At 37.6% G+C, this 124,453-nt stretch overlaps 7 protein-coding genes and 1 long non-coding RNA gene across 15 annotated transcripts; 3 read left to right on the plus strand and 5 right to left on the minus strand.

The window, feature by feature from the left end:
- Positions 1-2,292: 2,292 nt before the first annotated feature.
- Positions 2,293-31,764, minus strand: LOC129407660 (uncharacterized). Its single transcript, XR_008631650.1, has 4 exons — positions 31,497-31,764; positions 30,573-30,702; positions 22,659-22,742; positions 2,293-2,963 (listed from the first exon to the last, which is right to left on the minus strand). It is a non-coding gene; the product is annotated as an uncharacterized LOC129407660 (long non-coding RNA).
- A 49-nt stretch (positions 31,765-31,813) lies between these two features.
- Positions 31,814-34,970, minus strand: pigh (phosphatidylinositol glycan anchor biosynthesis, class H). The gene is made up of 4 exons (XM_020919122.2): positions 34,046-34,970; positions 33,192-33,401; positions 32,688-32,771; positions 31,814-32,361 (listed from the first exon to the last, which is right to left on the minus strand). Exons 1-4 carry the CDS (start codon positions 34,220-34,222, stop codon positions 32,287-32,289), a joined length of 546 nt encoding a protein of 181 aa, XP_020774781.1. The 5' UTR covers positions 34,223-34,970; the 3' UTR covers positions 31,814-32,286.
- Positions 34,971-34,986: 16 nt separating this feature from the next.
- zfyve1 (zinc finger, FYVE domain containing 1) lies at positions 34,987-46,393 on the plus strand. Its single transcript, XM_055149330.1, has 14 exons — positions 34,987-35,191; positions 35,560-36,441; positions 37,253-37,453; positions 37,933-38,176; positions 38,777-39,037; positions 39,515-39,729; positions 39,946-40,052; positions 40,211-40,319; positions 40,513-40,610; positions 40,733-40,850; positions 41,101-41,271; positions 41,800-41,980; positions 42,405-42,518; positions 43,262-46,393. Exons 2-14 carry the CDS (start codon positions 36,160-36,162, stop codon positions 43,492-43,494), a joined length of 2,334 nt encoding a protein of 777 aa, XP_055005305.1. The 5' UTR covers positions 34,987-35,191; positions 35,560-36,159; the 3' UTR covers positions 43,495-46,393.
- A 6,093-nt stretch (positions 46,394-52,486) lies between these two features.
- On the minus strand, positions 52,487-53,923 carry LOC110155065 (zinc finger protein 723-like). Its single transcript, XM_055149654.1, has one exon. The coding sequence runs from the start codon at positions 53,196-53,198 to the stop codon at positions 52,548-52,550; it is 651 nt and encodes a 216-aa protein (XP_055005629.1). The 5' UTR covers positions 53,199-53,923; the 3' UTR covers positions 52,487-52,547.
- A 97-nt stretch (positions 53,924-54,020) lies between these two features.
- wdr21 (WD repeat domain 21) lies at positions 54,021-61,125 on the minus strand. Its single transcript, XM_020919126.2, has 13 exons — positions 60,728-61,125; positions 60,064-60,173; positions 59,805-59,962; positions 59,218-59,300; positions 58,951-59,053; positions 58,487-58,633; positions 57,642-57,691; positions 57,446-57,525; positions 57,020-57,112; positions 56,047-56,144; positions 55,723-55,899; positions 55,367-55,481; positions 54,021-54,964 (listed from the first exon to the last, which is right to left on the minus strand). Exons 1-13 carry the CDS (start codon positions 60,823-60,825, stop codon positions 54,741-54,743), a joined length of 1,536 nt encoding a protein of 511 aa, XP_020774785.2. The 5' UTR covers positions 60,826-61,125; the 3' UTR covers positions 54,021-54,740.
- A 401-nt stretch (positions 61,126-61,526) lies between these two features.
- dpf3 (double PHD fingers 3) lies at positions 61,527-93,650 on the plus strand. 3 transcript variants are annotated; one of them, XM_020919119.2, is made up of 12 exons: positions 61,527-61,657; positions 73,145-73,305; positions 75,083-75,190; positions 81,660-81,790; positions 83,553-83,648; positions 84,174-84,246; positions 85,055-85,096; positions 87,156-87,293; positions 88,171-88,299; positions 88,578-88,690; positions 89,498-89,579; positions 90,051-93,650. In XM_020919119.2, the coding sequence occupies exons 1-12, from the start codon at positions 61,626-61,628 to the stop codon at positions 90,116-90,118; spliced, it is 1,173 nt and encodes a 390-aa protein (XP_020774778.1). In that variant the 5' UTR covers positions 61,527-61,625; the 3' UTR covers positions 90,119-93,650. The 3 variants fall into 3 exon arrangements, with proteins under 3 accessions (XP_020774778.1, XP_020774779.1, XP_055005289.1); XM_055149314.1 differs by lacking the exon at positions 61,527-61,657 and adding an exon at positions 71,794-71,864; XM_020919120.2 differs by lacking the exon at positions 85,055-85,096.
- Positions 93,651-93,763: 113 nt separating this feature from the next.
- On the minus strand, positions 93,764-99,432 carry LOC110155056 (protein LEG1 homolog). 2 transcript variants are annotated; one of them, XM_020919113.2, is made up of 9 exons: positions 99,290-99,432; positions 98,306-98,547; positions 97,821-97,913; positions 97,249-97,319; positions 96,909-97,016; positions 96,008-96,126; positions 95,782-95,923; positions 95,045-95,141; positions 93,764-94,405 (listed from the first exon to the last, which is right to left on the minus strand). In XM_020919113.2, exons 1-9 carry the CDS (start codon positions 99,292-99,294, stop codon positions 94,251-94,253), a joined length of 1,032 nt encoding a protein of 343 aa, XP_020774772.2. In that variant the 5' UTR covers positions 99,295-99,432; the 3' UTR covers positions 93,764-94,250. The 2 variants fall into 2 exon arrangements, with proteins under 2 accessions (XP_020774772.2, XP_020774771.2); XM_020919112.2 differs by having other exon boundaries at positions 98,306-99,432.
- On the plus strand, positions 99,343-109,135 carry LOC110155058 (syntaxin-7-like). 5 transcript variants are annotated; one of them, XM_020919114.2, is made up of 10 exons: positions 99,343-99,414; positions 101,295-101,384; positions 101,604-101,673; positions 102,421-102,511; positions 102,780-102,932; positions 104,574-104,620; positions 104,828-104,918; positions 104,993-105,065; positions 106,403-106,485; positions 107,594-109,135. In XM_020919114.2, exons 2-10 carry the CDS (start codon positions 101,303-101,305, stop codon positions 107,693-107,695), a joined length of 792 nt encoding a protein of 263 aa, XP_020774773.1. In that variant the 5' UTR covers positions 99,343-99,414; positions 101,295-101,302; the 3' UTR covers positions 107,696-109,135. The 5 variants fall into 5 exon arrangements, with proteins under 5 accessions (XP_020774773.1, XP_055005290.1, XP_055005291.1 ...); XM_055149315.1 differs by having other exon boundaries at positions 107,599-109,135; XM_055149316.1 differs by having other exon boundaries at positions 99,398-99,414; positions 101,278-101,384; positions 107,599-109,135.
- The last annotated feature ends 15,318 nt before the right edge of the window (positions 109,136-124,453 follow it).

Raw genomic sequence — 124,453 nt, forward strand, 5'->3', positions numbered from 1 at the left:
CACAGTTTGTCAGATACACTGTGTAAAAATTGCTTAAATTATTATTTTATATTATATAAATTATGTTAATCTAGTTTTGACCATAAAATGATTTTCTTTTACTTACATAAGGAAAACTACTATAAATATAATATAAGGCAGTGTCCCTCCAGTAACCTGACCAGAACTGAGGATGCTTCGATGAACGGTGAAATCTCTTCACGTTTATCCAGCTCAGAAAATTAAATTTTCTTTCGCTATGGATCCTACCTGGACAACTGAAGATTTACACAGACATGACAGACATAGGCTCTACAGGTTTTCACATAATTTGGCATTGAATAAAACATTAGAAAAATGTGGGATAAAAACCAAAACAAGTCAAACTATGTAAAACTGACAAACTAAATAAATCTAGTCAAAAATACTCTGATTAAGGTAATATTCTGTAATTAAGTCATATTAAACTTTTTGCAGTGCAGGAAGAGGTTCTGAAAGTTGTGCTCCAGGAAGTAGGAACAGTTTACACGAATACTCTAGGTACTTTTCTTCCATAGACATGATAAGTAACTCCTGACTTCCAGCAGAGGCTCAACCAATTCTAATGCAATCCACATGAGCAGAGGGGTGTGGGGGAGGGGATAAGGGACAAGGGGATTTAGGATGGGAAAAAAGTAAAGGATATTTGCAGAGGGAGGTTGAAATGCTTTGAAAGTAAAAGAGATGCACTGCTAAAGCAAATATCTAGATATAGTTTTTGAGTTAAAATGTGTTGATTTTACCATTTTGATTTTCACAGTCTGGGCAGATTGGATTTCAATGCAAATCTCGAGTCTGCCCCATTGTGTGTGTGTGTGTGTGTGTGTGTGTTATGAATTCAGAATCAAATATTGACTCAGACAACTAACGTTATTTTTAGTCATTTTCCCTTTAAAAAAATTAGTCCATATTGAATTACATTGGTGATTGAAGACATCTTTATTTGAGTGTTTTTATCCAGTTTTTGAGTTTAGTTTAATTGAGTTATTTCAAGAAGTAGTCATGGTTTAGATGTAGCCCAGAAGAAGGTTGACAGTTAGATTATGTCACTGGCAGGTGTCGTTGAGCGAGACACTTTACCTAACCTGCTCAAGTAAGAATGGGTGTTCCAGTTTGTCTGCTATGGTACAAAAATACCACCACCAGCAGAATGTGACAGTATTTATAAATTATGGAAATATATATATTAGCCTAATAATACATGTTTTTATTTTATTTGCTCAAGTCCTTTTCAGATGTATTTTTCCAGATTTATTTGTATAATTGTGTTTTATTTTTTTTTATTTTATATGATCTGTTATTGCAGTCTATAGACATTTTTTAGGTAAACAAAGATGAGTGAGATCAAATCTGTGAGACACATGTTCCATTCACAGGTCCTGTTTGTTGTCGTCTTCTAAAGTGCTGAGTGCAGGTAAAGGTTAGCAATGCTATGCCTGTTAGCATCTTTAAAGGACTCTGCAGACTCACTGGTCTCTCAAATGTCTCCATCTTCTGTGATTTATGACATCTCTCCCCTGAATCCAGAGACAAAACACAGATGGTAGAGTTATGACCTTTGAACCAAAACTGTGTGCCTATCCAGATTAGTAAATAGCCTTTATCAGAATATTAATCTTCAGTACGCCTAGTGTAGGGACAAGTAGGCCTACAAGTAGTGACAAGTAGGTCATATATTAATCTAGTTTAATTTTTCTACCAGTTATCACAAAGCATTAAAATTATATTTCAATAGACATCTCTGTTTTTAATTCTTTGGGGGTTTTCCCATCGATCTAAAACATGCACAATGTCTCTGTGGGGGGACAACCATGTAGAAATAAAAAATGTAGTTCAACGTCACAGCAGGGTTCATTCTGAAATCATGCATGGTTTATAATTGGGAACAACTCCTTTAGTCTGCAGATATTGTGGTGCAGTTCGATAAATGTTTTGTCTTAAAGGACCATGTGACCAATATCATTTAGGTTACATGTTTGTGGCAGCAGTGCAAAACTGTCTTAGATATATATAAGCCAATACATGTTAAAAATAATATGTTAAAAACTGCTGGCAAATACATCTATCACTCTATAGTGTCATAAAACATTTGAATGAATGCTTTGAATGAAGTTTAGAATTCAGCATATTAAAATCTAGCCAGGCTGGTGCCACCTTGTGCCTCCACTCAATTTCATTTCTCTCCAATGACTAGGTCAGGAATCAGAATACACTAGATGGTTTGCAAGAACCCCAGAAGTTATAGACCGCATATTGGCCAATCAGCTTTGTTTTCTGTGTGCCGGCAATTACATGGACACCACTGAGCGTTCCGGTGCATTACACACACCACGACCAAATAGCAGCGATTGGTTAAATAAAAAAACTACCTCAACTACCACTGAGTGAATGAATCCCAATGCTGCAAGGTCAAACTGTTTCCATGAAGTGAAACCGGCTGGTGGATCAGGCTAGGTAAAATCTCCATTGGTTTAAACATTAGGCTAACTGAAAATTAATGTTGTGTAACTTCACAATCCAGGGCTCTGTATCAGTTCATTTAAGTTCAATCCATTTTATTTAATTTTATCGTGTAAGAATATAAACAAAACAAGACATGCTCTTGCTCCATCTGAGGAAGGGACGACAGCTCATTGTACTGTCTGAGAACGAACATTAGTAATTAAGTTTATTCACTCATTCATTGAGCAATAATCGGTTCAGCCATGTTGGACTGGTTTAGTTCCCATGTGATTTTTTTTAGTCATGCCCCTTTCTCCCAGGATGTGTTGTTGTGATTTTGCTTGTGTCAGTTACATTCACCGCTCTCTTCCTTTGGCCACGATCCAGTTTCGTTCAGGTTTTTGGGTTTCACAGACAGACTTGTGAACAGCGTTTTGGCTCGTGGTCCTGGGAATCGGCAGGTACCCCAACAGGTGCTCTGACAGGTGTTCTGACAGGTCCATCTGGATAAGGTCAAAGAAGAGGAGGGTTCATATGGTTTTGAAAGTCTTTTGAAACTAGGTCAAAACGTGAATGTAGACATAGTTAAAGGTGCTGTACCTGATGTTCAAAAACAGAACTAGTTGATTTTAAACATTTTGCAGTGGTCCAGAGTTACCACTCATTTACCATATGCATTCCGAGCAATCTAATTATTCACAGCGATTTAGTTTATAAGGGCTTTTCACAACTCTCAGAGACCAGACGTTTACTTCACAGTTAAGTTAACAAAATGCTATTGTGCACTTCCTGATTATCGAGCAATAAAGTGTATTCAGATACATACAGGACTTATTTTGACCTGCTTATACAAGATGTCTTTATGAGGGCAACATAAATACATGCAAATGATGTGTGTACAGGCCCTTTAATCACAATCAAATCATAATCACAATTTGAACCATAGCAAATTGTAAAGGCAGCGATTATTTAGGCATCATTGCAAACAACAATAACAACAAAATATCTGAAATGCATGGGATTCTTGTTTTAGTTTAGCAGTTCAGATTTCAATCTTCTGTTTTAAATGTGCACTGTAGCCTGCATGCGCTTCTAAAAATATCACAGACAAAAACAAAAACTTCACAACAGGTTTCAAGGCATTGTGGATAGATGGTTATACTAATGTAAGCAGCCATCCAGCCATCCAGAGCCATTCTATTCACTCATTCACAATATTGACAAAACACACCAATGCAGTTTAAAATGAAGATGGAGGACAGCTCAGAATTTGGCCGTTAACTGTCAAATGTGTATGCTTTTACTTGTTTTTGGATACTATTTCTGTAATTGGACCTATCCACTTGAAACAAAAGCTGGCACAAATGTCTTCTCTGTTAGCATAAGTAAACAGTGAAATTATTGTTGTCATTATTCAACCCCAAAGATATGACTGTTGTCAGTTAAGAGTACTTAAATCCACAAGATTAATATGGCAAGTTTGTGAAGCCAATCCCAATGAACAGTAAGATTCTGTTTGTGAATCATCAAATCTAAAATTATATCATCATCATATTATAGATCAAGCTTAACTCCTGACTAAATGTTTCGATTGTCTATTGTATTTGTTAAAGGTGCACTGTGTAACTTTTAGGTTGGGGGTGTGTCACCTTCTTGTTTCTATGAATATGCCATTGCTCTGCTTACAATGTTCTACAATATGACATTAAACATATTGACCTTACATTTATCCAGTTACAGGTGGTTTTATAACTCAAAAATACTTAGAAAAACAAGCATTCTGACTGTGAGTGGGGTCGCCTCTCCACAGATCTGACCTGTAACTTGATCTAATTCGGTCTCTGTGATGATAGAAAGGTTTAATGTCATACTGTGAAACATTCTAAACAAAACAATAACATCTCCATGAAGAAAAGCATTTGACAGACTCTCAACCAAAAAAGTTACACAATGCACCTCTAATCTAAAGTTTAAAAAATATAGTACGTCTTCATCTCTTCTGGCAAGGCATCTGGTGTAATAGATCCCACTCTTATTGTCTCAGAGAGCTCTTTGTTTACACACTTAATGCTGCTGTTTGCCAGTGTCCTCAGGTCTTATTAAAGTGGAACCTGTCAGATGGCTTCATTCTGTGAGCCTTGTCTTACTGTCAAAACATAAACTGTCAGTTTCGGTGCAGAGTGGGAACTGTCCTCTGCTCTGAGCCTCCAGGCAAACACAGCTTTACAACTTTTAATGGTTTATTTTAGCTAGAAACTATTGCATTTGAGTCAGCAGTTTGAACCACACTACAAAAATGTATGTATTTTGATGTAAGGAAATTAGAGATAACATATTTAAAGATGTAAACTTTTCTGGTAGAGTTTATGCAGCCTGCTTGAAACAGTTTGCAGTGGTCCAAAGCTATTCCTCACTTATGTATTCAGATCATCCTAATTTATTTATGAGTGCTTTTGACAACTCTCAGAGACAAGTACGTTTGGGTGTAACTGTAATGCTAACAACTAGCATGCTAACATACATTTCCTGATTATTGGACAATAAATTACCTTGAAAATACTGCAAAACCTTCATTCTTACTATGAGTAGCTTCATACACCTTCGCTACGGTCATTTGGTAAATTTCAACCTTGAAACTGCCAATCTCCACTAAACAAAAGGTAAAAGGTAGCTGTTAATGTGAAAATGACCACTAGATGACATCACAAGGTGGAACAGAGCATTTAAAGCTTTGGAGATGTAGACAGACTAATAATGCAGGGTAACTTAAACATGTGTGAATGAAACTAAACACAGCTCTGACATTTTTTTTTTTAATGATGTAACAACATTACAACATCGCATAAAGTTCACAAGAGTCAATTTTGTATTATATTGGACCTTCAGTTAACAAATTAAGTTTAATAAATAATACTAACTAATGAAATGTAAAAAAAAACTAAACATTTGTGTTTATTTTTACAGTTAATTTTTTTTTTTTTCTTTAGATAGTCTTTTTTTTTTTTTTAAAGCACCCACTACAAAACATTGTGAATGACTGTGAAAGGGACTGTCTGCAGACATCAAGACAAACATAATAATGGACCAAACACAAGGTCTGATGGCTCATTCACTTCAAAAGCTGCAGCAGACAAAGTGTTTAGCACCTTTAAGCATTAGCACAGCAAGATACTCTACATAGACTTATAATGCCACTAACGACCCACAGACGAGTTTGTGCAATGGAGGTGTGAAAAACCAATCCATTTTTAAATGAAAATTAAAAAAAAGATTGATGTTAAAGATAGACTCTGTAACATTTTTGGTGTTCATGGAGATGTGGTTCTTTTACCTGAAATATTCCACAGTATTGCATTAAAACTATCTATCTCCATGGGAACAAACAGAGAATGCCACCAGACCAGGTTACAGGTCAGATCTGTGGGGAGGCGGTTCCACTCACAGGAAAAATGTATGTATTTTTGACAGCTATATTAATGATTGCAAGGTGGAGAAGGTTAATGCCATGCTGTGCAACAACAAGAATTTTAGGTCAAATAAGTTTATTATTTTGAACAAATATTATGATTGTGAATAATACAAATAAATTATGTTTATTGACATGTAAACAATGGGAGTCATAACAGATTCAAAATGGAGACACATGTCTTCTCCTGCATTTCCTACTGTAAACATAGAACCATTGGCGCCTGCACCTTTAACAAAACCAATACACAACTTTAGAAATGTTACAGGAAAGTTGAGTGGACTGAACGATTTGTTTTGAGTAGAGCTTGTTTGGAAATGAGTGATGTCATTACCAAGCAGACACACAGGTTTGTGGATTCAAATACAATATGGAATCTACACAGCAAAGAAATTGTTGGGTTTCAGAAGACACCTGTAGATGTCCTGTAGGCCAATAGTATTTATATGAGGGGGAATTAAAATCCCATCTCTGAGTACATGTAAAACCACCAATACATTACTATTTATGATTACTAGTTTAATTCAGAAAAGTTCTCTTAATTTGAGCAGTTTCTACCTATAGATTATACATTTACTGACCTGTTAGACATTTGTATAGTGAGTAAAGCTGCTTTTGTAGAGTGGTTCTTTTAGTATTGTATTTTCTGAGGTCACCATGTTAAAGTGTCAAATAAACATAGTAGTGAGAAACAGTACAGAGGCTGTGTTGACAGTTGAAACATGCGATTTTTGAATACAGGTGAATACTGTCAATAAAAACTCATGCAGGTGCCCAAGTACACTGTAAAACTGTAAAACATATTGTTGGGTTTCAAATGTCAACACAACATTCTATGCTCCAGTAATATTTGAGCTAAAATTTATACTGTTAATAAATCAGGAAGTGTGCATTAGCATGCTAGTTGTCATTAGCTTTACAGTCACTGCAAAACTGGTCTTTGAGAGTAATGAAAAGCACTTATAAACTGGGCCTTTGCAAACTGTTCAAAGTGAACTTGGTACAGTGGCTTTTTTTCTGCTTTTGCTGCATAGAGCCATATTGACATTTTAAATTTGTCAATATGGCTATTTAAAAAAAAAAAAAACAAGACAGGTAGACCTCCGTAAATAATTAATGTGGACAGGTTTAATTCAAAGTTGCATCTAATTCTGGGAACTTCAAAACCGTTACGTTCAAAAATCATGACAGTACAGCTGGTTTCGAGAAGGGGTGGAGGCTGAATTTGCATGGGGGGTAAACAGTGATTTGATTGGATGGTTCCTCTGCCTTGGCCTCTGGGTGTGTCTGGGAATCGAAGGATTAGGATCTTCTCACAGTTAAGGGACAGGACGGTGACTGCATCTGAACATGTACAGTAAGAAAATGAGTCATACGAAACACCTATGTTTATATGGCTCTATAAGGCCTACAACTGGCAGGGCATACACACCTGTTATGCAAGGATGCACTGCTAAACATGATACAGCAATTTTGCAAAGTTTTTGCAATAAGAGCCTTAACAGTTGAAAATGCTTTTGTATTTCAATTTCTCTCAATCATTCTCCACTTGCATGTTTTGCTTAAAGTAAAAAAATAAAAATAAATAAAATGAAGACGTAAAATGCAACAGTAGAGAGTTAAGTGACTCATTTATCTATGGTCAAGACTGCCCCCACACAAACTCACATTCTAAATACAAATGTGCAAAACCACCATATGTATTTAATAGTGGATAAATGGAAAACCTAACCCACTATAAGTGTTATTATTATTATTACATAAGTAACAAAGATATTATACCCTGTCTTAACCCTCCCTGTTTAGCCATAGTTTAGCACTGGTTTAGCCACTGCAGTTAAATCCTGATTTAGTCTAGGTTTAAGCCTGGCTGATTCCAGGTTTAGGCCTGGTTTAGCCCTAGTTTAACTACAGTAGCGTAGTCCTGGTACCTCTTAACCTCACATTAAACACTTCATACAGGTTGGGGATTGCAGTAGCATAAAGACACTTCAGTTTTGTTAGCCATAGTTTAGTCCTAATTAGCCCTGGTTCAGTCCTGGTTTAGTCATAGTTTAGCCCTGGTACTTTCCTGGCTTAGCCCTGGCTTAGCTATGGCCTAGCCCTAGTCTTGTTATACTTGTAACCATCACCTTAAACACATTACTGTATACATGTTGGGTACTGCAGTGGTATCTGACATTTTAGTTTTGTTAGCATTTTAGTCTAGTCCTAGTTTAGTCCTGGTTAGTTCTGGTTTAGTCCTGGTTCTGTTCTGGTTTAGTCCTGGTTCTGTTCTGGTTTAGCCATAGTCTAGTCCTGGTTCAGTCTTGGTTTAGTCATGGTTTAATTTAGTTCTTTCCTGGTTCAGTCCTGGTTTAGCAGTTCTTTAGTCTTGGTTTAGTCCTATATGCTCCCAAACATAACGCTGTAGTTTCTGTCTTGAGCGTTTAAACAGATCTGATTTGTCTGGACTTGTTGAGCCGAGAGTGAGTGCGCCGTTGCTCACAGTGAATCCGATTACTCATGTTTGTCCCACAGACTGTTTAGTTTGTCCCTCGGATTTTACAGAAAATGAGGGCGTTATGTGGGAGTATGAAAGAGGCTCCCACACTTGGTTTTATCTGAAGGAAATAGTAACTGACATAACCCTTGTTCTATAAAATACTCAAAAGAGTAAAAAGAGTAAATTAAATAATGTACAAAATATGGTATTTCCCATTATATCTAAAGCAGCAATGTTCAAATCATTTCATATTGTCAAGAAAATGCTTTGGTCACGTGTGACAGTGGAAAAAGTCATGAAAACTCAAGTAAAACTGTTTGAAGGTAACAATAACTGACATAACCCTGTTTCTATGAAACCACCAAAGAGCGTTGACTGAAAATGTTGACTGTAAATAAAAATATCACATCATCTTGTTCCATTTATTTTGACCATCAGAACATGCTTTTTGTTAGAGTCAGTGAACAACTAGAAATGCATTAATCCAAGGCAGCATAAAAGCTAAAAATACAAGATCATTTAACATAAAATATGAAAAGAGATAAAGGTGATACATTGATTTAGGGTCTACATCACAATTTGAGCTAGACATTATGGAAATGATGTGTCAATAGGAAATGTGCTAGCAGCTTGAATTATGCTTTAAAGTGGACCTGTGCAAAAATCATCATTTTAGAGTTTTTTTTTTTTTTTTACCAGGTTCTACTTCACTACCTCACTATTTACCCAAAGTCATAATTGACTTGAGAGTGATTCATGCACAGATGTGTAATCCTATATTCAAGACATCATTGCTTCAATCAGCTCCCTTTTTCACCACCACTGGTATTCGCCCACTAATCTGTTCTCACTTGGTTGTCCAATCTTATTGTCTTAATCAGTGATTAATGTAGAATTCAGCGACGTTGTTTTGGTACAAATAAAAAAAAAGAAAATCCGCTGCTCTCTAGCCTGAGCAGGTATCCATATGGGCCAACAGTTCCAGGGTTCTTTGTTGTGATGTTCCTTGCAAAGTTAGTGGACTTCTTTTATTAAGTCCTTTTAGATAAATATTGCAATTAAAATGTCCAGATTAGAACATAATGATCAATGGATGTCATGTGTGATTGAAACTATGTAGACAAAAGAGAGGTGAAAATTATAAGCTCAACTATAGCTTCACAGTGGAACAATGAATTTGTAATTTTATTTTGTTTTCATCAAGTCTTCCATTTGACTCGACTCACAATTTTCAGACACGCTTCTTAAATTGAAGAGGTGAGTCTAACTGACCGTAACGAATCAATGAGAGTGAAGGATTGTCTGTCAGCCCCCAAGAGTTAAACCTGTAATTAACTGTAGCAATTATAAGAACACACCCTGGGCCATGATAACAGGATCACATTAACACCAGCTGAATGGCACTGTAACTGCATCTGTGTAAATGAATTCAAGAGGGGGGTGTTGTGCAAAATCAACTTTTCACCTTAACATTGTTCCCTCATCAAAAACATACCTGAAGTGATTTAAGATGTCATCCTTGCATGAGTAATCTGGCATTATTACAGCTTTGTCTTAATTGTTCAACAGTACGGCATTAAACTTAGAACCATGGAAACAAGCAAATCTGTGAAGATGTCATAAAAACACATCCACATTTCCTTGGAGACAATGGAACCTCCCTTATAAATTACACAGTGCACCTTTAATGCAAATTTGATACAACGTAGACAATTTTTGTAATAGACGGGAGCACTGTAACTGGTTTTAACTTACTTTTCTTAAGAAGACCACTAAACTCTAACAAAACCTTGAGCGGCCTGCCCTCTGTATTACATAGGCTCTGGCAACAGGTCACATGTCACAACCCCTCGTGTGGTCACCATGGTAACGCTTCAGCAGCTGGGCGGCGAAAGGTGAACATCCGGTGCCTTCAAATATCTGGAATGGTTGGCTAAGGAAAGGAAAACTCTGACAGAAAACCATTGTAGTCTCTAGGGGTTGAGCATAAGACTCTATCTTCGAAAAACAATCTGTTACAGAAACTGCAATGAAGATAATCTCCTTGGAGATATTTCATTGCTTCGAGGCGTAACGGGCAGTAAGTAAGTAAGTATGGAAACAAGCAGGTCACGTCACCAGGTCAAGTTACAGATCTTTAGTGAGGCAATAAAAACACAATAACAAAAAATGCTCAATATTTACCATATGCTAAATTAAAGGTTGTATGGAGGATTTTTTTTTTGTTTCAAATTGTCAGTGATAGCATTATAGAGATGCAGTAGCCTTGTAATTATGATGACCAAAAAAAAGAGAATAAAAATTCATCAACTCTGGACGTGGTGGGGCTAAACATTTGCCAATAGATAACGACACTGCCTCGTTATCTGTGAGCTGACAGGCTGTCAATCAAACTCCCTACGTTTCTAGCGTAACTGACTTGCCTGCGCGCTGCCATTACGTAGTTTACGTACGCCTGTCACGCAGTCCACAGACGCACATACGCTGTTTACTCCAACAACGCAACAGTTCTTAGCGGCTTTTTTGACCTATATCTTCCTCGCAGTTCGCACAAAGTTTGTTGCAATAGCAGACAAGAATCCAGAAGCAGTTAGCCACAAAAGAAAGTTCATTTTTGAGGTCGCTGAAAGAAGAAGACAAGGGGAAAAGCAGCGAAGCCAAACTAAGGTGATTCTTGAAGATTCATTCCAGCAATGGCGCGACTGAAGCAGACGAAGGGTCTAAAGACTGACGCACTGGTCCACAAATTACTCCTGGACAGGTCACTTCTGCTTATTATGAAAACGTACTTTATTTCCAAGAGCTAGACAAACGTTTTTCAAGACACGAATGCGATATCCTATGTCTGAAAACGTAATTTTGAATGCAAAGAAAGAGTCCGCTTGCTGCTGCGTGTTGTAGCTAGTTCATTCGCACTGAATCTCCACGCACCCTTCTCTGCACCCCTTTCCTGCTCCTCTCCCCGCTCCCCATTTCACTCTTCTCCCTGCTCCTCACTTCTTCTCTGCGCACGGAATCTCCGTGCACCGCTCCCCTCTCCTCTCTCCGCTCCCCGTTTCGCTCTTCCCTCTGCTCCTCACTTCTTTTCCATGCACGAAATGTCCGTGCACCCCCTCCCCCCGCTCCTCACCTTTTCACCTTGCCTAAACAACACTGTAGTTAGTTGTTTACAAGTCATGTGCAGCGATGAGTATTTGTTTTCTAGAAACAAACCTGTTTCTGGCGTAAGGAGGAGGTGGTTTCACGCATGCGCAACATTTGAAAAAGGACAAACAGTCGCTGGATTTCTCGTTCCTTGGAAAATCCTCTATACAACCTTTAATGCCATACTGTGGAATATGCCGGGCAAGTCAATAACATATCCAGGAAACGAGCAACGGGCGTACCCTACAAAAGTTCTCAACCAACTTAAGCTGTTCTATAATAAATTGGAGCAATACAAAGTCACAAACAAAATAATAATAATAATAACTGCACTGTCCTGCCTTATTGCATTGGCAGTTAACTTTGAGTAAACTTTGAATTATTTAAACAAGTCAGAAATGGGATCATACAGAATAACTAAATGTTTTTTGCACAACTTAAAGGTGCACTATGTAACTTTTTGGTTGGGGGTCTGTCACTTGCTTTTTTCTATGGATATGTCATTGCTCTGCATGGAATATTTCCCAGTATGACATTAAACAGCTCTATCTTACATTTATTCAATTACAGGTGGGTTTGCCTCTCCATACATCTGGTCTGTAACTTGGTCTATTTGGTCTCCATGAAGATAGAAACCATACTGTGAAATATTCCAAACAAAGCAATAACATCTCTGTGGACAAAAGCATTTGATGAACCCTCTACCAGAAAAGATACACAATGCTACTTTAAGCTGTTTTCATTATAATTGAGTTCAAAGACTTGGATGGAGACCGCTGCAGGACATTCTGTGCAAGCGACAAGTTTGAGCACAAACTGTTAAAATATTCTCTGTCAACAGTGCAGTTACATAAGGAGGCTTTTTCATCTTTGTTTGTCTCTGTATTTGAAGTCAGCTGTTTAAAGTAGAGATTAACAAACAGAAGAGAACATAAGATTAAAAAGCCCGTATTGTGCTAAAACATACCTGGAATTGTTTTTTGTTTCATTCACGCATGTTTAACACACAAATCCTGGGTATATAGACTATAGAGTTGTTCTCTCAAACAGAAAACACTGTTCAACCTTGTGATGTCATGTGGTAATACACCAAGTGTTCCACTGTATTTTTAAACTCCATACACCTTCACTAGAATCATTTGGATGATTTTAGCCCTGGAATTTTCAATCTCTACTCAACCAAAGGTAAAAGGTAGCTGTTAACTTGACAATTACCACTACATGACTTCACAGGGTGGAACAGAGCATTTTGAGCTTTGGAGATGTAGCCAGACAATAATAAAGGATTACAGCTACAACTCAGAGCTGTGTCACATGCAGAAGTATGACACAGCCATTGTGGGGTGTATCAGGAACATGGACCAAGGGGAGTACAGGCAGCTCATAGTGGACTTGGTGGTTTGGTGTGGAGCTAACCACCTTCAACTGATTTATTGACTCAAACATGTATGAATGAAAAAAAAAAAACAAAAAAAAACAAAAAAAAACACAACTCCACGTATGTTTTAGATGAAGCAAAAATATTAGAACATGGCTGTGGGAAGAAGCTAAAGCCATTTATAGATTCTTAATGTTGATTAGGAGTGAATAGCTGGAGGATTACCATACATGCAAACTCCACATTGAGGGACCTTTTTGCCACTAGTGCCACCAGCAGAATCATGTACAGAGGAGAACACCAGAGAGTTTTATCCGTGGCCTTGGGGTCAAAGGTTACAAAACTGGACTCTCCATAGGTTTGGTTATATTTAGGGCTTTTGCTCTGTGCCCTTCTCGTCTGCAGCTGCTGGAGGAGGGGCAGAGTTAAGTTTAGAGCTCACTGAACCAAGTGCTCACATTTTAAAAGTGTGAAAGTTTAAATACAGTGAATACAAGGCTCTCACTCATACAATGTTGCTGGATCAAAGTGTATAGGTCATTTTATGCATTGAAGAAACAGAAACTACTGGCATAATGCTGTTGGTCACACTGTTTAAACATTATAAGGCAGTTACTGTTTTCACAATCCACAGTCTACATAATACTTCACAGAAAACCACTTGTGTATTATTATGATATTACATTTAAATGTATTCATGGATTGGCTGTTTCATTTTGAGCACTTCATTCAAAATATATAATTTTGAATTATTAATTGGTGTTGTAACAGTCCATGTTTCTCATAAATCTGAAACCCATGAAAATGCATCACAAATGTAACTTTTATTTATTACTTTTCCTGGAATGGTCCACAGTATGACACTAGCTTATTTATCTTGCATTTGCAAGTTCCCCTCTCCACAGATCTGACCTGTAAACTGGCCTGGTGGCATTACCTTGATGACGATAGCACATGGCAAATCTTGAGAGTATAGTGTATACAGTATATTTAAGAGCCCATATATGCTATTTTCTGTTCTATGTTATAATGTTTATTTCTCATTACCAACATACCTGGAGTTGTGTTTTGTTTCATTCACACATGTTTAACACACAAACCCAGAGAGCAGAAAGCAGAGTTTTTCTCTTAAATGGAAAGCACTGTGTTCCACCTTGTGATGTCATGTGGTAATACAGGAAGTGCTCCAGTAGAATAATTTGAATAATTTCAGCTGTGGAATTCCCTATCTCTACCTAACAAAAAGTAAAAGGCTACTGTTACCTTTAAAACTGCAGCTTCGTGACATCACAAGATGAAACGGAGCATTTTGAGCTTTGAAGATGTAGACAGACAAATAATGCAGGATAATGCATATGTGTGAAAGAAACAAAATACAACTCCAGGTACAGTATGGTATTGATGAGGTAACAACATTATAACATGGTTGAAAACTCACAAATATTGTACTTTTAAAATAAACTAAGATACAAAAACAAACAAAAAAATGTGTGTGTTTTGTTTTGTTTTTTTGTATCTTGGGAGCCAATGGACAGCTGAAGGTTATTCTCATGCACATAGGCTGTCCCAATGACAGACACAGTGTACATTAACATTCACTGAGGGCTTTTAAATTTAGCTTCAATATGCATGATGTGTGAGGAATGTCTGTGCAAACACGAGACAGTGAGGCTCCAGGAACAGTGCACCAATACACACTAACCACTTTGGGGGATTACAATATGCAACAGAGCGGATGGGCAAAGATAAAGTCTAAACTAGGACTATACCAGGACTAAATGTGGACTCAACCAGGACTAAGTTAATAGTATGGGATTAAACCAGGACTAAAATGGACTCAACCAGGGTCAGGGTATTGACTAATGAAATTCTTGGTTGACTAAAGACATTTATCTTTATTGTATTTTAATTTATTTATCTATTGGTTAAGATTTCACATAAAAACTAGAAAAGCACTCAGAGAGCGCAGACCTCCGCCAAGGACTACCCCCATTTTTATATAAATTGCGATAAAATCAGTCTTCTGGATCAGATCCGGATCAGCCTTTGGAATATGAAAGAGGATCCCATTGTCCATCCCTGAGTCAAATTTAATGGGGTTTGGTCAATAATTAACCGAGATATTGAGAAACAAAATTTTTGGCCCCATTTACCACAATGTTAACTAAAATTTCAAAGTGATCCAGAATCCAGGATTTCTTCCGGATCACCCCCAAAATGAAATCAGTTCTTCCTTTTCACATTTCCAACAAATCCTGAAAATTTCATCAAAATAGGTCCATAACGTTTTGAGTTATGTTGCTAACAGACAAACAAACAAACAAACAGACAAACAAACAAACAAACAGACAAACAAACAAACAGACAAACAGACAAACAAACAAACAAACAGACAAACGCCGGCAAAAACATAACCTCCTTGGCGGAGGTAACAACTACACAGAAAAGTACTAGAATAGTATCTTCTTAAGTGAAAAGGGAGATTAAACTGTGCTGTCACTCCCACAACTCCAGCTCAAGCAAAACATGCACCATAGGTACAATCCTCCAGCTAAAGTAGTCCTGGCCAAGCCAAGCAAGAAGAGATGGGTCCCCAGGTGCTGCCCACTGTTCCTGGGAAGGTACCCCCAGTGGCACTGAAGGATTTCCTTATAAGGACATATGCATATATATTGAATAAAATATACATACATATTGAATAAAATAAAATAAAACCAAACACAATAAAACATTTATTTAAAAAAACATATATATGTAAACAGTCAACTTGGACACTATTGATCATTTAATTGACCAAATGACTAAAGACTGCAGCTCTAAATCAGCTATAGATAAACCAAGACTTAGGAGGAGAAATGCACCAGGAAAAAATAAATAAACCATAAAATAGGACAATCCAATTCATTAACGAGTGGACAAAAGCAAGAGGATAAACTAATCTAGGAATACAATCAGATATAAACCATTTAGGGTTGTCAGAAAATGTATCTGAATAACATTCATAGATTTGATGATTTAGATTTATTGTCATTGTACAAAATACAACGAAACTTTGACAGAGCAAATCTGTAACAGTAAAAATGAATAAACATAGACACATTCTCACATCCATACCAAAAAAAACATTAAACTTCATAGGACCAAATTTGACCAGTCCTTTAATAAATCAGGATAGATCATTATGACAGAAAAGAGGAATCATTATTCTTTTCTTTTGTCATATTGCACAGCCCTAATACTGTATGATTAGTTAATTTAATCTTAACTCAACCAACCAAACAAATTAAATAGAAACAAAATACTCAAATACAGTACATGGGGTAAAATTTTGTGCAGGACCTAACCAAGGCTAAAAACTAACTTTATTTGAAAACACAGCTAAATTTAGATCTAGAATTAACTAAGTTTTTAAAAAAGGACTAAATCAGAGTTAACCATCATTATTTGTCAAGTATTTTTTACACTGAATATAAGGCAACAATCTGGTCTAAACAAGAACTAAACCAGGTTAAAACTGGAAACTAAAAGGCTGTACTGTTCTAAACTTGACATTCTTTTTGAACTCCAATTATCTTGTTTGAGGTTTGAGAATGGTAACAGCTCTGAAGAATTTTAATTTTGATTTCTGTCCTCAAATATGTAAATGTCCTTGTTATTCAGTGTTGCGGCCGTGGCTAGCCTCAGGCATGTAGTCGGTGGTGCAGCCATCCCAGGCAGATTCAACGATAAATATGTGATTACTTCCTACAAGCTGTCAACATGAGGAATTACCAAATTGAGGAAGTGTTTTGCTTAATTAAAAACAGAGGATTTGATTGACATGACAATTTAGGGTCAGAAATCCCGCCCACTTTGTCGTCAGTGTGAAGACATTTGGCGTGAGAATCCAGAGAACATGTGTTTTCAGTATATTTGTGTGACACGTGTGGTTCAAGGTTAGGGTTAAATATGGGCTAAACCAGGTCAAAACGTGAGCTGTATGAAATGGGACTAAACTTGTCTAAACCAGGATCAAATAAGGACAAAACCAGGTCTAAACATGACTTGTATGAACTAAGACTAAACCAGGACTAAACATGAGATGACAAGTGAACATGATATAAATGAGGAAACTAAACTAGTACTATACCAGGACTAAAAGAGGACTAAACAAGGTCTAAACATGAGCCTCACAAGGACATGAATCAGGACTAAACTAGGACTAAACCAAGATCATAGAGGGAATCAGATCTAAACATGAGCCATATGAACAAGGACCAAGAACTTGGACTAAATCATGAACTATATTAGAATATGAACCTGGATTCAACAAAGACTATACCAGGGCCAAAGATGGCCTAAACCAGGTCTAAACATGAGCTATACAATAATATTAACCAGGACTAAACTAGGTCCAAACATGGATCAACGAGAGACTAAAACAGGTCTAAACATAAATCATAAGCCTAAAACTAAACTAGAAAAATTGAGCACTAAAAGAGGACTAAACCAGGGATAAACGTGAGCTATATGAACTAGGACTATAAACCTGGACTAAAGAGAAATTACTATGTGAACTATAGTAGTGTATGAACCAGAACTAAACAAGGACTAAACCAGGATCAAAGAAAGACTAACCCATGTCTAAACATGACCTGTACAATTATATTAACCAAGACTAAAGTAGGACTAAACCAGGATCAAAGAGGAATTATACCAGGTCTAAACTGGGACCAAGCCAGGGTAAGTATGCACTGAAATCCAAAGAGGAACTTGGTCTAAACCAAAATTAAACTTATGTAACCTCTTAAATTATGTCTAAAATTAGGCAAACCAGGTCTAAGCTAGGACTAAACCAGGTGTAAATATGGACTAAACAAGGTCTAAACCAAGATTAAACTGTATTTTGTTCAGATTTGATTGACAGTACAGTACCACTCATGCTTTTCTCAGTCTCTTTGAATGTCTCCTGAGTGTGATGCCATTGACGTGTGAGCGCGTGTCATCACTGTGTGTCAATGGGACTTAACAACGTAGCTTTAAAACTCACATCAAAATGATAAAAGTTAAAGAAGGACCAAGCCAGGACTTATCCAGAAATAAACCAGTTCTATAGCAGGAATTAACCGTGGCTGTACTGGGACCACACAGTGTGCATAATTATTAGGCAAGTTGTATTTATGAGAAATAGTTTTTTAATTGAACAACTACAGTGCTCTGGGTCAATACAAAATCTTAATAAAACTCAAACCTGAATTTTATTTACTGGGCAACTATTAATGTGCAGAATTATTAACTAAATGCAACATTTTGCATTCTCAGTTGTTTGTTTTCATCTGTCAGAAGAGTAAACAAGACAAATTTGCAAATACACATTTATGTGACCAATATAGCACTGTAAACTCTATATATAAATGGACATAGCTAACCCACTAGTGTTCACGGAGGCATCGTGAGCTTCATTTGACTGGAGCCGAATGCTATTGGTGAAGTAACACTCCTTTAATCCACTTCTTTATACAGTCTATGACTGGGACTAACCCTACACATATTTCTGTCAAATCAAAGACTTTTGGCAAGAGAAGGTTCTGGGTTCTGTCTGTGCAAAGTTTACATGTTATCCCTGTATCTTCTGGGCACTCCAGTTTACCCATTCAACCCAAATCGTGCAACATAAGTAAAATCCTCTAGCTCAGGTAGTCCTGACCAAGACTAGAAAGAAGATCATGGACATAGGTCCTCAGGTGCACTGACCACTGCACCTAAAATGCTCCAGTGACATTAAAGGATGGGTCAAATGCAAAGGAGACATTTCACTCTGGGGATAATAAAGTATAATAATAAGACAAGGCAAAATGGATTCTATCTGGACAACTGAGGGATTGTACACACATCTTAATAAGGGAAATAATAATACTTTTTTTTTTTTTTAAAGGATTGAACCAGGACAAGTACTAAACAGGATAAACCAGGTCTATATCAGGTCTAAACCAGGTCTAAACCAAAACTAAATCAGGACTAAACCCAGACTAAACCAGGATGTCATTTGGCGTGAGTGTGGGGTTGACAACATGACTTTAAAATGAGGTCTGACACAGCTGATTACAGAGGACAGACTCTTGTGTGAGACTCTATTTTATTACTATTATTTATCCTGATGTCATTCACTTCTGACATTCTCCTTGAAAATAACACAACATTTGTACATCTAGAATAAATATATAGGACTGTGTAAGATTGTATATATAAATGGACATAGCTAACCTGCTAACCATTGCCTTCCAAATAGGAAGTTAATGTAAAACATAACTTTGAAAAAACCCAAAACATAATTAAATTGACCATATATTGAAAATAATTATTGAAATGCGTTATTGGAATAAAGTAAAAATAATGATTAAATGTTGTGTTACCAATTTAAACCATTGGGCCTTTTTTTTTTTCAGTGTGAAATCCTAACCTCTTATGTTGCCTACTCATTATCTACTACACAACTTTGACGTCATGTTTTGGACCGCCCACTGAAAACATCATACAGTTTGTCACTGTATAATTAATAGGCTGTTTAAATGGTTGTTTTAATGTCTATAAGGAAACCACTTTACCCATGAGTCATATTGAAGTGAGAGACACAGAGGCACCATGAGGCCGAGTGGAGGGGCTGTCATCACATAGACTGGAAATATGACAGAGCGGAGAGTCAGACCAGTGGTGGAAAAGGTACTCAATTTTGTTACTTAAGTAAATGTACAGATACCGGAACAAAAAAAGTATCAACTAAATCTAAGCTCATCTAAAAGTATCAACATTAAAAAAAATAAAAAAAATCTACTTAAAGGTACACTGTGTGAGGATCTGTCACAAGCTTCTCTGACAATATCATGAATTGCATTATTGCAAAAGTGTGTTGTGTTGCAGACAGAGCTATAACCACCCAGCTGCTACAACCCCACTATGGCCTGGTGGTTTGGTAAAGTAAAATATAAGATCATTCAGTCAACTGGACTAAATTTTAGAGTTCCAGAAAGAAGGTGCTTCATCAGTTCTGGCACAGTTCTTTTAGGGACTGATTTACCTTTTTAAAAGGGAGGGAACTAGACTTAAGACCTTCGGAGAAAAGAGGGAAAACTTACTCACTCTAATAAGTTGGTCCAGTTGAATAAATCCTGAAGCCTTATTTTCTATAAGCTTCTGGACACTGAGGGAAGACACAGTGTGATATCTTGACCATACCAGTTTGTCAAAAGCCAGATCTCATCTGATCTCAGAAGCTAAACAAGGCTGGGACTGGTTAATACTTGGATGAGAGACTGCTGGGTATACCAGGTACCACAATGGGTTGCCAGTTGCAAAAACTGTTGTGTCCTAAGACAAGGTACTTCAATCACATTGCCTAGTACAAAAGTGGTGTGTGCATACGTGCTCGTGGTGTTGGGGGGGCTGATGGCACAGATGCAAGCCTTGTTTATATCAGTCTGCCCCAGGACACCTGTGGCTTCAACAGTAGTTTACCACCACTGAATGTGGAGTGAATATTGTGCTTTAAAACCCCACTATGGCCTGGTGGTTTGGTAAAGCAAAATAAGATCATTCAGTCAATTGGACTAAATTTATACAGTTTCAGAAGGAAGGTGCTTCATCAGCTCTGACACAGTTCTTTTAGAAACTGGTTTACCTTTTTAAAAGGGAGGGAACTAGACTGAAGACCTTCGGATTATAGAGGTAAAATGTACTCACTCTAATAAGTTGGTCCAGTTGAATAAATCCTGAAGCCTTATTTTCTATAACCTCCTGGGCACTGAGGGCTTACACAGAATCATGTATTAATTATTAATGAATGAATCATTGCATTTATATAGTGCCTTTCATGACACCCAAAGCGCTTTACAGTGCATTATTCATTCACTCCACACTTGGTGGTAGTAAGCTATGACTGTTGCCACAGCTGCCCTGAGGCAGACTTAGAAAAGGAAGGCTGCCAGTCTCCACCATTAGCCCCTCCAACCATCATACAAACACAGTCGGCAATGTGGGCAGCCTTACTTAGTTTCTGAGATCTGACGAGATCAGGCTTTGACAAGGAGGTTTGGCCACATAATATTGTCACTATAATAGGATAGCGTGCCTTTTCTACATGAAGATGTTATTGTGTTACTTGGAGTGCTCCATAGTATGGCATTACCCTTATTTATCTCAAATAAGTTGAAGCAAGTTACCCCACAAGGCCAAGTTACAGGGTCAGATCTGTGGAGAAGCGAGCCCACTCACAGTAAGGTGCATGGAGTTGTATTGTCCAGAAAAAAAAAGAAAAACGAAACAGAGGACTTCATAGCAGGTAATATATATATTTTTTTTAATCTATACCCAGTCTAAACTACAAACAGGTCTAATTATCACTGCTACTATTTATTTTTTATTTTTTATTTTATTCGGGAGTGGAATTCTCCTTTTTTACACTAATCATCCAATAATACGGTTGAAATTTGATTAAATCTGAATGTATTATTCATAATTACTAGTGGTTATAGTTAATTACTAGACAGAAAAAAACAAAACACCAGGAAGTAGCTCATAATAGCACAGTTAATCTAAGGCGTGCAGGAAATATCTAAAACAACTGCCACAACTACTACTTCTACAGTGCTAAATAAACTGTGGCATGCTTGAATGGCATAAAATCTACTTGTACAAATAGGACTGTGCAACTACATATGCGTATTATTCTTCTAGAAGCTAATTCAAACCTACTACCCTCTACTTTAACCAGAATGACATGATGAAGGCCCATTTACTACTACTACTAATTGACACATTAAGTGTAGTTCCATAGACCTATTCAAATAGAAGCTGTAAACAAATAAGTGTGTTAGTTTCAGTGTCGTTTTAGTGTAGTCCGCTTCTCCCTTCAGGTAGTGTCCACGTCACTCTGACCAAAACTAAAGAAGCGGCTTTTGTCCGGATAGAATTTAATATTTCTTTTGATATGAATCGGCCCTGCACGACTGAGGGATTACACAGACGACTAATACTACTACTACTAGAGCTACTAATTAATAATATTTTTTTGCATATTATTCTTCAAGAAGCCTACACTAAACTAACCCTAAACCAGTACCTTGGCCACACTGACACATAAATAGCCCCATTTGAACTCTATGAAAGCGATAATAGACTTGAATAGTGTCAAATACTATGACTTCTATGAGTCTTACTACTACTACGAGTCCTACTACTACTACTAGCCCTATTACTACTACTACTACTACTAGTCCTACTATGAGTCCTACTACTACTAATACTACTACTGCTACTACTACGAGTCCTACTACTACTACTACTAGTCCTACTACTACTAGCTACTACTACTACTACTAGTCCTACTACTACTGCTACTACTCACATTACATTACCACAATTAATTCTTTACACTAAACATTAGCACTCCATAAAGCTATAATAGTAATCGCATTAGTAATCACACTAAATAATCTTAATTAATTCTGTAGAGTTATACAACAAAATATTACACAATTAGCTTTTTTTTTCTAAAACCTTGCCACGCTAACCCTGTCTCACCAATTGTACTTTCCACTTTACCCATAATGACATGATAAAGGCCCATTTGAGCTCCATAAAGCCCCTATAATAGCCACTATAATAGGTTTGAATGGCAGACTGAGCACATGAATAGCCTGTGTCTTTGTGTGAAGATAAATAAACTGAACGGATGTGAGTTTGAACCTCACCAAACCTGTCCTTCTGCTGCTTATGAGTATGAGCCAGAGAATACAGGTCTGACCAGAAGTGCCTCACGTCTCCTGACACAAACACTGCAAAAAAGGAAAAAATATAAGGGTTAAAGGTATACTCTGCAACATTTCTTGTGGAGACATTTCTGCTTATCTCCATGGAAATGTTATTGCTTTGTCTAGAGATCTGTGGAGAGTCGCCCCTATTCACGGAAGGAATTATTGTATTTTGGACCAATAGAAAAAAGGTAGTGAATAAATACTAGATAAATATGTTTAATGTCATAACATGCAATATTCCACAGAAAGCAATGACATCTCCATGGAGATAAGTAGGTAGCAGAAAAGTTGCACATTGCACCTTTAAAGTGACTACAACTCTATTAATATGAACTGAGCAGTTAGTTAGTAACGAGCACAGGGGATATTTAATTCCATGCTAAATAAGCTATAATTGGAATTTTGAAATTTTAATTAAATGAAATAGAAGAAATAAACTGTCTATGAAGTATTTTGAAACTTAGAGGTGCACTATGTAACTTTTTTGTTGAGAGTTCATCATGGCTATGTCATTGCCTTACCTGGAATGTTTCACAGTATGACATTAAACAGCTCCACTTTACATTTATTAAATTATAGGTGGTTTAATAGCTCAAAAATACCTAGAAAAACAGGCATTAAAAAGTTACACAATGCACCTTTAAGTAAAAGTACATTTACATTGCACAATTACAAGTACAAGTACTGTTGCCAAAAAAATAAAAATAAATAAAAATGAATTCATGAATTCATGAAAAATACCACTCACTTTTTTAAATAAACAAAACCTTTAAAGTTTTTAGCCAAAAAATCGACTAAAATGAAAGCATGTGTGTTTGTGTGTTGTTTTCTTTTTGTTGTGTTTATTGTATTGAAAATGATGTATAATATAATACTCCGCAGTATATCTTTTTTTATGTCTCTTTTTATTTCTAATGGTGCACTCAGCTTTTTGCATATATTTTCCCAATATGGTTTTTAACTACAAATGGCAAATAAACTAACATAACTTAACCTAATCTAATCTAACCTAACGTATTTATCTCCATGGAGAATGTTGAAAGGAGGCTATGGTTTTAACCTATGAATGAGTAGCCGTGAGACCAACATGACTTGTAATTTCTATGTATATAATCTCATATATAACAAATGTAATACACAAATTTTTGCAGTGCACTTTTGTGATGAAGCTGCAGGGGGCGTGGTCTGAGTCATTTCTCATTTGTTTCCCAGTTTAAAGATATTTACATTTAAACTGACTCAGACAGATCAGAGTTAGGGCTAATTTAAAGTGGCTATCAGAAGTCAATGAAATACACCCCTCAAAACCATATCAGTAGATCTCTTATTTTTGTCTGGTCAAGATTAAATTAAAGTTACATTACACAATAGAGTAAAGGAGTCCTCTGCATTTGACTTGTGCCTCAGTGTCACTGGGGCTAAACATCTCAAGAGCAGAAGGATGATAGTCTACTTACTGTGCATGAATTAGATTGATGGGGAAAGCCCAGGACTAAAGCATGGAAGTTCAAATGCAGCAGACATATTTCTCTAGTGCTCCTTAAAGATGAGGGTCTGCTACCATGGAGATGCCATTCCTTTGCATGTAATGTTCCACAACATGATATTGCACTTAAGATGCACTTATTTGATTATGGGTGTTTTTATTGCTCAAAAATACCTTTAAAACATGAATTCTTGCTGTGAGTGGGGGCACCTCTTCACAGTTCTCACCTATAAATTGTGCTGGTTAGAGTCTTTTGCTTGTTTCTATGGAGATTGAAAAGTTTAACACCATACTTTTGCATATTGGAAGTAAAGCAAAAACATCTGCATGAATACAAGTAACTGGCAGGCCCTCTACCAAACAAGTTATACAGTGCACCTTTAAGCTTGACAATTAAAGAGCCTATGTTATGCTATATGTTTTGTTTTGTTTCATTCACACATTTAAAACACAAACCCTGCATATTTAGGCTGAGTTCTTCTTTTAAACAGAAAACATATGTGATGTAATATGGTAAAACTAGAATTTTTAATCTCCATACACCTTCACTAGAATTATTAGGAGGATTTTAGCTGTAGAAGGTAGCTGTTAACTTGAATTCCACCACTACATGACATCACAAGGTGGACAGAACCTTTTGAGTTTGGAAATGTAAACAGATTAATAATGAAGGATTATGTGTGAATGGAACAAAACACAACTCCATGCATATTTTTGTTCATTATCACATGGCTTAAAGCTCACAGAAGTCAGTATTGTGTAATATGGGCCCCTTAAGTATCTTGGCAAAAACTGGGTCACCAACTTGTATAAGGTGTTCGTTTCATCACAGAACATGATAAAAGGTAGATTTGTCCTTGTAAAGATGAAGTCATAGTTATTGTGCTGAGCAGGTTGTGTTGCTAGTATTAAAATCACAATTGTAGGAGTGTGTGGGGGTGTAACAGCAGTATCTTTTACAAAGCCAGAACAACCGTTTGGGAATGACGTGTGGCTTCGTCCACTGAAATCTCCCTCTCTGATTGTACCTGCAGATAGAAGGTAGATTACGTTACTACTAGAACGCTTTGTAGCAGCTAAGCTAGTTTTGCATTATGCTTTGATAAGACAAGTGCGTCACTGGGTCATGTTATAAGATTTAACTTAATCTGAATATCTGTTAAGGTTTTACAGTTGCAAGAAAAGGGTCCATGATTTGTTAAAGATGCACTTTGTATCTTTTCTGGTGGAGGGTATGTCGGCTTGTCACCATGGAGATGTTACTGCTTGATTTATGTGTTATAATTGCTAAAAAAAAAAAAAAAAAAATCCTTTAAAAAAACATGCATGCTTACTGCAAGTGGGCTCGCCTCTCCACAGATCTGCTGTAACTCCACCAGAAAGGTACCAGTGACCACACTATACTTCAACACTAATTAGGTTAAGTTACATGCAGTTTGGACTATTATGGACAATACCTGCTAGACATGGCAGGATTAGTGGACAGAACAGAGGTACCTTTGGAAGTTCAAATAATAATTAACATTATGGTAGAATTTATTTCTATTATTCTGTGACATTGTTTAGTCCTCACTTAAACCTGGTTCAGTCCTTGTTTAAAAAACATTGTGAATAGTGTGCTTGAGCCTGCTCTTTAGTTATAATCTTCATCACAACAAATACCAGAGAAGTTGTTTGCCCATCCTATAGATAGCTGCTAGTGAGGTTTTTAAAACATTTTTTTTTTTTTTATCAAAAATGACTATGTGAATCACCAATTAAGAAAATAAAACTGGAGAAGGAAGCAATGGGGAAAATGGAGGTTGATCTGCAAAATGGCGTCTTGAAAATAAGATCAAACACGCACGAATCACATCAAATACAATGTCAAAAAGGTAAATGAGAAGTGGAAACAACTATAACATGGTTACAAGCTCTGAAAAGTCAATTTTGCTTAATACGTCTGCTTTAAGCCTGGCTCAGTTTATTTTTAGATCTGGTTTGGTCCCATAATTGTATGTTAAGCCTCTGGATTTACTTAATTTTCAAATTCATTTAATGCAAATTTTGAATTCGCCTTTCAGTCCTGGTTTAGTCCAAGACCTAGACCAAGTTTTACCTAGGCTATAGTTCTAAATCATGAGTCAAGTCTTGATTCAGACCTGGTTTAGTCCTGAGTTACCTCAGGCCATTTATAATACATTTACCATAATGAAACCTCATGCTTTAATATTCATGTTACATTCAAATTGCATCTTCTCTTGTGTGTAGTCACTAAACATAAGGACAGCCTTATCGTAGAGGCTGGGAGGGACTTTTTGCAGATTCAAATCCAAACTGCCTTCGTGTTCCACCTGTTCCTTGGTTTTGGGATGTGAGAGCCAGATAAACCGTCACACTTTCAGACAATGCACCTGTATCTCCTCTGTCAGCAGCTGTTAGCTTAGCCCCATTCACCGCAACAAAGACAACACAACTCGATCTGGAGTTTTTCAGTAACTGGTGCTGAAAACGTGCCAAGATGGTGTCTGTCAGGAATTACTGTACAAACATGACGGTGTAACTCATAGCTTTTGAATGAGGCATAGTGTTAAGGAGATTACAATGATGTTGCACTGGTACCAAGCAAAAAAGATTTGATGACTACTATGACTTACTACTATGACTAGTAAATGTATTTATATTTGTTGGTCCTATGTTACTAATGTATTTTAATTATTATTTAATAATTTAATTACTATTAAGGGCGGTTCATAAACATCTGTAAAAGTTACAGTGGTAAACTGATAATATTGTACAATTTTCTGATTTCTGGATAACAGCGGAAAAATATCAATTATTATTATGATTATTGTTTTAAGAAAGGGACACTACATAACATCTCGGGTAAGATTTACCAAGTGCCTAAATGCGTGCCTCTTATATTGCCTAGAATGTTTCACAGTGTAGCTTTAATCCTCCATCTATCTCTGTCTACATAGAGACAAACCAGTGACGCCATCACGACTACTCATAGGTCAGATTTGTGGAGAAGAGACCCCACTCAGGATTTATGCTTTTTAAGGAAATAAAAGCATCTGTAAATGCATAAATACAAGATAGAGTGTATTTCATGCTCTGCAGTGGAACATTCTAGAAATGCAGACAACTCCATGGAGAGAACTAGCTGACAGACACACCACCATAAAAATATTACAGTGAAACTTTAAATCAGGTTCTTTTTGTAGTGCAGTTTGAGTATCTCATTGCCTATTATTACCAACGTGCTGTCATAGTCATGATAATAATGGAGTTACTGGCCTGTTATTAAAATGATGACTCAATTAGTTGCAATTTGCGAACTAATAATGTTAATAACAGCTGTAACAGTAACTTCTGCTGGTTTAAAAATGGAATTAAAATTACAACTTAACCTGCCAAAACTGCTGTAATGAGAACACATTATATCCTAATAGAAACCACTGGATCTGGCCCCTGAAAATGAGAAGCTTGTGCTGTTTTCTGATTGGATAATTGGCTAGAAAATGGATTATTGAAATTTTAACCTTCACATTATGTACCTTTCTGTTTTTGTAATTGTAAATAAATTCAAGTAATTAAAGGTGCATATGGTAGTTCACTACTGGAAATTAGGACATCACACTAGAAAAGTATGAAACTACCTAGCAACCATATATGAAACTGTGCCTTGATAGGTATTAGGGTTGTTAAAAGTACTGATCAGATACAAATCAATACTAAAATTAGAATCAAAGAAGAAAAAATCAACTCATTTGAGCAACTAATAAAGTCATATTCTCCCAACAGAAATGAACATTTCCTGAATAGTTTTAGAACGATCTTGAGCTGTATCAGAACAAGTATAAGAGCACATAGATTAGTTTATGCCCATGGACCACTACAGAACCTACGTGGACCACTGAGGGATGACACAGATATAAGAGCACATGATAATATAAAAGAAAGTACTACCATTTAATGCTGAAAATCACATTCTATTGCCTTAAAAAAGAGTGTTATTTTTTTCATTGCGGTATCTGAATTGGTAGTATTGAGTCTATTCCTTTGTATTGAAACTTGAGTTTGAAATTTTAGTATTGCGACAACACTAGTAGGTATAAAACTTTATTTTTTTATTTACACCAAGTTTTATCCCACCAAATTAAGTCAAAATCCTGAAACATGAAAAGTTGTCACATGCACTTAAGATATGAGAAGTTTTTGGTGGGTGTAATAAACTCTACAGGAGGCAAAGAGGCCCCTCCCTTATTTCTCAGTGGGGTCCCTAAGTGCAGCTCTCTCTCCATAATTCAGGTATTCTCCAACACAGCAAGAGGATTGCTAACTATGCTAATGTCAAGCTAATGATCAGGTTTTAAAGGAGGGTCTGATATGCTGTCAAAAACAGACTGTATTTTTAAGAGAATACGTAGAGGCCATAATCTATTTAGTCCAACGTGTAGATTATAGTCATTTTGGTGGGAGACAGAATAACTGGCATTGGGTCACACATGCCTCAAGTTAAGCATGATTAAAGAGGGACTATTACACTTCTATGGGGTATTAACTGCTAAAACATAACAAATTTAGATCACCATGTCACCTTGTAATGTTTTGAAAATGCTATATTTGCTGAAAACTAACATATTAATATGTTTAAAAACTTTCTCTTTCATTTTTGAGTCCCCCCTCCCCTTGCTTACCATGCTAAGTCAATCCCCCTTCAGAGCGCTATCACAGTGCTCCACAGTATGACATTAATATTATCTTTTTCCATCAAGACAAGCAGGTGTCACCACCAGGCATAGATACAAATGAGACCTGTGGAGAAGTGACCTCATTCACAATACAGCTATGCATTTATAGGTTTTTCAACACAAACAAATGTAATTTAATAAGGTGAAATTAGATATGTTTATGATATACTTTGGAACATTCTAGTCAGAACAATAATATTTCCATGGAGACAAGAGGGTGGTGGACTCATTCCTCACTTGAAAAGTTACATAGTGCACCTTTAAACATTCTCTTTTTTGCAGCAAGAAAAGCACATCATCTCATACTGGGTCTTATAAACTTGCCTGGATGTACACTTTACACTTTACCCCCCCTGGTGGTGAGAGCCCCTTACTGCAGGTCCAGTCTCATTATGAGGGCCTCTGTGGGGGTCCAGGTTTATTGGCCCTGAGGTGTCGCCCCCCTCTGGTCCCGAGAGCCAAGGATACACTCAAATCACTTCACACCTCTCTGTTTTTATAATGGGTTTATTGTTTTTGTAAGAACTCAAACAGGACTAAAGTAGGACTAAACTAGGACTGTTAAGATCTTGAGACTGGTGAAATGCTATAAGTCTAATTAGTGTGTGCATGTCAACATTACACAAAAAAGTAGAATTTAAAGGACCTGTTACTGATTTTTGAAACAACTGTCTGGGTCTGGGGCAGTCACAGGCAGTTGTTTCTGTAAGGTTCTGTCCCCATTCATTTCTGGTTGATGTGCCACATGTTTAGGAAATATTAGTCTAATTTATAAAAAAACAAACAAAACTAAACTTTTGTTTATGTATGCTGACAGAGAATATGTAAAATGTTGAGCCAGTTTTGTTTCAAGTAAATAGACCCAGAAATTGCAGAAACAAATTCCATCATTCTGACATGTCCTCCAGCTCAGTTTAAAGGGCCCATGTTACACTGTTGATCTATGTTATAGTGTTTCATCATCAAAAACATACCTGGAGTTGTGTTTTGTTTCATTCACACACGTTTAACACACAAACCTTGCATGTTTAGGCTTAGTTCCTTTCTCAAACGGACAACCACCTTGTTCCACCTTCTGATGTCATGTGGCAATACAGGAAGTGCTTCAATGTGTTAAACTCCATATATCTTCACTAAACTCATTTGGATCATTTCAACTCTGGAATTGCCAATCTCTACTGAATTCAAGGTAAAAGGTAGCTATGAACCAAACTACCGCTACATGACATCACAAGGTGGAACAGAGCATTTTGAGCTTTGGAAATGTAGATAATAATAATAAAACGATGCTCAAACATATATTTGAGTAAAACAAAACACAGCTCCAGGTATGTTTTTGTGGAGGTAACAACATTATAACATGGCTTAAAGTTCACCAGTCAATTGTGCGTAATATAGGACCTTTAAACTATAGGGATTCTAAAATGTTGTGATGCCTCGTGACCACAACCCACCCCAAATTATTTCAGCTTAAGTTTATGTTGATTTAGTGGCTATTACTATTAGTGGCTATCACTATTTTAGTGTTTTGTTGTTTTTTTTTTGTTTCAACATATATTTTCCTTACTTTCAATCAAAAAGACCTCAAATGCCTGTATTCCCGTCTCTATAGCTCACACTCACACATACAGGGGGACAGGGGCCAATCTTCACAGCTGCTCGACGCCTCTAGAGCTAAAAGTCACACCACAGTGCTTTTTCTGTTGCCATGGGAGCAAAGGTTCACGCAGCAATGAGCGGGAACTGACACCAACTGAAACTAAAACAGAGGAGAAACAAATGTCAGTTAAAATTATATATATCAGAGCCTTTTACATTGTCCATTGGAGCCACAGTTATGAGGAACACATCATCATACCATATTATCCCTCCACAATTCCCATTTTAAAGTTGTAAAAGAAATCTCTAAAAACGAAGAAGGAAGTGGATGAAGGAAAGATGTCTGTGTTTTAATCTGGCCTTTTACAGTTCTGTATTATATCCCTTTGTAGTCTCACCTGCCTAGGGACAACAGATGGGAATTATAATTTTTGCTATAATCTGGCATATTTAAACTGTAATTACAGATGTTAATTAATATGCATTTTCCTTATCAATAATATCATTATATATATACAATTTTATCAGAAACTAGGTCAACAACACAGATCATTGCAATCAAACTGTGAAACTGACAATCCAAAGACACCATCTCCTGTTGATCAAGAAAAGTGTTTTGTTTGTTGTTGGCAGTTATACTTTGCCTGGGGACAGTTGGAAACTAGCTCTACAGCTACATCTTATTAATGTGCATCATCCTCATTCAAATAAAACTAATAAATAAAATCCACTCCCATAACAAACCAAGGTCTAAATCTGGGTTATAACAACTAACTAACCCAACATCTTAGACTTACCCCAGACTTACAGGGAGTTATGAATGTACATTAGAAAAAGGAGGAGCTCAGATTAGAGACTGTATATGTAAATAGCCTTTATGGCCCAGATTAGTTTATAATGTATTTATTTCAATGGAGCAGGTCATCACTGGGGCATCTAGAGCAGTAGATTTACCTCCAGTTAGGAAATGTCACTTGCAGTTCCATACAATAGAAAAAGACAAAGCATAATATTGAATTCAGAATAAGAGTTGAGCAAAAAATAAAAAAATACCCTCCATTCCCTGGGGTGATGTTGTTGGCATTGCTCTGTCTGAAGCTCTGTAACTGTTAGACTTTAATGTAAACTTTGTTTAAAAACAATCTAACCATAAAAAACTGACATAGCTGGAACTACAACTGGAACTTGATGTCACTGCGAAGTATAAACGAGTTAGGCAAAATAAAAGCTGGCACTGCCCTCTGTTGGAGAAAACACAAAGCAGCAGCAGATTTCGGATAAAATGTTTATTAAAATATGTAATAAAATTGAGAAAATACTTCTAAGAATCATATTAACACAAGTACTAATACAAAAAAATATAAGATTAAATGGGTAGGTCACAGCAGGTTAGCACTCTCACTCACAGCAAGAAGGTTCATAGATTCAGTTCTAAGAAGAGGTGAGACAGTTTTATCAAGTTTAGACATTCAAACAAAAGCATGCACCATAATAATAATCAATGCTCATATTCAACATCCTGGCTCAGATTGGGAGAATAATGCCCCGTGGTTCCCCCAGCAGAATTGAAGGAGTGGTCAAATGAAGGGGACACATTTTTCTATAGGGACAATATTATTTATCTTAATTTCAATACAATATAAGAAGTATTTGCACTTGGTTAAAATAAATAAAATAATTACAGGTAAATGGCACTAGTAGACAATTCATTAATTAATTAAAACACACATTATTTAATTTATAATCATGAGCACTTGCACAGAATCTCCTGACAGCTTTTATAGACTTTCACCAAGCAGTTCAGTCTCGGCTTGGAACTCTGAAAGACAAATAAAACATTAACTCAACATACTAAATAAGAGAAATGTTTAAAATGATAATATGCTGAGGATATATATGTATCTGTATTTGCAAAACTATTTGATGATTTAGATAATTTTGATATGCTGACCTATTTGGCCTAGGTACCAAAGTGTTTGCTAATGTAATCCAAACTTACCGGTATTTTAACTGCCATAAATAAAGGAGAAAAAATACCCTACCAACAGATACAGAAGCAGCAATATATTCTAAGTCCTATAGTAGCTTGTCAAAACAAAGTCAATATTGACAAGCAGTGTTAAATCAAAAGTTGTTTTTTTCTACCTGAAACAAAGGTACAACGCCTGAGACAGCGTTTGGGTCGGAGGGGTCCTTCAGCAGCACACACAGGTAATAAATGATCTGATGCTGGGAAAACAAATACACATTTATATTACTTCAGAGATTGGAGGAGGTGATTGAAAATAATTATTTCCTTAAATGTGAATGGTGATATAATAATATAAAATCTCTTATGTCGTATCCTTATATTTCCTTACCACATCTCTTTTTTATATTGACCATGTGATAATTTCTTTTTTTTCTTTTTTAAGTATACAATAATAATATTGAACCTTTCCTAACTGTGGCCATGTTACTATCATTGTTCTAAACACTAGCCCTGATTTGTTGCCCTTTCAGACCGAATGTAGACTTGGTTTGGTTCTGTTCTAGTCCTGGTTTAGTTTGGTTCCAGGTTTAGTCCCAGTTTATTCACAAACGTGATGTTGTTTATGTGCATGTGTGTTTAAACAGTAGAGGCCATGGCTCATTTACACTGAGACGCACCATGTAGATGGCTTCGTTGATGACAATGTCCTTGATCTTGCTCATCTCAATGAAGGAGCAGGTTTCGCGTCCTGAAGCATAGCTGTACGAAACCTGGACCCCCAAAGACCCAACAACCAAGAGTGTTTCATGATCCACCTTCACAAAGTGGATAAAAACCATCATCCCCAAAAGAGTGATCAGGATGGCAGTGCTCAGGATGGCTGTGTTCTGAAAACCACAGGGACAAATGATGAATTAATTATATTTTAATACGTTTCTACAGTCATAAAATATGAAATATTCTGAATAGGGAAAAATAATCACAAAAGCCTTCGTATCAAACTCGTGTACAAGTAGGTGATGCCACCTTGTATTGTTTGCAATAAAGTATTTTAACACAAATGTAATGCCTTATTGTGAAACACTCCAGGCAAAGCAATATAACATAACCATCGAGACAAGCAGGTAGCGCCACAGCTGACCCTCCACCAGAAATCTTGCATTTTGCACCTTAAGTATTTGTCATAAGGTATACAGTCAGAGTAATTCATGTTTCTGATGAATAGACAGAAGTATAGAAGTTATAGAAAGTTTATATAATAGAAGTTTATTTTTACTTGTTAATATATGCATGGCCTATTCTATGGTAATAACAGTAACATATTGGCAACCATAATTCATATCTGTCCTTGCCATTCCATGAAGCAGACAATTCAATAAATTGAGAACAATTCCAGTTAGTGTTTTGAAGACTTTTTGACCCCCAGACCCACAAAACCCAATTAATTTTTGACATTTTGGCTGGCAGATTTGTAAATCCCTTGCACTATACATAAACTACATTTAAATAGAATATTTATATGTAAACTTACGTGTATGAAGAAAAACACCGCGTATGCAACCAGCCACACTGTGCTGGTATAGCCCATAACTTTCCAAAATGAGACTTTTGGAGAGCTCACCACGTATTCTCTGCAAAAACTACTGTGATCCTGGCAGTCCAAAGTTATCACTTTTCCATTTATGTCGGTAAACACCTCTTCTTCCATTGCAATTACAAAGAGGAACGAATATTTGACTGATGTTTACAGTGGAGCTAGCTGTAGAGACAGGCTAGCATCGAACTAGCTATCAAGCCAGAAAGACCAGATTACTCAAGTTTTTTTGACATGTATTTTGTAAAATTATGCAATATATGTATATTTACGTAACAATAAACACTTCCTCACGCTTAAAGTATGTCAGATTCGTTATGTTATGAGCATAGTTGAGCAAAGTTTCATTAGCAAATGTCATTTATTTGAACTCAAAAGGCTAAACCAAAGGTGTGTTCGTTTCCTACACGGTGGCGTCCTGGTTTTACCGAAACTTGTATTTTGACGGTGAGTTTGGCTAATAAATTAGTTAAAATATACAACTAACCCTGCTAAATATTATCAGGAGTATAACACATGCGTAAATCAATGTATATTTTAGGTTTTACTCATTCGTTTTGGCCATAAATGTCTGGGCAAGATAGTTCATAATTCAAGCGTACTGTTTTGCGGCTAGTTGAAGCAAGTCTTTATGGGAAATCTTTGTTTGTATTTAAGATTTTACTAACTAAAAGTTGCCACTATTACTGTTACAACATACAAATAGCGTAAACTTAATTAAAAACTATCAAAGTATATTATTAAACTGAAAAATATTAAAAACTAGGTATGGTAATCGTTATCACCACGCTAATCCAAATTCAGAAAGACTTCACTTCCCAAGATGCACTGCGCACTCACGTCCTCTGACCTCTGCTTAAAAACAATCTGATCAGCTGATGTAAAAGCGACAACAAACAACAAATCCGGGGCTTGAATACAAAAAGAAACGCCAGCCAACTTTGTCCTCCCCTCTGACACTTTATCCGGGGCTGTAGATCGATGTCCGGAGCATAATTTCGCATTTTTATCCGCTGTCGTGGCAGATTTTTACTCATTTTGTAATAGCCGCTTGCCTGTCGGTCTGTTGTTTGCCTCTGCTAGGTCAGTCGACTAATTTAAGCTTGTATTTCGCAACTGAACTAAAATAGATTGTGTAATTAACAATTTATGAACTAGTTACTGTTATAAAAAGTACAGTATTGTTTACACGACTTGTCATTCGATTTCAAGGAATAATTTTGTTTATAAGTGACAAAGGGCTGAGTGGCTAATTTTAGCTAGCAGTTGTTGTGCCAACTATTTTGCAATTATTATTTTGAAGTAGCTGTTAATAACTCACTATCTCAACAATCTAAAAGGCGTATGACGTTTTACTTAGTTTAATATTGTAATAACTTAGCAATAGTTTTACAAAGTACAATAAGAAATGCTTTATTTTAATTCTTTTGTTTATCTTTTTTTTCCAACAGTGACTGGCAGGTTTGTTTACATCGGATGCCCTTCCTTTTCCCCTGTTACATGACTTTGACATGATGGAGCTCACTGAAAACAAGTGCCAAACTGTAATTATGTATAATTTCAAATGTGGCCTTTAAAATTCAAAAAGTGATCAATAATAGCTGTGTAATAATAATAATGTCTTCCAATGGACATTATTTAGTCCAAAATTGATTAATAGTTAAATGAATTGTGTCTTTTTTTTTTTTTTTAATAATTTATTAGTTATTCATTTAACCTTTATTTCACCAAGATAGTTCCACTGACATTCGGAACTATTCTAAATGTTTTAGTAACAAGTGAAATTCCTAAATGACTGAACCATACCAACTTTATTTATAAAGCACTTAACAAAACTTTACAGCTGGTCAAAGAGCCATACAAAAACATTGAATAGACAAAGACAACCACAAGTCAAAGTTACTCAGGTTAATTAATAACAACAATTCTACAGCTCATCTGTCAAAAGCCAGTAAGAAAAGGCACATTTTTGGAGTGGTTTAAAAACAGGTAGAGCCAGTTGAATGTCTAATTAGCACAGCTTCAGTGAGCAATAAAGTCAACTGTGAACGATGAGCGGTCAAGGTTCATGTGTAGATAAAGGCATGAACACCGTATTAGTTTGTCAGGAGAGTTATGCGTGTGGAGGATCAGATGAGGCAGCTTTTGAGTGCGATGAATGTGGGAGTCTGCAGTGCACTCGGTGCGAACTAGAGCTCCACCTACAAGAGAGGATGAGGAACCACGACCGGGTTCGGATCGCACCCGGCCATGTGCCATTTTGCGATTCCTGCAAAGGGGATGGGAGCTACGCCGGGAGCAACGGAAGACTGCGGGCCGCGGTGAGATGCCAGGTGAGTGACGATGTGTGAAACATTAGTGATGATACCTTTCAGCTGATGTCATCAACATTCCTTGGGAGGTGAAGCTAACTGGAGGCACTGCTCTGTCTGAAGCTTTGTTACTCAGGTTTGACTTTGTTTTAAAGCAGAAACTAACTTTCAGTGATAGAACTCCCCTTGCAGCTCCTTTATGAGAATACATTGTCACGAGCAGACTCAAAAAGAACAGTTTTTAAATTTTATTTTAGTTTTATTGAAGTAATACCGTATAATCACATACAAAAATTAGAGCCAGAGTTTCCCAGTAGAATTCTCTTGGGATCAGGTGTCAGCCATATTTACTTTCCACTCTGAGACAGAAGAGGAAGACCACGGGCACTTCAAACACCCCACAGGGACTTACAAAGACCTAGGGTTAGAGGGTTAGGGTTAAATAAGGTAAAATATTACTTAGTTCTGCTTTAACACAATCTGTCCATAAAGGAATGAAAAATAAAGAAATAGTTGACATTTATGAAGGCACCTCAGTCTTCTAACATAGAAGTCACTGGACTTGTTTATTTTATGAAGTTGTTTAAGATGAATATTGTGATTACAAATGTGCAAATTATAACTATATAGCAAACACAAGCACAATAATATCTTCTTTAAAGTGGTTTCAAAGCATGGTTGTCCCTTTTGGTGAATATTTAGTCACTCAGGCCCCATCCTTTCAAATGCAATTAAATCTGATGATATTACTTTAGATTTTTTTATCCAACTGTGAAATTTCTATAATCATTTTATAAGTCAGATCGATAAATCTTGACTTACCTAATTCCAGGGATGCAAGATCAACCTGTGCTTGGACTGCCAGAAGAGAACGCATGGAGGAGTGAATAAGAAGAAGCATCCTTTAACGGCATATCCTCCAGTTCAAACCTCAAAGGAGAACATCGACGCAGACTCAGATGCGGAGAGTCTCAGAGCAGCTCTAGAGAAGGTCACAAGCTTCCTATTAGTCGACGAAAAGGAGGAGATGCAAGTAAGTGAGAAAGCCTGTTTTGATACTTTGCAGTGACATCATCTGGGGGGTCTCTCTCTCTCTCTCTCTCTCTCTCTCTCTCTCTCTCTCTCTCTCTCTCTCTCTCTCTCTCTCTCTCTCTCTCTCTCTCTCTCTCTCTCTCTCGCTCTCTATCTCTATCTCTCTCGCTCTATCTCTATCTCTCTCGCTCTCTATCTCTATCTCTATCTATCTATATATGGCGGAATGTTCATCAGTTACCATGGACTTTTGGCTAATGCTATCTAGCTTGTAACTGTAATTTTATCTGTGAGAGACTCATTGTAGTTCCAACTAAATCAGCTCTTTCTGGTCACATTGTGTTAAATCGAAGCTCAGATTAAAGTCTCATAGAGCTTCAGACAGAGCAATGCCTACAGTTAGCATCACACCCCCAGAGAATGTTGTTGACATCAGCTACAAAGTATTAATATAGTGTTGCATTCTTTCCCATTCCTCAGGTAAAAGATGAGGAGGACTTTGTGAGCAGACTGGGCTGTGGACCAGAGGAGCTGCTCAAAGTTGTATCTATCTTTGGAAACACGGGTGAAGGGAAGTCCCACACTCTGAATCACACCTTCTTTTTGGGGCGAGAGGTTTTTAAGACGTCCCCGGCTCAGGACTCGTGCACAGTGGGAGTCTGGGCAGCTCTGGACCCTGTGCGTAACGTGGTGGTCATCGACACAGAGGGACTGCTCGGAGCTGGTATGAAGATGGTTTTAGTTTCATTTCAATAATCCATTGCAAAAAATATATTTATGGGGTAACAGTACAAAAACAAATCTGAAAACTCTTAGTCGTAGTCGTATTAGTAGTAGTAGTAGTAGTAGCAGTGGTAGTGTTAGTAGTAGTAATTTTATTTTCATATTATATATTAAAATCCTCAAAGGAGCCACCCTTTGCTTTGTCGATGTAGACTAAGTGGAGTTATTTAAAAACATTTTTCGACTATATAATTCCATATGTCTCGCATCATATGTTTGATATCTGCTGTATGTATCTAAAATGTAGAAAGCAGTAAAAAAAAAAAAAGCATGTGTCTAAACTTTTGACTGGCAGTGTACATGAGGTAATAAACTATACATAATTTAACGGTGAAGGAGAAAAGGCATTTCTTTACTGTATACATGACTTTTTATCTTAATCTGAATAAATGTATTTGTTGAATAAAGTAGTAAGTACAACAGAACAAAAGAGAAAAAAATAACACAAACATGAAAATTCTAAATTCAAGTCATAATTCAAGTTAGTTAGTATTTTTTTTACAGTGTACTCACAGTTAATAGTACCTTGTTTGGTTTTTAGGAGCCAATCAGGGCCAGCGTACTCGTCTGCTGCTTAAAGTTCTGGCCATCTCTGATATGGTGATCTATCGAACTCATGCGGACCGTCTCCATGATGACCTGTTTAAGTTCCTTGGCGATGCTTCCGAGGCGTATCTGAAACATTTCTCCAGAGAGCTGAAGGCCACGACAGCGCGCTGTGGTCTGGACGTACCTCTGTCCACTCTGGGGCCTGCTGTGGTCATCTTCCATGAGACTGTGCATACAAAATTACTGGGCTCAGGTACAAACAAACACACTATACAAAAGAATATCTGCTAAAATTACCTGAATTCTAAGACTGGACAATATACGAAACTGCTTTTATCAGTGGTGCAGTTATTAAAAAGCAGAAATGATTTTCGCAATAGAATGTCCTCTGCAAACAGCAAAACATTTAGAATATTTGTTAAAGAGCAAAATCGACTTTTCAGAGCTTTTAATATTATAGTAATTTCCCCCCATGTACTCACCCAAAATTGTATTTGGAGTGATTTGTGCATGTTTAATTGCTTATGTTCGCCCAGTGCTCTGTACTTTGTTCTCCAATTTTATTTTCTTAACCGGTGATACACGTAGGATTTGACAGTGTTGCAAAAAAAATTCCACAGTTTGCTTGCATGATGTGCAGCTATCCATAAGTTATGATTAACATCTGAGTGAATGTTTGGTGGTTCTAAGCAGTTATTCAGTATTCCACTTCACTCTTGTTTCCTCTCAGATAAACCATTAGAATCAGCTGACCGCCTTCTTCAGGAGCGGTTCAGGAGATTGGGGCTGTTTCCGGAGGCGTTCAGTTCAGTTCAGTACAAAGGGACTCGAACCTTCAACCCTCCCACAGACTTCACAGGACTCCTGCGTTGTTTAGAGCTACAGCTTGATAACAACAACACACGCTCCCCCAGATCTGCCACTGTCATCTACAAGGCTCTGCAGGTGAGGCTGATACTGTGTAACAGGCCAAGGGGGGATCAGGAGCAGGTGGTCTTTTGGAGACCGTCTCCCTGTTTATTAAGAACAGAGACAGTGCCTGAGGGGGAATGCACATATTTATAGGGCAGATTTATTGGACATGGCACATCATTTAGTCCCTTACAACTGTATAGAGTTAAACATTTTAGCACATTCTTATTGTTGTCCTCTCCTGTTCAGGCCCTGAGTGAGCGCTTCAATGGGGAGATCCAGGACGAGCACCTGAACAGCACCTGCTTCTTCCCTGATGAGTATTTCACCTGCTCCAGCCTCTGCCTCAGCTGTGGGTATGGACTGTCTCTTTTACACTCACTTTAATGTGTAGGATCATTTAGCCTGGCAGAGCCAGATTACTCTCTGTATCAGTTTGTATCAGTTTGTGGTTAATGTGACGATTTTCTTTGAGCTAAAGCTCACTCTGTAAGATGTGTGTATGACGTCATAGGTCTGGTTGCAAGAGCAGCATGAACCACCTGAAGGAGGGTCTGGGGCACGAGGCCAAACATCGATGTCGATACTCTGCTCAATACGACAATCGCATCTACACCTGCAAGGTCTGAGCTCCCTATAGCTTCAATCTAGGAAGCAAAGCATTATATGAATTTGTAATTCTTTGTATTACATATTTTTATTGAAAGAGTATACTTGCACTTGTGCACACATATTTAGATTGGAGTATAATCTCATTATGATCCTTAGTTTTCCTCAGAGTCCCCAAATTTTTATTTAAACTCCCTTTTCTTTCAGGCTTGTTATGAGGGAGGGAAAGAGGTGATTGTCGTCCCCAAGACCACTGCTTCCTCAGACTCACCGTGGTTTGGACTGGCCATTTATGCTTGGTCTGGGTAAGTTTAATTTAGTGCAGCCAAACTATAAGATCAACCCTCATACATCAGCTCTAATCTGTAGTAATTGGGTGTAATGATATTAAATTTGTTTTGTTGTTTTATTTTTTGTGTTTTTGTAGTTATGTGATAGAGTGTCCAAACTGTGGCGTGATCTACCGGAGCAGACAGTACTGGTACGGAAACCAGGACCCAGTGGAGACTGTGGTCAGAACAGAGATACAGCACATCTGGCCTGGGGTGAGGAATTCAACGATGAAAAAAACCTTACAATTCAAAAATAAGAATGTTTCATCTCTCATTTAAAGGAAAATGGGAGAATCTGAAATCAGTTTCAATCACATGAGTTATTCCTGTTATAGACACCATTTTGAGAACGTTTGAATTCTAAACTTAAATATTTTATCCTATCTCTGGCACAGACACAGAGGCTGTTGGATTTACAGTGCAGTAATTTTGAATCTGTATTATTTTTGCCTTGTCTTTTCAGTGTGATGGTTTCTTGAAGGATCACAGTAACGCGGCACAGAGACTGTTGGATGGAGTGAAGCTGATTTCTCAGTCTGTCTCTGAGCTCAGCGTGACTCCGGCCAAAGCAGTGACATCATGGCTCACGGATCAGATCGCCCCCGCGTACTGGCAACCCAACTCCAGTATACTGGTGAGACTTATATACACTAAACTCTGTAATACTGGTATCCTCTGATATATTATTGTCTCTAGGGAGATGTTGTTGCTTTATGGTGTTATGGTCCTATATTTTTCCATTCACACATGTGTGAGTGATCCTGCATTATTAGTCTGTTTACATCTCCAAAGCTCAAAATGCTCAGTTCCATCATGTGATGTCCTGAAGCAGTATTTCTAAGTTAACAGTGACCTTACCTTTAATTTAATAGAGACTGACAATTCCAGGACTGAAATCACCCAAATGATTCTAGTGAAAGTGAGTGGAGTTTAAAAACACAGTGGAGCACTTCCTGTACATGACATCACCAGGTGGAAAAGAATGTTTTCTCTTTGACAGAAGAACTTAGTCTAAATATGCAGGGAAACAAAACACAACCCCGGGTACATTTGTAATGAGGAAACAACATTATAACATAGATCAGAAAATTGCATAAAATGGGCCCTTTCTATTTCCATGGAAACACGTGGTTGACTCCCTCACTTTGTTGTGCTCCTGTAGAATTGTCATGCGTGTAAACTGGAGTTTGGTCCTAATGACACAAAGCACCACTGTCGGGCCTGTGGAGGGGGCTTCTGTGGGTCCTGCTCCTCTAAGTCCAGACCGGTTCCAGAGAGAGGCTGGGGTCTGGGGCCAGTGCGAGTCTGTGACCAGTGCTTCACCAACAGAGAAATATCCACAGGTGATCAAAGAGTCTAAAAGTATAAGTATTACATTAGACCTATTAATAACTATGAATATAATATTACAAGATAAATATTCACAGTTAACACACGGAAGAGTTTTTACTGGGAACTTTTCATATTCATGGTAATGCTTCAAATTTGACTAATTTTTAATATACAAATGTTGTTCACTTCCCAGCTGAACAACCGCCACTGAGGAGTGTCTGGGTGGCATTTACATTAACGTTATGTTAGGTTTCATATGGCGAAAGAAAAGAGTTTAAGTTAAGTTACAAATCAGGACATAATGCACAATATAAGACATACTGTATAGAAATGGCAACATTCAATACTATACAATGCTTCTGTCAAGCTATTTTAATAGTTAGTAAACACCAATGAATTATTAGTTTGTTATTTTATTTGTATTTTATTCTGCAGAACTGTTGGACGCTGCACTGGAGGAGGACGGAGGGACCTTGATCGCCCGGAAAGTGGGAGAGGCGGTGCAGAACACTCTGGGAGCTGTGGTCGGAGCTATAGACATACCTCTAGGTGAGAATCTTTAATCTCTTCTCTGTGTGTCAGATGCTTTCAGTGTGTCCCTAAGGGGTCTTATTCTATGTAAAAGCTGCCAAGCCTGTAGCTTAGACTTCTACAAACATGTTCTGAAATTCATGGAATTCTCTTATTAGTTTAAAATTCAGATTTCAGTCACCTCTCTAATGCTTATATGTCTGGATGTGAAGTCCTCAATTTAAAACATTAATCACAAATGCAATGCAATTAGACATTTAGGCTTAGACAAACTTTATTGATCCACAAGGGAAATTACTTGGACATGGTAGCTCACACATCATAATATTATATTATAATAATAAAGAGTAAAAAATGTAAATGGTAATAATAAATTCAAAATAATCTAAATCCTTACCAATCACCAATTAAGAAAAAAAAAAAACTGGAGAGTGAAATAAGGCAGTGAAAACAGTGGTTCGTCAGCAATATGGTGTCTTGTAAAATAAGTGCTCAAATATGCACAATTCACTCCAAATACAACTTTGACAGAAAACCAGAAGGGGAAACAACCATAACATGTTTAAAAGCTCTGAAAAGTTGATTTTGCAGAATAGGTCTGCTTTAATGTCAAATGTTATGAATAGGCATTCTATTTGTTATTAATAAGACAAAATGTAATCAAATCGAAATTCAAGATTGATAAATAAGAGGAAAAAAAGCGTGAACAGTTTTTGTAATATCACCCTGAACTTCCTCACCTCCTCTGTGTCTTTCTACAGGTCTGGTGAAAGATGCTGCCCGCCCCACGTACTGGGTTCCGGATCAGGACCTCCACTCGTGCTTTGGGTGTCAGAGGGAATTCAACCCGCGTCTTTCCATTCATCACTGTCGCTCGTGTGGGCAGGGAGTGTGCGAAGACTGCTCCCCCGAAAGGAGACCGGTGCCCTCTAGAGGCTGGGACCACCCTGTACGAGTCTGTAATGCGTGTGGACAGAAACCAGGGGACCTATAACGCTAAAGGGAGTAATAATGACAGACAGCAGGTGAAGTGTCTTGCTTAAGGGCACAGTACAAAACCACCAATCTCTCAACCAATTGGGATACTGCAGACCCAAAGAAAAACAGGCATCTCTAGGCAATGATTGACATGGTGAGTTTGGCGGAGTGTCTTGCTCATGGACATGATGACAGTACACAATGACTTTAAAGAGCATCAGACTCCCAACTAAAACTATACAGAATAATACCAGAAACTGCATATCTGGTAGGTGAGATGTCTTGCTCAAGGACACAATGTCAGTATGAAGTATACAGTGTCTTTAGCTAGCATCAAACCACCAACCACTCAAACCGAGCTACTCCTGTCCCCAAGAAAACAGGGATCTTTAGTACTGTAAGAAATAAATAACAGGGCAGTTGGGTGGATTGTCTTGCTTAAAGGCACAGTGACACAACCAATAACCTCTCAACCAACTGATTTACTGCTATCTCTCAATAAACAAGGGGGTCTGTATTACTAGGAAGAGTAATGCCATGCAAAGTGATGTGGGTAAGGTGTATTGCCCAAGAACACAATGGCACAATGTTTGCCGCATTGAACCCCCAACCACTCAGCCTACTTAGCTACCTACTGCTGCCCTCAAGAACCCAAGAAACCTCTAGCACAAAAGGCAATTATTAACAGACAAGAGAAGGCGGGTGGAGTGTCTTGCCCAAGGACACAATGACAGCATATAGTGTCTTTTGCGAGAATTAAACGTCAACTTTTCAACTGAGCTACTGCTGCCCCAAAGAAACTCAGAAACCATTGGATCTGTAACATTATACGGAATAATACCAGAAATTGTATTATCTGGTGGTTGGAGTGTCTTGCCTAAGGACATAATGGCAGCATAAAATGTCTTTAACGAGCATCGAACCACCAACCTCTCAAACTAAGCTACTGCTGCCCCATTGGAAACCAGGGATCTCTAGACACAATGACAGTATGCCGTATTGAACCACAAACTTTTCATAACCTTTCAGGAAAACCAGGTACAACAAGTGCGTGGGGAATAATGGACAATGTAAAGTGAGTGACGTGTCTTGCCCAAGGACACACTGGCAGTATACAGTGTCTTTACCACCAACCTCTCAAGGACAAAGTCATGTTTCAGAACTGGCATTACCTTATTGGTGTTTTTGGTTTACAGGCATTGAAATTTTGTAGTTTTTGATGTCATTTTCAAACATGTTTTATATAAGTTCTGCAAAAATATGTTGCGTTCAAGTTTTAGAATATGATGTTGTTATTTCGTTGAGGCAGTTGTGTGTTGTTATGGTTGTTTATGGCAGAATGTTCAGCGGTTACCATGGTGGCACAATGCACACATTAGTGAACACTGCCAAGCGTTTTCAAATTTGTCAAAAAACTCAAGAAAAGTACAAAATAGATTTAAACAACACATTTTCAGGAGGCTGAGATCAATGCGAGCGTTCATGGTCCAGTTTAGGAGTTTGTGAGTGTGTGAGAGACTTGTTTAAAAGCACAAATCATCTTAAATCAGTTCTTCCTGGTCAGATTATGTTAAAACAAAGCTCAGATTAAAGTAATTTGAGAACTTCAGACAGACCAGTGCCTGTACCTGCAAAGTATCAATATGACGATTTTTACCAATTTACCATTTTTGCCCTGCCCTACTTGAAACTCATCATGAAAACAGATCAAATAAATTACTTTTTAACTACTTCATACTACAAATATAAAAAAAATCATACATTTTAACCAGATATTGTTTTGCAAAATAACTTGACTCCCACGAACTTGAATATAGAATTATTTATAACTTTTGCTTACATTTTATGCTTCCAAATGCAACTGAATAAATACTGCCCCCTCTTGACAATCCCCTGTAACTGCAATGCACCTTCTACTGTCCATCTCAAGTACATGTCTGTAAGTTTACATAAAATAAAATCTCATTAATATCAGGTACATTTAGGATTTTTCGCCCTTGAAGTATTGTTTCTAAAAGTTATAAAAATACAAATATAAAATAAAAAAGTTGCATTCCAATGAAAACTTAACTGCCTTGCCCATAGAATATGAATTACTTCCTTAAAGGTGCACTGAGTAACCATGGAGATAGATTGAAAGCCACTACAGCAAGTTACAGGTCAGATCTGTTGGAGAGGCAAGCTCGCTCACAATAGAAATTCATGCTTTTTTCGATATAAAACAGTAATGGAATGCATCTCCGTGGAAACAAGCAGATGGAAGAAAAGTTACACTGTGCCCTTTTAAAAGTAGAATTAACACATGCTCTTAGTTTTATAACAGCAGAGGAAGTACAACTGGTATGCCATTAGCTGTCAAATACTGGAGTTATCACTATATAGAGGCCTTTTTAGATATTGCAAAATTTAATTAAAACAATATATATGTTATTTGAAAATTAATAGTACTTGCATTTCTTTTCCTCTAAATTGTAACCTAGGTATCAAAAATGTAAAACCAAGTATACTGTAGCATCCTCATTGTAAAATAGGTTTAAAAAGGGAAACGGGATTGGCTAGAGAGGCTCGTCCCTCAAAAACATAGTTAGACTTTGGGTTTGAGGAGCGTAATATGTAACGTAATGTAAGCAATACTTAAATCTTAATGGCCTTTTAAATATTATGTCTTTGAATTATTAATATGTGGTTTGGTAAAGCTGTTTGATTTGATGTTTGTTATTGAATACAGTGGTTCCCAAATTGTACATGAGAAATACTGACAAAACAATATTCTGATTGTGAGTGACAGGACTGAAAAATGTATGATATTTTCTGTATCATGCTTAAAGGGGAGTTTAAATGCACACACCAACATTATGTAAATCCTTTATGTCCCTTTATGTGTATTATGGATTAAACAGATAACTTAATTGCAAGTGTGTTGTCACTTTCATTACAATTGTGTTTTTGATATTTTGCAGCAAGAGTTTATCCTGATACTACATCTTTTATTGGAATAAAATATAAAAATATTTTAAATTAGTTTTGTCCATTAAATATTTCAGCCTTGGTCAAAACTACTTTCCCATGTGTACAGAATCCATAAACTTAAGATTTAGATGAAGTTCAGCACAAAACAGGGGCAGACTGGCAATCTGTGTGTTCTGAAAAAGTCCAGAATGGCCATCTGACCGCGGAGCCGCACCCTCCCCCACCCTTACCCACCTCCAATTTCCACTGTGGCCCAATTTCCACTGTGGCCCAATTTGAGTGCACCCGCAGCCCCCCATCCTCAATTTTCATGGTGGGTTGATTTGTGGGGGAAGGTTCAGGGCCGTTTTTTGGTCCCAGTCCTGTGTTTAGCTGCATATGACTGAAAGATTTTTATTATTGTCTTCTTTTTAATGTTAATTTTGTGATGATTATTTATGTTTTAATATGTTTGTATTTTGATTTTAATGCCTTCCTTATTTTGTAAAGCACTTTGAATTGTACTTTACAAATTGTGCTATACAAATAAACGTGTCTTGCCTTAAGTAGCCTACTCACATTCAGTCCATTATGTAACTGCTAATGACAGTGGCACTAGACCTGTCATTGTTTCTCTGTGGGGGAGGGACTTGATGCAGACTTGATGGACACAGAGGGGGTAGTTGAGTTGATGTGGATTGTTGACCTGGGTGTGTAAAGACAGAAGTGTTTGGTGAAAGGAGTGGGGATCTGTTACACCGCTGACATTAAGTGGTTTGTTCCGAAACTATTCACTCTACGTTTTTTTAAAAAATTTGTATAATTATCTTTGCTCAAACTACAAATGTGTTAAATATAAACCTGTTCTGTCTGTTTGGGTGTCAGACTGTAATAAATATATAAATAATCATTACTTTTACTTTTCAGTGATATTCAAAAATGTAGTGGAGAAGAAGATACCTTCTCTCAAATGTAGAAATATAAAGGTAAAAAGTATCCACTTCATCATGTACTTCAGTAAAGTACCCAACATCTCTCCTGCCCACATAATGCATTGCTGTACAAAACAATAATGGAAATTTAATTTGATAGTCTACAAATATGCGTACTTGCATATTGTCTAAATCTGACATCCACATTTTAAAATAGGCAAAGAAATGAATTGACAGTGAATACACTAAATCAAAGTGATGTAACATTGTTTATTTATTTATTTTTTATTATTTTACCCACAGTGTACAACTGAAAAGATATCAAATAAAGATTTAGACAAAGACAATGCAATTCAAAAACTGCGAGGAAAATAAAATCTGATTAAAGATGGAACCTGCTGACAGCAGCCTCCAGAAGGAGCAGTCATAACAATGAAATCCTGATGTCTTTATACAGACTCAAGTATTGTTAAAGGACATATATTATGAAATGATGTGTGTCCTGGTGATCCACTGAGTCTGTCTGATATTTCAACACTATGGTAGCTTCAGAAATAACCTGTAGCTGCATTTTGTGTCTGGCCATGTCTTTATTTATGCCACTCGAGTTTGAGAAAGCGTTACCACACTCGCCACAGACATGTGGCTTTTCTCCTGTGTGGACATGAGCAGAGAGGTAGTTAAAGGATTTAAAAGCCTTATCACATTGGTCACATTTAAATGGCTGTTCTTTGTTGTGAATGAGCTTGTGTCTTCTGAAAGTTACCACATGACCACATGTGTGAAGCTCATCCCACACTGGTCACACTTGTGGGCTTGTCTCCAGTGTGGATCCTCTGGTGATAGTGAAGAGTTTACATGTGTCTAAAGCTTTGACCACACTCACCACAGCTGTACGGCAGTTCATCTGTGTGCATGCTCATGTGGGTTTTCAGGTTTCTCAATCTGATGAAGGCTTTCCCACACTGATCACACTCAAATGGTCTCCAGTGTGAATCTATTTGTGCCAATGGAGTGCAAGGGGAAAGAAATGTCTTCTCACACTCGTCACAGCTGATTTTTTTTTCTCAGGTATTCATGTGGTGTTTCAAAGCGGCAGTCCGAGAGGTCATTCTACACTGGGCACACTGGTGGGGCTTGTCTCCCGTGTGGATGCTCTGGTGGTTACAAAGGTTTTCCAGATGCGATGAAGGCTTTCCCACACTCAAATCACGCTCATATTGTTAAACTCCAGTGTGAATCCTTTTGTGCCTCTTGAGTGAGCAATATTGATAAAATGTTTTCCCACACTCTTCACAGGTGTATCTTTTGTCTCGGGTGTGGGAGTTCATGTGGCCTGTCACAGAGCTGGACTGACAGAAGCTCTTCCCACACTGGTTACACTTATAGGGCTTCAGTTCACTGTGGATCCTCCGGTGCGCGCTTAAACCACATTGTTGTGTGAAAGTCTTTTCACACTGGCCACAGCTGTAAGGTCTCTCACCAGTGTGGATCCTTCTGTGTTCTTGGAGGGAATGTGCTGTAGCCAGAGACTTTTCACACTGGTCACACTTGTAGAGCTTAGGTCTAGGTAGCATGGTGACGGCCTGGTTGCTCTGCTCCTGTTTAAAGCTGATCTCAGTGGCCACACCATGCATGAGCTCCGTGACTGATGTTCCTGTCTGCAAATAGAAAATGATCCTAAATAAAGAGTTGCTTTCAGTTGGCCTGTCACAGTAACAACTATACTGACTCATTGCTCAATAAACCAGTGTATTAAATATATATATTGTAGTAATAATGTGTATATTTCACTAACTGCCAGTCACTGCGAACTATCTGTCTGACTAGTTTCTTATCGCAACCTCCCTCATCCACTTTCTATTACAGGCACAACAGTAGATCAGTGCTTAGAACCTTGTGAGTTTTAATCAGCTGCCATCTCTTTTTAACAACATTAAAGAATACTTTCTAAATCAGGATTATTCTAAGTTGGGTAAATAGATATATTTACATGAAACATAAAACATGATAAGTCATAATTGTGGTCTAAATATAAAGGTAGTCTTAAAGAGTATTACTCAGCTGTTTGTAGAGCTGGCTGAAGGTCAGAGAGCGGCTCAGTAAAAAACAGCTACTTTCACTTGAAGCTTTAAAAGTCTGTGTAACCCTGCTCCTCTCCGTGCCAAAATACAACCACTCCCCCTCTTCCAAGTTGATATCGCCTCATTCAACACCTACGTTTTAGTTTTACCTATTTACATTCAAATACAGTGGTCACATTATGTTTGTAATCAGCAATAGGTACTTTACTTGAGAGGATGTCGGTAATAGAAAAATATGGGACATTGGTAAACATGGTCATGTTATAATGATGTTACCTCCTCAAAAACAGACCGGGAGTTGTGTTTTTTCACACATGTTCTTTATCATGAGTCTGTGTACATTTTCAAAATTCCTTGTGAACATACATGGTGTTTTGTGTTTCAAGAACTCCTAAAAACACAGGGTTTATGTGTTAAACATCTTGAATGAAACAAAACACAACTCCAGGTACGTTTTCGATGAGAAAACAACATTATAACATAGATCAGCTGCTAGGACAAATTAACTTTTCAGATGAATGGGACATAAATGGGACATCACTATTCAATTTGTCTTTTGTTTTCCTAAATGACTAGACATGCCTGAATGTCTCATAGGACCCCCCATTCACACCTATTCAGGTCTTTGTCCTGCTGTACACTGGGACTATAGTGGTCTGACAGGTTTTGGGACAAAAATGATTTGAATATGATGATTTTTTTTTTTTTTTTATAATTAATTTTTCTTTTTTAATGTTGTATGAAAAAGACAAATACAATACAACCTGTGGGTGTGCCTTGATGTCCACAAAGGATGGATTAATTAAAAGAAAAAAATATATAATAATAATGAATAATAATTATTACAGCCAATTGCAAGAAAAACAAAGTAATGGGTCAAACAAAGTCCGATTTCACAGTATTTATATATTCAATCCACCATTTCCATTTGCTTTCAAATTTGTCTCGTTGCAGTCTTATGCTAAAAGTAATTCTCTCCATCTTAAAAATATCATAAACAATCTCAAACCTTTCATCCAGTGTTGGTACTTGTGGATTAAGTCATTTCCTGGTTATAGCTTTCTTAGCAGCCACATTTTTCATTTCATTCTCCCTTGATGTATAAGAGTACAGTATGCAGTTAACCCTTGCAAGGCCCACTCTTTAAACCTTACATCAAATTTGTTAGGTGAGAAATCTTTATCATATTCACAGCATCTCAATATTACTACTATACCTTTTAAATTTTTTTGTTGTATTACCTTATTCCACAGTCTGAAAGACAAGGCGATAAATGGGTTTTCCAAATTATTTAATTGGTCCTGTCTAACTTTTTCCCCAATAAGTTCCTGAATTGTATATTCACTGGTTGTTGCCTCCTCGATGATTTTCCATCTAACAAAATATTCTGGATTACATAGACACACCAATGATTTCAATTGTGCAGCCACATAGTAATCTTTTAAACAAGGGAGTGCCACACCCCCTCTGCTCCTGGGTAGCTGCAAATTCTGATATTTGATTCTTGGTCTTCTGCCCTGCCAGATGTATCTTGAAATAAGTCTGTCCCATTCCTGGAACTGTTGATCTGATAATTCTATGGGAAGGGATTGAAATAGGTAGAGAAGTCGGGGTAGAATATTCATTTGAACTGATTGGATTCTCGATCCAAAACCAAGGAGGGGAATCACACTCCACCTCTGTACATCATCTTTAATTGCCTGGTTTAATGGTAGGAAATTATCAGAATACAAGCTAACAAATTTTTGGAAATTTTTACTCCCAGGTATTTCATTTTGGCTGCTCTGAATATGATTATTTAGTACACTCGGCGTTCTTTGTGCATATAAATGGGGCAGGGGGCAGTACTGGACTGTTGGCCTGGGTGTGTCAGCCAGGTTTACAGAGAGCACCAAGTAACCACGCTTTTGAAAAAAAAAGACCAAAACACGCAACGTGAGTCTTACAAAAGGAAGTCCCAAATACATTTATACCATACTCCATACAACTGTACAACTCACTCTTATGTAAGAGATAATACTCCCTACAACTGTACAATAACTCACCCTTATGGAACAGATAACCCTATGTCTTGTCAGTCATCATATAATTTGTGCACTGTTTTTCCTAATGACCTCTTGCATATGACTGAGATTTTTAATTACTTATTTTCTATTTTATTTTGACTTATACATAAACATTTATATAATTATGCCAAGTGATTCTAATGAACGTGTATAGAGATTAAAAACACAGTGGAGCACTTCTGTATTACCACGACATCACAAGATGGAACAGTGTTTTCATTTTAACAGAAGAACCGTGTTTGATGTGTAATGCATATCTTCTATTAGCTTATTTAATATTTATAACAACTTTGAAACATTTAGAGGTGCGCAACTTTTTGGTTGGGTGTCTGTCATGTGCTTGTTTCTATGGGTGTCATTACTCTGCCTGGAATGTTCAACATTACAGTTCTACCTTACATTTATTCAATTACAGGTGGTTTTATAGCTGAAAAATACCTAGAATTCTGACTGAGTGGGGTTGACTCCCCTCCACAGATTTGATGTGGGGAACATCTCTCAAGACAAGATACAAAATGAATTTAAAGAAAACCTGTGATGAATGTGAGTGTTGGTCCTGTTTAAGTGTTCGATTTTCAACAAAAAGGTGAGAGTGAGTAACTAATGCCAACTTGTGACTGTAATTTAGGATTGAATAAAGAATTTCTGTGGTTCATTACAGATACAAACTAAGTACAAACATTTTACATTTATTCATTGATGTTTGTGGTTTTTCACTATATTGTACATTATAATTGTTTTTTGAAGGAGTGATTCTGCTCTTGGGTTTCTGTGTCTGTGGCATACATTTGGTTCAATATTATCATTTTAATTTATTTGCTTTGTCTCGTGTGTGAGTTTGCCAATGACTTCTGAGTGAGCGTTTGATTCTAAATCTCTTCCCACACTGGTCACACTCAAACGGTTTAACTCCAGAGGGACTCCAGAGGGAATGCTCCGGTGTAGATGAAGCGAATCCTGCCGACTGAACTTCTGGGCGCAGTCATCGCAGCGGTATGGTCTTTCTCCGGTGTGGGTTTTCATGTGATTTTCCAGTTTCTACTTCGTTACCATGGATATCCCACACTGGTCGCATTCATGAGGCAAATGGTCACTGTGGCTCCATCTGTGGACTGAACGTGCTTGTGAGGTTTTGAAAGTCTTTAGACATAGATCACAGCTGTACAATTTCTCTCCTGTGTGGGTTTGGTAGTGTTCAGACAGATGATTCGATCTCTTAAATGCCTTTCCACACTGGTCACACTTGTATGGGTGTTCGTCACTGTGCAGGCGCTGGTGATCACAGAGGGATTTTTTGTTCTTAAAGCCCTTCCCACACTGTTCACACTTGAAGGGCTTCAGTCCAGTGTGAATGCCCCGATGTTCGTTTAAACCCGAAGATGATCTGAAGGTCTTCCCACATTCGTCACAGCTGTAAGGTCTCTCACCAGTGTGGATCCTCATGTGTGTTTTGAGGGAGCATGCTGAACCCAGGGATGTTCCACACTGGTCACACACATACAGCTTTGTTCCAGTGTATGTCTCCCGATACTCTTCACTGCTGTCCAGGGTATTCTCTTCATCGGTGTCAGAGGAGGGTGATGTGGTGATCGGCTTGTCACAAGGCTCTTGCTTTAAACACACTTCCTGGAGTGGTGAACTGATCGCTGCAGTATAAATCAAGGTAGGAGAACCACAAGTCTGATCCATGGGGCCTTATTCTCTTTGTCGACTGAAACAGGAGGGAAAATGCAACATAGTATATGTTGCATTTTTACTGCAACATAGTATAGGAAAGGCTGAGTAAAATTGCACCAAATCAAATAAATCAGTAATTTTGCCACACACAGCAGAGCTCTCTACACTGGCCATGCTAGCCCCAGAGCTGTGTGAGGAGCCACTGTACAGATCTTATCTTTTTTGCTACTTATTTAAAATGTATTATTACCATTTATATTTTTTACTCTTTATTATATTATATTGTGAGGAGTGAGCTACCATGTCCAAATAATTTCCCTTGTGGATCAATAAAGTTTATCTAACAATCCTGCACCAACACTGAGCTTTTCAGGTCTGACATCCAGGAGTGCACTGCCCAAACTTCACACTTTAAATTAACTAATTCATTCATTACCTTAGCTACATTGAGCAAAACCATCTTCTTTCTGTTTGGTAGTAGGGCAGGCTATCAGGAGGCTATTGCTAAGTAGCATGCATATGTAAGAAAATATAGAGAGAACTGACTGTCTTTCTAGCCAGTGTCAAACATGGGTGGTATAAGCACATAAGTGTTGGCGTTAGAAAGTCCAAGCTGTTTACTTACGTGGTTTGTAGCTCTGCAGACAGCTCCGGGAAGCTCTGTGCTAGACTACAGAGGAGGCTACTGTTGCTGTGTGCATGAGAGGGGAGGGGTGTCAGAGGAACTAAAGCCCTCCCCCACAGAAACACTCCCCCTGCCTATTCATTATTGACAACACGTGGCTCGGTCTATTTACATTCAAAAATACAAATTCACGTCACACATTTACAAGATCAAGACCAAACAGTATTTTATGGCAAAGACAAAGTGCAATAGAAAAATCAAGGACATTTATCAATATGTCAACAATAGTAAACTTGTTACTACCAATTAAAAACTCCTAGGAGCTCAAGGACTGGCCTTCCGCTGGTGCCCAGAGTCAGGACCAAACATGGGCTAAGCCAGGACTAAACATGGGCAGTCAGTGTTTCAATTTTATACAGCTAAAACCTGGCATAGTCTTCCTGAACATGTGAGACAGGCCTCTGCTTTGACAGAGGAAATAAATTCTACCCAATAGTTAAGGTTAAAAGGTGCCATATATAGATATATTATTATTATACTTTAGATTCCTATTCTTATAATCATCATATCAGAAGACCTAATGAACTTAACCAGACAGTTAAAGTTAGGGTGAAGGTTCTGCACTTACTTGTCTCCATGAAGATGTTACTTCTTTGCCTAGAATGTTCCACATACAGGTCAGCCCTGTGGAAAGGTAAGCCTATTCAACTGTAATTAAATAAACAAAAGACAGTTTAATGCCATAATGTGGAATATTCAGGGCAGAGCAATAACTTCTCCATTAAATCTTTTGATTTCAAAATGGGTGAGACAGTGTGAGAAAAAGTACTGCTAATCAGAACTGACTGATATGGGTTTGTTTAGAATTCAGAGAAACCAATTGCTGATCATATAAAATGCCTCTTTTGGCAGAGTTTTTCTTAAACTTATTAAACAGTTTGTATAATTTCCTCAGCGTCTGTGTTGTACGGGTAATAGAACAGTTCGTTTTTGACAGCCATGATGAGTCCCGGGGGTCCATTTTGTCCACCGAGGTTTGAGGAGAAGACCACACTGGGGATGAGGTCGTTGGCTGTGGGGTGAGGGGAGGGGATGGTGCGGAGCAGGCGGCCATCTTGGAGGCTCCAGATCCGAGTGTAACAGTCCTGACCCACTGTGGAAACAATCAGAGGGACAATGAACAATCAGTAGCATATAATAATTAAACAAACGTGTATTCCTTAGAGTGGTCACATATTGTTGCTGTGACGTATCTGGTCAGCTGATTTACAAAGGTCTGCAGATGGCACTGTCTCCAGTAGGAACACAGCACCATCTGCAGTCCGACTTCTTCAGGGCAGTATCCCAGTTGTGAGAGTAAAAATGCCCCCATTATCCTGGTTTAAAGTCCTGTGGGCACATTTCTGTATTTCGATGGACTCCTGCATCACGTGACCAGTCTGAAGAAGACCATGAGCAGTCGAAACTGTCATGTATATTTTGTATGAAAACAAACTAAACCTTGGTCTGAAAAAAGGATCTATTCAAATTATTTTTTTAGTGTAGAGGGGTTTACCTGCGAGCACGAGTCCCTCTGGTTCTCTGACATGTACAGGTAGGAGGGCGTGTTCATTGTAATGTCCTTTGTACTGCTGCACAGACTTAGAGACCCGCACATCCCACAACTTTATCTACATAAAAAAAATAAAGTAATGCATTATTCATATTTTCATAGTGGTGTAATTGTAAGGTTAAGGTCTACACTCCCTTCATCTGGATTTAGTGTTGGCACCAAATAATGTTATAATATATTGGCAGCAGTGGAAATGACCATAAAGGATCAGGATTAATATAACAGATGTGAATGAAGCAAAACACAACCCCAGTGATAATGTTATAAGCTTTCAATAACCCTTGAATAGAAGCACTGACCTGTCCAAGCATGTCCGCAGCCAGAAGGTAGTTGTGGTCATTGAGGACTCTGATGGAGGTGATGGCTGCCCCCTGGTGGAGGCGATGAGTTTTCCAGCTCTGTCCTTTTCGACTGCGTTGCCTCAGATCCAGACCGAAGACTTCACCAGACCTGCAGCCACTGAACAGAACCGGGGCCTGAGGAACAGAGAGAGGGTGTTACCAAGAAGAACAGCCATGTAAACATAAAGCCAGATATACACTTTATTATACATTATTATACAGTGGTTCTACCCCAAGCAGGCACAAATATAAGACAGTGCATTTCTTTGTAGCAGAGCTCACCTTGAGAGAAAAGTGTTGAGCCAAAACATCACTGGAAACACTGTAGGTCTGAGTGCGTCCATTTTCTGCATCCTTGAGAATGATCCTTCGAGACAAACCTGTAAAAATCACAAGGATAATCACAACACAGAAGCACTAAAAAGGCTTAATGTGCATATGACATTTTTTTGTTTGTTTTTCTAATTTTTACTTTATTTGGTGAGATTGTAACTATTGTAAATATAAATGACCAATCAAGAAGCAATTTGCACAGAAAAGTTGAAAAATATCTTGAAAATTACAGGAAGTAGAGAGTTCAAACATACTGATGACATCACACTTGGGAGAATTCTATTAAAAAGTTCTGCACAATTTATACAAGAAACACATTTTTACCTCCGCCAAGGAGGTTATGTTTTTGCCGGCGTTTGTCTGTTTGTTTGTTTGTCTGTTAGCAACATAACTCAAAAAGTTACGGACCGATTTCATTTTGGGGGTGATTTGGGAGAAATCCTGGATTCTGGATCACTTTGAAATTTTAGTTTACATTGTGGTAAATGGGGCCAAAAATTTTGTTTCTCAATATCTCGGTTAATTATTGACCAAACCCCATGAAATTTGACTCAGGGATGGACAATGGGATCCTCTTTCATATTCCAAAGGCTGATCCGGTTCTGATCCAGAAGACTGATTTTATCGCAATTTATATAAAAAATGGGGGTAGTCCTTGGCGGAGGTCTGCGCTCTCTGAGTGCTTTTCTAGTTTATCATATTTCAAGCAGGATTTCAATAAAATAAAGGTGTTTTCTTAAATCTGTATTTGCCAGATTATCATTTCTGTGTACATTAGAGGAGTTTCGCTAGGTAACACTTGGAATTTATTGTTATGTCATGATTTCCCACCAGGAAGTACAATATTAAACCTAACTAGAAAAGCACTCAGAGAGTGCATCAACACTTCTTTGCATCTTTTTAAAAATCTTTGGTTCCTTACCTGTGCTGAAGGTTTTGTCAAACTGAGGATGGGAACACCAGGCGCAGGACCAGGCTGAGGCGATTTTAAAATTACACAGTGTCTCTGGTTGTTCTGGAAAAGCAAGAATAAAAGCACAATTAGAAAAACAAATGACTGATAAATAACTTGAAGGGCAATCTTGACAAAAATGCATCAGTGAATGTGCTAAAAATGCACCTGTGCACAAAATGTAAATAAACCATACAATTTACTACAAAAAGTAAAAAAAAAAAAGACATCATATCCTCATTTGGAAGATTACACTTGACATTTCTGTGTCAGCTAGTTTTAATTACAGACGACAAATTCCATATTGTAAGTTGACATATTGCGATTGTTTTGGCAATATTGTAAATTTTTTGACATATCTACCACCTCCACTATAGAAATCGCATCAGTTTTTACCTGGGTTTGAATTGCTGTAAAGAGACACAGGAAGTAAACTGACACAACCGGGAGTGTCTGCGGCTCCAACCAAACACAACCTGAACAGCACAGTCAAGGAAAAAGAAACTGAAATAAAAGAGGAAAGTGCTCTATATGTCAAGTCTCAGCTCATCAAAAAGTGCAAAAACAAATCTCTGAAGCACTTGAAGGATATAAAACATGGGAGTCTTGGTGGTTGACTGAGGCCCAACAAACTGAATTCACCTGGAACAAAAAAAGGTCAAGTCAAACATGGACCTTGATCTAGTGTCAAGTGTTTAAATGAGACTTATTCTCCAAAATAGATGGTTTAATCATGTCATAGTTGTTTCCCCTTCTCATTTATCCTCTCAAAAATGTATTTAAAGTCATTCATGCGTGCTAGAGTAATCTTTTTTCTCCTGTATTGAAAACATCATTGCTCTGAAAATTCCTGTTTTCCCCTACTCCCCATATATACCAACTGCTCTTTTTTATTTACTTTTTGCATCTGTGAAACAGGTAGAATTCAGCAGCACCACTATGGTTCACTTTTGTATGTAAACAGGTCTGTAACCATCATTGCATTTATACTTCCAAACGTTTTTAATATCAAGACAGCATTTTCTTAAACAACCACCAGAGGGTGCACAAAATCAGAGAATTTACCGAAACAAATGAAATGCAAATAAACAAACATGGAGGTGCTCACAGCAGGTTTAAGAGCACTTCTGTTAGAAAATAGTAAGAAAAAAAAATGAGGTGAGAGAAGCATTTATTTGTTCTGAAGTTTGTTCTAGTCACTTTTTTAAAAGTTTAGCTTTAACTATCGAGCTGTGTTTATTACTATCCCCAGTGGTTAGCTCATGTATCAGTCTGTAGCTAAGAATCCCCATGTTCTGAGGAGGCAGGTTAGATCATGGACAAAACATTGCAGAGGATGGACAGATGCCTCCGTGTGTATCTGTACGCATCTAGAACGTACAGCATAAATGAGGTACTGTAAAGAGGTAGAAGGAAAGGTATTTTCTAATGTTTTACTTTGCGGTTTGTGAAGAGGTGGTTGTCACACATCTCCACAGTGAGGGGGGTCTTGTTTCTGCTGCTGCGGAGGTTCATGATTCCGTATTTGGCTCCACCATGAGACACATCGCTGACAGTGAAAACTCGCTCAGATGAAGAGTCTCCCTAAAGACAAGAAAAACAAAATATCAAATGTGCAAAGGATTAGATATGTATCATTAAAAACTCACCCGGTAGATTAGTTTAGATATATTTAATAAAAAGTAATATAATGATTCTGGCTTAATGGATACTGGACATTGAAATATTTGAAAATATGGACTAGTCAAGTGAATTTGACAAAAACAAAAAAAAACAAAAAACCCTCTACTTCAGATTAGTAGTCAAAAATGTTCATGATATAATTGTGACTTCTGAATTGTTTTATTTTTCCATTTATACAGATATTTTAGGTTTAAGAATTAGCTTGTGTATGCTCTCACCACCATCATTCTGAAGTTATCTGTGCTCTGACTGTTGTGGTCTGTATTTAGAATCTCCAGTTTTTGACGCCTCATTCCACTCACTTTCACCTCATGTGACAATCTGCAAACATGTAATTAATCAAACTCGAGTTATTCCAAGCACTATTCATACAAATCAACAACTCAAAGTGTTTTACATATTAACAGTTTTAAAAGTAACTCTGGTTAGGATCACATTCTTCACATGATAAACACACTAAACAAAACCATGGCTATATTGTATACCTGCAGTAGGATCTGACAGGAATGGTTCCAAATTGTCTTTTTTGTAGAAGCAGCGTCATGTTAACTCCTGATCTTGGTGCTTTCTGTTGAATAAAAAACAAAACAAATAAACAAACAAAAAAAGTTATTATGGATTTCATATTGTAGCTGATAGTAGACATAGTAGCTTGTTGCAAATGCTCAAATCCACGTACTTCTTGTCTTGTCCCATACAATATATTGTAAAAGCTAATATATTTAAAAAATGTGACTGAATGACATTGCTATTACATTTTAAAAGGCAGTTTGTGGCATTAGCGCCATATTGAAACAGCTGCTTGTGACTATAACAAGACCAATGTTAACAGACAAAACTAATACATGTTTCTGACTCACAGTTCAAAATCGCGTGTAGGACAATTTAAATGTAACAGTTACAGAAAAATATGTTTTTTATCTTAAGAGAGTCTTCTCTGAGAGCTAATTTGGAAGTCATATTTTCAGTATTAGTATCAGTAGCAATCTGTTTTAATCTGTTTATGCAAATCTGTTGGCCTTGTTCGAGTAATAAAGTTTTGGATTTTCTTTCTTGTCCAGTTGCTGCTCACTTTTCTGGGATTATCATCTTCCATGAGGCTCCTCTCTCTCTTCTTCTCTCTCTCCTTCTGTCTCAGCTGCTCGGAGGTCAGCGGGTTACAGTTGTTATGACCTGGCAACAGGCGGAAGTATCGGTTCTTCTCTGGGTCAAAGTAGAAACCAGGAAGCTCTGGAGATATAAATTTAAATTTTTATTTAATTTTGTTAAAAAAAAATTTAATAAATAGAAATAGCATTACAAAACAAAATTATGCAGAACAGGTATCGTACCTGGAGCGGCAGAGCTGGAGGAGGCAGAGGAAGAGGAAGAGGAAGAAGAGGACGATGAAGGAGCAGGTTGACTTTCAGTTCGTTGGGTTGGTTCATAGTATCTGTCATTCCTGCCAAAAAAAAAAAAAAAAAACACTCTCAAAACTATACCACAATTTGAATGGTCCCAGTTAGTAAAGTCTTAAATGCATTTGCCTATGCCTTACAAAACAAAAATATCTAATCTATTTATGAATACAACCTAACTCAAAATCTGGAGATGGGTCCTGGGAAGAGGTAGCCTTTGCAGCATTACAAAATTGTCTGAAAACTCACAACACATTTTCAGGAGTTTGTGATCAATACGAGCGTTCATGGTCCTGTTTAGGTGTTTGCTTTTCAACAGTAATGTGAGCATGACTACCTGAAAAACTGTTGGCTAATGCTAGGTAACTTGTGACTGTAATTTTGTGTGTAAAATACTTACACACATCAGCTCACCTGATGTAGTTCCAGCTAAGCCAGTTCTTTCTGCTTACATAACATTACATTTTAGATTTAAGTATAATTTGAGTAACAGAGCTACAGACACAGCAATGCTTACAGTTAGTATCACACCCCCAGTGAACGCTAATGACATCAGATGCAAAGAATCAATTCTCAATCTTTTTTGCACTGTTTTTACCTGTACCACTGGTTGTTGTCTCTTCTCTGGTGATTCCCTCTGCTCCGTCCGTGTCTCCTGTATGGCCTCTCTCCGTCTCTCCAGTTCCACCTTCTCATTTCTGATACTTTTACAAAAGATTAGGCTTTGTCTTTCTTTGCCAATGATTTTATTCAATGTTTTTAGCGTGTTTACTGTTAGCACGGTTAGCACCCTGCTACCTTTTCGGGTTTTTACAGATTATAACTACAAAAACAACAATTGTGAAGTAAATATACAACTAGAAATCTTAGTAGTCTAACTAAACGCGTCTTTATATATTACATATTTTGTATTTTCAACTTATTTCACTATCAAAAATGAATAATTTCGGTGCATCGTGGGCTAGCTCCTGAAACTGTCCGCCATTTTGCCCCTCCCACTCCCGTGACGTAGCAGCGTATCATTGGATATTTTTAAACAGGTTTGGCTCTTATTGAAAATATATTTATTATTATTGTATTATATTTCATATTTGTAAATATATATTTGATTAAATACGAGCCATGAATAACAAATAAATAATCAAATCACAGTTGTTATTATTTTTTATTTCTATAAAAATCATGGACAGCATCAAAACAGTTTTCAGGCCAAATTGATAAGACTAATAAAATTGTAAACCATATTATTGTATATGAAATAAATGCATTAATATATGAAAAAGATACAGTGGAGTTATTTTATCAGATTATTTATGATTGATTGGTACGTTGGTTTGACAGCTTTAGATACCACGCCTTCTTTCTCGGTCCCGCTGTTGCATTGGAGGGGGCACAGAGTGGACACAAGCGCATTGGCTGCTGTGTTTTTTTCATTAGGGTCCCAAACTACACACACCGAGATTTGTTGGAATATTACGTTACAGTCCAGCAGGAAAATGGCGACTGTCATTCATAATCCTTTGAAAACGTAAGTGCATTTTAATGTTCTCATCTTTTACGCGCGCTGGATGCCACAATGCTGCTGCAATAGCGATGTTTTTAAGGATGGCAGAATTCATAAAATGCTCTGATAAAACATAATCATATCATTTAGCGTCGTTTTGCCTTGTTTGCTGCTTGTCGAATACACGCATAGCATCACGAATTCTGCTTTTTGTGCACACATCTCCAGATATGCCAAGATGATGCACGGTTACGCATGGTTTTACGCTTACCAAAGTTGTGTTTTTGCAAAGCTAGCCTTAAGTTTACGTTGTGGACCGTATCGTAGCCATATGAGTGAATTTGCACGGGTAATACGCGTGTAATAACAGCGACACAAAGCGCAGATTGATTGATACCATGTCGTTGTTTTCCGCGCTGCTCTCGCTCTTGTAGCTACTGTCAGATGGATAAACAATGGTGCGTTATTACGTCTGATTATTACGGCTTTGGAGAGAAGAAAACCTGCAGTGGTAAATAGTGAATGCGCCGCTCCTCTTGTGGGGTCGTAGGGAAATTATTGCTGCAGAAATATTGACTAAATGTGCGCTTTTCTGCTCTGAAAGGAGGCGACCGTAACTTCGCCTCAAGCCCGTATTCAACACTGACTGACCTTAGAAATAAAACACCAAAGGCTGTGCCGCGTTAACCAAAACAACTAAACAGGTTTATATGTAATTTGTGATGAGAATATTGGATTGTGTTGTTATTTTTTATGTATAAATGTATGAATGAGAAAATAATATCATAGTATAGGTCTTATCTGACATAGGCTAAAAATATGAAATAGACTGCATAAACGAAATTATAAATTTCCTTTCTTGTATAATGTAACAAATTGAGATGGGCTTTTGATTAAGACATCAATTTGTAAGCATGTTGAAATGTTAAAGGGGGCATATTACACTGTTTGTTTCCTTATCAAAACCATGCTTGGAGTTGTGTTGTTTTTTGTTTTTTTTTCATTTGTTTAACACACAAACCATGCATATTTAGGATGAATTTTTTTCTCAAACAGAAAACACTCTGTTCCACCTTGTGATGTCATGGTGTTAATACAGGAAGTTGTCCACTGTGTTTTTAAAGTCCATATACATTCACTAGAATCATTTGGATCATTTCAGCCCTGGAATTTCCAATCTCTACTAAACTACCTTCAAAACCCTAATAATGCAGGATTACTCAAAATGTGTGAATGAAACAAAACATAACTCCAGGTATGTTTTTGATAAAGTAACCCTTTTGGTCTGATAAACCTGAACTAATGCATTTAAAGCCATGTTTTTGTATTTCTGTTGGATTGGTAAAACAAATTCTGATTATCATTTTCAAAATTTATTTTTTGTCAATATATTTCCAATTCCTATTGTAACATTTTGAGCATATACACATTTTTAACACACATTATGGACCAATTGTTATTACTACTGTGGTAATGTGTTTATGTAATCACTCTCAGACATCATCATTGTTTGTGTTGCATTTCCATAAGATTAGATTGTCCCAGAATCCTCTTGGGTCCAGGATTGGGGGGATCTTACCATGAAGGGGAGAGCGACATCTGCCCTCTTTTATTCTATCTGATCCCCCACTGCATTTAAATTAATGATAAAGGCTGAAGCATTGCAAAGATTTGCAATGTATTTTTAAAAACTAAGATTCAGTGATAGAAATGAAAAATGTAATTGCGATTTTTCTGACAAGCATTGTGTTTTGATTTGCATTTCATGTTATAATAATAGGATTCTGTTCAAAGTTCACATTTAAAATGCATCCAGAAGAATTGACAAAAAGACTGAAATGAAATGAACTGACAAACCAATACAAGAATCACATTTCAGAACATTTTTGTACAGATTTAAACTACAGAGTTTTTTGTTGTTTGGGAAGAAAATTATTGTACAAAACAATTGCGGCCTCTACAATTTGCTAATTGCATCCATTCAAATTTCAATTCGATTTCATTGTGATTAATATTGCTGCCCTAAACTAATACAAGAATCTCATGCATTTCAGAATAAGGCTCCATGGTGACACATGGAGGGCATCTGACACACAGGGGCATTTAGTTCACAAAGAGGACATTTATAGCAAAAATCATGCTGTTGATAATTGTTACCAATCAAATTGCAATTTTGTTTTGATTTCAATCAGCCAGCCCCAGGAGTGAAGGCTTTGCACAGGATTTAAATTAGGGCTGAACAATAGATCGAAATCAAACTGAAATTGCAATTATCAAAATGCAAAGGCTGTAGTTATATAGATAATTGGATGGTCTCCGCAAAGAACACAACGTCTCTCTTTTTGTATAGAAAGCTTTTTTTATACCTGTAGATTGGACCTCTACAAACATGTTGAAATGTCCCTGTGTGTCAGATGCCCACCCTGTGTTTTCATAGGGTCTTACTTTGTGTAAAAGCTGCTAACCCTTTAGTTTATACCTCTACAAACATGTTCTGAAATGCACAGGGTCTTGTATTAGTTCATCAGTTCAGATAGGAAGTAGGATTTAATGCGTTTGCATCTTCCTACTTCTTTTCAAGCTTAAATAAAAAAAAAAAAAAAAAAAAAAAAGTGAAATGTGCATTAAGTGTACCAGGTATACTTCTTATGTACATTAATGTACTTTAAATAAATGAAAAAAAATATATATATTTGGTTACAATGTTTACTCTAGAATCGTCATCTATGGCAGATCTATTCATGGCATATCTGGAATTTTATCAGATCAGGTGTATCAAGTGTATGGTTTGTCCTGGATTTAAATGCAAAACTGCAACAAAGATTTCAGTTAACTGATAAAGAGACAGTAGAAAGTTAGCAGTTCAAGTTCCCAGCTTAAACAAGTGCACACACACATATATATATAATATATATATATATATATATATATATATATATATATATATATATATATATATATATATATATATATATATATATATATATATATATATATATATATATATATATATATATATATATATATACACACATATACACACACATACACACACACACATATACATATATATATATATATATATATATATATATATATATATATATATATATATATATTTTTTTTTTCTTTTGACACTTCTCAGTGTATCACAACACAAGCGTGCATACCACTAATGAAACTACTGCCCATCACATCAGGTTTGTCAGGTTTCTTGCATGGATGACATGTAAATGTTTTTGATGAGGGAACAATGTGATAAGATGTTATAAAGCTAAAACATTTTGCTAAAATATCTAAGTTCCATATATAAAGAAATTGTTGTATTTATGGGTTTTAATAATGAGAGGGCTTGGATGGTTCTGCAGTTTTGGTCAAAGTTATTTGATTATTTTGGTAGAATAGTCATTTTTGGACTGATTTGTTTTTATAATTAAGATTCCTTTCACAGTGCATATTTTAAACCCATCCAGGAGCATTAACATTTGAGAGAAGACTAAAGTAATCCAAGAATTGCATGTATTTCAGAACATGTTTGTAGAGGTCTAAACTGCAGGGTTAGCAGCTTTTTACGTAGAATGAGATAATTTTCTCAAAGGGGACATTAGATGCAGTAATATTTTTTTAAGGTACTGTATTGGCTTATTTTCTGATGTTATAGTGTTTCATTATCAAAATCATACCTGGAGCTGTGTTTTGTTTTGTTCACTCATGTTTAACACCCAGACCCAAGGTGTTCCACCTTGTGATGCCATGTGGTAAAACAGGAAGTGCTTCGCTTTGTTTTTAAACTCCATACACCTTTAAAAGATTAAGTATCATTTGGATAGTTTCAGCCAAGGGGAATTTCCAAACTCTACTGAACTGAAGGTAAAAAGTATCTTCTAACTTGAAAACTACCACTATGTGACATCACAAGGTGCAACAGAACATTTTGAGCTTTGGAGATGTAGAAAGACTAAAGGATTACTCAAACATGTGTGAATGAAACAAAACACAACTCAGTTTTTTTGTGTAATATAGGAACTTTAAACTAAAATAAATAAATACAAATTATGATATAAACTGTTCAAACTTACAGCAATTTCAAGCATTTATTTAAATTTATTTCAATATTTTCTATGGTTGCAATGATTACTTTTTCTATGGTTTTACATTGGCAGCTGTTTGTTTTTGGGTAAATCTAAAGGTATGGTTGCTGAGATGTAGGTCAGAAGAGGAGAGAAAGAGAGAGAGGAGGAGGAGAGGAGGGGGTCGGGGTCTAAGTGTGTATTTTTTTGTTTGTTAGATACATCTGTTCTACCGCCCCTCCCCCAATTTAAGTGAGAAAGAGAGAGAAAGGAGGGAGAGAGAGGGAGGAGGAAAGGATGGCAGACAAGGGAGTGAAGGGAGGATGAGAGCGAGGAATGGAGAGAGGAGAGAAAGGGAGGGGGGGATAAAGAGGTGGAGAGAGAAATAAAAGAGAAAGAAAGGGTAGAGGAATGGAGGGAGGAGGTAGGAGAAAGATAGAAAGAGAGATGTGGGAGAGGGAGGGAGAGAGGTGCAGAAGAAGAGAGTGGGAGCAGAGTTAGAAAAAGGTGGTGAGGGAAGTAGAGAGGGGTCAAGGAGAATATAAGGGAAGAAAGGAGCAAGGGAGATCAGAAATAGGAGGTAGAGTAAGAGTAGGAGAGAGAGAGGAGGGGAAGAGAGATACAGAGGGAGAAAAAGAAGGAAACAAAAATAAAAATGGAGAGATAGATAGAGGAGGAGGAGGAGAGAGGGATAGTGAATGATAGAGTATTAGAGCTTGTTTGGGGGGCTTGTCTGGCTGGCTGTATTTATCACCACTGCACAGAACAACATTTGGTACATTGGGGGGTATGTTCTTTGTCTACGGAAGGAGGGAGAGAGAAAGAGGGGGAGAGAGGGGAGGGGGAGAGAGGGAGGGGTCAGATAAAATGGGAGTGGAGGGGGGGATTGAAAAGAGAGGGGAAAGAGAGAGACAGAGTAGACTGGAGGGTAACAGAGGAGAGCAAAAGGGGGAGAGAGTGGAGGGGGAGAAAGGGAGGGGTGAGTTTAAGATAAGGCAGGAGTGGAGGGAGGGGAAAAGGGGCAGATGAGAGAGGGGGATAGAAAGAGGGAGAGAAGTGAGTGAGAAAAGATGGATAAGAGAAGAGGGAGTCAGAGAGAGTGAGGAGAGAAAGAAGGGAGGAGAGATGGGTAAGAGAAGAGAGCAAGGGTGAGGGTGAAGAGAGAGAGAGAGAAAGGGAGAGAGTGAGGCAGAAGAAGAAAGAGGGAATGGAGGTAGAGAGGAAAATGTGGGCATAGGAAAGCAAGAGGGTGAGAGCAGAGGATGGAAAAGGGCAAAGGACGGGTAGAGAAAGATGGCAGGAAAAGGGAAAGAAGAGGTCAAGAAAGTGAAAGGAAGGGGAGAGAGATGGGGAAGAGGGGAGTGAACAGAGAGCAAGATGAAAGGAAGAAGTAAAAGGAGAAGAAAAAGGGAATGATGAGAAAAATAGAGGAAGATTGTGGGAGATAAAATAGGAGTAAATGAGGAAGGAGGGGGTGGGAAAGGGAGGGAGAGGGAAATCAGAGGAAGGGTGGAGAAGGAAGAGGGAGAGAGCGGGTGAAGAGGTGTAGAAGAAAAAGAGAGAAAGAGAGAAAGAGGAGGGGGCCTTGGGATTTCCAGGCATAAGGAATTATATGTCCGATTGGCTGGAGCATGTTTTGTACATGTGTTTTTGTTCTGAATGGGGGGAGTGCCCACTGTACAGAAAGAGGGAGGGAAGGAGGGAGTGGGCATTATGTTTTCATCAGATATGGCTCAAATGTGTTTCCAAGCAAGAGACACTAAATCAGACTTTTGTTTTGGGGTCTGTAAGGAAGGAAGTTAAAGGACAAGTAAATAAAACATGAATATAACATAAAAACGTTGTGCAATACTCATATGGGAAATATATCCTCTGCATTTGACCCTTCCTTTAGTGTCACTGGGTTAGGGTTGTCAAAAGTATCGTGAATCAGATACTAAACGATTCTAAAACTAGTATCGAAACTAGATACTCATTTGAGCAAAAGGGAGGCTCACGATGTAACAATTTCCAAATCTCTCGGTACGATATTTTCACGATATACATCTCACGGTACAGTATTTATTGCGATATTTTGTAGAGGCAAACAAAACTGTTAACATGCTACTTTTTCCTCTTATAATGTCTTGACAAGACTTAATCCAAAGAATTAAGACTTAAAAGTGTTTAGAATTGCTATTTCTATTATCTATTATAGTCTACACTGAAATGGAGCAAAGGATCATGGTCTATGTAGTTCCCTCTGTCTTTTTTTTTTTTTTAGCTTATGCCACACCATAACTCTTAATTTAAGCAAACAGACTTGTAATTCGATATATTGTGATGGTTCACAATATTATTATGAGAACTCTGACTATGCGATATTATGATATTTCGGTTATTGTTACATCCGTAGTATGGAGTATACCTGGACGACCAAGGGATTACACAGATGTAAGACCACCTGGTGAGATAAAAGAAAATACTGTGGTTTAGTGTTGAAAATCACACTACAATCAAACCAGGGATGTTCTTGTAACAAGGTGATGTGATAACCATTTTGCCATTTATTTCCTTGTAAGACTAAAACCAGGCTAACAACATTTGAAATTCATCTCTCAATCATACACGCCAACGCTATAAATAAACCAGTGATCCTTGATAATAAATGCTTTTAATGTGTCGAATACAAAGCATGAGGAGAGGATGTAAATGGAGAATGACTGACAGCTCACATCAAAGACCCACCCCCTGCTCCTCTGCTCCTGCACAGACACAGGATTAAACAGGCCATGTATGAATATTTATCATCAAGATTAAACAGAAATGAATACACAGTTTGGATAATCACAACTGGCAAATTGCATTGGTTTTATAATGTCCTATTTGAGAAATAAAAGCGGCTAACCCTGTAGTTTAGAATTTAATGAATCACAAATCGAAATTGCAATTTGAATGGATGCAATTAGCAAATTGCAAAGGCTGTAATTTTTGAGGTATCATAATTTCCTCCACAAACTATAAAATATATAGCCTGATTCACCAGCTGGTTTCACTTTGTGGAAACCGTTTGACCTCGCAGCATTAGGATTCATTCGCTCAACAATAAGCAAATACTTTTTTGCATTTAACCAATTGCTGCTATTTGCTTGTGATGTATGTAATGTGCTGCTAACGGGGCTAACTGGTATATTAAGCTTTTCCCAAATCTTGTAGGAAGAAGGACAATAACGTCTTTCCCCTTGATAAAATTCACCAAACATTCTCTTTATTTCGGCTTTAAATCCTCGATCTCAGGAATTGTTGACCACACAAAATGTACGGCTTTGCTGATTGGCTGGTGCCTGAGCTCGTACTTCCGGGATTTTTGTGAACTGTCTAGTGTATTTTGATTTCTGACCTAGTCGCTGGAGAGAAATGAAATTGAGCAGAGGCACTAGGTGGCGCCAACCTAGCTATAAAATATCCTCTTATTCTGCATAAATACTGGTAACCCTTTAATTTTGAATGTGATTTTCAACATTAATTGTAGTGCTTTCTTTTAAATTACCATGTGGTCTTATATCTGTGTAATCGTCAGTGGTGCAGGAAGGTTCCATAGTGGTCCATGAGCGTATACTAGTCTATGTGCTCTTATACTTGTTCTGATAGAGCTCAAGATCTAGTTTCGATACTTGTGTCACCATCAATTAGTATCTTATTTCCGAAACTTTTGACAGCCCTGACCTCGACAAACATGTTCTGAAATCCTGAAATGATTCTTGTATTATTTTAGCAGTTCAAATTTCAACCTTCTCTCAAATGTTTGCCTCTGGAAGTGTTTAAAGGGCACACTGTGAACCGAACGCAAGTCCCTACTAGAAAACACAATTTCACTTGGCAAAGTTTTCAAAGACTGCAATTATTTAAAGAATAGAATGTTCTCTGCAAAGAACAAACCATCTTTTATTCAAATGCATCGGATTTTTGTATTCGTTTTCAGTCTTCTCTCACATATAAAAGGCACTACTAGTTCATTTGAAACAGTTTGCCGTGGTCCAGAGTTATTCCTCACTTACCTTATGCATACTGAGCACCCTAACTATTCACTGCAATGAGGGAGTTTATAAGCAACTAGCATGGTTCTTGGAGGATAAAACACTTTCTTATTAGATGCAGACAAAACATGGTGGATGTATTTTGGCCTCAAGAGCTGCTTATACTGTACAATACATCTGGAGTTAGACCATAAACTGTATAAAGAAGTGGACTAAGGGAGTGTGACGTGTCTGAAGGCGTTCAGCTCCAGTCAAATGAAGCTCGCAGTTATAGGAGCAAATTTGGAGCGAGGTCCATATTAGGAAATGGAATTTATTTAGATACAAAATAGTCAAATAAAAGCACCAGGATCATGTAGAGCGGGTTAATACGAACATTTGAAGACCAAAATGATGAGGCTCACTGCAGCAGTTACAGAGAGAGGTGACGATTTCTCGATGTAAAGTCAACTGGAAAAAAAGTCGATGGAGCCGGAAGCGCCACCATGCACACTAACCTGGCAAGTGGGTTAGCTATGTACATTTATATTTACATGTCTATGGGCAAGACACCTTTTCCTGAAATACATGGTGAAAAAAATCTGATACAGGCCTTTTAATACTCCTGGAGTTGAATCCTACTTTTAAACATACATTGCAAATCTAATTAAAATGGCAATCCTTGTCAGAAAAATCATTATTTATTTTAGATTTGTTTTTTTCCAAAACCATGCATCCTGGTCCCTACAAGTGAAGTCATTTGCTTAATCTAAATAAATGAACAAATGACAGATTCTTGCTGCAGAAATGCTCAGAAATGTTAAGAATGTGAGAGAGGACATAAGTGCCTGGTTAATATGAAACTCACAAAGATGCAGTTTTTCAACACAGAGGAGGGGGCAATGGGCCAAGATGTAAAAAAAAAAAAAAGGGATGGGCAATAATCAGTTCCAATATCAGCATCAGCCAATGTCAGTGGGTTTTTGCAGTTATATCTGCCAATCTTGAAAAAAAGCATCTCATATTTAGCATATTGATGACGGTGGGTAAAAATGGCTGCCAAGTCTGTTACAGATTTTTTCAAAGCAAATGCAGATACAGATCATGCCAATAAACTTTGACTATAAATTTGGGCCAATATGTAGGACCGGTTTTGATCACATTCCACCAAATTATGTGATTTAAACTTAAAACAAACTCACCCACAGCCCTTTTTAGCACAAACCTTGTAGGCATGTTTTGTTCAGCATTCTCTTCATATTAAAGTGTTCATAAAACTTCGTGTGTATTTAGGCAGCAGACTGACCAAAACAAAATCTTCGGCCTTTGCTGGGGATTTGAGTCTGTGCCCAGCAATTTTTGTACCATAATTTCCCCCACAAACAACAAAATGTCTTGTCTTTTTCTACATAATAATTGCTAACCCTGTAATTTAGATCTGTATACATGTTCTGAAATGTGATTCTTGTATTAATTTGTCAGTCTTTTGCATCAGTTCTTCTTTTAAAATGTGAACTTTGAACAGAATCCAATCAATACAATACAATCACAATGCAGAAGAGACATTAGTTTACTGTGGCAGAGTGGTTACCCTGTCTCCTCCTCTCAGTAAATCTTTCTTGTCACTGTCTTTACTCATTCCTTCATTTTTATTTTTATGTATTTATTTATTTTTGGTCTTGTCGTGTCGTATATTTATGCTTCACTTTGAAAACAACATCTGAATCATCTCAGGCCAGCAGCATAATGTCTTTCATTATACAGTCTACTCCTCATACATTTCCAACCTGAAAATTAATTTTGGTGACAAGGTTCATTGTTCCTGCTTGTTTTATCTCTAACGTTCATCAAATACTATTTTCTGATCTATAATGCTGTTTTGTCTTCAAAAACAGACCTGGAGTTGTGTTTTGTTTCCTTCACAAATGTTTACCACACAAACCTGCATATTAGGCTGAGTTCTCTCAAGCAGAAAACACTCTGTTGCACCATGTGATGTCATGTCGTAATACAGGAAGTGCTCTGCTGAGTGTGTAAACCCAGTACAGGTTCATAAGTATCATTTGGATAATTTCAGACCTAGAATTGACAATCTCTACAGTCTCTCTGAAGAAAAGGTAAACATGAGCGGTTAACTTGAGAAATGCCACTACATAACATCACAAGGTAGAACATTTTGAGCTTTGGAGATATAAAGAGACTAATAATAAACATGTGAATGGAAGTACACAGTGAAACATAAGTGTGGGTATGCTTTTGATGAGGTAACAGCATTATAACATGGCTTAAAGCTCACATGAGTCAACTTTGTATAATATAGGACCATGTAACATAACCTGATGTTATTGTTTTTCCTGGAATGTTCCACACTATGTCATTAAACATATCTATCTTATGTTTAATCCAATACAGATGTTTTTATTACTGTTGACAAATGTACATTCTAACTGTAAGGATGGTCACTTCTCCACAGATCTGACTTGTAATTTGGCCTGGTAGCCACATAGTTTGTCTCCATGGAGAAAGAAAAGTTAAATGACATAAAAAAAGTTACCCATTGAAGCTCTGGTCTGTTGCTTTCAATGTTTTAAAACCTTTCGTATTTGAATAAGGGATGTGCTGTCAAAACAGCCCTTTCCATTTGGAGTGGTATCTTGCTGTTGACGTGGTAACCATACTCAGGCATTAGCAGATCTGGACATGTGTTTTTCCCATTCACCATAAAAAGGACATTAACAGAGACGTTAATTCTCCTGTGGGGAGTCGAACAACACGTACGATTCCTTCTAAGTCCAGATGGTAAAATATTTGAGCATGTGACAGGACTAGTTGTGAGAATTATATCAAATTACAACATAAATTATAATATTTTCCCCGAAATTATTTGGCCTATTTCAAGACAAGGTGCATTGTGTAATTTTAGGGGTGGGGGGGTCTGTGAAATGCTTTTCTTCATAGAGATGTTATAGCTTTGTCTAGAATGTTTCACAGTATGGTATTAAACCTTTCTATCTCCATGGAAAAGAAACCAGACCAAGTTACAGGTCAGATCTGTAGAGAGGCAACCCTGCTCATACTAAGAATAGCTGTTTTTCAAAGTATTTTTGACAATAAAACCACCTATAATTGAGTAAATGTAAGATAGACTTTTGTAGTATCAAACCTAGTCAAATAATTGTCTAGTTTCGATACTAGTTTTAGTATTGATTAATATCTGATAGGAGTAGTACGAGATTAAATTTCCACAAGACGAGACGAAACACCAAAACACTAAAAGAGAACGAGACAAGATGAGATTTTGACATTGTTTATAATAAATACATTGTGCAATCCAGTTCAATCTAACTCACGACCTCCTTACTTGACCTCACTCAGCTGTGTTATCGTTGTGTTTTTCAGTCTTGTGTTACTTGTCACTCAGCTGTGTTATCGTTGTGTGTTTTCAGCCTTGGAGATCAGTTCTATCGAGAGGCCATTGAACACTGCCGTAGCTATAATGCACGTCTCTGCGCAGAGAGGAGCGTGCGCATGCCATTCCTCGACTCACAGACAGGGGTCGCTCAAAACAACTGCTACATCTGGATGGAGAAACAGCACCGGAGACCAGGTACTCTGCCCTATCAATGTCTATAAGGACTAAACCAGGACTAAAGAACATTTAAACCAGGACTAATCCAGATCTAAACCAGAACCAAACCAGGAATAAAGCAGATTTAAACCTGGTGTAAACCACAATGAAAACAGGACTGAACTGGGATTAAACCGGGACTAAACCAGGATTAAACCAGGATTAAACATACCAGTGATTAATGGAAAGTTTTGACTTGTGGTGATGATGATTTTGGAAGAACTGTGGTGATGATTCAAACTCAAATTTCAAACTCTATTTCAATATTAGTGTACATTAGGGTATTGTGATGTAGGAAACAGGAAATATAGGAATTTTTACAACTCGAAATAGACACGAGTTGTTCAGTCTACATTTCACTTTTAGCCTCAGATGACATTGAAACAGATCCACGTCTAAAAAATGTACAGTCCCAAAATAAAAGCAGAAAACGTGACCTGCCACAAAGTACAGGGTGTGTCCAGAGGCTCTGGGTTTGAGACTGAGCGCAAGTCTATTTGTGTTACTGCTCTGAGACTGGAGAGAGGGAGAAAGAGGGAGAGAGAAATGAGAGAGAGGGGGAGAGAAACTGAGGAGAGAAAGAGGAGAGTAAGAGAATGAGGGGAGCAGGACAGAGAAAGGGAGATAAGAGAGAGAAAACATGAGGGGAGAAGGAGTGAGACTGAAGAGATAGGGAGCAGAGAGAGACAGGAGCAAGAGAGAAGTGACAGGAGAGAACGAGAGAATGAGCAATAGAGCGAGAGAAAGAAAGAGGAAAGACAGACAGAGAGGAGAGATGGAAGAGAGTGAGGAGAGATAGAGGAGAGAGAGTAAGGGGAGAGGTAGAGGAGAAAAAGAAAGAGAGGAGAGGCTGAGGATAGAGAGGAGAGCGAGAAAGAGGACCATTCCCTTCGGCCAAAACAAGCGACCCACATCTGCAATTCAACAGAAGCTGCCAAACACTGCAAAACATCAAAGAGATAACATGTGAGGAGATCTTTATGCTTATTGGACAGGACACATAAACAAGCCTGAATGTGAAATGTCTTGCCCAAGGATACAACAAAAGTATGATTGAACCACCAACCTTTTTGACTTGTTGAAAGTCAAAGTGGTGCCTTGGAAGCTGAAAGATGCTTTTTATGTGTTTTCACCATCTGACAAAATATGAAATGGCCTACTGATATATTATTGTTTTTTTACATTTTAAAAATAAATACAGCAGAATAAAACAGTATACTGTGATACATTGTACAGTATTATTTTAAATTACTGGCTTCTGTTCAGCATATTTTTCTGTGTATTTCATTTTTTTTCACAGGTTCTGGCAGCATATTTTTATTGAAATCTGACATATACAGAGTGGTTTGTCTACAAATAGGGAATTTATTCAGCTCTGTATTAAATTGTGAGAGACCCTGTGATTCCCAGCTATAATGTAATGGCCCCTTAATCAAATCTGTGAGACTGAGGCCAAGATCCAACATACAGCTCTCAGGCAGTAATGTATGGACTAAAGCAGGACTAGACCAGCACTAGACCAGGACTAAACCAGGACTAAACCAAGACTTAACCAGGACTAAAGCAGGAGGACTAAACCAGGACTAAACCAAGACTAAATTAGGACTAAAGCAAGACTAAATGAGATGTAAACCAGGATTAAACCAGGACTAAACTAGGACTATAAATTAGGACTAAACCAGGATTTTCATTGGCTTGCTTAGCATCAGATATTGTAAAATGTTAATATCTCTTTGTTGTTGTGTATTGTGTTCAGGTCAGGCGGCGGGTCAGATGTACACGTACCCCGCTCGCTGCTGGAGGAAGAAGAGAAGACTGCACCCTCCTCTGGACCCTCAGCTCCGACTCTGCGAGCTACGCCTAGGTAACCACCAAACACTAGACCACAGGTGTCAAACATAAGGCCCGGGGGCCAGATCCGGCCCTCCAAGACCTTTAATGTGGCCCTTGGGTGATTTTCTACTAAAATATTTAAAATGTTGAAATAGAATTTTTCTTAAAGTTTCAGGTTGTTCATAATATTATAATATTATAATAAGAAAGAGTTCATCAATTAAAAAATATTTCTGTAATAGATTTGTGTTTCTCTGCACAAATATTTGAACTTATTGTTATTTTTGGGGTTTATATGTCATGGGTTTTCTGATCCGGCCCCTTTGGGATCAAAGTAGGTTGGATACGGCCCCCGGACCAAAATGAGTTTGACACCCCTGCACTAGACCATAGGCTGTATATACAAATGAACACAGCTAACCCGCTAGCCGCCACGTTCAAAATAGGAAGTGAACATTGGTGCGCTTTTGGCTCCACTGACTCAGGATCCAATTGACTTTACATTACAACATTGTCACCCGTCTCTCTATAACTGCAGCACGGAGCCTCGCCATTTTGGTCTTAAAATGTTCATATTAACCGACTCTACATGATCCTGTGGTTTTATTTTGCTGTTTTGGAAGATGGAACTCCAAATTTTCCCCGTAACTGCTTGACAACTTAATTTGACTGCAGCCGAAGTCCACTTCTTTATACCGTCTATGATTTCAATATGTACATGTACTTCAAAAATGTGTGTCCAATGTGTCCCAAAGCATTGACACTAGAACTGAAATATGAACTGACAAACTAATCAGATCTAAACTACACGATTAGCATCTTTTATGTTGTTGCTACACCAGTTATTATTATTTTGAATTTCAATCATTTTACTTCACTCTTTCAGTTGACAATGCTAGGAGCAACGCTTTGATCCAAGCATTTCCAGTGAACGTGAAAAAGTCAGAGCCTCAAAAAAACATTTTTTTTATTGAAGTTATAAAACATTAAGTCCAGTGAGACATTAATATGCTGGAGGACAGGTCAGAATTCTATGGTGGAATTTGCTGCTTAGATTGCAGATATGTTGACCTGGTTTATGGTTTATATCTCTGTAATTACTGGACCTATCCACATGAAACAAAAAGTCTCTCTCCTTCTTTCTCTCTCTCTGTCCCCCTCTCTGTCTCTCTCTCTCTTTCTGTCCCTCTCACTCTCCTCTCTGACTCTCTCTTTCTGCCTCTGTCTCTCTCTTTCCCACTCTCTCTGAACAGTAGTGTGTAGTTTTAAACACATGGCTCTGTTTAGCTTGTTTCCGTCATCTGGTCGCTTGGTGGCTCAAATCGCCCTAAACTCCATCAGAGCTGCCCCTGAACGCGCCTCTGTAATCATCTGTATGAACAGTTTCAATGGGAAAGAGTACATAGTAAAAAACAAATACTTACGACAGAATTAAAATGACTTAAAGCTGCTCTGTGTAATTTTGTTGATGGAGAGTCCACCCTCTGATTATCTCCACGCAAACTTAGACTTAGACTTAGAAAAACTTTATTGATCCACAATGAAAATTACTTGGACAATACAAAATAATACCTTTGCTAACACTGTTCCACCAATGGAAATGAACATCTATCATGTATCTCAATGTGCATGATTATTATGGTCTTAAAAACGTGAAAAACAGAACTTGTTCATTTTAAACAGTTGCAGGGGTCCAAAGTTATTCCTTCCTTAACTAATGCATTCTGACCTAATTATTCACCACCATGAGTTTATAAGTGCTTTTCACAACAACTATGATTCTAACAGCAGACTTCCTGATTCTCAGACAATAAAATGTTTTATAATTAGATATGGATGTAACATTAACTGAAATAGTTGTGATATCGTATCGTCAAAGTTCTCATAATAATATCGTGGACCATCACAATATATTGAAACACAAGTCTCTTTGCTTAAATTAAGAGTTATGGTGCAACAATAGCTCAAAAAGACAAAAGGAACTACATAGACCATGATCCTTTGCTCCATTTCAGTGCAGACTACAAGAAGAAATAACAGTTTTAAACACTTTTAAGTCTTAGTTCTTTGGATTAGGTCTTGTCAAGATATTTTAATAGGAAAAAGTAGCAGAGCCTCCACTTTGAATATCATACCGTGAGATGAAAATATCGTACCAAGAGATTTGGATATTGTTACAGCCCTAATCCTGAGCCTCTCCACCATATCATGAGCTTTCACACAATATCGCAATAAATATCGTACTGTGAGGTTCATACGGTAATGATATTGTATTGTGAGACTTAGATCTTGTTACACTCCCATAATTAGATGCAGACAGCACACAGTAGATTTAATTTGACCTCAAGAGTTGCTTATACAATATATCTGTACTGGGGCAAGACAAAGTTTGTTCAAATACCTGGGTGAAAAATGTGTAAAGGCCCTTTAAGTCTGAATTTAGAGTTGACCTGTTTTAGTTCTAGTCTAGTTCTGCTTTAGTTTGTTTAATTTAATCCTACGCCGCCATCTCAAGACATGCCAAAAATCTAAATGAACCAATGAATAAATACCCCAAATCCAAAATAGGACATTGCCAACTTCCCACTCACTGACAAAGGCATAATCCACATTAAAGTACTATCTAAGTATACACAGAATCAGTGGTGATAGCTGTCTGACAAAGCCATGTTTTTGCACAATTTAAACTAAACTAGTCCAGAATCCAAAAATCATGGTTACGGTAATTTAAATGCAAATGATGTTACCCAATGCAGTCTTATATACTCTTCCACGGTGTATCCATGTGTGTATTTGCTGCTTGGGGTTTTTTCAGTATTTTGTTCTGAGTAGAGGAATGCCTGAGGAACCTGATAAGGCCCAGCTAAAGGCAGCTCTTTGTTTGGGACCAGCCAGAGCCATTGTTTCCACGTCTGACTCTCCCAGATGTAATACAATATCCCAGGACTGCACTGGGAATGAGAAAAAGTCCCCAACAACACACCAGATATGAACTGGGAAAAAAAGGAATACTACCGTACATGGAAATTCATGTTAAAGGGCCCATATTGTGCTGTTTTCCGATTTATGTTATGATGTTGTTTTCCTCATCACAAACAGACCTGGAGTTGTGTTTTGTTTCATTCACACATGTTTAACGCACAAAGCCTGCATATTTAGGTGTAGTTCTTCTCTCTCTTAAAGCTGCTTGTGTAACTTTTCTGGTGGAGAGTCCGTTCCTTCCTTGTCTCCATGGAGATGTTGTGCTTTGTCCACAATATTCCATCAAACGTGACTCCACCAAGCCAAGTTACACGTGAGGTCTGTGGGGGGGCAACCCTGCTCATGCTTTTTTTTTTTTTTAGCAATAAAATAATAAATAAAGCAATACATGCAAGACTGATAAGTGTGGAGCATTTCTGGTGAAGCAATAACATTTGCACAGAAAAAAATCAGATGACAGACCCTCCACCAGAAAAGTTACATAATGCACCTTTAAGTATCAAAATCGAGTTATACATTTTGTTACCGTGACAACAGTACTTTGAATGGTCTTGGGTGTAGGGCAGTGTTTTGTGCAGTGGTCTGTGCAGCTCAGATCAGTATCACAGACACAGGAATGCGTCGCTCCCTCTGCGTTTAAATACACCACTGCTGTTTATTTAATGTTTCCTGAGTCACAAAGAACTCACAGCTTTAGTTCAGCTCTGGCCAGTTTAAAGATAAATTATTTTGAGATTTTAAACGTTTTATAAAGTAATTTTCCCAACAAAAAAAAAACTACTTTGGGTTAGGCTTGTCAAGAGAATTACTATATCGACTTATCGTTCAATGTATGAAACCTGAAACAATATATTTTTGGCATCAGTATTTATTGTGTGCACATTTTCTTTGTATTTCTTTGAAATTTGTGGTTATCTTTTGGCTATATTAAAAGATTTGAGCTGTAAAAGTTTGAGTTAATAACTTCTATTACTCATACAGATGCAAAGTAACTGCTAAAGTATTTCATTCTGCTGTTTATTTATTGCTGCTCATGCTTTTTTTTTTTGAAACAATATTGTAGATTTAGAATAGTTTTGTGTCTTAAACCTGCGTCTGGATTATTGTGTCAGTGGCATAAATTCTTTTCAGTATTATTGCTTATATTTACTTAACAATATATCGTACTTCAAAATTTGTTATCGTGACAGGCCTACTTCAGGTTGTCTTCTGTTTCACGTGTGTATTTTTAAAGTTGCACTGTGTAACTTTAATGTCCCCAAGGAGAAGTAAGCCATTAAAGAAGACCTAATATATAATTATAATCTATGACACCCCCGTGGATCATTATGTTATAATTTGGACATTTTAAATTGCAATATTAATCTAAAACGACTTAATAAAAGATTATCCTGCAAACATTATCCCACCATTCTGTTGGCTCCTCCTATGAATAGCTGCACTAGGGATGGAACAATAAACAATAATAGCATTTTTCATGATAAAAAGGGTACACATTAATCATTCATGGGACATTTGATATAATTGTGACAACCTCCAACAAAGTTAATCACCATTTTATCACCAGAATGTGTAGAAAAAAGCCACTTATCTATGATGAAGTACAAAACTATAAAAGTTTGAATCTGGAACCTATTTATAACATTACAGTTATAATTATTCATATTCATAACATGTTTAAACTGTCAGTAACTTTAATAATTATCATGATATAATCGTTAATTGCAGTTATTTTGACCATGATAATGACACCATATTTCAATATTGTCCCATGCCTAAACTGCACATCACAGTACCTAGCAGCTGTTTTTTTTTTCATTCGTACCAAAATGATTAACACAGTTCTCCTGAGTCCTATGCGTATCACAGATTAAGAAAATTAAATTGGAGAATGAAAGGAGTAGGGGGGGGGAAATTATGGTAGTGTTAAAATATAAAAATAAATCAGAATAGTTTATTTAAAAGTACTCACTCGATGCAGTTATGGTTAGAAACATGAACAGAGCAGTGACCTGAACATGGAACAGTGTGTTTCTCATTTGGTGTCGTGAATGAAATGTTTTTGCTTTGTTCTGGAAAAACAGTTAGCTTCGTGTCTAAGTCCTGAGAAAATCTACAGTCGGAAAACAAAGAGAAAGTACAAGCTTGGGAGCAAGGAACAGGGCACGATGAGGAGACCGTAACTTTATATGGACAGAAAATTGAATAATTGTTGCTGCTGAATAAACATAAGCTGGATTTACTCCCTGTATTGGTGGTTTTCAGAATCTAGATGATGATGTAGAATGTCATACTCCCAGATGAGGGCTGGAGACTTTTCCCTTTTGAGGATGCTGCTTGAACGTTCTGCTGCCATGTGGTGGATAAATGAGAAAAAAAGGCAAATGTCCCAGAAAATATGTATTTTGGACTTGAAAATGTCACCTTTGGCTTTGCTGGATTATTGGATGTCAAAACAATGCCATCATCAACACAGTAAAAAGAGCAGTTGGGTTTAAAAAATAATAATAATAAATGTAGGAAATGGTACTTTGTACAAATCTGAAAACCAGAACTAAATTTTAAACAGCGTGCATCATTATTCACTGTGATGAGTTTTAAGCGCTTTCAAGCTACTTTTTTCAAGCAGAGTTTTGCCATCACTGTAATGCTAACAACTAAATTACCATGCTAATGACACACTTCCTAATTATCAGAGATGCTTCATAATTAGATGCAGACAGTGCACAATCAACTTATTTTGACTCCAAGAGCAATATAGCTGTATTGAGACAAGTCACATTTTGCTCAGATAAATGTGGAAAAAATGGGTACAAACCTTTTAATGATTTTTTTGGCGTCATATATAAACAAGTATTATCTTATTTCAAATGAATTGTCTCTGAGTAAAAGATTGTCATTTTTTCAGTTTATGTACTTGATGAAAACCCTTCGCCCACATAAGCACCAAAATAGACAATAATAATGAGGAGAGACAGCCCTGCATTTTCCCATCTGACTCTGAACATAGCACCGTGCCAACATGACTTAAACCTACGCACAGAGTGAATAATGCTGTTAAGAGTGCTTCGATAACACTAAAGTTCCATAGTATGGCATTCCTGGCAAAGCAAGCAACTAATCCATGGAGACAAGCAGAAAAAAAATAAAATATGAAAAATTAAGGTAAGTGGACAGAAATCTCGCCTCACAGCAAGAGGGTTCCCGGTTCAACTCCCAAATCACTCTGGCATTTCTGTTTGTGGTCGAACATGTGGTCTTATGTGCTGTTACTCACTTGACAAACTTCTCCCTCCTCTACCCCTCTCTGCTCTATCTCTGTCCTCTTTTCCCTCATCTACACTCCTGTTGTTGTGACCCTGCTCTCTCCTCTTCCCCTACTCCTCCCTCCTCTCCTCTTGCCTGTCTCTCTCTCCCCTGTCTCCCCTCACCTCCACTTTTCCTCTCTCCTCTTCTATGTCTCTCCACTCTCTCCCCTTTCTCCCCTCTCTCTGCCTTTGTCTGTTGTCTCTGATCAGAGGCAGAGTTGGCCCCTAAACGTGAGGGCCCTCCAGGTGAAGCCACAGCTCTCGAGGCTCTGCTCAGAGGAGACAGTCTGCTGGAGAAGAAGAGTCTGAGCAAAGACGAAGAGACACTTCTGGAGATACAGGTACAGACAGAGTATTCACCGGGGACATATCTTTTTGTTTTTATCTTAATCCACAATTGTTTCTTTTTCTTAATTTTTACTACTTTCTAGATTTAGATTCATACAGAAAACATCAAATATAAGACACAAGATATTTTGAATCCATCAGAGTATCTATTCTTTATTATGTCAACAGCGCTGTAAATCTTTGGCCTTCTCTCAGTGAGCTTCACGATTAGGGCCGCATCTCAGTTCTCTTTCTTCGCTTCCATCTCCTTGATTCCGCTCCTCGATCCTCCATTTTTCAGCTGTCAGTCAAATGTGTCGTGTTAAGTGGTGTCCCAAAGAAAACCATGGCAGGAAGGATTAAACACGATGAACGCTTCAGGAGGCAGACATCAGAAGAAAAGAATCAAACTTTATTGGTCTCAGTGAGGCGTTTAGATCCTCTTTCCTCCCCTCCCTCTGTGGGTGGGACTTCCTCACCCATTTCCTGCATCGAGGAGAGGAATCAAAGAGAAGGAAGTGAGGAAAGAGAAATGAGATGTGAAATCTTGAAAAGTCAGGATTCACTAATGAAATGTGAAAAGCAGTGATCAAAGCAAAGGGACACTGTTTTGAAGAATCTGATACATATAAAACAACATTGTGAGTTATACGACATTTAACAGTTAATGCTGAAATTAACAGCATTGTCCATCCCTAATTTTGTCCATCTGACTTGACGGTTGGCCCATACATAGGCTTTTTATGTTTTTATGTCATGAAACTTTTAATGTTGATATTTAAGTCTAGACACACAATTATTAGACAAGTGGGTATTTTGAACATATCTTATTAGATTTAAGCAACAACATCCTGTATCAAGGTGTGCAGAATTATTAAGCAGCTTCTTTTCCTCAGGCAAAATGTGCCAAAAAACTGACAGACTCACTAACTGACTCTGAGTCTTTCAGAGGGATGCAGCACTCTTGAAATTGCAAAGATATTGGGGTGTGATCAGAACAGAACCATTGAACATCTTGTTGCAAATAGTCAACAGTGTCGCAAGAAACATGAGAAAAAAAGACGCACATTAACTGCAAGAGATTTGATAAGAATCAAACATGAAGCTACCAGGGACCCATTATCCTCCAGCGCTGTCATATTTCAGAACTGCAACCTACCTGGAGAGCAGGTGTTCAGTGCTCAGAGACATGGCCGAGGTGAGAAAGGCTGAAACCAGACCACCACTGAACAAGAAGCATAAGTTGAAACGTCAAGGCTGGAAACATCTGAAGACAAATGCTTAACAGGCTAAATAGCATTAGCCAATAGTTCTTCAATTAGTCACTCTTTCAAGAAATGTTAATGAAGTAGTCTGAACTCGACACAATTTTTTAAATAAAGTTTCTTAATTGAAATCATTTCCTTTTTTTGTTTGACTATATTGGCCACTGGCTTTTTTTTTATGTCATAATTGTGTATTTGTAAATTTTGAGTTGTTTGCTATTCTGACAGATGAAAATAAATAAATGAGAATGGAAAATGTTTATTTTTCATTTAGTTGCGTAATAATTCTGCACAATAATAGCTGCCCAATAATTGAACACACATTGATTTTCTCCAAAGAATGCCAAAACTTCACTTTTACTTTTACTATTCAGATTTTAGGTTTATTGATATTTTGGATTGACCAAGGCACTGTAGTTCAGTTCAGTTATAAAATGAATCCTCATAAATACAACTTGTCTAATAATTGTTAATTCTGTCTAATTAACTCTGTCATGTTCTTTGTGTTCAGAGAGTTTTAGAAGCTGAAGAAAATGGCGACGCTTTCCAGGACGATGAGGACTTTGAGCTGGACACTCCGAAGAGGAAGAACCGGAACAGAGGAAAAGTGAGTGTAAAAATACCTTAAAAACATATATTTTACTGTGAGCGAGGATGCCTCTCCACAGATCTGACCTATATAAAATTGATTATCGTGAGCTTTAAGTCATGGTAGAATGTTGTTACCTCCTCAAAACCATACCTGGAGTGAGGTTTTGTTCCATTCACATGTTTAAGGAACCATTTATTATTCTGTCTACATCTCTGTTTCACCATAGTTAGTTTTCAAGTTAACTGTTACTTTTTACCTTTTGTTCACTAGAGATTTCCAATTCCTAGTGAAGGTGTATGGAGTTTAAAAACACAGTGGAGCACTCCCTGTATTACCACAGTGTTTTCAGTTTGAGAGGAGAAGTAAGCCTAAATACGCAGGTGTTGTGTGCTTGAAATAAAACACTGCTCCAGGTGTGTATTTGATGAGGAAACAACATTATAACATATGAGAAAATAGTGTCATATAGGACCTTTAAATTTCTCTTTGTTTATACTTCAAATGTATTCATTATTTTGGTTGTGTATTTGTGTCACTCAGAACAGAGGATCGAGTCGGAGGAGGGCAGAGGCTGTGAACAACGATGACCAGGACAAACCTTACGTCTGTGACAGTAAGAGAGCGCAGTACCCCTGTTTCCCCTCTAGGTGGTGTTCAATGTTACCCCTACTACACTGCAAAAAAGTGATATCTCTATTATAGTAAAATTACTTGGATTCAGAATATTATGAAGTTGTTTTGACTAGTTCAGATTGACTTACTAGAAGAAAGTGAATTCAGTACTTTCACAATAAAGATGTGAATAATTTCTTAATATGAATAATGAAGCTAACTGAAAGAGCTGCTCTGTCTGAAGCCATGTTACTCAAGTTAGACTTTAATCTGAGTTTTGTTTGAACACAATCTGACCAGAAAGAATTGACTTAACTGGAACTACAACAAGTGAGCTGATTTGTACAGTTAAACAAGTCTCTCTAAATAATATCTAAATAATATTATAGTCATCATTTTTCATTTCACTTTATGTCACTTTTGCAAGAAATGTGAATTCATCTGAACTAGACACAATTTCACAAAGTGTCTGAATTGAAATAATTTAGTTTCACTTTTTTGCGGTGTGGACTGTGAAAACCATTGTGGTGTTACCTTATTTGTGCCAAAGATTCTTAACCTAAAAACATCCCTTTTTACCAAATCCTGAGAATATTTATTAGGAGTTTATTTACAAAAACTAGACATCCTCTTCTCCTGTCTCTCTATCTCTCTTAGCGTTTTTACAGCATGGTGTTAGGGACAGTAGCATGCATTTTATAGTTTGAACCAAGCTGATAAATGTACCTCATCTTTTTTATGTTGTGTCTTGTTCTGTATTTTTCTTTTTTGTCGTTTTTATTTTTGCTTTTGTGTCTTCTCTGTTCCAGATAGATACAAACAAAAGCATAACTCAAAAAGGGCTGAAGAAGGTATCTGAATCTGTCCGCCACCTTGTTTTTCCAGGTTGCTCCGTTGAATGAACTTACCCTTTGACGTTTACCTGGTGTGAGAATGGCTAATCTTCTATTGACATGTGCTTCAATTGCTAGCAGACAAATCCCTTATAGTCAATCCAGTACTGCAAAATGTAATGTCTACATGAGCTAAAGTTGCACTATGTAACTTTTCTGTCATCTGTTTGTCTCCATGGAGATGTTAGCGCTTTGCCTTAAACTTATGATCCGATACGGTCATCATTATATCTATGAAGTTTTTAAAGGCGCACTAGGCAACTTTTCTAATAGAGTTTAAGCCATCAGCTTGTCTCCATGGAGATGTTATTGCTTTTCCTGGAATATTCCACAGTATGGCATTAAGCATATTTCCATGGAGCCAAGAAACCATGTTAAAGGTCGGATCTGTGGAGAATAACCCCACTCACAGTGAGAATGCCAGATTTATTTAGCACTAAAACATCCATAATTAAATAAATGCAAGACAGATAGATCTGTTTAATGTCATGGTATGAAACATTCCAGGAAAAGCAATCACATCTCCATGGAGACAAGCATGTGAAGCCCCCGGCCAGGTTACAAGTTAGATTTGTGGAGTAAACAATAAAAATTTATAATAGAAAAAAAACCAAAAAAAAAAACTGGCGTATCCCAGGCAAAGCAATAACATCTCCATGGAGACAAGCAGGTGGTGGCTCTTAAAAGTTATATAGTGAACCTTTAAGTAGTTTTAACTCATGTAGGGATCATTTTTTGCAGTAAAGCATTGCATGTCACTAACGCTCAACTGCTAAAGCTAACGCCACTCAGAGCCGCTCTTAGCATGTGTCTCTCCAGCTCTCGTAGCCATTGTAGAAGTTCACTAAAGGAGGAAATACGAGAACAATCATCTTGGTTTTGTTTATAGATTCATGCGGGGATGAGGACAGACTTTATAATGGCTACAATTCAAGCACTTCTGCCCAAAACAAACCAAAGATATGCTTAAAGAGAGGGTATTATTCAAAATGGACTCCTGGGAGCTTTCTGTCATATTATAATGTCAAAAACATGACTGGATAGGTTTTATATGTCATTCATGCATGCTTCAGTAATGTACTGATCCCTCCTGGGGCCTATTGGAACCCTCCTCATGGTTAGCTGTGTGATTCTGTCCAGTGCTGAGCTCACAAGCCTACATCATCCATGGCCGCACTCGGCAATATTCCAAATAAAACTTTTTACACATGCTAATACATTGTTTCCGGTTACTATAGCATTTTCAAAACAATAATATCTAACATGGTGATTTAAATATGTTATGAGTTAGCAGATAATAACCCACAGAAGTGTAATACCCCCTCTTTAAGGACAGCACAGCAGTAGTTTAATTCATCAGTTTTATTTGGTTGCTTATTTTGGTTGTTTCAGCTATAAAACACTTGAATATAATTTCACCACTTTCTTTGCCGTAATAAAAAGTCTGTATGCTGTTTGCTTGTCTCAGTATTGTAAAAAGTAATCTTTATTGAGCACACTTAATTACAAACAATAAACTAAACTAAATTAAACTGATGAATCCAATTGAATCTCAATGGAAAAATGCTTTTTGTAAATCTATGCAAACTAAACTATTTTAATTTAAACAAGGATCAAATACAACACTTACATCCTTAAAATACAATAATAAATTAGTAATAAATAGAACAATAAAAAATCCACAAATCAAGCACTGCCTTGGTGGTGAGACAGTCTTGTAGCCACAGCTGCCCTGGGGCAGACTGACTGAGACATAACTGCCATTCTGTGCCAATGAAGAGCAACTCTGACTTGTTAAATTAAAGATTGAATTGATTTCTCGTGATTATAATTCCTGTTTTATGTCTCATGTTTTATGTTCACTATACTACTAATTATACATTTTTAATGTAATGTTATTGTTGATTGGAAAGGTAACATGCCCTGTACATTATATCAGGTAGTACAGAAATGGTGGTTAATTTGAACTGAAATGACATTTTCATGTTTTTCTCTGTGTGTTTTGTCTAATGTTTAGTTTGTGGGAAGCGCTATAAGAACCGCCCTGGTCTGAGTTACCACTACACCCACACTCACCTGGCCGAGGAGGAGGGAGAAGAGGAGAAGGAGCCTGAGATTGCACCCTCTCCTCCCCCGCCCCCCGACACACACAAACGTGAGTACTGCTCAAAAGATACAGCTTTTCCTATTACTTCAGATGGCATCACAACATTTTATAGGCTAATAATATATATAACCTAGATGGAGGCATCTATGTGAAAGGTCCTATATTATGCAAAATGGTCTCTTAAGTCTCTTTAAACCATGTTATAATGTTGCTACTTCCTCAGAAACATACCTGGAGTTGTGTTTTGTTTCATTCACATGTGTTTGAGTCACCCTTTATTACTAGTCTGTCAGCATCTCCATAGCTCCAAATGCTCTGTTCCATCTTGTGATGTCATGAAGTGGTAGTTTTCAAGTTCAAGTACATTTTACCTTAGTCCAATAGAGATGGGAAATTCCAGTTCTGAAATTATCCAAATGATTGTAGTGAAGGTGTATGGAGTTCCTGTATTATCACATTACATCACAAGGGGTAAGAGTGTTTTCTGATTGAGAGAAGAACTCAGCCTGCCTAAATATGCAGGTTTTGTGTGTTAAACATCCAGATTCACCCCAGATATGTTTTTGATGAGCAAACATTCTGATATAGATCAGAAAATACTGAGTATGGACCCTTTAACTTGGAGATTTTTGTTGTAATACTGTGAGGTCTTAGGTTCAGCATTTGTGAATTAACTTTTTGGATGTTTCATGGCAAAGTACAATGTAATCAATAAGGAAAATTGGTTCTTGCCTTTGGGATTATGACAACAGTCTAGGATCTTCTCTGTCAGTGGTGGTAAAGTAAATACCCCACATGCCTTTGAATCATAAGGTTGCTGGTCCAAGTCCTTTTTTCTTCTTGCACTTTCAAGCTGTCACTGCATCTAGTGTTTATTCAAAAGGAAATGTTAGTTTACAGTATTGACCATATGTTTTCCCCACAGCTCAGAAAGGTCCAGATGGCTCCATCATCCCAAACGACTACTGCGACTTCTGTTTGGGTGACCAGGACTCCAACAGGAAAACCGGACAGGCCGAGGAGCTGGTGTCCTGCTCCGACTGTGGACGCTCCGGTCAGTATCACAGACACAGAACCCTAACTCCTGACCCCTAAACCTATCACCTAACCCTATCACATGACCAGAACCCTAACCATAGACTCTATATATACATTTTATATTGTATTCTGTAATTTTATTGGACTCGGAAAAACAGTCAAGACACCAGGCTGCATTCCAGTTTTTAGCCCAACCTAAAAATAAGAGAGGCCCATTGGAATCTATGTGACTGTTGTGTAATTATGCTCCACTAACCCTTGTGCTGCTGTGTTCTGTGTGACTGCCCCCTACAGGCCACCCCTCATGTCTGCAGTTCACAGAGAACATGATGCAGGCTGTGAGAACGTACCAGTGGCAATGCATCGAGTGCAAGTCCTGCTCCCTGTGCGGCACTTCCGAGAATGACGTCAGTGTCCATCTATCTGTTTCTATCTATCTTTTCTTATATATGTCTTCTCTGTCTTTGAATTTGAAAAAAAACACAGTCACAATCTTGCAAACACAGAAGCTGTGAGAGCTTTAGGGGATGTTATTGTTTGTAAAAAGTCCAGAATAGGTGCTCCTCAAGGACAAGGCTCAAAAGCTAACAGTGAAGGTGACTGTGTTTAAAGACTTAATTGTAATTGAGTATAAATGTGGTCCAAAAAGGTCCAAGGGATTCTGTTGGAAATATTATAACAGTTATTTATTGGTTACATGGGATGGGCCAATTGCATATAATGCTTAATGCTATTAGGATTTAAGTAAATATGGAAGTGGTCAGTGATTTTGATTGTTCAATTAGTGTGCACTAGACTTTTTGCCAATTAAAATAAGAAAAGTGTTTAATTAAGTGCAGCAATTTTTTCTTCTAACACTGGTGGTTAAAATCAAATCAAGATAAACAGTACCTAATTCAGCTACTTCACTTATTATCTTAATTAAAAGGGCACTGTGTAACCTTTCTGGTAGAGGCTCTGTCACGCAAGTTTTTAAGTCAATAAACACACATTATTGCAAGATGGATATGTTTAATACCATACCGGGGCATTCCAGACAAAGCAACATCTCCATGGAGACAAGCAGATGGCCGACTCTTTACCAAAAAAGTTACACAGTGAATCTTTGAGTTTGTCAACTGAAATAAACTCAAATATAGTTTTATTTACATCACCACAACTTATCTTAAATTTTTTGCTGTTTATTTAGAAGTGTTTGTTTTTTTTCCCATTAGGACCAGTTGCTGTTCTGTGACGACTGTGACAGAGGATACCACATGTACTGCCTCAAGCCACCAATGACACAACCCCCTGAAGGTACAAATGCATTTTCAACTTTATTTTGACAATCACCCATGCCACAGCTTTAAACACTCCTCCTTTCCACTTTGTGATTGTTTGTCATTGAGTGATGTTGCCAATCTACCTCCATTTTTACTACCACCATTACACGCCCACTGCTCTGTACTTTTTTCATTCTACAACTGAATTTTCTTAATTTGTGATCCATGTAGTTCTCAGCACTGTTGCGTTATCATTTTGGTACAATTGTGATGAAGTTTACGGCAACATCAGCTCCCACTGAGCACCGTAATTTTCAAACCTGAAAGTTATCGGAATTGTTTCTTTCTTTAAGTTGTGAATATCACGATTTGAAATGTTCATTAAATGGATCATTATGTATAACATAATGATCCAAGGGTGGCATAGATTATAGTTGTATAGCAGACACAAGCACAATACTGTATGTCTTCTTTAGAATGTGATGGATTTTTCTTTGTTTTTCAGGGAGCTGGAGCTGTCACTTGTGTCTGGACCTATTAAAAGACAAGGCCTCCGCGTTTGGAGAAGCATAACATCTCTGTAACATCTGAAAACATTTGAAAAGATTTGAAAACATTTGTACATTTCTACTGTAACGTGTTTGTAACAGTTCAACATGGCATTATCAACAACAACATTCACCCACCCCACATGTGCAGTGCAACAAAGCTAATATCTACATCAGTTAAAATGGCTTTAGTTTCGATTATTGATCTCACATTGACAATTCAATATATACATACTAAAACTCAAATTTAAATACCAAAAACACTAACTAACCCAAATGTTTGTAGAGTCTAAACTACAGGGTTAGCAGCTTTTACACAGAATAAGACATCATGGAGACACAGGGAGGGCATCTGACACACAGGGACACGTGTGGCCTTTTGAATTGAGATTTTGAGTTCATTGCCGTAAATGTTGCAAAATTTAAAAAATGTCAGTAAACAAAAGGAAATCTGTTCAAAACTGTGACGAATATTCTGAATTCAAGCCATTTGAACTCCTGTAGATCACTCTATACACAATGTTTTAACAGGCTCAGGGTCGATCTTCTACCTCTCTAAGGCCAAACACAAACACACAAACACACACATGCTACATCTGCTAGCCTGTCCAGCCAACCCCATTCACTTTCTAGCAACAATAATGATCGTTATCAATCTTTTAAAATGTGTTTCTCTCAAATGTCCAAATTGTATTATCATGAACAATATATTGATAATTACCTACTTTACATGGAAGCCATTACATTGACATCCAACTTAAAGGTGCATTGTGTAACTTTTCTGGATCTGTCAAATGCTTTTCTTCATGGAGATTTTATTGCTTTGTCTGGAATGTTTCACAACGTGGCAATAAACTTTCTTATCATTATGGAAACCAAGCCAGGTCAAGTTACTGGCCAGATCTGTGGAGAGGCATAGTCAGAATGTCTGTGTTTCAAGGTATTTTTGAGCTATAGAGCCACCTGTAATTGGAAAAATGCCGGTAATCTGTTTAATACCATACTGTGGAACATTTGAAGTAGAGCATTGATATTTCCATAGAAACAAGAGGGTGACAGACCCCCAACAAAGAAGTTACATAGTGTATCTTTAAAATCAAATTTTATTGTTTATTCCAATCCTTATCCATTTTTATCAGGACATATGTTACACCCTTTCTTTTCTCTGATTGGTCACTCCACCTGTCAATCATACACTATTTTTTTTTTTTATTGAGTTGAAACAAAGAGACTAAATTATAGATAAATATTGAGTTTGACTCATGTTTGACTGGTCAGGCTAAAAATTGTTTTGTTTTTTTCACAAGTTTTTTTTTTTTCTTTCTACCTCGCCTCTCAGCAGACGGCCACAAGCCAAAGCGAGATCTGAACACAAAAATACCTTGTTTTTCCACTTACTTAAAGGTCTTGTGCTTCTGTGTTTTGAAAGTCCATACATCTTCACTGAATAAAATTGGATTTAGTCCTGGTTCAGTCTTGGCCTACAGTAGTTTCACTTCAGGGACTGAGGCAGTATTGATACTTTGCAGCTCATGTCATCAAGATTCCCTGGGGGTGTGATGCTAACTGAAGGCTCTGCTCTGTCTGTTACTCAAGACAGACTTTAATTTGAGCTTTGTTTTAACACAATCTGACCAAAAAGAACTGATTTAATAGAAACTGCAACTGATTTGTACTGTTATTTTTTTCTCACATAGCATTACAGTTACAAGCTATCCAACAGTAGCCAGCAGTTTTTCAGTTAGTCACTCATCTTTTTTGTTGAAACAGGATCAAAGACGGCCATGGCAGGCTCTTGAAAATGTGTTTTTTAAATCTATTTTGTATATTTCTTCAGTTTACAGACTATCTAAAAACTTTTTCTAATGTGTCCATTGTGTCATCAGTGTAACAGCTGAACATTCTGCATGTAGACGCCGCAGTGTCACTGGAAAGTATCAATATTAGGGGTAAATAACCAATATGACTGAAGTTACAAAAATAGTTCAAAAATCTTGGATAAAGCATAGTACAGGACCTTTAAGCATTTTTGTTCGTGTTTTGGAGACTGTTCCTGATTCATCGTTGTTTAAACCGCTCCGCTGTGTTTGGACATTCCTTCTTTCAGATCTGGAAAATCTCACCGTTACCGTAGCGACACCATCATTCATGTGTGTTGTCAAACTTTGGGACTGTTATCATCTTTTGCTAAAACACAAGATGCTTAAGTTACTTCCCTGCATGGTCATTTTTGCATCACGAATTTTGTATCTTTTTAAAATGTGTAACTGTGTAAAGTTTAATGTAAAATATGGGGTTCAGTTTAAGTACACTGTAAAAAAGGAATAGCTTCAATTGGTTTAGTTAAAATTACTTGAAATTCCAAATGAACAGACAATTTTAGATGTATTTAATTATTATTATGCTTAAGGGTATGAAAATTGCTAAACAAATAAAAAACTCTGAAAAGCTACAATATGTAACATTTTAGCCCCAAAAAAATAACAGCATGTCTTTTGGTTATGTTTAGTGCTCTGAAAAACTTGTCACCTTACTATGATTGGGCTTGTATCTCCACAAAAATTGTCTCCATGGAAATGTTGTTCTTTTGGCTATACTGTTCCACGGTATGGCATAAAACATATGTATGTCTGTGGAGAATGTTCCAAATTGCAATTTAATGAAAACGTTACTCAAGTATTAAAAAAATGACTTGCTATAACTATTGATTTTAAAACTAGTTGCCTTGTAGCTACATATTTTTAGGTTTACATAGGTTTTCAGACATTATTTTGTGTTGAAAATGTCATCCTATTGTACACATTTAGGATTATATGGAGATGTATTGGACTAGTACATCTCCATGGGATAAAGAAGGATTCAGACCGCTTAAACAGTTACATGGTGCCCATTTTTGAGTTTGAAATATCATTATCACAATTAAAATTACTACCTATTAATAAATACATTTCATTTAAACAAGATTATTAAAACTAACGTAGATTAGAGCAAGTCACCTCAACTGTTTCATAATCCCTTTTTACAGTGTATGCAACCAGTGTTTAGCATTTGGTAAAAGAAAAAAAAGTTCCAGTATTTTATGAGTGTAATGTTTTGTTGTCATGGAAACGGGAGGATTCCATCTTGTTTTGTGCGTTTGATATTTTTTCCACAGACAATCATTGGTTTTAGAGTAGATTCCAGTGTTACTGAAGCAGAGGATGGTGTCTGTCTTCCCTTTTACACATGTTCAAATCCTCGTCACAGTTAGATCAATGTGGATGTCGTCTTTGGTTCTTGTGTTGTTAAGTTTTGTGTTAAAATAAACAACGTTTTTTATTTCCCATCAATGCTATTTTTTTTACTGTAACTGTAAAATATTTTAAAGGTGCATTGCGTAACTTTTCTGTTTTTTGTCTGTGTATGTTGTCTGTTATCTGAGACAAGCAGATGACGCATCTAGGTCAACTTACAAGTCAGCTCTGTGGAGAGGCAAACTGACTCACAGTAGGAATACATGTTTTTCAAGTTGTTTGAGTAATAAAAAAACACATGGAATTGAATCAATGCAGGAGGCATACCCGTTCATCACCACAAAAGTTACATAGTAAATCTTTAAATCTGAATTGATATCACAACAGTTGAATTTCCCAACTCTGATGAGATTTATTCTAGAATGAAATTACTCTGAGAAGTAAAAAAAAAGTTTATTGAAGATACCGTTCAACAGATGACCACTAGAAGGCAGTATATATATATATATAAATATATATTTGAAACAAGCGTTGCGTATTTCAAAAACTAATATCGCAGAAACAAATCTAAATATTTCCAAGTCTAGTTTGAGGTCTATACAGAAAAATATTGTTGAAAGTGAATTGTGCTGATTTTGGCCTGGTTTAGTTAGAGTTTAGTCTTGATTTACAGTAAACAAAGTAGGCATAAGCTACTTTAGTTCTAACTCTGGTCTGGTCTAGTCCTGATCCAGTCCCAGGGGGATATATATATGTATGTATATACCAAATTGTAACAAAAAATATGTCTAGTCCTGGTCCAGTCCTGATTTAGTTCTGGTCCAGGCCTAAGACCCAAAGCTGGTGGATGATGGAGAGGAAGCTGGTTTAGCTCTGTTCTTAGTCTTGGTTTAGTCCTGGTCTTAGTCCTGGGTCAGTTCTGGTTCAGCCACAGCTGGTTGACATGGAGGTGACAATGGACAGAAAGCTGGAGGTGGCGTACTCAGGGTTGAACAGGAGCTGTCTGAGCATCTCTCGTCCGCTTTCTCGAGTTGTCACAGAACACATGGCCTTGCGCCACATGTTCGCAAGAGTGCCCCCTGCAGGACACAACACAAAGGTACAGGACATGAGTCTGTCTACATCGCCAAAGCTCAAAATGCTCTGTTCCTTGTGATATGTAGTGATAGCTTTCAAGTTAACAGCTACATTTTAATTTGTTCAGTAGAAATTGGTAATTCCATGTCTCAAAATCATCCAAATAATTCTAGTGAAAGTGTATGGAGGTTAAAAACACAGTGGAGCACTTCCAGTATTACCACGTGACATCACAAGGTGGATCAGAGCGTTTTCCATTTCAGAGAAGAACTAAAGACTAAATAAATAAGCAGGATTTGTGTGTAAAACGTGTGAATGAATTAAAACCAACTCCAGGTATGTTTTTGATGAGGAAACAACATTGTTGTTAAAAAAAAAAAAAAAAAAAAAAAAAAAGAAGCATAATATGGGTCTTTTAGCCTGGACTTTTGAGTAAAAATTGTTTATTTTTTAGAATATATATAGATGACTGATTAAATGTAATATTATGTGAGTCACCTTTTATATCTTTTGAATCGCTTGTCATTTTATGGTTTTGTTCTATTTACTTTACAGTTTAAATTGACTTTTTTTTTTATTATATTCTTATTGTCTTAAATTTCTTTTTGAATAAATTATAAATAAAATGGACTTGGACTGACCCAGAAAGTTGTCGATGCTCTTCATCCAGGAGAAGATGTAGAGGGAGTGGTTTTCCTCTGTGGTCAGGTCAGGAATGTTTGGAGGGACGTCGTCTTCCTGAACAAAACACAAAACAAAAGCTGCTTTATGGTGAGGCACCAAACAAACGAAAACAAACATGGCAACAAAGACAGATGAATTTCAGTCAGAAATACCAAAGAAAAAAACATATAGTAGGAAGAGCTTTGTGCATTTGGGGAGGAAAAGATGTCTGTTTCATTTCTCAGCTTGTGCTGCTGTTGTTACACTTCGTCCAATCAGACGTGAGGATTCGTTTGAACCTTCCGAGAGTTATCCCAAATTTATGATGTGCACAGCTCAGGTCAGAGTGTTGCACATATCAGTGTAGCTCTTGAGTACTTTTGCTGTGGCATTTCATGTTTTAGAACTTAAAATGATGACCATGTATCTAACAAGATTATTATTATTTTTTTACCTGTGATGCAACAATCCAGGGAATTTTTTTTAACCTCATGTTTAATGAGGTTACAGAGGATTTATGAAAGAAGCACAAAAAGGAGAAAAATACAACCTCATGTTTTGGATGGGGTAAATAATAACATAGCATAACATCTTAAAAAATAGATTTTGCAGAATACCTCCTCTTTAAATAAAACAAGTTAAATCAAGGTTAATATTCTGAATTGAAATCATGTTATCCAGGTCTTAAATTTTTAGAGTGTATTCGTGTCCTCACCCTGAGAATGCGTCCGGGCAGAGGAGACATGAACTGTGACGCCAGCTCCAAATTGGACTGAAAATGAGCAGCAGCCACATATTCTCCGGCATTTAACCAACTGTTAGCAAAAGCTTTCTCTACACCAGAGTAAGAGTTTAACCTGCAAGAGGAGGATGGAAAGAGAATAACGTCAAGTAGAATTAAACAGTATTTAATTGAATTAGTCATGAAAGCGCAGTCGTACTTTTCATGGCAGGCAGAAGCGGCAGCGGTGGAGGAGGTCTGAGCTTTCCAGTACAGTCCCAAGATGGCATCCTTCTTCTCGTTGTCGGGCAGAGGAGATGTGGTCGCGTCTTTCAGGCCCTGGGACACAGAAAAGACAACACGTTCATTCACTGTGTCTAATAGATCACAGGGTAAATATTAAACAAGATGCATTCCATAACTTTTATGATGACAGATGTGTCACCTGTTTGACACCATGAAGATGCTACTTCACAGATCTGACCTGTAAGTTGTCTTGGTGATGTCACCAGCTTGTCTAAATGGAGGTAGATAACTATAATGCCAGACTGATGAACTTTCTTTCATGCCTGGGTCCACAGGGTTACAAAAGGGTGCATCACACCCTCATTTCAGGTGTTCACTTCAGTTCATTTCTTTGAGCAACATGAAATATTATGACATCAACATGAATGTGATTAAACATATTGCAGTAATTATGCTCAAAAAAGAGTAGGAAGAAGTGCATAACATGACATTTAATGGAAGAATTTTGTAAATACACCCCTGAAAGTTGGTTGCACCCTCAGTAAATCTGGGCTGGACCACGGCCTACATTCTTGGCAAAGCATGTTTGTCTCCATGGAGACAAACAGGTGGCAAACCCTTCACCATCAAGTTACATAGTGCAGCTTTAACATGAAAGTGCACTTGTCATTCTTTCATTCATGCTGATCATACTCAGATCAGAATCTTTATACAGGCAATGTGGCTGAAGTGTTTTGCAAAAGGACACAATGACAGTCCGCATTGTCACAGCAGAAATCAAAGCCACAGCTTTTTATGATGTGGGTGAACATCTATAAGAATTAAACCACTAAACTGCATTAATTTAATCCTTAAAAAAATATTGACATCCTCACCTGGAAAAATGAGTCCCAGTTGTTCATTGCATCGGGATAAGCCGCTTTACAGGAGTCATAGTTTGTGCAGAATCCCTCCACTCCAGCGGGACTCTGCATCTGAACCATCTGCACAATGTGAACAAGCCAGTCTGTTAAAAAAGTGCTTTCTGGCCTAAATATTTGACCATATGGAAAGTTCTATTACATTATTTATTCCTAATTTGCAAAAAATAAATAAACAAACAAATAAAATAAAATAAATTATGTCTGTTTTGAAACCAATAGTGAGTCAAAAAAATCTACCGCTCTAAGAACTCAAGAGAAAACTACTCAATGAAGAATATTCTTGCATACGTACAACTCCCTCTCCCATGAACCCTTGCTTCACAGCAGACAGGAAAGGCAGAACGGAGTTGAAGTAGTTCACACCTGAAAGAGAAAGTTATAAGTCAAATATATGTTTACAGGCAAATTAAACAAGCTACATTAATTTACAATTGATTGTGATTATGATTATGACTGAATATCTCAAATGATGCAAGCATTATAATGTTTGTACAGGATGGGCAACAGTGAGTCGTGATAGAGCAGTGGTCCCCCAACCCGAAGGTCGGAGTATTGATTATCTTATTATCTGTGTAAGTGAATGATTGGTGGTGATTGGAGAGGCTGATGGTACAGATTCAACAAGCTTGTAAAGCTCATTACAAGTGTGTCACATTATTATTATTACTACACTGTATTCTAACATACACTAAATATGCAGGAATATGTCTGCTAGTCACTGTTGTAACCCAATAATTAGATTTGATTTTGGTGTGTGTTTACAGCATAAGAGAACTATGACCATCAAAAACACCTGATGAAGTATCACATCAATACATTTGGTTTGGTTAAGTTATATTTAGTGTGTTTCAGTTTAGTACTCACAGCCCCACCAGCTGTTGGGGGAGATGCACATATCAGCTGTGTCTCCACCCTGACTTCCACACACGGTGAGACCGGTGGGGTCAGCCAGACGACCTGCAGGGGAGACAAACAAGAGTGCATTTTAAAACCTGATACTGCAGATAGAAAGTAATCCAAATACTCAGTCCAAAAGTGCACTATGTAACTTTTCAGGTGGAAGGTTGGCTCCCTGCTACACTCTAAAGGTTTTTTGTTTGTTTTTTTGTCTGTAATGGTATTAAATTGATCCTATTTTATGGACAGAGGCCAAGTTATAGGCATCACTGCTCCAATGCCCCAATGTATATGTATATATATATATATATATTTTAAGTAAATGAACAAATGCAAGACTGAATTTAATGCCATACTGTGGAACACACTAGCTAACAAGTAAGTTTTTTTTTTTTTCTCCACAAGAAAAGTTGCAAAATACACCTTTACATGTGCATAATCAGAGCAAGTACCTGAGGTGAGCATCCACCCTAGTTGAAGGGGCAGACCCCAGATTGGGCTCTGGTTTTCCCCAGGACCCATGGAGCTCATGTAGGGGTCAGTGGCGGCAATGAGGAGACGGTAGAAGCTCATTCGATGCAGATAGTGCCAGGGGTCAGGGGTCAACACTCCATCCGTGATGGGTAAATCCGTGAGCTGTCCTGTGGCATGTGCCCACATCACCGGAGCGCCATTGTCCAGGATCACCCCAGCCCTGGAGAGGCAGCAGGAGGCAGCAAGGACCAGGCAGATGACCAGAGACCGCATGGTTCTGAGAGAGGACCCAGGTACACAAGACCCAGAGGACAGGCACCACAACTGGACTTAAGTACCACTCTCCTCCCACACACTGACCCATCCACAACAGCCCAAGTGATCTTTAGCTCCAGATAACGTTGTGTACTTTTCTTAGATACACAAAACTCATAACCACAAATCAATACAGAGAGATAAGCCATCCTTAGCAATTACTCTAATGAACCCATAACGAGCTTACTTTTGTTGTACAAAATAAGTAGAATATTATCAAATACAGCTTTGTGAGGACACTTGAGGTATTGATGAGAATGTGCAGACAGACATAAGCCAATAGTCCGATATGAGACTGAGCTCTTCCACGTGGAATTATGAAACAGGTTCATAGGGTCCAAGTCCCGGGTCACTGAAGCATTGATCAGAATGTTTTACTTCAGTACATGTTAAAGGTGCGCTATATAACTTTTCTAATGGTCTGTCACCTTGAGGATGTTTGTGGTGCCTGAGATTTTCTACAGTAAATCACAATTTATTGCAAATAGGCCTTATGAATGTCCAGGGCCTTTAATCAATCCGAATGAATAGAGCCCATTGCTCAGGCCAGCGTGACCAAAATGCTTTCCAATCAAATCAGCATAATTACAAAAAATATACACTTAAATAATTACAAACAACTTAAATATAACACAATATTAGCCTACCACATTTATTCCAACCACAAAAGTCCATCATGTTTGTTTGTGACAGCTGTCCTCGGGTTTGATCACGTGACGGGGGCGTGGCGCACAATCAGGAAGCTACAGTCCACCGCTGCCGCTGCTACAAGGTAAACTTTTATTCAACTATTTAATACTCAGATATTTAAGTTTTTTTCAATATCTACAGCGGCCCCGCGATAGGACCAACTTAGACCAACTTCAATCACGCATTTAGTTGATCTGACGTTGTTACGCGCGATAGAGAAGACGTGAAATGTTTGAATACGTAACGTGAATGTGATTTTAGTCAAGATCTGGCAAATTCTTACACAATTAATAGGCAAAATACGCTAGGGCGATACCATATAAACTACTGTCATTGTTCGTTTGACTTTTGGTACAAGTTGTTACTGAAACTGCCGTGATTTCCGCATTTTTTTTTCTTGCCAGTTGCATTTAAAGGCGCAGACGCAGGTAAAAAGTTGAAAAGTTTAATTTCACAACATGTATTCTTGTAAATTTTCAGCCATGTTATGATGTCGTTTACTCCTCGAAAACATACTTGATTTTGAGGTTTGTTTCATTCTCCCATTCACTCTCTAACAAGATCAAAATGCTGTGCTACACCTTGTGATGTCATGAAATGGTAGTTTTCAAGTTAACAGCTACCTTCTACCAGTTCTTCAGTAGAGATTGGATATTTTAGAACTGAAATTATCTAAATGATTCTGGTGAAGGCGTATGCAGTTTAATAACACAATGGAGCTCCTGCATTACCACGTGACATGACAAGGTGAAAGACAGTGTTTTCGGTTTGAGAGAAGAACTCAGCCTAGATATGCAGGGTTTGTTTGTTAAACATGCGTGAATGAAATAAAACACAACTCCAGGTATGTCTGTGATGAGGAAACAATATTATAACATAGTACAAAATAGTGTAATATGGGTCCTTTAAATGTGTGTCATTTATGAGCATTTAGCCAGTCTGTCTAGAGTCTTAGGAGGGCAGGAAGTGTGCTTGACTGGGTTCCATTGGGCTGTGCTGGCAGATCACACCCGGCCTCAAAGTGCCAAATACAAGCATGTGGCTGATAAGAATCCTATTTCAATATTTGTGTCAAGACCGACTGTGGTTCAGATTTCTACCACCTACCTGTCTCCTTGCTGACATGTTATTGGTTTATCTATAATGTAGTATTGCATTAAACTTGTTATTAAACCACAGAGACAAGCAGGTAACTGCACCATGGCAGGTCACAGGACAGATCTGTGTAGAGTCAACTTTGCTTATAAGAATGCATGTTTTTACGTATTTTAAAAAGAGATCGACCAATGTGTGTGTTTTTATGGCAGATTTTTTATAACTTTAGTTTAGAATCCTTAGAAAACAATGACCGGCAAGCTCTGCCAATATTTTTGGGCTGTACAAACTCACGGCTTCTTTTTTTTTACCACAGACCTAAAATAGAGTTGTGTAGTCACATTTTGTGCACTTACGTCCTCACACTAAAGTGTTAAAATAACGCTTCGACCTGTGCTGGAGATTTAAGGCTGATAGCCGATATGCTATAAAATGCAAATATTGGCCTGCTCTATCTCTATTATTAACTTTTACGTTTTTCTTGTGGAAAATTCCAGGCACATCTCCATGGAGACAAGCAGGTGTTGTGGGCAACTCCCACCATAAATGGTAGTGCACGTTTACTATTTCCCTCTGGATCAATAAAGTAGCTCTCTTTCTTTATTAGAGAAAAACAGATATACCCATTGGTCAATATGTGGGGCCCAAATGTGCACTTTTTAACTTATCAGCTATTGGCCTAAATCTCCAGTGTTGGACAGAAGTTATTTGCAAAGAAATATGTCTGTGTAATCCCACAGTTGCTCAGGTGGGGTTTGAGTAAGGAAGCATGGACGCAAAAAAAATCTTGTATTTTAGTATATTTTTGAACAAAAAGTGTTTTTAATTTTAATTTTTTTTTAAAATTTAGTTGTACTTCTGTTGCAGCTGTTGTCATGGCGTACCAGGCTGGGTTTCCTGATCCCAGCTCTTTGGTCAACAGCATCACCTCCAACATTCAGAGACTCACCCTGCTCAGTAAGACCCCTCTCCATTGATAGTTTGCAGTGACATCAGTCTGGGGGTGTTCTTCATATATCTCTGCAGTGCAATGTTTTCAGTTACCATGGTGACACTATATACACACACCAGTAAATAATCCAAAAGTTTTAAGATACATATATATATATATATATATATACACACATAATAGCATCTCATAGAATAATGCTGATAATGATAATTTTGTCTTTTCAGCCAATGAGCTTCAGAGGGCAGTGTCTCTTGTTGGAACAGACCAGGATGACAGCCAGCTCAGAAACTCACTGTAAGATTATTAACACATGATAAGCAGATGTTTTTATATGTCATAAACACATACAAAATTATATATAGTCTCATGTAGAATATGTGGATAAAGGTCCCATATTATGCAAAATTGCCTTTTGTGAGCTTTAAGCCATGTTATAATATTGTTACCTCCTCAAAATTGTTTTGTTTCATTCACACATGTTTGAATAATCCTTTTTTATTAGTCTGTCTACATCTCCAAAACTCAAAATGCAGTTTAGCTTGTGGGTTTTAAGTTTACAGCTACCTTATACCCATAGGTCAATAGAGATAGGCAGTTGCGACTATGGCAATAAATCCTTGAATCTTGAATCTGAATTACCTCATGACATCACAAAGTGACCTAAATATGCAGTGTTTGTGTATTAAACATGTGGAAATGAAACAAAACACAACACCAGGTATGTTTGTGATGAGGAAACACCTAGACCTAAACACATAGATCAGAAAACAGTGTAATATTGTCCCTTGTCTTTAATTCAGAATTTTAATCTTGTATTGATATTGTATGTATTGAACCAAGTCAGAAATAATAAATAAATAATCTATGACCATCAAGTAAATACTGTAGTATATCTCGTAAAAAATGTCCTAAAATTTATATTCTGAATTCAAGATATTTAAATGTATGACTCACTCTAAGATTATAAACACATGACCAGTGTATAGATGTTTTTTGAATGTGTAATAACTATGTAATAGATGTACTCTGTACATTTTAAAGGCAGCAGAAACAGCAGCAGGGGAACCAGCTGGCCAAAGACACAGACAAACAGATCAAGGCTTTTGCTGCTCTGCCTGTGGGTCCTGACCAGGTAGTTTTATTTAATATTTCTTCAATATATTTGTGCCAAGTGAAGACTGTGTTTACACTTGCACATGCTCTAATGAGGGTTACACATTGAATTGCAAATCAAACACAATTATCAAATCAAAGAGGCTGCAATTATAAGTAATATAATAAACAAAAATCCCTGTCTTCTTCTGTGTAAAAGCTGCTAACCCCCATGTGGTTCTGGCTGGTCAGGTAAGCCCCCTCTGTGTTCCTCTCATTTATTTTATGTAAATCTTGTGTTTTTGTAGAGACAGAGAAAACTCCAAAAAGAGCGGCTTTTGAACGAGTTCTCAGCAGCTCTCAACAGTTTCCAGAAAATCCAACGCCAAGCAGCCAACAAGGAGAGGGAGTATGTGGCCAGGGTCAGAGCCTCATCCCGGCTGTCTGTGCCTCAGTCTGGGGTAAGGAGGGACAAACTGAAATAAACAGAAAAACACTACCAGTCAAAAGTTTGGACATACTCTCACATTCATTGTTGTTTCTCTTTGTTTACTAGTTTCTCCTTTTTAGATACGCATGAAAGACATTAAATATATGATGCAAGATAAATGGAATTATGTAGCAAAGAAAAAAACTGAAATAACTCAACTAAACATATTTTATATTCAAATTCTAAAAGTATTCACCCTCCGCTTTGTTGTCAGTGCTGCAAACTCTTGGTCTCCTCTCACTGAGAATTGTCAATAGCAGTGATCAAAGCCAAGGGTGGCTGTTTTTCAAAATCTAAAATCTGAAACAAGTTTTAAGTTATTTTGCATACATTTTTTGTTTGCTGCATTCCATATGTGCCCATTCATAGTTTTGATACCTTCAGTGAAAATCTACATTCTAAATAATCATAGAAATAAAGAAGAAATGTGTGTCAAAACTTTTGACTGATAGTGTACGCAAATACGCAAATATTTATCCAGGCATTTTAACTTTGGGAGAAATCATGAGGTCAGAATCTACTGTGTGTCCATTTGCTAACAAACAGTTAAGGTTACAAAAGTGATTCAAGGTTAATATGACGGGATAGGCTGCTCATTCCACGAAAACCCAGTTTAGGTGCATTGTGTAACTTTTCTGAAGACTTGCTTGTATCCATGGAGATGTCATTGCTTTGCCTGGAATATTCCATTACGAGTGTTTCTATTGCTCAAAAATACAATAATTCTTTCTGTCAGTAGGGTTACGTCTCCACAGATCTGACCTGTAATGTAATCTGTAGTCGTTTCCCTTGAGATAAATACCATGGAACATTCTAGACAAAGCAATAATATTTCCATGGAGAAAAGTATTTTACGGACCCTTCTCCAGAAACGTTGCGCAGTGCATCTTTAGCATAATTATATTTAAGATTTTACTAAAAATCTTGGCTTGTTTTTGATTCTAGTTTTTACTATGATTTCAGTGAAGTTCATACTATTATTTCCTGGTTGGACATGGATAGCAGATATTATGACATACAGTATGTAGTGGTAATTCCATTGCTGTTACCTAGCAACCATAATGCTAACCAAAAATTGAACAAGACTTATGATTAGATTAATGAAAATAAATGACAAAAGCTATTTTTTATTAAATGAAGGTTTAAACTGTCATAAAAATGCCTTCCTTGTGCATAAATTGTACATGGATTTTGGATGGAATTTCAGTATTGATGACATAGATAGATTTGTACTTTAGAACTTAGCGCTATTTCCTCTCATATACACTTTAATGAATGATTAGCTACAAGGTAATAATAATAATTCACACTTAAAATATATATTTTCAAATGTTCAGTACTTTCACCACATTATGGTCCCCTTCCTGAAATCATGTGTCACAGTAGCTCTATTATCACTCATCAGATCACTTCCCTCCAAAATTACACAATTCTCATGTGCAATTAAACAGAAGTGGAACTGCAATACTAACTTTGACCACTAGATGTAGTCAATCAACTCCTTAAAGGTCCTATATATTTCAGGACTTTCTTTTTTAAGATAGCAAGATTTTTGTGTTTTTGTTGTGTTGTGATAAAAATTTAAATAAAGTTTTTTTTGTTTTTTTTTCAGGGAGGTCAAGCCGATGATGGTTTCAGAAATGTACCTGCATTTTCTAGGTATGCGTCATTTCCTCTAAAACAAACTTGATACTTTGCAGCTGATGCCATCCCTGGGCTGAAATATGTTGTTTAAATCCATTTTGATTAAATGATTCTACCAGAAACATACATGTACAACACCCCCAGCGTGACATCACTGCAAAGTATCAGTATTAATTAAATATTAAATAAATGATTGAAAATGATGAATTGAATTGTATGTAGTGAGTTGCAGCTGCAAGCGGAGATGGAGGCCATGACTGAAGAGGACTTGAGACTGATACAGGAGCGAGAGCAAGCCATCAGACAGCTGGAGGTACGACTTAGACTTACTGGAGTAATATTTATGACTAATAGTTTAACTCATTATATATCTGTGTGTTTGTACAGTCGGACATTGTGGACATTAATGACATCTTTAAAGACCTGGGTATGATGGTGCATGAGCAGGGAGAGCTGATCGGTGAGTCACATAACCTTTGCTCTGATGAAATGGGCCGTGTTGATATCTTTAGTATTTGTTGTTGCAAAGGCGATTTGTCCTGAAAAGAACTTCAAGGTCCTACATTACGCAAAACTGACTTGTGAACTTTTAGACACTTTATAATGTTGTTACCTCATCATAAATATACCTTAAATAGTGTTTTGTTTTCATTCACACTTGTTTGAGTAATCCTTTATTATTAGTGTGCCTGTATCTCCCAAGCTCAAAATGCGCTGTTCCTCCTTGTTATGTCATATTTTTCAGACTATAAGTCGCTCTGGAGTATAAATTGCACCAGCCAAAAAATGCATAATGAGGAAGAAAAAAAAAAAACATACATAAGTTGCACCTTTTGGGGTAAATTTATTTTATAAAATCAGAGACCAGGAACCAACATTTCATCTTGAAAGGCAAGTTATAGTAATAACAATAGAACAGAGAACAACAGGCTGTTAACGTCACATATGAACAGTTCTTCAGATAATTATAACATAAACAACAGAACAGAACAAGTTTACCAAACTCTCCATCTCAATTCAACTCACTAAGTCCATTGAATTCTTCATCCTCTGTGTCAGTTCTGAACAACTCTGTGACCTTCGGAGGTAAACGGAGCATCACTCCCTCTTCTGTGTAGCTGTCGACATACTCGGCATCAGTTTCAGTTAGAATTATTCCAGCCTTCTTGAATCCCAACAGGATGATTTCGGTTATCTTTATAAGTTTGTTTAAATTTAAAATTTTCAGTGATACAGAAGTAATGGTGCGACCGACTGACATGATACCAGTTGGTACGCAGTAGAGCCAAGTGACAGTGGTACAGGAGTAAAACGAGTAGCAGATACTGTCACACAATCCTAGAGCCCTCTCGCAGCTGTCAGTGTGAAAATTTTGATATATAAGTCCACCCAACCCATGAAAAAAGTGCGACTTATAGTTGAAAAATAAGGTAGTGGTAGTTTTCAATTGATCAGTTTTTACCGTTTTGTTCAGTAACGACTGGCATTTCCAGGGCTGAAATTATGATTCTAGTGAATCATGGGGGTTAAAAACACAATGGAGCACTTCCTGTATTTCATCCTCAGTTCAGGGACAAATACAAGCTGAAAGTTTTCTATGAAAGTGTATTACCTCAGAAACAACCTGGTTGACCACAACCAGGACCCTGACCTCTGACCTCTGCACTATGTACTATGTGTTTTCTGTGGACTCTGCTTCCTCTGAGTAAACAGCCTTTGACCTTTGGCCTGTGCTGCATTTCTCTGTTCCACATGCTCTGATCTTGCATATATGTGTGTATGTTTTATATTGAACAGACAGTATAGAGGCCAACGTAGAGAGCACTGACCAGAACATCCACAGAGGCATGCAGAATCTGGCGCGGGCCGCAGACTACCAGGTATGGTAGGAGTATTTAACTTTTGTGAGGTATTAACTGCTAAGACATAGCATATTTAGATCACCGTGTTACATTTTATTGTTTTGAAAATGCTGTCTTCACTGAAAACAGTGTATTAATATTGTTTTTGATGCTCTGAGTCTCCTCTCCCTTTGCTCCTTTGCTTTTTGTAATCATTGTTGTACTATCCCACCAAACCATGTCAAAATTAGAAAAACATGAAAACCTGTCATATGCACTTTGTGGATTTGACTATATATAAACTTTACTAGCGTAGGAAATCAGGATTTGAGCCACCAGCTTTTGGATGTACCAACTGACTCTCTGTTGTGTAAAATAACTGCATTTTATTTCTGGATGCAGTGTTACTCATGTCTGGCATCTGTGCTGTTTTTATTTGTTTAATGAGGGGTTGCCATAGCATCGGAGGGTGATGACACTGGAGCGGATGACTTAATATAAACTTACAGTAGCTCATTCAGGCAACACAGTTATTTGTTGACTAAATTAGGCGAATATTTCCTCTCCACACCTTCCCCAGTCTATGGAGCCCTTTTTTCATTGGCCAAAATTGCATACAAACCTCATATGTGCCAGTGTACTGAGGTCAGACTGAACCAGGGCTTAAAACAGGACTCTGACTCACAATGATGATGTCACTGAGGCTAAACCACCGCTGTCCATAACTCAGTATTATACAAGAGGTGAGTGCTAGGGCATAAAAGTTATTAAAGAGGGGGGTATTATGCCAAATGGACTTTTTTGAGCTTTCTACCATGTTTTAATTTTTCCTCATCAAAAACATGCCTGAAGAGGTTTTCAATGTCATCTATGCATATTTGAGCAATCTACCTTGAACCTTCATAATTATACAAAAATATGATACAAACAAACTACTTGACAAACCTGATGTGTTGTGCAGTAGTTTCATAACGGAATGCACAGCACATTGATTGTGTTGTGATAGCACTCAGAAAGGGGAGTCTTAATACGGAGAGTAAAGGGAGGGGGGACGCAGAACATCAAAAAGCAAAATTCTACTTTACGTCCTTTATTATTGTATTGGATTTTTGTCTTTATTGTGTCTGTTTTTCTTCTCCTCTTTCAGAGCAGCTCACGGAAGAAGATCTGCATACTGATCACTATTGCGGTGGTGGTTGCCGTGGCGATTGGCCTCATCATCTGGGGCTCAGTGAGCAATGTGTTTTAGACCTGTTCATCCCCTCTCTGAGACTGTGTATTTGGTTCTGTTAGGAGTGTATACATATCATAGTCCATTGGACTCTACTGCACTGCTAATGACACAGTCACCAAAATTATTATTGTAATCATATAAAATGGTGCAATGATTTATTAGGCCACAAAGGTTGCCATGAAAATTATTATTACCCAATTAATTGGGTTGTCTCAAAATTAAATCTGGCACAAACCAAACCGATGGCACTTACGTTGAAAGAGTCATCAGCAACCCATGTACGTTCATCTGCGTCGCTGTTTTGTTCGTGTGGGTGCTTCATCTTTAGCTCTGCCCAAACAACTGCTGTGATGTGATTGGTCCAATCTGTCTGCTGAAGGAGACGTTCAAGATGGATTCTGGAGTTTGTGAACTCACAAGTATCACACACATTCATGTAAAATTAGGGGAACAATCAGGGATTATCTTCACTCATAATTTCAGTCATAGTTTTATAATATGCATCAATGAAGGCCATTCAACTGAATAGAACTCTAGAGGTCACGTAGCAACAGCTGTCTGGGCATTTACTACCGCCATCTTGTGACTGTGGGATAATTGTTGGATTCCATGGACTATTAATGTCCTCTAGAGGTCTAATACATCTGCGAATACCTACTATTTCTGTGATTTTTTTTTTTACAGATAAGTACTATTATTTTTATTATATTGTTACTGAAACATTAATCAGATCATTCAGATTTTACTTTTTCACTCCATTGTGTTACTGTAATTTCAAATGATTTAAGTAGCATTTTCCAATTATTAATGAACTTAAGAGTTATTGTAAAAGTTTATGTTAAGACTCCTGTTTTGTATCTTTTGAAGATGATGTTATCTGCCATTAACCATTGTATGTAGTTGTATAATCCCATATGATTATTTAAATGGTGGCATGTTTCTTGTACATATTTCTGATAACTTCCTGAGAAGATTTCTGTGTCCATTTTCATGTTATTTTCGTGGTAATAAGTCACTAAAGCATTATTTATTCCATAGAAGTGAGAAATCTCAACTGTCTGTTCTGTCCATAGAATACAGTGTACTCTACCAAAATTGAAAGTTTTACATTTTTACTCAAATTGTCAACAGAAAACATGATTTGTCCTGGTTTAGTTCTTATTTTAGTATGGTTTAGTGTTTGGTTTAGTCCTGGTTTATTCTCAGATTTTTTTTCTCTGATTTAGTCCGGGTTTATTTTTTGATTTTGTCCTGGTTTAGTCCATAAATCCCTTAAAGGCTTTCAATATAACTGGAGAGCACTGTATATCGACCCAAATACCAGCACTTGACCTATAGCTGTTACTGCTACCTCTTTATACTGTTTGAACTGATCTTTAAGAACAAACCTGTTTTCTACTGTAACTGTACTGCATTCTGCATGATTAATACATAAATAAAATACTTTATAAACTATTTACTGTCTTGTTTTCATACAGATGTTGTTGCTTTGCTTGAAAATATTTCAGTGTTGCATTAATCTTTTCAATCTTAAAATTATTCAGTTGTTATTCAGGAGTTTTTATAGCTATAAATATAATTTGACAAACATGCATTCTGTGTGTGGACTCGTCTCCACAGATCTGACCTTTAACTTGGATTGGTGACATCGCCTTGTCTTCATCAAGATAGTTTAATGCCATATCAAAGAATGTGTTTATTGCAAGATTTTATATTATTATATATGTGTTTCATAAAGTTAACAATTTACAGTGTAACAGTTCAGTATTTTACAGTATCCACACATTGACGTCTGGCTTCCCCCTAAAAGAACTTATTTCGTATTTGCTTTTTGGATCTAGAGCAAACCTTTCATAGTTTTTCTGTGTTGTGTAGGTGATCTCATCTGTTCAAACCCAGGGTTTGTAGTTCCTGGATGAAAATATGAAAGTGACAAATGCAGTGACGCACAGAGCAGAGGTTTCCTGGAGGATCCTGGCTGACGCTGGCACCAGGAGATGTTTACCTGTCCAACCAGAACCACATGCTTTGACAAAATGTACAAACCCAAGTGGATCTGGAGCTGTATCCTGTCTCTCCAATTCCTGAGGGTGTGATTGACAGGTGGATTAACCAATCAGGGAAACACATGCTTTGTCCTTGTCAAAACAAAATGGTTAAAAAGAAAAACAGAATTTTTGCAGAATCAACCATCAAAGCACTAAACTCTTTATTAATCTCAGGTAAAATAAATTGTAGATTTTTTTATGAAGGTTATGAGAATTTTTTAGATGTCTTCCACATTTGAGAGACACGTAATACAAAACAGCAACAGTGCTTGGACCATCTCAAGTTAGAATGGTGGGTTTTCATGATTCTGTATAAGAGACTGGCTGATCAGGCAAGATGACAGGAGTAAGGGACAGAAGCAGAGACACAAGCATAAAGAATGAGACTGTGAAGGTGAATGGGCTTAAAAAAACACACCTCAAAAAACACACCTGTATGTATATGAGCTAAGTTTGTCTTGCCTCAGTTCAAATATATTGTATAAGAAGTTCTTGAGGTCAAAATAACTCCACTGTGTGCAGTCTGCATCTAATTATTAAGCATTTTATTGTCCAATAATCTAGGGTGACCAGAATTTCAAAATAAAAAACTGGGATTTCCCTGTCTTTTTGGTGCTCAGTAATAACAAAATTGTGAAACGAGTGCGTAATTAAATTGTTATGCAGAGACTATACATGACTAACATGTGAGTCAGTATAGTCACATTTTCTTAGCGTTTTGGTGATTTTTAAGCAGCTTTTCTGTATTTTACCAAAACAATGACACTTTATGCCTCTTTTTACAGCTGGCAGGTATCAGATTGGTCAAAATAGGGACACCAGGAAGATTTCTTAAAACTGTGACAAAACAATGGTTTGGGACAGGGAACACAAGGCTCAAAACTGGGGCTGTCCTGGGGAAATAGGGATGTCTGGTCACCCTACAATAATCAGAACTTGCACATTAGCATTCTAGTTGTTAGCCATTACCATAACTTTACTCTGCTCTGTTGTGAAAAGCACTCATAAACTGTGTGGTGAATAACTGGACGCCCAGAGTGTATAAGGTAGGTAAGGAGTAACTTTGGACCACTGCAAACCGTTTAAAATGAACTAGTTCTATTTTTCATGTTTTAAGACAGTAAAATTAGGCACAGGGCCTTTAAAATAACAAACCTTTAGCATCATGAAAAACTGACTTTATTTCATGAGGTGGTAATTCTGCCTTTAACTTCATTTGGAACACTAATAATGTTTGCCTCTGAGCCTGTCTGAGAGTGCACAGTTTTCATACAGCCATGTGGAAAATCGCATGTAATGAAAAGGCTGCCGGCGCTGCATTTACCGAGCTCACGGGGGCCTTGAATGCGTCATCAGAAAACATGAGCGCGCCTGTTCGCTTTGATTAGCGCTCACACGTAGCGGCGCACACTGCGCTCCATTCTGTGGGAGCAGGAGCGCAGGTAACAGCTGCACTCTGCACACAGGAGGGTTTCAAACGCCAAAGAGCCCAAAGAAAAAGATGTTTGTCAAAGTAAACGCCGTTAATTAGACGGCTCTGCTCAGACTCGGGCTGCAAGGGACATGTGGGGAGGCAGGAGGGTTAGGTCCAGGTTGACCAGATTTTCACAATTAAAAACTGGGACACACCCGGGTTGAGGTGATAGGTATAAATAAAACTGTGAAAAAAGCGTGTTGCATTGTCCATTCTCGACTCACGTGTGGATCAGTGTGTGTAATCTGAGAGACAAAATACAGAAGCAGTCTGTATTTTGGCTAAACAAATGCAATGTATGCTCCTCTGGTTCAGAACTGATATAGTCCTAATTTTAGCCCGAATTTAGTCCTGGTTTAGACCTGAAATAGTCCTGGTTTAGTCCTAGTTTAGCCCTGGTTTAGACCTGAAAAAAACAAACAAAACTGATATAGTCCTGGTTTAGATCAAATTGGTCCAAAATAAGGACATCTGGGACATGACATGTCTTGTATAAACCTGGGACAAATCATTGGTTTTGAATAAATCTGCTGGTACAGGGGACACAGGGCTCAAAACTGGGATTGTCCAGGGGAAATATGGGCATCTGGTCACTCTGGTCAGGTCTAATATTTGAAAGCATTTCTAGATATTTTGGACTAGTTTTGGACATTTGAATTTTTACCTCCGCCAAGGAGGTTATGTTTTTGACGGCGTTTGTTTGTTTGTCTGTTAGCAACATAACTCAAAAAGTTATGGACTGATTTTGATAAAATTTTCAGGATTTGTTGGAAATGTGAAAAGGAAGAACTGATTTCATTTTGGGGGTGATCCGGAAGAAATCCTGGATTCTGGATCACTTTGAAATTTTAGTTAACATTGTGGTAAATGGGGACAAAAATTTCTCAATATCTCGGTTAATTATTGACCAAACCCCATGAAATTTGACTCAGGGATGGTCAATGGGATCCTCTTTCATATTCCAAAGGCTGATCCGGATCTGATCCAGAAGACTGATTTTATCACAATTTATATAAAAAATGGGGGTAGTCCTTGGCGGAGGTCTGTGCTCTCTGACTGCTTTTCTAGTTGTAGTATATTTCACGTTGTATCTATAGAGGGGGTGTTACACTTCTGTGGGGTATTAACTGCTAACATAGGGTGACCAGATGTTCTGATTTCCCCAGGACAATCACAGTTTTGAGCCCTGTGTCCCCTGTCTCAGTGGATTTATCCAAAACCATTGATTTGTCACTATTTTATATAAGAAATGTCCCTGGTGTTCCTTTTTTTAACCAGCCAACAGTAAAGAGAGGCATACATTGTCATTTGTTGGGGTAAAATACAGAAAGCCGCTTAAAAATGACCAAAGCACAAACAAAATGTGACTGTACTGACTCACATGTAAGTCATGAATGGGCCGAGTGCAAAACGGTTTTCTTAAATTATGCACTCGTTTCACAATGTTATTATTACCAACCACCTCAAACGGGGGGTGTCCCAGTTTTTACTTTTGAATCAACTATCTGTGTTAAGTCACTTCCACTTTAGAGTGCTCTCACAATACAATCACTGTGCCTCCCACTAATGAAACTTAGGCACATCGCATCAGATTTGGGAAATGTTGGTGTATTGTTTTGTCTCATGCTTTTGAATATTTATGGAAAATGAATCATATTGCTAACCATAAGAATAGTCAAGTAGGGCCCAGGAGAGATAACTAGATTAGAATCCTTCACTTGTGTCAATAAAGATTGATAAGTGACATAACACACCTTTAAAATTTGATTTTTGATTTGATTTGATTGATCTACTGCCAATAACAGTAGTAGGAGTGAGGCAGTTTAAATCTGGTTATAAACAATACCTGCTGTAGCAGGTAGTTACGTTTGCTACTCTACCTAGTACATCTGAATAGCAGTGACAGCAGGTCAGGAATAGTACTTACATCCAGCAGGAGGCAGTATTGTTCCAAATAAGTCCCATATCCTTCCACTGGCCACAGCTCTGCCATTGAATCACATGGTGTTTTATCCTCACCATTAGGACTCCTGTCAGCAGAGTCTATGTTTGTCTATTGGAGTAATAACACTACATTTGTATTGACATTGATCAGATTAAAGTCCATTATGTTTATCAGGCCCATGTAAAGTGCACTTCCCTTATTCACTCAGACCTGGAGGCTCTTGTTGCTGAAAGGTTTATGTCAGAATGGATTCTCTGTTTAGAATCACTTACAATTAAAGGTACTACATAACGCAAAATTGTGTAATATAAAATGTCTTATATAATATAACCATTATATAATCTTACTTTACTCACACATGTTTGAGTAATCCTTTATATTTAATCCTCCTCAATCCTTTGTTCAATAGAGATTGGCCATTCCAGGCTAAAATGATCAAAATGCTTCATAGTGAACGTGTATGGAGTTTAAAAACACAGTGGAGCAATTCCTATATTACCACATGACATCACAAGGTGGAACAGAGTGTTTTCTGAGAGTAGAATTCATCCTAAATATGGAGGGTTTGTGTGTTAAACTTGTGTGAATGAAACACAACTCAAGGTATGCTTTGGATGGAAACAGCATTGAACATAAATCAGAAAATAGTGTACTGTGGGCCCTTTAAGAAAGTGTTCCAGATTTTTTTGTCTACAATTTTGGCATTAAACTTGTCTATCTCCATGGACACAAGCGATGCCAAGTTACAAGTCAAGTCTGTGGAGAGTCATAGTAAGAATGCATGTTTCTCAAGGTATTTTGGAACAATGAAAACACCTGTAATTGAATAAGGTTGAGGTTAAGGTACACTTTCCTATCCCCATAGGCAAATGTGTCCTCTGCATTTGACCTATCCTTCAGTGTCTCTGGGTTAAACCTGTCAGGAGCAGGGGGACCATCTCCAAATCTTGGTCCAAGTCTTGGTCAGGACTACCTTAGCGGGAGGATTTTAACTACTGTGTATGTTTTGGGTTGATGGGAGAAACCAGAGTGCCCAGAGAAAACCCAACCAGACTCAGAGAGAATATGCAAACTTCACAGAAAGTCCCAGAGGAATTGAACCCGGAACCTTCCTACTGTGGGAGGTGAGAGTGCTAAGCATTCAGTCCTTAAGTGTGGAGTGAATTAATAAGGCAATCTAAAACACTTAGGCCCTTCAAATCAATTTTAGGTCTAAATTTTTATTAGTCTTGGTGTAGTCCTGGTCTAGTACTTGGTTTAGTCCTGGTTTAGTTCTGGTCTAGTACCTGGTCTAGTCCTGGTCTAGTACCGGTCTACTCCCTGTCTAGTACCTGGTTTAGTCCTGGTCGCGTTCCTGGTTTAATCCCGGTCTCATACCTGGTATAGTCCCAGTCTAGTCCTGCTTTAGTCCTGGTCTTGTACCTGGTTTAGTCCTGGTCGAGTACCTGGTTTAGTACCAGTTGAATTCCTGGTTTTGTCCCTGTCTAGTACCTAGTACCTGGTTTAGTCCTGGTCTAATACCTGGTTTAGTCCCGGGCTAGTACCTGGCCAAGTCCTGGTCTAGTCCTGCTTTAGTCCCGGTCTAGTACCTGGTTTAATCCCAGTAAATTTTCTGGTTTAATCCCGGTCTAGTACCTGGTCTAGTCCCAGTCTAGTCCTGGTTTAGTTCCGGTTTAGAACCTGGGGGCGGCAACCCTTATTCCTACAACCCTCCACCCCGACATGCCCCCACTCTGACACTTTTTGATGCCGCCATTCTGGTTTAGTTAGGGTGACCGAACGTCTGTTTTTCCCCTTACATGGCCATTTTTTTGCATCCTGTCTTGGGTGTTCGGGTTTTTTTTTTTTTTTTAAGTGATGGAAATGTCCAGGTTTTCATTACCTTTCATTGGCGCCATTAAATTGAGTGGCTCTCGTAGCTCTCTGTGCACTCAGAAGGAGCGAGCAGACAAACAGTTGGTCAGTTTGCAACATGCTGAAGCGCAAATGTGCATTTAACAATGACTTGCACAAGAAATTCTCAGTTTTCCGTCCCGGTTGGGGGAAGTGGGAGGCCATGTGCACAGGTTGCGATGTGAGAGTAGCTCAGTGTCGATGCCCCCACCTCCTACACCTGGATTTTCACAAACAGAAATATGGTCACCCTAGGTTTAGTCCCGCGCAGGTACCTGATCTAGTACCTGGTCTAGTTCCTGGTCTAGTACCTGGTTTAGTCCCGGTCTAGTGCCTGGTTTAATCCCAGTCCAGTACTTAGTTTAGTCACACTTTGTTTGTGTTTGGTTCTTTTTAAGCATCTTTTCTGTATTTTATTTAAACAAATGACAGTTTAGGCCTCTCCTCACTATTGGCAGGTATCAGCTTGGTCAAAAATTGGGACACCTCAGACATTTCTTGTATAAAACTGGGACAAATCACTGGTTTTGGATAAATATGCTGGGACAGGGGACACTGGGCTCAAAAATAGGACTGTCCCAGGTAAAAAGGGACGTCTGGTCACCCTATTATAGCGTGAATAGTTAGCATATTAGCTGTTAGTTTAGCCTCCTGAGACGTCCTTTAGTGGACAGCATTCTTCTGTCATGGTACCAAGGAATGTCAACTTTACCTTGGAATCCGGCTTGTTCAAGTATGCTTGGAGTTTACTGTCAAAACATGTCCTCTGCGGTAAGTCTGAAGGAGAATTTATATGAAAAAATATCATGAATAAAGATGAGGAGTTCGATGATACACAAGATGCTACCTGGCAGCACTACTCAAGCGCATGCTAGCGGCTTTGGGGTGTTCTTTTCTGGTAAATATTGATGTTTTTCTCGAGAGGAAGTCGTAGCATTTTCAAAGTCCAAAATATGAAAGCTAGCACACCTGTTTACATCTAATGCGCCGAAATGCAAACACCACTAGCTTATTTGATTTTTACAGTTGCAAATAAACGTACCGTAAAAATGTATAGAGTACGCAACTTAATATGCATCCTCTGCTCTGCTGGGAATAAGTCACGTGGACTGACTTTTAACATGTTGTTTACCAAAAGGCTCAATGGTGTCTTACATCGTGAAGGTGAAAACACGGCATGCTGGGTAGCCTCCTCTCACTAATGTGTTGATATTAGATTGAACCCCGCTGTGAGGTAAATGAAATGGGCCAAAGGTAGAAATGTATTAAAAACGTATAAACAGGCTGTAAAGAAAGCTAACCAAAACATTTTAAAGGAAGGCTTGCTGTTATCTTAAAGGTGCACTGTGTAGGGTGGCCAGATTTTCAGAATAAAAAAAACTGGGATACACTTGGATTGGGATGGTTGGTGTAAATAAAATTATGAAAAGAGCAAGTAACATTGTCCATTCTCGACTCATGTGTGGGTTAGTCATAATCTGAGGGACTGTTGTTGCAATTTTTTATGGTCATCTTCAAGCATGGTTTTTGGTGAGAAAATTGGTGAGAAATAGGGACAAACTGGGACAAATCACTGGTTTTGTTTAAATCTGCTGAGACAGGGGACACTATGCTCAAAACTGTCAATCAATCAATCAAACTTTATTTGTATAGCACTTTTCATACATTTGAAATGTAGCACAAAGTGCTTCAACTGAAAAATTTCAATACATTAATTAACCCCCCCCCATATATACGACAATTTAAACAGAAACATAAAAACTAATAAACATAAAGCTCTTAAAAGTTATAGTAAAAATGAAAATGTATAGCTAAGATCAGATGGAGACTAAGCAATATAGTAATGATAATTTAATTTAAAACAACTATAATAACAATAACAATGATAATATAAGTTAAAACAGGTAAAAGTTTCAGTTAAAAGCTAAGTTAAAAAGATATGTTTTAAGTTTACTTTTAAAAATATGAACACTCGCAGCGGACCTCAGATCCTCAGGTCGACTGTTCCACAAACGGGGGCCGTAAAAGCTAAAAGACGCCTCACCGTGAGTTTTAGTTCGAACTCTTGGGACAGTTAAAAGAAGACTACCTGAGGACCTGAGAGTCCGAGAGGGCTCATATGATAAAAGTAGATCAGATAAATAAATAGGACTAAGACCATTAAGAGCTTTATAAACCAATAAAAGAACTTTAAAATCTATCCTGCATTACTGTTGTTTGTATTGCTAAAAGCATACCTTGAAAACATGCACTGTTACAGGTATACCTCTATACAGGGGAGCGTGCCTATGTTCCCTCAGCTTTATGCCCTTTAATTTCTAAGATCTTTTTATTTTTTTCCAAAATTAGGCCCTATATTCCTACATTTACTTTATCATCATTTTGCATCAGATTTTATTCCCATTTCTCCCAAAGTGGTCATCAGTTACACCCAACATATTATACAGCAGCATTTGACTACAGGTGTAATGTAGAGGTGATGGTGCAAAGAACCCTAGGCTGAAATGACTCTGAATCATCCCTTTAAATGTGGTATAAAAATAAAAATGACTTGACTTTGAGTTTAATTTTGAGAAAATTTTTTGAAATAAGGGAACATAGATTTGTGGGAACATAGAGCTGACCCCCTACACAGATCTGAGCTGTAACTTGGCCCAATGGCATAACTTGCTTGTTTCCACAGAGATGTCATTGCTCTGCCTGGAATGTTCCACAGTATGGCATTAAGCATATCAATCACTGACCATATATATGAGTGGACATAGCTAATGCACTAGCCACCACCTGCCAAATAGGAAGTTTGCTAGGAGGCTCTTCTGGCTCCTTCTGACCCTGGCTCCAATTGACTTACATTTGGATCTTATTGTCCCTCTCTCTGTAACTGCTGCAGTGAGCCTCATCATTTTGGTCTTAAAATGTTCATATTAACCCACAACACATGATCCTGAATGTTTTTTTCACTCCAGATTCGCTCCTGTAACCTTTAGCATTGTGATCCTCATTTGAGCGGCACTGAACGCTACGCTCTGCTTTTTTTTAAATACAGTCTATGATATCAGTGCATTAATGTAGTTATGTGAGTAGCTAAAAGCATACCTTGAAAAACATGGGTTTTTACTGTATAAGTGGGCTCGCTTATACAGATCTGACCTGCAAAGTGGCCTGATAACATCACCTGCTTGTCTCCATAGAGATGTCATTGCGCTGCCTGGAATGGTCCACAGCATGATGTTAAACTTATCTGTCTTGCATCATTTCAGTTTGTATAGCTAAAAACATATAGAAATCTTAGGAAATGGACTTGCCTCTCCACAGCTCTGACCTGCAAAGTGGCATGGAGGCGCCACCTGCTTGCCTCCACAGAGATTTTATTGCTTTGCCTGGAATGTTCTCCAGCATGGCATAAACATATCTATCTTGCATTAATTCACTTGTTTGTATGGCTAATAAACATACCTTTATAATTTGGCTTGATGGCGTCACCTGCTCGTTTCCATGGAGATTACATAAATACAGTGGATTTGTTTCCCTCCATAATCAAGGAGTTAGTTAGAAATGTTCCAAATACTAGCTTCCAAAACAAATTGTTTGATTTCCTCATAAATGCATGTCAAAAGTAATGAACAATACGTGCAGAAAAGCTATGCCAGAAAACATCGGAAAATCCCAAAGTTTAGACTCCTAATTGCTTCCAATTATGCAGCTCTTGGAGAGGAAGCTAGCTTAAACTTGTGGCATGTTTATCCTGGTTTATCCAAGAGCTCCGTGTGCAAAAGCAGGAAGTGGGGCTGCAGCCAACGCGTGACAAGCGGCCGACTCCAGGGGTGAAATCTAATGTTTTTGGACTGCGTGAAATACCTTCCACTGTGTAACAATAACATAAAGCTGCACTTATGTGTGTGGCCTCACCTCAGCCACATCCTCCAGCACCAAGATGGCCGACGAGGAGACGCCCTGCCACTGCACACGAACCTTTGTCAACACTTAAAATAAATGAGTTGAAATGACTTGGACTCAGTGTCTTGAATTATTATTTATACCGTGGTTGTAGGTATTTTTGCTGTGTAGAGACAAAGTTGCATACACTACATTAATACAAAATTGAGTTGGGTGAGTTTGGAAACTAGTTTGAACCAGTTTGGATTTGTTGACAAATTAGATTGCATTTATAGAGAAATCATACCCCAGTGGAGTAAGAAATAACCACTTAACCAGATAGTTTTGATTGATATGAGAAATAAACAAGTACATTATCTAAACTAAGTAAGTAAATAAAGCTTAAAGAGGGAGTATTATGCAAAAATTATTTTGTTTGAGTAATTTTGCAATCACACCTCGGCCTTAATCGAACCCTCCTCTTAGCTGTAAGATTCTGTTCAATGCTCCTTCCACAAGCCTGCACCATTCATGCTCCCACATGACAATTCTCCATAAATATACATGATACAAAACTGTATACATTTAAACTGTACATTTATATGTACTTTCAGGCTCTGTACTTGATTATTTTGCCGCGCAACTAATCAAAATTTATTTTGTACAGATATATTGTATTAGCAGCTCTTCAGGTCAAAATAAGTTCACTGTGTACTGTCTGCATCCAAATAAAAAGCTTTTTATTGGCTCTGTTCACACTTATGCCACAAACCAGGGAGAGGTTTGGAAACATGCGATTACAACTTGTACCGACAATGGGCTCACCTAACATGATCTATTAAAACTGACTGTGACAAAAACCCACTGAAGTAAATGTGATCAGTGCTAAAATGAAGACTGCATACATATGTGCTGTTTGGAATCATTTTGAATTTGGTGCCCTCATCTCTTCTAATCGCATGTACTCTCATGTACACCCAGAGTTGTGTGTCAGTGGGGAAATGATGAAAACTGAGATACTGTTGTAATTGTTGATTAGCTGAACATAATGGGACGCTACAATGACATTTAGATGAAGAACACTGGATCTGGGAAGTTGTAATCGCATCTTTCCAAACGTCTTCCTGGTTTGTGGTGTAAGTGAAATAGAGCCTATTGTCTAATAGTCAGGTATGCATTAGCATGCTAATTGTTGTTAACTTTGGTCTCTAAGTTGAGAAAAGTGCTTATAAACTCATCATGGTGGATAATTAGGATGCCCTGAAAGCATAAGTTAAGTGAAGAAGTGAGTATGTAAATAAAAACTAGTTCTTTTGGTATTCTAATTTTTAATCTGAAGTATAATAACTGTCTTTCTTTTCTGCACCAACAGCCCATAATATATTTGTTTATGACGTCTGGTGTGCCATTTGTTGCTATGGTTTCCTCTCACGTTTTCCCATAGTTACACAACGCTAAACAAACTGCCCCCTGCAGGACACGCCTGGATGACATTTGCAGAGTACACAGTGTGTTAAAGGCCTTTGTACATACCTATTGTTCATTACGGTAACAGCCACATTACTGTAGGGTTTCCTCTTTAAGTCACTGCGTAAAGTGAAGTTTATGGTTCTAAGTCACTGCAGGCTAAAAGTGAGAATGTAAAACAACAAGCTTCTCTAACATGAAAAACACTCTGTTCCATCTTGTGCTGTCATGTGGTAATACACAAAGTGCTCAACTGTATTTTTAAACTCTATACATTTTCACTAGAATCACTTGGACAATTTCAACCCTGGAATGCCCTATTTTTTCTTAACAAAAGTTAAAAGTAACTCCGTTAAATTAAATCATTAATCGCTACATGACATCACAAGGTGGAACAGAGCATTTTGAGCTTTGAGGATGTAGACAAACTAATAATAAAGGATTTCTCGAATGTGTGAATGAAACAAAACACAACTCCGGCCATGTTTTCTGATGAGGTAACATCCATTTAGAATAATCTAGGCCCTTTTATTGAAATAAGTAACACAATCTGAGCAGTACACATAATTAAACCCACTTCCTCACCTAGCCTATGCATTCTGAGCATCCTAATTATTCACGACGTTGATTTTATAAGGGCATTTCACAACTTTCAGAGACCAGAGCGGAGTTTTACCAATATGGTCATGCTAACAACAACTACCATTCTATCTCTGCCCTTCCTGATTATCGGACAGCAATAATCAGACTTTATAATTAGATGCAGGCAGCACACAGTAAACTTATTTAGACCTCTTATATAAGGCATCTTGTATAAGAGCTGCTTATACAATATATCTGGACTAGAGCAAGACACATTTTGCTCAGATACATGGGAAATAATCATGCACAGGCCCTTTAACCCAGTGCTTGGTTTTCCTTTTTGCAGTGTGGTAGGAAAGGGCTGTTACAGTAGATGAAGAATAATAGGTCCAATGGAGAGAGATAGGAGTTTATTTTCGACAGTGGAAAAGAGCCCACCCAGACTCCTGAAAACAGAGCTGTGGTTTAAACTTCCATTTTTCATTACGTCCAGACGAAAATAAGGAGCTAAACTTAGGTACATTACACCAGCGCTGGCCTATCCACTGTCAGTAACGCTAACTCAGGATTCTGCAGAGGAAAGACTGCATAGGGTTTAAAAGCCGATCTGTTATGCCACATTAACATTTCAGAGCTTTTAACCATTTATAGTTGTTTCCCTCCACTAATGTGCTTGAGCAATCTTTAATGACTTATTTTCAAGATGCCATATTGCAGATCAACCCCTGTTTTTACCGCAACAGCACATGACCACTGCTCTGTACTTACTTCGTTCTCCAGTTTTATTTCCTTATTTAGTGAACAAATGAAAAAAAAAAAATGTTGTATGTTTTATTTTTTGGTGTAAGTTGAGATAAAGCTATAGGTGACAGATTCGTTTTTGAAAGTTACTTCTGCTAACATGTTAATAAATCCAAAACCCTAGCCTTAAAGAAGACATATTATTCTTGCTCTTGCTTGTTCTTGTTTTGTGGACCATTATGTAATTTCCACATAGTCATATACATATAGATCTAAAATGACTTAATTAAAAAAACAAGTCCACTGACTTCCGTGTTAGAAAACTGGTGCCCAATGGGAGCTGCCGTTGCTACGAATGTCGTCACAACGAACTCTGCATACTGTTGGCACCTCCTATAGATAGCTACACATCACACTTTCTGCTTTAACCATAGTCCATTTCCTAACTTAAAAAATAACCCTGTGTCTAAACTGGTCTTCAATGACAGCAAACCATCCCTCCCAATTTGATATTCTAACATTAACCCTTCTTGACACCGTGGGCGAGGTGTGTTTGGGGTCATAGATTGTGGGTGCTGTTGGGCGTGGCTCATCTGGACACTATGGGTGGGGTGTTTGGAGTCATAGGTCACGGGTGCTGACGGGCGCATACTAGGACTCAGACTTGGGCAAACACACCCTGGTCTCACACTCTGGTGGTATCTTCGTCATGATTCTGCCTCACGCTCCAGACAGCGGCGTTTCCACTGCACAGCTGTTTGACCTGTGACTGAGTCTGTACCTCATGTTTGCACACTGTACAGGGGATGGGAGGGAGGGGATGTTTTCAATGTGAACAGGATACAGACAGCTAGGTATATCACAAAACAGCACACTGATTTGACTAATTAATTCATCTTAATCATAGTATAGAATTAAGTATAGAATATGTATTTAAAAGTGCCAACGGTAACTTTTCTGGTCCACAACTTCCTTGTCTCCATCGAGATGACAATTCCACACTTTGGGTTCAAATATTAACCTTACCTTAAATAAGATCTCCATGGAGGTAAGCATGTGACAATGAATCCCATGTCAGAAAAAGTTATATAGTAAACCTTTGAAGGACCCATATTACACTATTTTCTGATCTCTGATATAATGTTTCCTCATCACAAACATACCTGGAGTTGTGTTTTGTTTCATTCCCACATTTTAATTAAAAAAATAATAATAACAATAATAATTTCAAACAGAAAGCAATCTGCTCCACCTTGTGTTGTCATGTGATAATACAGACAGTGCTCCACTGTGTTTTTAAACTCCATACACCTTTCCTAGAATCATAATGACAGCCCAGGAATTTCCAATTTCTATTGACAGTTAATATAGATAGAGACTGCTTCATGACATTACTAGTTGCAACAGGATCATGCAGAGTGGTTGAATATAAATATTTTAAGGCCAAAATGACAAGTCTGGTAGCAGCAATTACAGAGAGAGGGATGACACTTTTTCAATAGAAAATGAATTGAAACCAGAGTAGATGGAGTTGCCGGAAGAGTGCCCATGCTCACTTTGGAACATGGCAGCTAGCAGGTTAGCTATATCCATTTATACATACAGTGTATGTTGAAACTGCTCTTGAGATGTCATTATTGTTGACACAATTTCTGTTTTATAGTTTGCATGTTTGAAATAAATTCATTCATTCATTCATTCAAACTGTAATATCTCTTGGTTTTCTCTTTAGACCTTTAGACCGAGTTGCACGTTTAACCTGATTTCTGGACTTTTCGGTCACTCTTCTGCAGCACAGAGCCTCTTTCACACTCCGTCCTCACATGTGCAGAGCCTCTGCAATTTACACCAAAAAAAAAAAACCTCAAGGACATTTAGACAACTTCAGCTGCTCAACATTCACTTCAAATGAGCAACAGTTTTCTCTGCCATTTCAGCTTCCCCGAAATAAAACCAGTTTGATCTGTCAAGGTGGTGAAGATTGGAAAGTGTCAGAAGAAAACAGGTACATGCCATGGCCATTGTTCTGTACTTCATTCTTCAGTTTGATACACGTAGGATTCAGCAGTGTCATGTTGTCATTTTGGTACAACTGGAAAAAAAAAACAGCTCCTCATTATTGTGATGTGCAGCTATCTATTGCAGTTGCCAACAACTTCATGGCACTTTGTTATGATGATGTTTACGGCGACGTCAGCACCCATTGGGAATAATCATAAGTACAGAGCAGTGAGTGGAGCTAGGGGGTAAGTGAAAATAGGAATTTTCAGAGCACTCAAGACTCAAAAGCAAGACAATACTGGGTTACAGTAACATGCACGAACCAAGCAAAACGCAACCTTGAGAGCAAATACTGTTATAAAATCGTTCAAAGTAAAGTTTTAAAGAAGTAGTCCAAAATGATTCCTCACTTGCCTTATGCAATCAGAGCAACTATTCACCACAATGAGTTTAGAAGTGTTTTTCAGAACTGTCAGAGACCAGAGTGGAGTTTTGATGGTAAAGCTAACTACAACTAGCATGCTAACGCTTCCTCCCTTGCACAATGAAACACTTTATAATTAGATACAGCTGACTTATTTTAGCCTCAAGAGCTGCTTATACAATATACCTGTCTGGGGAAAGACAACTTTTACTCAAATACAAGGGGAAAATTCCAGGTACCGTACAGGACCACTAATAAAAGACAGATTAGGTAACCAATTAGCAATATAATGGTTCGTAGCAGCCCTGTATTTCACCTCATG

Source organism: Boleophthalmus pectinirostris, unplaced genomic scaffold (assembly GCF_026225935.1).
Source record: "Boleophthalmus pectinirostris isolate CB_2022bp ecotype Guang Dong unplaced genomic scaffold, ASM2622593v1 HiC_scaffold_13, whole genome shotgun sequence".
Classification (NCBI taxonomy): domain Eukaryota; kingdom Metazoa; phylum Chordata; class Actinopteri; order Gobiiformes; family Gobiidae; genus Boleophthalmus; species Boleophthalmus pectinirostris.

What these genes read in the sequence shown, in the direction of transcription:
- LOC110155065 (XM_055149654.1), bottom strand. Translation starts at nt 53,198, where the DNA reads ATGGATCAGACTTGTGGTTCTCCTACCTTGATTTATACTGCAGCGATC.
- wdr21 (XM_020919126.2), bottom strand. Translation starts at nt 60,825, where the DNA reads ATGAGAAGGTGGAACTGGAGAGACGGAGAGAGGCCATACAGGAGACAC. An exon ending in GACAACAACCAGTGGTACAG is followed by an intron (nt 60,174 to 60,727) that starts GTAAAAACAGTG and finishes TTTTTTTGGCAG; the next exon opens with GAATGACAGATACTATGAAC. An exon ending in CTCAACACTTTTCTCTCAAG is followed by an intron (nt 55,900 to 56,046) that starts GTGAGCTCTGCT and finishes TCTGTTCCTCAG; the next exon opens with GCCCCGGTTCTGTTCAGTGG.
- dpf3 (XM_020919119.2), top strand. Translation starts at nt 61,626, where the DNA reads ATGGCGACTGTCATTCATAATCCTTTGAAAAC. An exon ending in AGAACCGGAACAGAGGAAAA is followed by an intron (nt 83,649 to 84,173) that starts GTGAGTGTAAAA and finishes TGTGTCACTCAG; the next exon opens with AACAGAGGATCGAGTCGGAG. An exon ending in GCGGCACTTCCGAGAATGAC is followed by an intron (nt 88,691 to 89,497) that starts GTCAGTGTCCAT and finishes TTTTCCCATTAG; the next exon opens with GACCAGTTGCTGTTCTGTGA.
- LOC110155056 (XM_020919112.2), bottom strand. Translation starts at nt 98,600, where the DNA reads ATGCGGTCTCTGGTCATCTGCCTGGTCCTTGCTGCCTCCTGCTGCCTC. An exon ending in AGGGTGGATGCTCACCTCAG is followed by an intron (nt 97,914 to 98,305) that starts GTACTTGCTCTG and finishes TCTCCCCTGCAG; the next exon opens with GTCGTCTGGCTGACCCCACC. An exon ending in GGTTCATGGGAGAGGGAGTT is followed by an intron (nt 97,017 to 97,248) that starts GTACGTATGCAA and finishes CACATTGTGCAG; the next exon opens with ATGGTTCAGATGCAGAGTCC.
- LOC110155058 (XM_055149315.1), top strand. Translation starts at nt 101,303, where the DNA reads ATGGCGTACCAGGCTGGGTTTCCTGATCCCAGCTCTTTGGTCAACAGC. An exon ending in TGCCTGTGGGTCCTGACCAG is followed by an intron (nt 102,512 to 102,779) that starts GTAGTTTTATTT and finishes GTGTTTTTGTAG; the next exon opens with AGACAGAGAAAACTCCAAAA. An exon ending in CGCGGGCCGCAGACTACCAG is followed by an intron (nt 106,486 to 107,598) that starts GTATGGTAGGAG and finishes CTTTCAGAGCAG; the next exon opens with CTCACGGAAGAAGATCTGCA.
- zfyve1 (XM_055149330.1), top strand. Translation starts at nt 36,160, where the DNA reads ATGAGCGGTCAAGGTTCATGTGTAGATAAAGGCATGAACACCGTATTA. An exon ending in ATCGCATCTACACCTGCAAG is followed by an intron (nt 40,320 to 40,512) that starts GTCTGAGCTCCC and finishes CTTTTCTTTCAG; the next exon opens with GCTTGTTATGAGGGAGGGAA. An exon ending in TACAGCACATCTGGCCTGGG is followed by an intron (nt 40,851 to 41,100) that starts GTGAGGAATTCA and finishes TTGTCTTTTCAG; the next exon opens with TGTGATGGTTTCTTGAAGGA.
- pigh (XM_020919122.2), bottom strand. Translation starts at nt 34,222, where the DNA reads ATGGAAGAAGAGGTGTTTACCGACATAAATGGAAAAGTGATAACTTTG. An exon ending in CGGTGTTTTTCTTCATACAC is followed by an intron (nt 33,402 to 34,045) that starts GTAAGTTTACAT and finishes TGTGGTTTTCAG; the next exon opens with AACACAGCCATCCTGAGCAC. An exon ending in GCGTTGTACCTTTGTTTCAG is followed by an intron (nt 32,362 to 32,687) that starts GTAGAAAAAAAC and finishes TTTGTCTTTCAG; the next exon opens with AGTTCCAAGCCGAGACTGAA.